At 53.4% G+C, this 116,972-nt stretch overlaps 6 protein-coding genes across 10 annotated transcripts in view; 2 read left to right on the top strand and 4 right to left on the bottom strand.

Moving 5' to 3' along the window:
• Positions 1 to 327, bottom strand: part of LOC119092268 (zinc finger protein 628) — an 18,171-nt gene extending 17,844 nt beyond the window's left edge. The window contains exon 1 of the mRNA XM_037215239.1: positions 305 to 327. Coding sequence (XP_037071134.1) covers positions 305 to 327 — 23 coding nt within the window. The remainder of the gene's footprint in view (positions 1 to 304) is intronic.
• A 12,719-nt stretch (positions 328 to 13,046) lies between these two features.
• On the bottom strand, positions 13,047 to 17,523 carry LOC119092267 (zinc finger protein 628). The gene is made up of 5 exons (XM_037215237.1): positions 17,462 to 17,523; positions 15,353 to 15,616; positions 14,401 to 15,069; positions 13,329 to 13,526; positions 13,047 to 13,127 (listed from the first exon to the last, which is right to left on the bottom strand). The coding sequence occupies exons 2-5, from the start codon at positions 15,590 to 15,592 to the stop codon at positions 13,047 to 13,049; spliced, it is 1,188 nt and encodes a 395-aa protein (XP_037071132.1). The 5' UTR covers positions 15,593 to 15,616; positions 17,462 to 17,523.
• Positions 17,524 to 26,699: 9,176 nt separating this feature from the next.
• Positions 26,700 to 43,163, bottom strand: EDTP (Egg-derived tyrosine phosphatase). The gene is made up of 12 exons (XM_037215236.1): positions 42,953 to 43,163; positions 38,576 to 38,823; positions 37,907 to 38,182; positions 37,290 to 37,509; positions 34,139 to 34,324; positions 33,470 to 33,615; positions 32,743 to 33,018; positions 32,237 to 32,249; positions 31,962 to 32,056; positions 31,307 to 31,396; positions 30,129 to 30,215; positions 26,700 to 28,857 (listed from the first exon to the last, which is right to left on the bottom strand). Exons 1-12 carry the CDS (start codon positions 43,073 to 43,075, stop codon positions 28,686 to 28,688), a joined length of 1,932 nt encoding a protein of 643 aa, XP_037071131.1. The 5' UTR covers positions 43,076 to 43,163; the 3' UTR covers positions 26,700 to 28,685.
• A 1,165-nt stretch (positions 43,164 to 44,328) lies between these two features.
• On the top strand, positions 44,329 to 62,234 carry RhoGAP71E (Rho GTPase activating protein at 71E). 4 transcript variants are annotated; one of them, XM_037214805.1, is made up of 14 exons: positions 44,329 to 44,530; positions 46,635 to 46,688; positions 46,927 to 47,042; positions 50,287 to 50,347; positions 51,827 to 51,960; positions 52,743 to 52,880; positions 54,922 to 55,123; positions 55,435 to 55,446; positions 55,991 to 56,153; positions 56,908 to 56,985; positions 58,465 to 58,637; positions 60,097 to 60,213; positions 60,528 to 60,696; positions 60,930 to 62,234. In XM_037214805.1, exons 3-14 carry the CDS (start codon positions 46,939 to 46,941, stop codon positions 61,223 to 61,225), a joined length of 1,647 nt encoding a protein of 548 aa, XP_037070700.1. In that variant the 5' UTR covers positions 44,329 to 44,530; positions 46,635 to 46,688; positions 46,927 to 46,938; the 3' UTR covers positions 61,226 to 62,234. The 4 variants fall into 4 exon arrangements, with proteins under 4 accessions (XP_037070700.1, XP_037070701.1, XP_037070702.1 ...); XM_037214806.1 differs by lacking the exon at positions 55,435 to 55,446 and having other exon boundaries at positions 44,330 to 44,530; XM_037214807.1 differs by lacking the exon at positions 56,908 to 56,985 and having other exon boundaries at positions 44,330 to 44,530.
• A 3,915-nt stretch (positions 62,235 to 66,149) lies between these two features.
• Positions 66,150 to 90,366, bottom strand: pns (DENN domain containing pinstripe). The gene is made up of 26 exons (XM_037215235.1): positions 90,315 to 90,366; positions 88,130 to 88,408; positions 86,689 to 86,799; positions 85,548 to 85,718; positions 84,969 to 85,189; positions 83,624 to 83,886; positions 83,077 to 83,252; positions 81,962 to 82,104; positions 81,437 to 81,608; positions 81,232 to 81,343; positions 80,718 to 80,884; positions 78,891 to 79,102; positions 77,834 to 77,926; positions 77,708 to 77,776; positions 77,339 to 77,501; positions 76,858 to 77,025; positions 76,216 to 76,312; positions 73,244 to 73,345; positions 72,130 to 72,298; positions 71,486 to 71,614; positions 70,877 to 70,998; positions 70,154 to 70,299; positions 68,332 to 68,644; positions 67,863 to 68,039; positions 67,224 to 67,392; positions 66,150 to 66,391 (listed from the first exon to the last, which is right to left on the bottom strand). The coding sequence occupies exons 2-26, from the start codon at positions 88,202 to 88,204 to the stop codon at positions 66,154 to 66,156; spliced, it is 3,978 nt and encodes a 1,325-aa protein (XP_037071130.1). The 5' UTR covers positions 88,205 to 88,408; positions 90,315 to 90,366; the 3' UTR covers positions 66,150 to 66,153.
• Positions 90,367 to 107,706: 17,340 nt separating this feature from the next.
• LOC119091420 (mitogen-activated protein kinase p38b) overlaps positions 107,707 to 116,972 on the top strand; it is a 17,302-nt gene continuing 8,036 nt past the window's right edge. For both annotated transcript variants that reach the window (XM_037214204.1, XM_037214203.1), the window contains exons 1-6: positions 107,707 to 107,998; positions 110,780 to 110,909; positions 112,799 to 112,857; positions 113,248 to 113,389; positions 114,352 to 114,514; positions 115,748 to 115,819. In XM_037214204.1, the coding sequence (XP_037070099.1) occupies positions 107,892 to 107,998; positions 110,780 to 110,909; positions 112,799 to 112,857; positions 113,248 to 113,389; positions 114,352 to 114,514; positions 115,748 to 115,819 (673 nt within the window). In that variant the 5' untranslated portion in view covers positions 107,707 to 107,891. The remainder of the gene's footprint in view (positions 107,999 to 110,779; positions 110,910 to 112,798; positions 112,858 to 113,247; positions 113,390 to 114,351; positions 114,515 to 115,747; positions 115,820 to 116,972) is intronic.

The raw sequence follows: 116,972 nt of genomic DNA, 5'->3' as shown, positions 1-116,972 counted from the left end.
GAGAAATCCGAGTTTACCGTCCACGTGTTATGAATTATCGTAGTACTTCCACGAACGACCAAACTGCGAAGAGTGCGCCCATGTGAATACAGATGATGACATATCTCAAACAAACAGCCCGCGTGGCACTGGCGAACCGCTCTAGATCAAACCCGCGGCGAGGCGTCGCCGGGAGACGAGCCCCCCTCCCCCCCCCCACTCCTCTCCCGCCCGGCGCCCCGCTCCATCACCCGTCACCAGGCACACCAACACCCTCCCCGCCCCCGCTGCGCCGCGCGCCCCAACACATACCGCGGCGGCGCACCTGAGCCGGCCACCTACCGTCATGCTCCCACGCTGCCGGCGGCTTTCCCACGGTGCGGCGCGCGCACACGGCCGGGCGACGGGGCAGCGCCGCTGAGTCACACGGCTGCGGGCGGCGCGTCCACCTCCGAGCGACACCGGCACCCGACTAACGAGCGGCGGAGGGCGCCGCGGCCGGCCGCCGCGCCAGCGGACGTCCGGGCTCTGCTGCTGCGGGAGCGGGGCCCCGGAGCAGGGACTGGGGTACGACAGCGGGGGGTGAGGGACCGGGGTACAGCGGCTGGGGCGGAGCCAGGGGCGGCAGAATAAGAGGGTACTGGAGCAGCGGCTTGCGGGGCCGGTGCGCGGCAGCAGGGGATGAAGCGGCAGAGGCGCGGTAGCGGAGCATGCGTGGCAGAGGGTGTCTGTTGAGGCGGGGGACGGAGTGGAGCGAAGAGAGGAGTAACAACAGCCGCGGGACAGCGCCAGGAGCAGTAACAACAGCCGCTCACGGCTTGCCGCCCGGCCACTTCACTCGTCGGGTCGAAAGATGTTGACTTTCAGTTTCAGTTCAGCTAACGGCGACTCAGCGATTGAATCGCAGCCATTCTGATCGCCATTCAGCCATGATCCAACCTATGCAGAGACTCGATGACAGCAGACATTCGTCTATATGCTTTATTTTGATTTCATGGATGACTCCTAACCTCTCAAAATTAGGCAAATGGCTCCAGCCAGCGACGTAAACAAACCTCGTAGAAGTTCCAATGCACACAGAAGGTGCCAATGCTTGCCACCTTACACTTTCGGCTGGTGCCTGGGTTTTCCGCCACAAGGCAAGCGTTTTTTCTGGTCCAATCAACCAGCTACACGACTCTACGAGAGCGTGCGAAATGTCGTGGTAAATGAGCAGCAGCCTTAACTTGCAAAGTTATCCCTTTCGTCACAAGCTTAGCCAAGTGAGGTCACATCGTTGAAACGTCACGTTTTCAGGTCATGTCGCCATAGGCCACCATCCTGAAAAGCGTCCGCTGCCGCACTACCCATGTCGTTTTCTAATTCAATTAATGATGCTAAACATGTAATCACGCTACCGCCTCGGCCAATTTGTACGATTCGGCGCACGCAAACGCGTATCATGATTCCGGGTGGAGTAGGGTCTCTGACTACGCATCAACCTCACCGCTTTTTAACGAATCAGGAAGCTGTATGCGAAAGGAAATGCATGCGTGTATGCATGCATGAGTGTATGTATGTATGAGCGTGTATGTGTTTTTGTGTACGTGTGTATGTTTGCATGTATGCAGGCAGTTTTACCAGTATGCATTACATATTGTCGAAAAAGCGGTTTAGGACAATCGTCAAGGTAAATAAGACGAACAGCAAGGTGAAATTGGAAATAATCATGCGATAAACCACACAGCTTTGCTCACAACAGGATAAATCAAGCACCGATAGCGAAAGAAAAACTAGGAGACAGCTGATCTTGACTTATCCGGCACGCGCACTCCAGAAATAGTCCTCCGTGTTGTGCTCGTGCCTTGTTCGAGACTAGGCCAGATGGCGCCGGCTCGGTACTACAGGACGCGCCCGACCAGCTCCGTTGTAACCGCCGGCGAGCTCAGCTCGACGCTCGGTTCTGGCTCGTCTCTGGCTCCTCTCACAGCCGAGACACCAGAACGTGAGCTGAGGACACTACCTGGTGCACGAGCTCGGCCTGTTTGTGCGCTGGGACGCCGCCCGCAGACCGTCGGACAAGTATTTTCAACGCGGGGCTGGTTCGATATATGAAAGGTGACTTCGTAGCCAGCCAGGTTGCCTTGTTTAACACAGTTTGTTTAAATGTCTGTCGTTGGTTTGCACACATACCGCCACAGTAAGCTGAGGTTAGCTAAATAGGGGAGACCTACGTTTGCATCAGCCAACCAGACACAGTTGGCGACACGGATCAGGACAAGGATCGACATGTTTTGAGATTGGAAACAACATTTTTGGGAGGTTTTCGGTATGATTTGTCTCAGTCAGATTCTCTCCCACCGTGGCCCCCAAATATTTCAGACAACTCGATGTCTCATTTGAGCCGCTCTGAGTCAGTCAGATGTCTGGCGATTAGCGCTGTGCCTCAGGTGTGCAAAGTAACTTAAGCCTTTTAATGTTCAGCACCTTGATCGTTTTAGGATGTCACTGAAGCCAGCCGGAAGCTTATGCGTGACGCGTTGCTTTCTCACTATGCTTTGACTTTCCCGTGGTACAGCCGTTACAGAGGCTTTCTCAGTATGTTTTGACTGTCCCGTGGGTACAACTGTTGTAGAGCCCTGGCTGACAAGCACCACCTGCACGCAGTCTAGCTTATCAACAATGTGAATGCAAATGCAAACTGGATTCTGATACGCAAAGTCACTTTTAAATTCAAATCAATCTCGAACAGTGGAGTGGCGGCCGCATTTAGATCTTATCGTCGAAGGCAATGCTGCGGTCTTCCCACAATATTCAGCACATTGTCACAATTGAAGTTGCCGCTGGCATATAATCTAAATGCCACTGGTATATATTGACGCACCACTGGTACTTTATTTATCCGGTACTGGGGTGCAGGGCCCTCGGTGAATGGCCTTCGCCGCCCACTGAGCCAATCACAAACGTTCCTTTAATTGTCGTCAGGGATGTCAGTGTTAAAAATCAGTTGGAGGAACTGAGCTTATAATGCTGATCTAACTTGCCTTCAAATCCTGATTTCTCCCCGGGCTTCGGCCACTACGATTGCGTCCCTGATGTCGACTGAGAATAAAATGCATTTAGATGGTTTCAAAATTGTTTTATGTTGGAAAATGACCTCCCACTTGAAGGCGATGTCGCAATGATAATGATGATATTGATAGGGGTGCGGTTATATAGCGCATAGCATAGCCACCAGTTCCGACACTTGCTGCATTTCATTGGACCAGTTTTTCCCTTTTTGCACATATACATTGGGTGATGAGATGAACATTGGAGCGGGTTCAGGTCAGCGTTGGGGGCTTAAGGCTCTTACCCCTCGAAAACAGGAAAGCAACAGGCCTGAATGACGTAATTAATACCAGCACATGTTCGCACTTTTATGTCCGCAGGCCCGCAATGGCGTGGGATAAAAACAGCTCAAAAGTGGCGCTTTTCTACCTCATAATAGCTGGCAACGGCCCTTAGCAGCTAATGCCGTCGTCATTGACGACGGCAGGCGCGACAACGCAGTCGTCACGAACTAGGGCTTCAGTCTGGGGCTACCAAGGGAGGAAGAAGTGTATGCTCTAACAAAACGTTGACAGCTTGATTTGGTCTGAAAATCATCAAAATTATCTCCTCACTATGTATTGACAGTGCAGCTGTGGCACCACCCAGTGCTATCATTAGACGTAACTGATCCTGAAGTTTTACCAAAGCATGCTTTTTAAATATGCTCCAAAGGTGGACACACCCTTAAACCATCGAGGAGCAGATATTTTATCGGAGACCTTTGGACGTCGCGGGACACACTGATTGCTCAGGGCACGTTGCTGTCCTGAACGCTGCTCTGTTCGAGTACCAATGGTCCTTTTTTGCTCATTGCTTGTTTCGTTATCGTGATGTTTTTTGGCGTTCTCTCGTGACAATCAGATCGCCTGCGAGGTAATTTAGACTTTATTCCTCATGACTCCTTTCCCTTCAATTGGGGGAAGGGATCCGGGATCTCTTCAATCGCTCAATATTGCTTCGTGCTCCAAGACAATTTCAAATCTATCGAATTTTTATGCCACCCAATCTCCTGCTACCTCCCGCTAAGAGCGTGCGCACACGTAAACTACCCGGGTCACATGACCTGTCCCCTCACCAAAGCCATGGCATGTATTGATATGCACGTGACCAAATGTTGGCCGTTTAATTTCCAGGCCCCCATGTGAAAATGGGAACATTGAGAGCGAGCGACATTGTTTTACGACCAGCAAGAAATTGCCCGCGTCTGCGGCGCGAGATGAACTCGGAGTTCAGCGAAAATGTTTGGATTGTGCCCATCACGAGCGTATCCAGGATTTCGTCAAGGGGACCACGCAGGATTGCGGGCCCCCAGAGTTGGGACCCATCCAAAACTACTCGTATTCCTGCCACTAAATCCTGAGATGAAAAGTACATGTAGATATACATAAGTCTATATAAGTATATATATATATATATATATATATATATATATATATGTAAGTATATATGTATATAAAAGTATATATGTACATAAGTCTATATAAGTATATATGTATAAGTATATATACATAAGTATATACAAAAGCATGTATATGCTATGGTAACACAGGAACCCATCTTACTGTGTGCAGCCCTAGAAAGCTGGGCGCGCTACGTATGCCCAAACATGGGGCTTGTTTGTTTTCTCTCCGCGTCATGGTAAATCCTGTCATTTTGAGCTACGCACTGAGGAAAACGTTGCGCGATCAAGAGCGCCTGGGCAGGTTAAAAGGAAAGAACCCCGATGGGAGTGAAGGGCCCTCTGCAAAGGAGACCAAAAGAAAGAGTCCTGGTTCAAAGAGAAGAGCCGTTGGGCATCGCAGGGCTCGGTACCTTACCTTACATGAGCCCCAGTAAAACGCAATGCCCTTCAAACAAGTTGGAAGCATCCGACACCAATGTGGAACGGTCCCTGGGTAACTGAGTATACTTGGCATATGGGGCCCCGAAAAAGTATATAAAGCATTTCGGGCGAATGGGAAGAGTCGGGGGGGGGGGGGCAAACCGGATCGATCAAGAACGTCCAGGCATGTAAAACAGATGGTGACCAAACAGCGGCGTAGGCCTACAAGAAAATGTAAAGACATCAAGGGCAGCGCGAAGGCTCCTTAACGATCCGATTGACCCGGCAACGGACATATAGGGCCCGGACAACAGCGCAAGGCCTCTGAACGTCGTAATGAGCCCCCAAAAATTCCCCCTACACCTCAGCCAGCGAGAAATGAACTTTGTCTGCTCATGGGCTCTTCACTTTTGCTTCCAACTACTTTTCGTCGTCTGTATCCAATGACGTCAATGGAGGGCTCCCCAAAGGATCGAGTGTGCCCGAGCTGGTTAACAGCTAGGGCCACGGACAAGAGCGTAGCGCCCTCCATTCAAATTATGGACTACCCAAAGCTTAATGCAAAGGGCCCTCCCCCTCTCCCGCCCCCCCCCCCCCCGACGATCGGATGTGCCCGGGCAGGTTATCAGGTGGGCCACCGACAAGAGCGTAGGGGCCCTCCGTTGCACCCAAGACCCACTTTGGAGGGCCCTCGAAAGATCGAGTGTACGCAAGCAGGTCATCAGATGGCTCCCAACAAGAGCGTTGGGCCCTAAGCAAGTGATAAAGAACTGGAAGGGTCCTAGATCACGTAGAGGGCCACAAACCTATCGCGAGTGTGTCCGTGGGTTACCCGAGACCAACGCAAAGGGCCCCTGAGCAGCGAATACCCTGGCGGATTAACATATGGACCCCCCGGCTATAGCATCCGCCTTTCGGACGAACGAGAAGGATCCGTGGAAGACCCTTGATTGACAAGAACACCCCGACACGATAGCAGTAAGGGGCTCCAGCAACAGTCCTGGACCCTCCGAGCAAATGCAAAGAAAGTAAGTGCAGCGTGGAAGGCTTTTTAACTGTCGGATTGACCCTACAAGTCGGCATATGGGTTCCCCAGAAACCGCAAAGGGCCTCTGGACAGCGTAAATGAGCCTTGTAATATTCCAATCACGATCCTCTCAATCAGTGAAGAATAATGTTAATTTACTCGCGGACCCCTCACTTTTGCTTGTGACTGTTCTTGGACGTCTGGAAGCCCAAACATGTCCAAGTTTGCTGCGTTTTGTGTTTTAAAAAATGCATCTGTTCGGCGGCTTTGGCGCCTTTGGAGCCCAGGACCATCTTCTTGGCCCAAGGGGGAGGGCAATGACCCCGTGCCCCCTTTAGATCCCCCCCCCCCCCCGGTGTCCATCTCGCTTCCACTTTGAAATCCTGCGTACGTCCCTGCCTTCCTCACACGTTACATCTATAATTGCTGCGGTCACTGTCCATCCGTCTCAGACTCTTCACTGCATAACGGAAAGCGTGTGTGATTTACAATGCTCTTAGAACCGAGGTGGTGATATTTCAGAATGAATGTAGTTTTCATAAGCGATACGGGTTCTTTTGCAACCGTTTGTGTGCGTCTTTTGTTCTCGGGGTGTTTGTTCGTGGCAGTGCATTTCCTTGACACTTCACTTCACTGAGAAGGTAAGGATATTTAATATCACATGTCTTTGAGATTGAGTGCGAGACTATGCATCGATGTGCGTTAGGCAACGATGACTAGGCAATTGCCGTGATTCTCACTGTTGGCTTGAGAACACCTTACCAAACACACTGGCTTGTGGAAGACTACATTTGATCGGCTTGTAATGCTGCGGGAAAACCTCGTTTGGTCATAAAGATTGCATGCAAGTTTCTTTGAAATGATTCCACACAACGTGCAATGAATGCGCCACGTGTTTGCTGAACACAGTACGGCGCAGCGATCAGTGGAGGTGAAGGCGTGAGGCGTAAGGTCAGAAGCGTGACTGTCCGGGTCGTGCCGGGCCACCGGAGCTGCAGAGCTTCCGGCGGCTCCTTGGACCGGATGTAAGCTCGGACAACAATCCCACTTGTGGCCAGGAGCCAGTTGTGCACCTTCGTCACCACGAAAGGCCCGCTACATGAGTACTGGCGTTAAATGTGGGTGCTTTACAGTTGGCTCGCAGGCAAAACGTCGAGTGGAAAAGTAAAAGGAAACAGAATTGAACGCAGGTAGTCGAATGTAATAAAAGTTCAGTCGGAAAAAGTCCAACAAAAGCTGACAGGATAAAAATTGACATAAAGTCGGACTGGAAAAAGTAAGAAGAAAATGTCGAAAGGGGTACGAGTCAGCAGCTTTAAATCAGAAAAGTCGAAGTGCATAAGTTATAAGGGCAAAAAGTCGACAGGGATGCAAGTCAAATTGGGAAAACGCTCTAGAAGAATATAAGGAGACAGGAAACAGTAAATCGAAAAAAATACGAAGGGTTAAGTGTCGAAGAGGATGGAAGTGGACAGGAATCAATCGAACCGGCACAAAGCTAAGATTGGAAATGGTAATTGTCAGATTGAAAACAATTCAAAGGGCAACAACTAAGCAGGAATAAAGCAGACTGAGATAAAACAAAATTAACTAGCATTAGTCCAAACTAATTTAAAACCAAGGAGTCTTCATAACTTGACACGTGACATGAAAAGGGATGTCGCCTGTTGCAATCCGGATGCCCCCTTGGATTCGATGGGTTTAACTACGTCGCATTACTTGGACCGTCTTTCCCGGCCCGCTCGCGCTCATCCGGCAAACGCTCCCAGCGGCAGCCGGCATGCACGTCTTCAAGACAAAACCATACGCAACCCGCCCTGCAGTCAGAAACATTTGAGAACTTTGTGCGATCTCGGATCGTTCAATATAGGCATTTAAAAGAGCCATAAGTTGGAACCTTTTGGTGCTCTTCTGTTTCAGCAGAATGCTTCCACACAACCTCAGAATATTGGTTGCCTTGCGAAGTGCATCAGCTCATTGCTGAAAGAAGCATGATTGTGAGAAGCAGGGATCCATCTGGTCCACCACTGTTGGTCCTTATTCCACAGTTTCTTGGCAGTATTTCCCACTTCCCCATTCACGGATGAAATAAAATGAAGTCAGCTTGAGGCACTTGCAAATGCGCATCATCTTGAAGGGGGGGGGGGGGGCAGAGGCTTAACACAGCTATTAAAAGCAGCTATTCACCACTGAAGTCCAGGTAACAGACCTGTCATCCTGACGTACAAATATGGCGGCTGTGCCTGCGCACGATGGGCGTGAGGTAGGACTCAGAGGCCCAGTGGCATTCTCAAAAATGTGTTGTTGAGAGTCCGGGACCTCGTGTTCCTGGCTCAGAGGCTGCATCATTGCTGAATGAAAGAAATCGCCCGCTCTCCGTCAAGACGCCTCCTGTATATCGTTATTGGTCAAATAGGTCTCAAAGAAATTGAACAAGTTATTTTGCCCTTCTTTAAAGTAGCCTGAGCATCATGACAATTTTCGATAGATGCCTTTTCAGAAAACGTCTCCCGGATCTTTTTAGGGGTGAAGCTAACAGGCTGCTAATCTGCTAAGAGTACCCTGTCAGCCTCTATCCATGCTCCCGGCAGTTCCCCCTTAGGTCATTTCTTGTCTGTCAGTCGCTGGTGGAAGAGACGCTCACGGCAGGAGATGACACTATTATACAAGTAAGCAAAGTAGTTCTGATGTTTTTGAAGGAACCAGTGAGAACCTGAAACCCGTATTTTGATTTACGACAGGACCAGAGAGGACCAGAAATCGAAGTGCGGCGTTTGCAAAACAACCAGTGGGATCCAGGAGCCACGGGTGGTGCAGCACGGGGAGGAGGGCAGAGCCCAGAGGGGGTAGTTATCCCCTGTCGGCAGGCAGGTGGCAAGAGAATGTTGTTGCCTCTCCCCCCCCCCCAAGCTATTTAACATGAACGATTGTTTGCATGACAATTCCGGACTTGGTACTCTTCGGAACTGCTGGATCCCTGCGCATAGTACAGGCTGAATCCTGGTCCTTTCCAAATTTCTTGACTTGCCGTCAAACTTGTCCTGATGTTCACCACTTTTTCAGCACCATTCAATGTTAAATCCTGATTATTGATGGGATCTCTGGTTTGATACCAAAAATGTTCCAAGGTTGTCTTCCGGAACCTCAAGACCAGGCGTTGCAGTCTCCATAGGCCGCGCAGCGTCGCGTCCACGAGTAACACTAGCCTGTGGCTAGCGGATTGACGATAATGATGACACATTCATAAGAAGAACATTTAACTCATAAGGACATCAGATCGTACATTTAGATGACAGTGTGGGGGCATATTTCATCTGTGCTATTTTTTAGATTGACGAGAAGCACGGAGGTAGTGCTGAAATATGGTGGTGGACTGGAACAGTAAAGATAGAATCTGTATTTTTCGTGCTGATGTAACTATCAATCTGTTCCGAGTACACACTCAAAGACGTGAAAAAGTTCACCCGGTCTTATCTGTAACGGTACGAATTAATTGAAAAGATATTCAGAACCATTTTATGGACGGTCGTCCTCGCGCACGGCGCCCGCCGCTTGGGGTGCTTGCGGCGGCCAACGCCGCTCGGTTTTACGAAAACAGCAACCCAGGCCATCGCCGTCCTTGCTCCTGGGATTGCGGGCGCACAGACTCAAGCCTTTAATGCCGTAATTTGTTTCACTTGTTGATTCTGCAAAGTAATGCAACTTCTCAAACAAACATGAGATGGCCTTGTTCATTCTTTTCATCACTTCGACCCGCTCAGTTTAACGCTAATGAGACCCCTTATTTTCCAGGTGGAGCCCCTTGAGTAGAACACTAGGAGCCTATTATTGCTCCCGGTTAAGGGCAGAAGGGTCAGTCCGTCCCAACGCGGGTTGTCTTCCGGCTGCCATTCTGGTGACAAGGGGCGGAATCCCCTGGCCGATCCGGAGACCCCTAGAGGGAACATCATAGCATGTTGGTTTCCTCCCTGACGCAGAAGGCCTTCTGACTCGCGCAGTTGACCCTGGATCAACGCAGGAACCTTCATTGACGCAACAACATTCCTGATCGCCGCAGGTGGTCCAATTAAAGACGCATAGACTCCAATTGGGCCTAACGAGCCATGCTGGAGCTGAGTTAGAGAGTCCACCGTTTGGTAATGGGGCCATGACTGACACAGGGCCCTTTTTCCATCGTCCTTAATTTGAGCACCCAACATAAGTTCTCGTTTTTCCTTCATTGTCCGAGGACCCCGTTGATACAAGGGTTCCAGCCATCGTAAATTGGGGGACCGCCCATGTCCCTGCTTGAGAATTGGGCCCCCATATCTCAGACCGACAAGGAGCCGACTGTTCGGTGTTGGTGGTCTCTAGCCGAAACAGATGACCGCTCTGTCTCAGGGATCCCAATCAGTATAAGAGGCCCTCTAACTGACGTTTGAGATCACAGCCCAGCGGCAAGGGGTCTTAATGTGACCTACAGGCAACCTTTTGTGCCCTTCAGCCCTCCAATCGAGCCCTTTATCTTTGGTCTTAAGAGACCTTTTGGCCCCCTTCCGGCCCCCCTCAATGCCTCTCCTGGCCGACACGAGGCCACTTGCCGCCATGGGACCCTTCTTAAGGCCCCTGAACGACACATGAGCCCCTCATTGTGCCAGGCACCCCGAAAATTACAAATCGCAGACCCGGCCCCGTTCCTACTTGGAAAATGGGTCTCAAGGGCTCAGATGGACTCGAGGGGGGGGGGGGGGAGGGATCCAAGTCCAATCGGGCCCTTGATCTTTGTTCCCAAGGTGCCCTTCGGCCCATCTTGGGACCTCCTCAAACAAAGCCCGTGACCGACTGGGAGCCACTAGCTGATACATGATCTCCCGTTACGCACTGTTGGCCCCTGACCCGCACAGGGTCCCCGACCACCACTTCAGTGACCCAGACTAGTGCAAGTCGTGGCCCCGGCCTTCCTTCTGCTTGGGAAAGGAGCCCAAGGGATCAGACTGACAGGGAGCCAACTGTTCGGTGTTCGTGGTCTCTGGCCGACTTAGACACCGCATTGCCTCAGGAGTCCTCGCCTTTTTGTGACCCACAGCCAGTCCTTCGGGCTGGCTGTGGGTCCTGGTTACAGGGCTTTCTATACCCTCCAACCGGGTCTTTAATAGTCGGTTCCGTTGGTCCGCCCGGACCCCTCCCCCCCCCCCCTCTTCTGGTCTCGTCGAATGCCTCCTTGGTCGGCTAGGGCCCCTTTCGAGCACAGAACCCCCCTGTTAGGCACTCTGGGCCCCGACAGATACAGAGGCCTGGCCAGTGAAAATCGCTGGCCCCGAGTTTTGTAGCTGATTGGGAAGTGAACCCTCAGGTCCATACCGTATCGGGAGCACATTTTGTGCACACTTGGAACACCCAGTTTATAAACTTTAAACAAAGTGTAGCAAAGAGAAGATATCATACCACCATTAATACCATAGTACCAGTGTAGCAAAGAGAAGATACCATAGTACTGAACGTTCAGCGTTCTCTGCGCAGCCGTCCCGCGGCCGTCTTGTGGAAAAACCGTAGCATACCCTCAGAAACGTGCTGGATAGTAGGTGGGCGAGCACTCAAGGTATCCCCTGGCGTCATTACCAATCAAAACTGCTTTCAGGTGTGCGTATCATAGCAACTTCCAAGTGCGGAATGATAGAAAAACTTCACGACATTACTAAGATCTAGAAGGGGAAACGTCGTTACAATGTACGGCTAGACCGACTTAAAGAGCATTTAAGCGTTCAAGCATTTAAGCATTTAACGGGTAAACGTGGGCAACAATGCTCCGTTCCCGCAGCCCATTCTTTGATGGATGGTGCAGTAGCAACACATTGAGCTTTTCCAGCCAAACCAGATGCTACGTAACCAGGGGAACTGCATTTTTCGTTTCCCATGCATCATACTCATCGGGTCGGTCGTACGCTTCCCAATGGCAAAAACTGACCATAACCGTCAAAACTTCCTCTCAACGATTGAAACACTCGATTACTTCTTCCCTTTCTTTAACTAATGCACCAATTGCCCGGACGAAACTCCTAACCATACGCAATTGGAGCTTCCGTGTGGCCGATTGCAGGAATCAAAATAAATAAGATGACCAATACCGCACGATCAAAAACTATGCTCTATGCGCAGAACTGCGCGAGCCGCCGCAAACCACAGTACGCCTGATGATGTTGGTTTGCGTTAAAGAGGAGTCGAATTGCTTTGTCCTAGCATCACGATCAACCTAAGGCTGACACCACAAGCATCTGCGCCACCTGACAGAGTCGCAGGATAGTCTCTTACCTCGCATCCATCCGGCGCGGGATTCTTTAACACAACCAAAACAATGCATTTGCATCAGGCACTGAAGTGAATAATTTTTTGGTTTCCTGTAGGATTAAGTTGACAAATTAACACCAGTTTTACAAGTCACCGATACAAACATCATTCGTAAAGCTCGTCCTGCCGCACACCTGTCAGAAACCGCTCCGCTGTACCTACGGACCGTGATCAAGTCTGACGTTGACGCAGCTGAAATGTTCCCGGCTCATGCGAGTACACAGCGAGATTCGCGAATTATGGGATCTGTCTTCCCGGGAGTCTCTTCTAACCTTTCGTGTCCTTGCCCACTGGCCTCTCTACCACAGATTCTTTCCGTCAAGAACTCCAAACTCAAGCAAGACGAATCCGAACTCGCATGAGCTTTTAATGTTCCCATGCCCACGTAAGGCGAGGTACGTACGGTGTATATGCATGGCTTATGTTTGTTGACCATGCTGGACATGGAAACACTGAGTATGAACATTCTCCGAGCTACACCACGCATTCACTATCACAGCGTCAGAGTGATACACAAATCAATTACCATTCCACCTTCCAGATACCTCTTGCAACAAAAAATTACCCCATCCGTATTCTGGACACGCACTTTGTCACGCCTGGCAGTCGGGGCGGCACGCTGAACACAGCGCAGCACAGCCCCCATTACGATGCCACCCTACCGCCAGCAGGCCACCAGGGTCCTGGGCTAACATCAATCCACCTGAGCGTGGCGCGCACGGGCGCGCGCCACTGCACGCAGCCACCACATCCGCAAGCGCGCCTCCTTCTGCCGCCGGCCGCGCCACACCCCACACCGCCGTCCGGCCGAGACGAGCGCGGCTACGGCACAGGGCCATCGCCGCCGGCGCTGGGCGGCGGCGCCGGCGCGCCGATGATGCCGTTCACCAGGTGGCAGTCCTCCTGGCCGGCCGGGATGCTGATGCCGCCGCGGTCCTCCGCCGGCGCATCCGGCGCGATCGTGAACACGTACTCGTGGCGCACGGGCGGCGCGGCCGCCGGCGGCGGCGCCGGTTCCGCCGGCTGGTCGCCGAAGCCGGCCAGCGCGTCCGACGAGGCACCGTCGCCGGCGGCGGCCGGGTCGTCCTCGTCGTCGTCGCTGGCGGCGATCAGGCCCTTCTGGTGGTCGCTCACGTGCAGGCCGTACGTGATCTCGTTGACGGTGCAGAAGTTGCAGAGGTGGCAGCGGAACACGCCCCTGCCGCCGTGCCGGTTGATCACGTGCGACTTGATGGCCGACGACTGGATGCACTGGTAGTCGCAGTGCGGGCACCGGTACGGCCGGACGCCGCTGTGGCGCATCTGCAGAGAAAGGCAGCTCAGCACGCGACACACCACAGCGGCGCGCTCACACACAGCCAGACCGGACAGATAGAGAATACTGCCGACTTCTTGACCGCGGTTCCGATACCTCACGTCATCGCAGGCACGTAATGGCTCATGCCGGTCGATTCAGATCAGCCTCTGGATGCATCCGCAATCAGGTATGAAGATGCGCACAGCATGTTCACGTGACTTTAGGCGTGAATGAGGTAATCCGGCTAAGCGACCGTCCATGAGCCATGTTGTGCATTTTGACAAATATTCAGCTATCTTTGACTCATCCGCCTTTTTAATGATCTTCACCCATGGTTATGCTCAGGATACCCCGGAATGAAAACCCTGTCCCTGGTTACGTTACGTGAAGCGTAACGTCACGAAAAGTAACAATCCGTTTGGTCCCTAAATGAGCTAGAGGTGTGAAACACGTAGAAGGAGTGTTGCTTGCCATGAGATGAAGCCAACGGAATACTCTTTTAAGGTTTAAAAATGTTTTCTTTTTGAATGGCATGCTTTGCAGCCACGCCTGAGATTAGTGTTACAATGTTCAATCCATCCTTGTTACGATTCGATTGCGCTCCATGGAAAAACCTCACAGTCCATGCGTAAGGTAATTTATGGGCGGCTCCATTAACCGTCACAACCATTACCAGATGTAGATTTAGATCATGAAATCATATAAGTAACCTGATAACAGATTCATTACAGTGCAATGCTTAATTCCGACAAGCACAGCTTGCTCCAAGTTCACACACCGAGCTTTCCGCACTTCTTTGCAAGCCAAGCACTGCTCTGAACGCTCATAAAACTGTCACATGAACGGAGCGCCGTCCACGAGCCCGGCGGTCGGGTTCACCTTATGCCGACGGAAGCTGCTGGGGTCTCGCGTCTTGTAGTCGCAGGTCGGCTCCGGACACACGAACGGCGTCTCGCCACTGTGCCCGCGCATGTGCAGCTGCAGCAGCGCCTTGGTGGCCGACGTGTGGCTGCAGACGCGGCAGCAGAAGCTGCGCACCTTGTCGTGCAGGATGCGCTGGTGGATCTTGAGCGTCTTCACCGAGGAAAACATCTTGGAGCAGGTGGGGCAGACGTGCGGCCTGAACCACTTGGGCACGGCTAGCCGCGAGCCGTCCGAGTGCACCACGCGGTGGTTCAGCAGCTGCGACATCTGGCGGAAGCCCTTGTTGCACTCGGTGCAGACGAAGCGGCGCTCGCTGACGTGCAGCAGCCGGTGGTTCTCCAGGTTGCTGAAGAGCGCGCTCTTGAAGTGACACTTGTCGCAGGCGTACAGGTCCAGGTCGACGCCGTGCTGCCGCCACATGTGGGTCATCACGCGCACCCAGCTGCCAGTGGCGAACTCGGCGCACTGGCAGCACTTAAACGACTTGACGTCCTCGTGGCACTTCTCGTGCACGCTGCGGTACTGCTCGCAGGTGAAGCGCAGCGAACACTTGTCGACACGGCACTGGAACCGCTTGTCGTGGCGCAGCTTCTGCGGCGGCCGGCGCTCGCGCTTCTTCTTGGGCTCGGGTGCGCCGGCCCGCCGGCGCCCGGTCGGCGGCTGCCGGCCGCTGCCGCGCCAGGTGCTGCCGTCGCATGTGCAGCTTGCACTCCCGCAGTGTCTCTGACACGTGGCCGCACTCGCTGCACAGGAAGACCTGCTTGTCGTCGCTCTGCAGCGGCCGGTCCAGCAGCGCCGGCTGCGGCGGCTGTTGTGACTGCGGCGGCGGTGGCGGCGGCGGCGGCGGCGGTGCCGGCTGCTGCTGCTGCGGCGGCGGCGTCAGCGGCGACGGCGCTGGCTCGTCCGCCTGGCAGTGGCGCAGCTCGATGTGGTCGGTGATGGCCGCGTGCGAGCTCTGCAGCGATTGGCAGATGCGGCAGCGGAACGCCGTCACTTGGTCGTACAACAGCTCCAGTGGTACAGAGAAGTCTAGCTGCAGCTGGCTGGGGTCCTGCAGCAGGGCCAGCTCGGGGTCGGCACCGCCCGCCGCCTCCAGCGTGGAGCCGGCGCCGGCGCCGTCCAGAGCCTCGGTTAGCCAGCTCTCCATGGTGGCCGTGTCAATGCTGGGTTACTGAAAGTGACAGAATGGAACACACTGTTAAGAATGGCAGTTACCTGTGCTTGATCCCCATGTAGTCATCTAAACAGGTGGCACCTATGGAGATCTTGGTGAAGAAAATGTAAGCCCACAGGACAATTTTTATGATTAACTGCTGATAACAGCATTAACTCTGCAAAAATATATTACAGACAGCCACATCGCTGAGTTCAAACCAGTTGCCAGAATTGGGATGCCTGCTAACAGTCCGAGTCAATCACCGTCACAGAGCAATGTGAGTTGATCAGAATTAATCTGCTGGAATGGAGTCAACCAGAAGTCTTCCCTCAGTCAATTATAAAAAGCAAAATGTCTGAACAGATCTAAACAGAATGGTCATAGTTGTATAACCAATTGAATCCCTTGCATACACACATTTCCCCTAGCTGCAGCACATAACTTTTCCAGCATGCATGCTATGTGCAAAAATGGGAATTGTCTGACAGCAAGGTGACAATAGTGACAGGGCAGATACGACCTCACATTTATTATGTTTGCAATCAGCTTGCGGTTGAATGTCATATAACTTTAGCACCCAAATCTATACCAAAATTTGTGTTATGCACCATAGGCACTCTGTGCAAGCCCATGATGACAGCATCTCATAAAATATAGAACAATTTTATCTTGACTTCATTCATCATCTATCAGCCCTCTGCATGCATAAGTTAGATGGCCACATAACCTATGGATGATAGGAAAGGTGACCAGACCTCAAGACCAGCCCACTGCACTGAAACTTCCCACTTATTTGTGTCTTGCACTCTGAACAGTGGGACATAACAGCCTACCCTGCATTGTATCTGGTACTCATAAGTGTAGTCTGCTCCAATAATATCACAGCATCCAATGGCAGACTCAAAAGTGTTTACAAACCTTCAAATATATTCCTCAGTCCAAGCCATAGAAATCCCCATTGATAAGGTGCAATAAACAAGTTCTGAGCCTTTCAAAGTATCAAAGTATCAATCCACGGACAGTGAAGCTAAGCATGTACATTATTTGGCTAGGCATGTACATAGTTTGGCCAGGCATGTACATACTTATGTTTGCACATGATTGGAGCTTGACAACAGCAGTACACAAAGCCCACCCTGCAAGAGGCCTATCTACTACATTGAATGCCTACACAACATGCATCAATGCACTGATCTTCAGGTAGGCCAAATCATGGCAGACATCACATGTTTTTGTGCAGAAATGCTACCAAAATATTTTTACCCAAAATTCCCTTTGATCAGAGTATCAGAATTTCTAGAAACATTTCCTCTCCATGATACCCTCTGACATAAGTGCTAACTGTGTGCCAAACTTCCAAAAGCTTCAATTTACAGCATGTTTTATGTGCTTCAACTGTTGCTAACATGCTGCTGACATGGAGGACATCATTTCAAGGGATTTGAAGGCTGAAAAGCAATGTGGGGCTGCTAGGAGCAATGCATTTTAGATGCCAGGATTCATAACAGGAACACCCACTGCATGAGAAGGGACATTGTCAAAAAAAAAAACTGTACATAGCTTATATCAGACCACACCTATAACATTGTGTATGGCTTGGTCCCCACACTTCCAAAAAGATAAGGATATGCTGGAAAGAGTACAGCGGAACACAACGATAATGATAAATGGGATTAACAATTCAAAGTGTAAGGATATCAAACACCTTGCTATAGGGTACGTCTTTACAGCTGGATCAAAGCATCTACTGTCCAGCGTAAGCCCAACTTTCCCGCTTCCATCCCTTCCAACCCCTATTGACGGGTAGCATACTATTTTATCCATTCAGCGATCTAAGGCAACAAACAAAACCAGGCTTACCCCACGTGTAAGCGACAACAAATATTACAACTTCCTTTCAATCCCAGTCAGCCCATTACCATCCCCTGCCTACGCACAGGGGCCAAAACAACCTACGCCGGCACGGGCAATTAACAAGATGAATGAATGCCACCTGCGCGTCAGTTTACCACGCACAATTTGGAGGTGGACGTCGTGATTAATATTTCTATTTGGGGGTGGGTGGAATGACCATCTGTCAGCAAACCATGCCAAAGGCACTGACTTGCTATTTGGGAGAAGCAGGAAGAACTGTGCCCATAAAAAGCCAGTAGTCTCCTGTGGAGCAAGTAATTGCTTACCTTACTTGCTTTCAATACACGATAGTTGTTGTAGCGATTTCAACCTTACCTTGCAACATTGTTAGCAACTTACCTGCGTTAACAACTGCAACAAAGTAGCAGTTGTTAACGCAGGTGCGTTAACAACTGCGCGTACACTGCCGGTGCGTCACGCTGCCTGCACCCGGTGCGCAGGCTCAAACAATTTTATGGCATTTGTTTCACTAGTCGCCTCTACCAAAATAACGAACGTTCTCAAGGAAACATGGGATGGCCTTGTGCGTTTTGAACTCATTTCGACCCACTTGACTCCAGCTAGTCTTTTATGCCCCTATACCCTCCAATTGGCCCATTGATCGTCGGACTCGGTGGGCCATATAGGCTCTTCCGGCGTCCTCGAACACTGCCTCTGGCCGACTGGGGCCCCTTGGCAACCCTGTTAGGCGCTGTCGGACCCCGAGCAATGTAAATCGCTGGCTCCGGCTTTGTCCGTACTTGGGAAATGGCCCCTTATGCGTAGGCGTAGAAACGTTTCAAAAAGAGGGGGGAAGGCTTAGGGTATGCTTCAGGAACTTTTTCTGTGAAGCAAGCCCGTTGACCGAGGGGACAGAGACGGAGACTATTGTCCGCTCTGAATTCACATAAGATTTTTAAAACATTTAAATGTCATTGCTGGCTAGATGTACACCTACAGCCGTTTCTCACTGGTGCGCAATCTTGACTATTCGACTCATCTATGCCATTTGGCAAAGAAGGCTACCCAGCTGCCCACGATTATTCGTCCATTTCAACATTATTTTCCCAGGGGACCCGAAATACCACGAGCGTGTAGGCATTTTGAGTCATTGAGGAAGCATCTACCTCCACAGGGTAGATACCAAAATACGACCTCGACATAAGTTGGTCAAAATGTTGAATGCGAATCGACGATCCACAGTGCGCCTGATTTTCATGCGCCTAGATTTCGCGAGCTACGTTACCAGAGATAGGATTTGTTGCAGCATTTTAGGCGGAAAGAAATTCGAAAGCTTGAAATGTTAACTGTCAAAAACAGAGTGACAAAAACCACAAAACTGGAGTTTTTTTCTAAAAAAGCCATAAAATGAAGGCTCTTCTGTCATAAATTCCTTGTCTAAAACCTGCTCCCGTCCGCCGTCAATAGCCAGTTCTCCAGCCCGGCAGTCCCCCCCCCCATCCCCCCAGGGCCGACCGCAAACCACCCACATGGCCGCCCTGCTGCATGTGCGAGTACCGAATACAGCGCGCGAGTAGTAGTGTCTAGTCCGAACGGTAGATGGCAGAGCGTCTCGCGGGCACAGAAATACAGTCTAGTTCCGACCGCCGGCTCGTGTGCACCTTCGCGGAGACAGACTCGAATACTGCCTATTTATGGATTAGCATTACTACTTATGAGTATGCAAAACATTTGCTAGACACCCGCAGCATTATCTTTTTCTGAACTATCTTCCCTTACACCACACCACCGCAGAAAAGCTTTCGGGAAGCTGCCTGCCTTAGGCACGAATTGTTCCAACGGACACCCAATTGCCGGCTTGATCTCCTTTTGTATGCAAGCAGAAAATTATGACGTTTCTGGAAGAAGTACCTTTGAACATTTCAATCGATTGGTGATACAACTTACGTACCGCAGTTTTGAGCATGCGCGCACGCAAATTTTAGCAACAAATAGGAATTAGGGGGATCATTGGTCCCCTACCCCCTCCATTCCTGCACCTTAGGCACTGCCGCCACGGAGCCGACCGTGCGTTACTGGTGGCATCTGACCGAAATATAGGCCCCTATCGACTCTGGGCCTGTGATCAGCGCGATGCCCGTGAAGTTAGCGATTTCGTCAGCGATTTTTTTCAGCGACGAGTTCCGATTTCTCTGAAAAAGGGTCTCAAGGTCAACTGTGGCATGATAGCACCAGAATGACCGTTGTTTTGCAATTACGTGTGTCCTTCAAGGTCAAAAGCTGGGTCAAAGGACGGGGAGTTCGATATCATGTAAAAACTATCAGTCAGTTTGAAAACTGTGAGCATCAAAATATTCAAAATATACATATAATAAAGCGCAAGAGCTAGCGTCCGTCAAAAAGTTCTGACCTCTCAAGGTCACCCTTCAAGGTCAAACGCCGGCTCCAGGGGCGGCGAACTCCATGTGGCCCAAAAATTACCGACCGATTTTAAACTAGCAAGCATCAGAATATTCATCCTGGAAAGAGCTAGCGTCCGTGAAAAATTTTTGGCCTCTCAAGGTCATTGTTCAGGGTCACACATGGGCTCAAAGAACAAGAAACTTAATATAACCCGAAAATTACCGCTCGATTTTCAACTTGCGAAGGTCAGAATTATCCCCACAACGGCAAATAGCGTCTACGCTATTTCCGTCCGCTATTTATGTAACGTCCGGAAAATGTCCTGACCTCTCAAGATCATTCTTCAAGGTCAAACGTGGGCTCAAAACACAGATAACTTAAAATCACTCAAAAACGACCGGCCGATTTGAAGCTTTCAACCGTAAGAACATGCACCACAAGAAGAAATGACGTCCGCGAAAAAGTCCTGACCTCTCAACGTCATTTTTCAAGGTCAAACGCAGGCTCAAAGGATGCGGATGCTAGTTTCTTCTGTGGTGAATATTCTGATCTTGGTAAATCGAAAATCGGTCGGTAATTTTTGTGTTATGTCAAGTTGCCCATGCTTTGAGTCCGTGTTTGACCTTGAAGGATGACCTTGAGATGTCAGAACTGTTTGACGGACGTTAGCTCCTGAGCCTGTGAATACTTTGATGCTTATAGTTTTCAAATTGGCCGGCAATTTTTGGATGATATCGAGCTCCCCGTCCTTTTAATCTGAGTTTGACCTTAGAATGGTAACCTTGAGAGGTCAGGACTTTTTGACGGACGCTACCTCTTTCTGTGTTGAATATTCTGATGTTTGTAAGTTAAAAATCGGTCAATAATTTTTGGGTGATATGGAGTTCCCCGTCCTTGGAGTCCGTGTTTACCTTGAAATGTGACATCGAGAGGTCAGTACTAATTTACGGACGCTAGTTATTTCTGCGGTGAATATTCCAATGTTTGTAAGTATGGAATCGACCGGTAATTTTTCGGTAATATGAAGCTTCCCCGTCTTTCGAGCCCTTGTTTGACCTTGAGGTGTGACCTTGAGAGGTCAGGGACTTTTCGAAGGGACGCTCGCTTTTTCGGTGGTGAATATTCTGATGTTTGAAAGTTTAAAATCAGTCGGTATTTTTGAGGTGATATAGAGCTTACCGTCCTTTGAACCGCGTTTGACCTTGAAGAGTAACCTTGAGAGACCGGGACATTTTGACGGACGGTAGTTCTTTCTGTGGGAAATATGCTGATGTGTAGAAGTTTGAAATAGGCCGGTAATTTTTGAGTGGTATGGAGTTCCCCGTTCTTTGAGCTGGCGTTTGACCTTGAAGGGTGACTTTGAGTAGCCAGAATTTCTTGATGGACGCTAGCTCTTGCGCTTGTAAATATTTTGATGCTCACAGTTTTCAACTCTACCGGTAGTTTTTGGGTGATATCGAGTTTACCGTCCTTTGAACCAGCTTTTAACCTTGAAAGTCATATGGTATTGCAAAATATGGGTCGTTTTGGTGTTCTCATGCCACAGTTGACCTTGAGACTCTTTTTCAGAGAAATTGCAACTCATCGCTAAAAAAACGGTGAATAAATCGCTAACTTTACGGGCATATCAGGCGCGCAAGGCCCTCTGGCTCGCATTTAGAAACCCGTCCCTACGGAAGGTCAACCCGTCCTTACGGGGCCCCCGAATAAGACTTCTGGCTGGCTTTTCAGGCATTCCGGGCCCTCAAATAAGTTAAAATTGTACTAGAGGGACTCGAACACCCGACGAGAGAGCTGTTTTAGCATCTTGTAATGTATGCTGTCGGGACCTTCCGTTCAGCAGCGCAGGCAGGGGTGCAGGGGCATGTGCCCTCGGTACCCCCTGCCGGCGCTGCTGAGCGGAAGGTCTCGATGACATGCGTCACGATGCGCTAAAACAACTCTCTCGTCGGGCGTTCGGGACCCTCCTGTACAGTTTTAGCTTATTATGGAAAAGGGCATAAGAACATGGAAAACGACATTTATTTTGCAATGTCATATGGCCGTCAAGGTCAAAAGCAAGTCCAGAGGAGGGAAATTCCATACCACCAAAAATGCCAGCCAATTTGAAAGTTGCAAACATCAAAATATTCACTTGCAAAAGAATTAACATCCGTCAAAAAGTCCTGACCTCTCTAGGCCACCCTCTAAGGTCAAAATTAGACTTAAAGGACGGGAAACTCTATATCACCAAAAAAATTACCAGCCAGTTTAAACTTGAAAGCACCAGACTATTCGCCACAGAAAGAAATAGCGTCCGTCAAAAGCTGACGACCTCTCACTGTCACGCTTCAAGGTCAAGGTCAAACTCAAAGGAGAGGCAGTCCCTGCCACCGAAAAGATTGCCGTCTGATTTCGACTCGAAGCGTTGGAATATTCACCAGCGCCAGAACTAATGTTCGTCGAAAGTCATGCCCTTTCATGGTCAACCTGAAGGTGAAATTCAGGCTGGTCTCTGGATGACTTCCACTTAATGTTTTGTGGTGGTGATTTAGGTTCGTCGGTTGAGTTAACCGTTTCTCGGTGTACAGTGCTTTTGAATGTTTGTCCGTGACCAGCCGTGATTTTATGAGATTTGACAAACATACCTCAACGAGAAGGGGCTGTAAATATGTTGGTGAGTGCAGGCGCGCAGCGAGAGCCTTGACAAGGGGGGGGGGGGGGCAGCGGGTTGACAAAGGCCCCCCTGATCGTGAAAAGAGCTCCCGAAAAAACGCCGGATATAGCCTATTTGTTAATGAGGCGTGCTTCCCACTTATACTCTTCATTACTTACTTCTATATCTGGGATTGAAGCCGGACGCTACCGCGAAATAAAGTTTGACTCATTTCTGTAGTCAATAAACTGAAGAAATCACGTGTTAAACGGTTGCGAATGCTGACTGAACAGCCTGGGAATGCTGATTGTAGATCGAAATGGCTCAACGACTTGTATAACTTGGCCAAACCCCGTTTGCCTGCAAATGTTCAGCATTAATTCAGAATCGACCAGTGGTACAAATCACGTCGGTAGTTTTGAACTTGCGCACTCGCAAATCTTAATAAACAAGAGCCCCGACGCCCGGCGCTGCAGTCTCCGTAGGCTGCGCATCGTCGGCCCTTTGGCTGACACTGACCCGTGGCCAACGGATGGACAAAAATGATGACGGATCTGAAAGAAGTACCTTTAAACGCTTCAGGACATCAGATCACATATTTAAAAGGTAATCCGGGCGTCTATTTCACCAGTGCTGTCTTTAGATTGATGTTATGAACGGATTGGCATTTGCAGCACGGGGGGTGGTGCTGGATGGAATCTGGTGGTGGAACTGGACGGGTAAAGGTAGAATGTCTATTTTTTATATTGCTGTAACTGTTCATCTGTGCAGAAGAAAACCTCAAAGTTATGATAATGATACGCCCGGTCCAAACTTTGAATGGTACGATTAATTTTGAAAGACTTTCAAACCATTATTTCACAACGGTCGTCCTTGCTCGCACGGCTTTTGCTCCCTGGTGTTACTTGCAGTGGCCAACGCCGTTCATTTTTACGGAAACGGCAATCTAGGCCATCTCTGTCATGGCTCCCGAGATTGCGGGCGCGCAGACTCAAATGTTTTCATGTAATTTGTTTCGCTGATCGACTCTACAAAAGAAGGAACGTCTACAGGCAAACATGGGTCGTCTTGTTCACTCCGATCCAGTCTTTTCAACACTGATAGGACCACTATTTTTTTTTGCGGGCAAGGGGGCCTTTCGAGCAGGACACTAGGGAACGCCTTACTGTTCCCGATCAGGAGCTGAAGGGCCATGCCATTCCACCGCGGTGTGTCTTGCTGCTGCCATTCTGCCGACATGGGGCGGAATTCCCTGGTCGATCCGGAGGCCCTTAGAGGGATACATCATATCACATTGGCCCCTTCCTGACGCGGAAATCCTTCTGACCCGCGCGGCTGGCCCCGGGTCGACGCAGGAACCCTCATTGGCGCAACAACATCCCTGATCGGCGCAGGTGGTACAATCATTGGCACGCAGACTCCAGTTCGGTTGAACGGGCCCACGCTGGAATTAGGCTGGATAACCCACCGTTCCGCACTCGGGGCCTTGACTGTGACAGTGCCCTTCCATTGCCTCGTTGTTTATTTCTTTAATTTTATTTTTTATGTCATTTTCTTTTTTAGTTAATTATTATATCAATCATATATTTTAATTAATTAATTTACTAGTTAATAATTGCTAATTTGATTAATCTCATAAGTTAAAATGCCTCCGTTCATTGCCAGAGGGTCCGACTAACGCAAGAGGTCCTCTGTCATTCGGGGTCCGGTCCCCATCCCTGTTGAACAAATGCTCCCCTGGCCGACTCGAGGCCCCTTGTTGACACAGAATACCCTGTCAGGCAACGGGCTCTTGACCGATACAGGAGCCGAGCGTTGTTGCAGGGGCCCCGACCGAGGCAAATCGTCGGCTCGGCCTTGTCCCTGGTTGGGAAGTGGGCCCTAAGAGATCAGAACTGGTCAGGAGCCGACTGTTCGGTATTGGTGACCTTTGGCCGAAGTAGAGCGACGCTCTGTGTCAGGGTTTCTCAGTCGGCACAAGAGGCCCCCTTGCTGAAATTTGAGATCACGATCCTGCGGGTGGGGACCTTTCGACCGTCCTTCCGTCTTTCAGGTAGCCCACAGTCAGCCCCTCGGGCCCTTCAGCCTTTCAATTGGGCCATTGATATTTGATCTTAAGACCCTTCGCTCCCCTCCGGACCTGCTCAAACAATGCCCGTAATCGACGTGGGGCCTCTAGCCAGGACATGGTTCCCTTTTAGGCACTGTGGGCCCTTGACCGACATGGGGGGCCCAACCATTGGTTCAGGGACCCACACCAATGCAAATCGCGGCCCCCGACCTCGTTCCTGCTTAGGAAATGGGGCCCCGGGAGACACCCGCGTTGTCTCAGGGGTCCTCAAATGTGCAAGAGGACCCCTGACTGATATGTCAAGTTACCACCCTACGGGCCACGATTCTTTATGTGACCTACAGCCAGTTCTCCAGGCCCTCAACCGAGTCGTTGATCGTCGTTTCAGGTGGGCCGCTCGGGCCTCTCTTCAGGCCTCATCGAACACTGCCATTGGTCGGCTCGGTCCCCTCGCGAACACAAGACCCTGTGTTAGACTCTCTGGCCCCTGATAGATACAGGGTCCCCGATCAGTGTAAATTGCTGGCCCGGCTTTGTGGCTGACTGGGAAATTGGCCCCTAGGCCCATACTGGCACGAAGCCAGCTATGCGGTACTCGTGATGCCTTGCCAATGTATAGGCCATATCGACACAGAGGGTCCTTCGATTGGGACACAAATTGTTCCGACTGTCATTGAAGGGCCCGCTCCCGCATGCCGGGATCCTTGCAAAAGACTCCGACCAGCCCTTTGCGCCCCTAAGTCCTCCAATCTGGTCCCTGATCGCCAGTCCCGGTAAGCCCTCCATGCTCTTCGGGCCTCCTCGAACGCTTCCTCTAGCCGACTTTGGGGCCTTTACCAACACAGGGCCCCTGTTAGGCGCTGCGGGGCCTTGACAGACGCTGGGGCCCTAACTAAGGTAAACCGCTGGCTCCTCCCTTGTCCCTGCTTGGAGAATAGGCCCTCAAACCCTCGCCGACATGGAGCCGACTGTGTGTTGTGGCTGGTGTCTAACCGACATATGGGCCCTGTACGACTCAGGGGACCCCTGGTCAGCGCGCATGGCCCTCTGGCTGAGATTGGAGCGCCCGGCTTTGCGGGTCAGGTCTCTGAATACGACCCCCGGTCGGCCTTCGGGCCCTTCGGGCTCTCAAATTGGGATGGGGGGCACGTGCCCTCTGTGCCCGCTGCCTTCGGTTCTGATAGTATATATATATATATATATATATATATATATATATATATATATATATATATATATATATATGTGCGTGTGCATTATGTATAGCCAGAACATAAGGCGCAAAATCCGGGAAGCTTTTGGACCTTTCTCCCTGACAACTTTCACGAATCTGGCCTCTCCCAATAATTTTAAGAAATCGACACCGATGTCGCTGGGCTTGCATCGCACAAGCCACCTCACGAGAACAAAATTAATGTGAGAAGTGCATTGATCAGCCTACGAGTCGGATGAAATCAAGTGCACAACTCGGCACGTACAAACTCCCGCAGATCCGATATCAATACACATATGTGAGCCACAGCGTTGGAATGAACCGGGTGACCGATGAATATACAGGATCGTAGGGCCGTTCAGACACCACGTACGGCTGCTTCTCCGAGCACTGTTGTGGACACTTGATCCTGATATTCCACCTTCACCGTTTCGCTGATAATAATATTCAACCAGGGCAAAAACGGAGTCAAATTAACCGTGGCTCGGCCCTCGGAGAACGACAGTATGACAGCAGCAGCGGCATGACCGCGTGAGCATTGAAGCAACTTGCGCGCGCGAGATGCAACCTTGTGCGCTTAATGTCATTGTCAGAGCATTCCCGGCTGGCAATGTGGATCTCGCGTCGGCCGAAACTTGTCTTCTTCAAATCATCCCCTGACAGTGCATCCCTTGACGGCATGACCACCGGCTGCCAGGCCACCTGGTCCGTCAGTTATGTGTGTGGACGCGTGCGTGCCGTGTTTGCGACTGGCGCGGCAGGAGTGGTCGCTCGGGGAACAGTAGTGATCGGCGCCTCACGCCGGAGCCAGTCACCGGATGGCTCCCACCCAAATTCGCGAGCCAGCGCCACCGACCGCATCGATATGGGCGAGTCCTCCGGGCTTCACGGCGAACCTCAACACTGAACAGGCACGACTGACTTCATCAGCAGTCTGCTCTTGGGCAATCTGTATTCTCTTTACATCGCGTATACGTGGCAAGGTATGTCGGTATAATGGCAACGTTACAAAGTCCCGGCAGATATGCAGGCGAGAGTAGGCGCTTGCGGCGACCACCCGCCCTCCCTCACTCGACGTTCCTCCACGCTCGGGAGAACAGCGGAGCAGGTAGGCGCGCGGCGGCGGTGATATGGACGTATATCACCAGCTGAGCGACACAGAATAGCACGCAGTGCACCGACATCACGATATTCGCTCGGGAAATAACTGGGTGTGCGGGAGCAGTGCGCTGCCGTCCTCGCAGCTGACGTCAGTCCCCATCGCACCATGTGAACGCGACAGAGGGGACGAGACAGACCGAAACAGCCGCGGCCCACATCACACGGCTCTGTCCAAAGCGACAGCACGGACCCGACCCAGCCCCAGGCGCCGACACCAGCCCAATCGCGGGCACGCTGTACAATCCATAGTGTGGCGCCCAGGAGCGCCGAACGGCGCACGGCAGCGGGCCGTTACAAACAGGCGATGTGCGCTCTTCCTAGGCAGACACCGTTCCCGATCGGTAAACGTGACCTAAAAGGTCACCACGTCAACACGGTTGGCATGGAACACTCGTCCGAGTGTGCGTGATGCGCCTGTGACGTCACATTTTGCCACCAGAAGAGGGCGTTTGGCAACGAGGAACGGCATCGACACACGTCCCGCAGCGCAGAACATCTGCTCCCGCCGCAGACCCAGCACGATACAGCAGCCGCACGTCGCGGAAACGGAACGTGTACTTCGTACCACCACCCGCGTAAAATGCACGCATACCATCTGTGCGGAAACATTGCGCAGGTCGCTATCGCGGCGGACAAGACGGACGCTCCGGCCCCGCTGGCCGGCCAGTGGAGGCTGCCGCCGGGCGACCGCGGGCCCGGCGGACCCGCGGCACCCACGCCCCTGCCGCCTGCCGAACAGCGGCGTCACTGTCACCACAGTGGAGGCGGGGTCTCGCGCCGCCCGCCGCCGATCCGGCCGACGACAACGCCTGCTGCTGCCCCTGGCCCTCACCGTTCGACCGTCGCACTGCCAGCCGACGTCTGTGACAGACCGCTGCAGAACAAACAGGCCCGTGGAAAATTCAGGAGGGTGGAGAATAAAGAAGCTAGCGCGCGGTCCGCCGCTGGAGTGTCGTTACCGGGTGAACTGAATACCTTCAACCATACCCGAGCCATATGCCGGTTTGTCTCAACAGCAACGACAGATTCCTTATTGGATATGGTCATTTATTCATTTGCGGTACTTTCATTTCCAGTACCGTCAAGGCAATCCAATTTATTTTTTGTCGGAACCTGCGAGAAAAATGATGAGCGCACATGAGCGCCGCGTTGTACTCCGGTACAACACCGAGTTTGCATGCAAGTGTTTAAGTACAGGCGAGATGGAGAGGCGAACTGTGATCAGTGGGAGATTCACGGGTAGCCGGCGGCAATGTCACAAATTCGATATCAGGCGTCTGGTCAAGTCCCCTGACACACGGGGACGCGCTGTTGATTTATACATACCCGTGGCCTGCATATTGCCGAAAACGCGTAATTCAGTACAAATAAGGATATGACAATTATGCCACGTCTGCAGTTCCGGAGGGCTACTTACAGTATCTATAACGTAGATTATGCATGCAAAGATGATAAATTGGTCTCGGGTTAGTCACGACAGCGGAAGGAAAGAAACTCAGTGCAGGGCGGGGGTGTTACAGTCCATCACAGCAGCAGCACACATGCCACCCGTCCCCCCATGACATAAGCCACAGTTGAGAATAACCGGCCGCGGCATTCCCTTCCATGCAACATGTGGTAATCGACACATAAACCAGCGGCCGCTCTCTCGGCACCAGCTGCGACCAAGGGCGGCGGCGGACGACAGAGCCACGGCGGAGACCTGGCCTCAGGTCATGACCGCGGGCCGCCGTCCGCCGTCGCGCCTTCATGTCATCAGGATGCCGACCCGGCCGGCGATGTTGGAGACGATGGAGGGCACCAGCGAGAAGCCGGCGGCGCCCGGCGTCCGCTGCGACATCGGTCCCGTCTTCAGGCCCACGGCCGCGCTGTACGACTGCAGGAACAGGGTGCGCACCGCACGCAGCCGCGCCGACCGCCTGCCGGGCACACGGCCGCGTCACAGGGGTCCGCCTCGGGAGTCATAGGGGGGGGGGGGGGGGGAGAGGAGGCGGCTCTGGGGGCCAGAGGGGTTAGCTCTGGGAGTCGGAGGGGGCCGGCTCTGGGCGTCAGAGGGGGGGGGGGGGCGGCCCTGGGAGCCAAAGGGGGTCAGCTCTGGGAGTCGGAGGGGCCGGCTCTGGGTGTCAGAGGGGGAAGGGGGCCCTGGGAGCCAGAAGGGGTCAGCTCTGGGAGTCGGAGTGGGCCGGCTCTGGAGGTCTGAGGGGACGGATATATAAATCAGATGGGTCCAGCTCTGAAAGTCAGGGGGGGGGGGCAGGCTCTGGGAATCAGACGGGGCCGGCTCTCGGAGTCAGACGGGGCCAGCTGTCGAGGTCAGAGGGAGCCGACTCTAGGAGTAAGAGAAAGTCGGCTATGGGAGTTACAGGGATTGCCTGTAGCCGTCAGGAGGGCTCAGCTGTAATGTTCGGGGGGACTCGGTTCTGTGTGTCACAGGCCACGGCTCAGGTCGTCGGATGGGCCTGGCTCCGGGCCCTCCGAGGGGTCCTGCTCCGGGGGTCAATGGACTGGGCTATAGGTGTTACCGAGCGCGAGTCGCTGTCACGTGCAACACAACCACTAGCATGGCGCTGCTCCGAAGCTCACTACACGGAGCGGACGAATCAGCTGCCACGCGTCTCAGTGCACGCACGCCACGTCTACCTAGTCCTAATCCTACCTAGTCCTAGCTGAGCTCTCTTCTGGTCTATGCACATCCGCTCGTGCTGAGCACTCGGCGGCACACTGCGGACGCACCATGCATGGGCCGCTAGGGACGAACAAACTGGCTGAATCCTGGGGTGACACACGGCGAAAACGGTAGACATGTCTGAAGCTCGACTCGGCGCCTGGCATACTGCATCTGACGGAGTCCGCCTGCACCTCCGCCGCCGTCGACATGTCTGGTGTGGTCTCCGCACACGCGCACACGCACACACATGCACATACACACACACGCACACATTATATATATATATATATATATATATATATATATATACATATACATATACAAACATACATACATACATACATACATACATACACACACATACACACACACCACACACACACACACCACACACACACACACACACACACACACATATATATATATATATATATATATATATATATATATATATATATATATATATATATATACACGTATACATGCACCGGTGCACAGCCTGGGCACGGCCGTCTCCGGTACCTGGTCTCTGGAAGCTCGGTGCTCTGTTCGCCAGACTCGTCGATCAGCGTCGTCGTCGACTCCGTAAACTCTGCCCCCAGCGAGTGACTGCGGACGGAGGGGCACCGTTACGACCGGCGCGTGCGCGGCGCCTGACGACAAAGACGAGTGAGTGACAGGGCGTGCACGAGCAGCTCCCGGGCGCCTGGCTCGCTGTACCGCCCCGGTTCGAAGTCAGTACAGCATCCATGAGAGCGTTTGCTGGCTTGAGGCGACTGTCCGCCGGGCTCGCTCGGTGCCAGTGCGACGTCCCCACTGCAGCTGGAAGCAGGCAGTGCAGCGTGCGGTGACACAGGACTACACCAGACTGTACCACTTCCTAGCTGCTCCGAGAGCGTGATGAGCAGGAACGTGCGATGACACAGGACTGCACCACGCTAGCCCACTTACTAGCTGCTGCGAGTGTGATGAGCCGGAACGTGCGATGACAGGACTGCACCACACTGCACCACCAACTAGCTGCTTCGAGTGTGATGAGCCGGAACGTGCGATGACACAGGACTGCACCACACTGCACCACTTCCTAGCTGCTGCGAGTGTGATGAGCCGGAACGTGCGATGACAGGACTGCACCACACTGCACCACTAACTAGCTGCTGCAAGTGTGATGAGCCGGAACGTGCGATGACAGGACTGCACCACACTGCACCACTTACTAGCTGCTGCGAGTGTGATGAGCCGGAACGTGCGATGACAGGACTGCACCACAGTACCCCACTTACTAGCTGCTGCGAGTGTGATGAGCCGGAACGTGCGATGACAGGACTGCACCACACTGCACCACTTACTAGCTGCTGCGAGTGTGATGAGCCGGAACGTGCGATGACAGGACTGCACCACAGTACCCCACTTACTAGCTGCTGCGAGTGTGATGAGCCGGAACGTGCGATGACACAGGACTGAACGCGAGATGAGCCGGAACGTGCGATGACACAGGACTGAACGCGAGATGAGCCGGAACGTGCGTTGACACAGGACTGCACCACACTGCATCACTTACTAGCTGCTCCGAGAGTGAGATGAGCCGGGCGTGCGGTGACACAGGACTGCACCACACTGCACCACTTACTAGCTGCTCCGAGAGTGAGATGAGCCGGGACATGCGATGACACAGGACTGCACCACGCTGCACCACTTACTAGCTGCTCCGAGAGTGAGATGAGCCGGAACGCACGGAGCCGTTCGATCCGGATCCGTTGACGCTGCCCGGACAGTTCACCATCTGCCAACTGAACACACAATAACACGCCATCAGCCGCATGGAAGATGTGCGCATCGCATTGCCACTAAGACCCGACATTTCATGTGTCGGATGCTCGTCCTGGTTCGCCATCGCACGGCACGACGCAGTGTGAGCACACAATAGTGTTGGCCACCGCAGGATGGCGTACTAAATTTCGCCGCTCGGAGCATGTCAACTGCGAGGTACTAGCCCGTTCACCCCGCGGTCTGGACACCACATGACGTCATCTGACTGATTATGAGTGTTTTATAGAGCACAGGCCACAGAGTAGGGACTGGCTAGCACAGTGGCCATTACTGACAAAAATAGAACTGAAACTACAGCATAACATAACACACAAAAACATCTTTCAAACCTCGGAAGAAAGGAGAGAAAAGGCGTTCATACTATAGTCTGGCATGACCGATGGCAAATCACGCTGCTCATATCATTATCACCGCCCCACAACGCCGCGGAGCAGCCGGCACTTGGCGCCAACTCCGAACCGCTAGGCGTTGCCCGGGGCTGCTGCGGGTGTCTGCGTACGGGTGGGGGTGTAACCTGTGACTGACCTGCCGACCGAGCCGCAGCTCTCGTGACGGGCCCGCGTGCCGCCGGGCACGCTCACCGGGCTGGTGGGCGGCTCGTGGTACGTGCCGCCGCTGAACGAGCCGGCCTCCGAGCGGCACGGCCGCAGCTCCGTCTGGCCGCCGGCCGCCGCCGCCGCCGCCACCGGCCGGCACGGCCAGCCCTGCTGCGCCGACAGCCAGCACCAGATCACGCGGGGACACGGCAGCAGCTGGAGCTCACACTCTCCGGCCACAACGGACCACACGGCGTACCCCACAGGCACGCGCCAACTATCCGCCGGCCGGGTCAGACCTTAGAGATGCCGAGATGCGGAAACAAACATCGTCACGTCGTGACCGCGCTGAACAGCAATCAATGGCCTACTCGACTTGACCCTGGCGTACATAGACCATGAGATACAACTTAAGCTCAGTCATACACGCCCCCCCCCCCCCATTAAAAAAATCAGTGTCACAAAGATGGCAGAGGCCGTCCCAGGGCGCCTCCTGCGGGTCCAGCCCTCCCCCAATCAGCAGCGTGGCACAGAGGTGCGGCCATACCTGTTCGGGGAGCGACTCGAGAGAGCCGGAGCCCTGCCGCTCGAGCAGGCGCGCCTGGCGCTCCGCGCGTCGGCCGGCCGCCGGCGAGGCGTCCGTCGGCCGCAGCTCGGCCGCCTGGTGACTACCGTCGGGGCGCGAGCTGACACAGAGCCGCGACACCGGCTCGCGCCCCGGCGCCGCCGCGTCGGCCGGCTCGCGACGCCGGCGCCGACGCCGCTCCGACCGCCGGCCGGAGCTGCACGACGATGACGAGGAGAGCTCCAGCTCGCTGAGGCTGCCCTCCAGCGACGTCAGGCTGGCGGCGCACGGCTCGACGAAGGGCCACGCCTCGGCGCTGGCCGGGCCGGCCGGCGGCAGCAGCGCCGCCGCCGCGCCGTCCGACGCCGACGAGCACGACGAGTGGATGCTGGAGGCGTCCGTCTCGAGGCCCTCCAGCAGCACGCCGTCCACCAGGTGCACCTCCGACTCGGCGCGGCGCGGCTCGGTCGGCGTCGGCCCGCTGCCGCCGCACACACGCCGTTACACCACTGGACGGCGCACGCACGCAGGCACACACGCGCGACAGCGGCCGAACAGAGCGACGTGTCATTACGGGATATCGTAATCTCCCTAGAGCCTTGTTAAATCATATATCCCAACGGTGGAGACAACTCAACGTAAGAGTTGCCCACAAAAACAGCCCATCGCAACGTACAGTATGCGAATGACAACCAGCGAATGACACAGTAGTTCGTAGCAAATTTCTAAACAACCCACATCACAGCAGTGTGCCAATAGCTTTACCACGAACTCGTCATTTCCAGCGTCGCCCATTTCAAAACTCAAGTGACAGCATCCATGCGGGCAAAACATCGCGGCACGCGACCATGTGCAGTACAAGATCGGCATCACACCACATACAATCCATGCCGGCGCCGGCGGTCCGCTGCAAACTCAGCGAACACACGCACCCGTAGTTGGAAGCACTGAACTCTTCCGTGTCTATGTGCGTGAGGAAGTTGAAGGCGAAGTGCATGATCTCCTCGTCCTTGGCTACCCGATCGGGCAGGTTGTGTCCGAACAGGAACCAGTCGTACGCCAACGTCAAATATAGGATCTGGAAGTCAAACATAAACCTCAAAAGAGGGTCTTCCAGACGCAAATCTTGCAGTTGCAACTACACGGCAGCAGATAATGCAGACACAATAATGATGGGGCCAATCTGTCTGTACAGGTGGCAGGCGCGGCCATTGAGACCCGTCAAAACACATTTCTCATCGTATCAGTCATCCAGCGATCTTCTCCTGACTCTCCTTCCTTTTCCGGATGTTTGCCAACAACACCAGCACCCAAACAGTGGACTTCCGCGTGGTGCAGTATACTGACAACCCCCATTCGACATCTGGTGCACAATGCGCGGATCAAGACCCACCAGTGAGCCATTGGTGCAGACCAGGACCCACCCAGATCGCCCAGCACTGGTGCGGACCAGGACCCAACCAGAGTGCCCATCACTGTGTGGACCACGATCCACCCAGAGCGTCCATCACTGGTGGGACCAGAACCCACCCAGAGCGCCCATCACTGTGTGGACCACGATCCACCCAGAGCGGCCATTACTGCCGCGGAGCAGGACCCACCTGCGAGGCGTCCAGCGCCGTGTGAATGAGGCCGTCGGCCCAGAGCGTCAGCCGCAGCAGCGAGACGAAGAGCGGCGTCCGGTCCCAGCCAGAGATGCAGTGGATGAGCAGGCCGTCCTGGCTGGCGTGTAGGCAGTGCAGCAGCAGGCGCAGGTAGTTCTGCGTCAGCTGCACGATGTCCCAGGTCTGCGGCGGCCACGGTAGCTCGAGTGAGAGGGAGAGCGAACGAGCGCCGCCGCAGGGCATCGTCAGCCGGCGCCCGCCTCCGGGGAAGCAGCGGCACCGCAGTCACGAGCGGCATCGTCAGCTGGCGCCCGCCTCCGGGGAAGCAGCGGCACCGCAGTCACGAGACGGCGTGCGCCCCAACTCGGGAGCCGTTGTTGGCTGAAGACGCCGTTCACTTGAGCCCAGACCATGCACGGATAGAACAGTCCCTTCGAAACCCGGTCAACAACGTTCGGGACCCCTTGAGCAAACTGGGCTTTATACTGCGTTTCTACTACTACACTGACCTCAGGGCATGACCTAAAACCTCATCCAGCACTGCACTTTTGAAATCACTTAAAAACAGAAAAAAACAAGCCTTGCTATTGTCCTCTTATTTGTTTACATCAGATGATGTATAAACCGCGAAGTTATGATATATACAACTTTTGACATTTCTGCATGCGCCACGACGTGCAGTAGCAGCCGTTGCAGAAATCACAGTCACCATAGACGGTCACCTTAACACCAAAGCAAACATCGACACAGCGACCCACAAATACACTGGAAGTGCAGACAGTGCTGCCTCACGCACCACCGGTGATCTGAACTGTGTGACTTCAACAGCAAACATTGCGCCAGCGTTGGTTTTGTCTTCAGTCAAATACTGCGGCGCGTCTATAAACGGTTCATGTAGCGACATCTGGGTGCATCGCGTGCAGAACAGTGAATTTATGTGCACGGGTGGCGACAGACAGAAGAAGAAGCGGCTGAATATCTGACACTATGCGACACCTCGCATGGCATAAAGCCAATCAGCTCATGGATTAGCAAACTATGTGAGCTGCTCAAAAGATCATTCAGACCTGGTATACTGACAGCATGTATGGCACGATTGGGCAGCGTGCAGATCGGAGACACGAGCACGCCACCAGACGTACCGAACGCCGCACCCTTCCGCAAAGCCGCACAGAAGCCGGAAGATACCGGCTAAGCCAGCTTTGCTATGCTATGTAGGCTGTTAAATAGGCTTGACGTCGAACCTCGTGCACTGACTTTACCACGGAACGTAAGGCAGGCAACAGTGTCGACTCAGCCAAAACAGACTTGGACATGTCACGCGAGCCATGCATGACCACGTGCTGTTCACGTGCGTGTGTTCCTGTGCCTGTGCCATGATCATCATTCTGTTGTGTTCCTTTTATGCTTTATTTACCATAGCGTACCTTAGTGCGGAGTCTCCATATGTTGTAGTAAATATATCGTCATCAAAGCGGCATGTCATCAGGTTTTGCTTAAAAGGAACGTTTCACATTTGAAGATATTGAAGCAAGCATGATATATGGTGAAACAAGCTCACTTTTAAGTAGAACAGACTGCTTCAGTCAACACAATTCCTCGATTTAGTAAATGTGCCCCTCGATGCATCATTGCTTCATTACGTCATTGCACCTTGCTACATATTGAGAGCAAATTGCCGGTCATTTTACATGGAAATCGTGCTCACAAACGCGAGATATGAATAACTCGACCATTGTACTTTTTTCTCAACCTTGATTGCCGCATGGCTTACGGAATGGCAGCATTTGCCATATGACGTCAATATTTTGTTAATATGACGTAAATAATTCCAGGATGACCTTTTAATACTCCCCCGGAAATACTCTCTCCATTTTCGCGAGCGTGTAGCTCAAAAACTAAAAGGGGGGTGGGCCAGGTTTCAAGAAGGGCAGGGCTGTAATCTCCACCGAAAAGTCTTCAATATGGTTATTTCAGTTCAAAATCGCATAGAAATGAGGATGACTCCCTTTAACAGGCTTTGCTACACTGTTTACTGCTACTACCGACTGCTACTACTAATCAGGGTTCAACAATGCATTCAACATCTAAGGTCATTTTGCGTCCACAGTGGCCACGCCGAATGCCGTAAAGGATGACGAAACTGTTGCTCGGGAACGGAGAAACGAACACCACGACAAGTGCAAATAAACAAGCTGCGATGAGCCGCGCTGGGGCGTTGCTTACTACATAGGCTAAACACACAGTGTCTAATAAGCGCAGTCCTGCTTCGGTCACGTTCCTTTGCCACTGTCGCTACAAGGCGTGTAAGTTCAGGTGAAACCAATAAACATTTTGCCACTGCCTTTCCTTAACCAAATGAACGCAGAGATGCTCCGTGGAACAATATCGCACATTCCCACAGCTTACGCGCCAAAACGTGTTCTACACTCTATTGAAACAAAACTGGAACACCAGATGCGTTCTTTTACGTATCATGGCGCAAATACGACCTTTTGTTGGTTAATCACTTGCTTGCACTTATGGTACAGTAACTGCAGATTACAGAATACAGTAACTGATTTTTGCTTATCGGATCATGGTGACCTCATCATGGAATATCCACTGAGCGTCTCTCCAGCTAAGGTATCGTCCTGGTTCGGGAAACACTTTACAATACACGGCAGATCTGCGCTACCGTTGCCATGGACAGCTGGCCCTTTGGACTGCCGCGTACATGACTTAGCAGCTCTGTCACAAAAAGTATGAAAACCAAAACGTCATAACCTAGATTGTTCCCAAACATTTCTAGGTTTCGGCAAATTGAACTTGCCTGGAAGGAGTTTGGAGTACTTTGCATGCCATTTTTTCAAAATGCTTAAACTGACATCGCAAGACGTATTTTTTCGAGCTGCATCAAATATCCTACGAAATCCATTCCGAAAAACGGTGCGTAGGCCTTTTCACCTCTTGCCAGCAGAGTTGGGATACAACACAGAGTGCTGCAATTGTCAATCTCCCGTAAGAACCAAAGCGCCATCACCTCCCCAGCGAGTGGCGAGTGTCCCTTACATCGACCCGTCACGCATACGCCCATGCCAGTAGCCGGCGAAGGGAGCCGGTGCCGGGCCCGGCCGGTGTCGGGTCAGCGCCGCCGCCGCTCTCTCACCCGGTACAGCTCCCACTGGACGGCCAGCCTGTCGACCAGCTGCGGCGGCAGCACGATCTCGGCGTCAATGTAGCTCTGGTTCCAGTCGAAGAGCAGACCGGCGCCCTGGTAGCCGCGCTGGCAGTACTGCTGGAAGAACTCGCAGCCCGGGTACGGCAGGCTGAGCAGGTCGAAGCCGGCGTACCGCTCCTGCTTGTCCACTTTCTCCGACGAGGACACGCTGCCGGCGGACGGTGACGTCAGGACGGCGGACAAACGCGTCGCAACCGCGGGTCAAGTCGGGGCGAGGGGACACAGCGGACAACAGATCCGTACATCGGACAGCGGACCAATATAGCGGGCAGCGGGTCCATGTAGCGGACCGCGGGTCCATACGACGGACACTGGCGTCTGGCCCGCAATGGTCATCACGACCAAAACCAATCATGTAACGTCACGAGGACATTCAAGTCGACGAGCGATCAGACCATGAAAGATCTCCATCCGCCAATGGCCAGACATCACTCTACGGTAGTGTAGCGCACTGCTATCGGGACGACAGAACTGAAACCAGCCACATCGTGGCCGTCTCCAACCGTCATGCGTTCAAAGAGAGGTGCCCAAGTGCGTGTACTTACTACACTCCGAACTTGACCTTCTTGTTCTCCACCATGAGGTCGGCAATGGTGCGTACAGAGAAGAGGCGCAGCAGTTTCATGTCCATGTTGCGGATGCGGTCAAACAGCTGGCTTGGCGACTCGTCCGGCGGACTGGGCGGATCCAGGCCGGCCTCCTCGATCGGCTGGGAGCCACCGTCGCCGCCGCCTTCGCCGCCGCCGCTCGGGGCACCGCCGAATATCGAGTAGAAGTAGTGACGCGGATACATCTCCGCACCCACCGACAGCGTCGAGGACCTGAAATGTGGGCGAATAGCGCGCGGGCATGTTTCGGTTGTAAATGACAGTGCGAGACGCCCGGCGTGTGTGAGTGTGCCATTAGGGCTTTACGACACACTCAGCTCCTGGGGCTATATGGCGCCGCCTGCGTCTCACCCTGGCGGGAAGGGCGGGTACCACGGGGAGTCGAACCCCGTACCTCTGGCTTCCCAGAAGCGCAGTAGTTAACGCAGACGCGTTAATCACTACACTATCGGCGCCACGAGAGGCGCCGGATCGCCACGATCTCACCTCCGCTCCACTCCCACACGTTGCAGGAGGCCTGTGACAACGTCACGCATCACCCAACAGCGACGAGGCTCGATGCACAACACCAGAGCGGCGGCGCGCGACCGGCCGGTCGCCACTCACCTGCAGATGTGCTGACCGCGGTACAGGATCACGCCGACGGGGAAGCGGCCCCGGCAGCGACCCATGCGAGCCACCAGCGCCAGCCGGTGCAGGCGCGTCGCGTCGACGGCGCCGGGGTCGCGGCCCGCCGACAGCAGCACGATCCGCGACGGGTAGTTGCTGCCCAGCTCGCCGGACCCGTTCGGCAGGATGTCCGTGTGGTAGTCGAGCCGGAACAGGTCCACCGTCTTCTCCATCACCGACTCGGACTGTGGAGCGCACGCACCGTCAGCGTCAGCCGAGGGGTGTCTCCGCACGGCTTCAGCCATCGCCAGCCGAGGGGTGTTGCTGTACGGCCTCAGCCACCGTCAGCCGAGGGGCGCAGCCGCACGGCTTCAGCCATCGCCAGCCGAGGGGTGTCGCCGCACGGCTTCAGCCACCATGAGCTGAGGGACGCCTCCGCACGGCTTCAGCCATCATCAGCCAAGGGCCGCCGCTGCACGACTTCGGCCACCGTCAGCCGAGGGGCGCCGCCGCACGGCTTCAGCCACCGTCAGCCGAGGGGTGTTGCCGCACGACTTCGGCCACCGTCAGCCGAGGGGCGCCGCCGCACGGCTTCAGCCACCGTCAGCCGAGGGGTGTTGCCGTACGGCTTCAGCCACCGTCAGCCGAGGGGTGTCTCCGCACGGCTTCAGCCATCGTCAGCCGAGGGGTGTTGCTGTACGGCTTCAGCCACCGTCAGCCGAGAGGCGCCGCCGCACGGCTTCAGCCATCGCCGGCCGAGGGGTGTCGCCGCACGGCTTCAGCCACCATGAGCTGAGGGACGCCTCCGCACGGCTTCAGCCATCATCAGCCAAGGGCCGCCGCTGCACGACTTCGACCAACGTCAGCCGAGGGGTGCCGCCGCACGGCTTCAACCACCGTCAACCGAGGGGCGCTACCACCGTCGACCGAAGGGCGCCGCCACCGTCAGCCGAGGGGCGCCGCCGCACGGCTCCAGCCACGGGCAGCGGCACACCAATATCCATGCAATATGATGGTTTCGATGTTATGCCGGAAAACTGACGGAGACTTCGCCACATGATTTCCCACACATGAATTGCTATGCATGACATGCCATACAATCACTGGCCACTGCCACACAACGGTTGGATGACACCGGCTCATACATTGTGGGAATAAAAAATGATAGAATTGAGGCTGATTTTGTTGGCATTTTCCCAGCGTTTTCTGTACTAGGGCGCACTTAATTCACGGAAGTTCATTCCATCCGCGGCAACGGCCCCATTCCCGATGCGCTTGTGATCACCGGGATATTCCATAATGGCGAGATCACGGTCTACAATGGCTTTAAACGAGCATGCTGAGCTTCAGATTTGATAACCGTGAACATATTTTGGGAAAAACAGTCCAAACGATATTTAGTCCGTACCTTTTGATTGGGTGGATTTCTGTGATCAGAACTCACGCCGAGCAGTGCTCGTTGTGTGGATCCTAATATTACCAATCGATTGTGAAATTCCAGGTCAACGGCAAAATTTAGTTGCGAAAGTTTAACGTGCCGCAATGCTCCGTGCGGTCCGTCCTGCCCTCTGACGTCACTTGACCTTTGGCACGGCCGCTTCCACCGGCCGCAAGCCATACCTGTCAAGCGCAAATGGCGAGCGCCTAAAGCGATTCGAACCAACCCTGCCACAGGCAGGCTGATCGGATACCAGGCGCCCCAACCAACTGACCCACTGGGCGGGCCAATCAGCGGCGTCGACGGGCAGAAAGTTCGTGCTGATCCCACAGGCCTTCAGGATTCCACCGACTTTGCCATGCTGAATTCTACAATGTTCTCTATGGCGAGAACCTTCTTTGCCGCGAGATCCACCTGTGCTTGCTGTGGTGTACTCTCCGATCCCATCATTGGAATGCCGAGATCAACCTCATATTTACCTCACACTGTGCGCCACATCGAAGAACGGCAGACAAGGCACTTCTTCAAGCATCAGAAATGATTCATACACTTCTCGGGTCACTTTCGAGATTTCTGCATTCGGTAGCTGATCAGATCAAGTTTTGTCAGACAGCCAGGTCGCGCACGTGATATTTAACTGATGGGGACCATTCATTCATGCTTTTTTCTCTGGGATGCCGCACCATTCACTGATGCAAAGCAACAATCAAAAACACGAAGTGCTCCAGCAGCTCCCCCCTTTTTCTGAGAGTCTGGGAGAGCTGATCAAAAAGCAAGATCTTGATCCCATAGGTCATGTCTTCCATCCATCCGGCATGGGGGAGAATACCTGACAGGGAAAAGGATTCCCAGTTGTGGCTCTTTGCCATGTGATATATTAATGGGCCCCAAGAACTCATGATGACCATAATGGGCCCAGACTTTGACAACTTTCTTGAGGCAGAGGACAACTACACAAACCTTGGAGAAGGCAAACATCCCAGTCACTGCCAGCTCCAGGTCTTCACACAGCATGGGTTGAAGCTTGTTCTGATCACTGTACCTCCATCTCCTCTTCAGTGCATTAACAAGACTCCTGTCTCTGGACAGAGAGTTGATCCCTTTATCATTCCACCATCACATAGCATGCTTTCTACTCCAGCTGCAGGCAGTCCATCCAGCTGGGATGATCACCACATTTACACTTGAGGATAGCTCAGTATTGTTCAAGCTTTCTGCTCTAATTTATCATGTTGTGTTTTATCTCCAACACAGTGAGAATGCAGGCCATGCTAGTTGGTGCAGACAAGGAAGGATTTATTTCCACCACAATGCCTCTTCTTTGTGATCTGCACCATCTCCAGATCTGGCTTCAAAAGATCACCAGGTGCCAGGAGCCATGACTGGGCAGTAAGGCCTATACCAGCATAAGATTGACTGCAGAGTGATCACATAGCTTAGTCCAATTGAAGGTTGCCAGATCAGGAGTGATTAAGCCCTTGGCTCTCCTGTAGCCATCACTGGAATGAGCTACCATGATGAAGTGTTGAAGGTCATCTTCATGCATTGCTTGTGCACCATAGGTAGATGAGAATCTCAACTGGGCATTGCCTTCTGCTCATCTTGATTCTCAACCTGGCAGCAGGCCCGTCTGTTGCTGGAAACCTCGCCACTTCTTTCCATAATGAAAGTCATTAACTCCAAGCACAAAACCTGGCACACCTAGCTACCATAGGTCTGAAAAAAGCTTTAGCCTTCCTGGATTCAGATGATCTTCCAAAAATATAATAAAGGCAATCTTAAATTATCTTTCCTTAACAAATGATTATCCCTTGCTAATTGAGGGGTGAACCCACCTTAGCATCCCATCTGCCTTTGAGGGTAGCTTAGTACAGGGGAAGCTCACTATCTGACATGAGCACATGCTTCAGTCCATTACAGTGGTAATACTGACTCCTTTATATCCTTTATATCCCATTCCCTGCCCATTAAACTAATATCCCCATGTAAGCTAGACAGTGGCATTTCCAGGGGTTTTTAAGCTGATGGCCAAAACACAGGGTGTGGGTTATGTGCATGTGAAAACAATGCAAAACCAAAAAATCCTTTCCACCAGATTTTGGAATTGCATCTACAATCTAAATACTGTCATGAGGTTAGGGGAAAATTAACCTCTTCTATCCTGAAAGTTGACATCAATATTACTGATAAAGCTATGCTAAGTGACATGATCCCTCTGCTTGACAGTGGGTTTTCAGTGATATCACACCTAGATAATTTGTTTAAGGTGACATGATACACTCCTGGCTAAAAATGTCACTACATCATTGAAGAGCATGAATATTTCTTGAGATTTTTTCAAGGAGGCAAAGCATTCAATCTTTCCCTGACCTTAAGTAAGCACCGCAAGACAGAATAAGAGCCTAAAAATACTAACAAATGAAATAACTGCAAACTTTTCTAAAAGTGGTTAACTCCCAACTGGCCTATCAGCTTTAAAATGAAATTTGCATATTCTGCATCAGGTGAGCACAAAACTGTTTCATAATGGGGGAATTACATACAGTAAACCTAGGACAGAAGCTTAGCCAGCTTGCAAAAAAAATACATCTGATTTGCCTGGTCCACCTTGTCACCTTCATAACCTTAAAACCTTGAACCTAGAGCATGTGTGCACTGAAGTCAAGCCAGGCAAATTGTGATGAACTTTCAAATAGTTTTTGCTGAACAAGTTGAGGGCAGGGTCATTTTGTTAAAAATTACCATAATGAATTATTCATGAAAAAAAACAGTGGCTCCCAACGCAATGAAAGTGGCAACTGTGCATCAAACTCTGGGTTCTCCAATTTAATGCGTGGATGCAATGAAGTGGCTCTAGGATGTTGCTGCTACATCGGGCATGTTTGGCATCACGTGTCTTTTTTTGCAGTCTGGTGTCTACTTCTGCGGTCACCCACCTTCTTATCGCGGTCCTGCACGCGGTATTGGTGCTTGAGCGCATGGTTCAGCAAGTCCTTTATCTCTGCTTTAGATAGGGACTGCATAGTGAGGGAAGACAGCAGGCTTGGCAACCTCTCCATTAAATAAGGGCAGCGCCACGAACCAGCGACATGGCCTGGCACCCAATGGGTGTCGGCAATGGCTCAGCAATTCAGTAACCCACCCCCTTCCCACGTCGCAACGTCGCAACCAACGACGACATTCGCTCGTGCTATTTGGCTACTAGTTTCTTATCTATCCAAAAACTTTTAAATTATACCAAAATTAGCAAAATGTTCTAAATCATGCGCTGGCATCGAATCTTCGGAAGAACAGCCACAATAGAGCTTGGAAGCCCCAACCTTGTGTCTTGTATCAAAACCTTCCACTGTTGTATAAACATAATGTGGATAAATGTACTTAACATATGGCTAAGTCTCACTACAAAGTGGGTTTTATTTATGTGAGTTGTTAAGTGCATTTTCGAGGAACTTTATTCACATAGATAAGACGGAAGTATAGCAATACACTTATTCTTTGGAGATAAGCCAGGAGAATGAAAATATAGATACGTCGATATCTCGGCAACGTGCCTTTATCGAGACTAATAGCAGAAGTTACACTTCTGCTATTACTTTTATGTACATTCCACTAATGCGCAGCTCGATATATTTCAACACATTTCTAGTTACTGCGCTGATTGAACGTGGCCAAAGCTCAGCATTCTCTGAGAAGAAAAGGTCATCGCCCATGGCGCATTGACCGATCAACTATGAAGGCGATCGGTTCGCGCATACCCTCTAAGCAAGGCCACGTATACAGTAGATTTTAATGGTCGTGGATGCTTCCTGCCCTTTTTAACCCGACGATAGGCAGGAGTGGGTTCCTTAGTGAGTTTGAGGTCCCCAGCCTTAACTCAACTTGGGCTGTAGCCGCAATTTTGAGAAAGCGGGCCAAATCTGGGAGAAGTGCATTTGTTGGTTTTGATATAGGTTAGTTTATTTTTCACTGCTCACACCCCATAATCATTTTACGAAATTATGTCCCTGACGCAATAAGGTGATGGTGCTGAGAGGATACATTGCGAAAAATGGACCAGAACACATCGAATGCAAAAGGTTTGGCAGCGGTTAGCCTCATAGTCCCCATGCAAAGAGCACTGCAGCGGGAGCGTGTTGAACGTTGATCTTGTTAGTTTTTTTCAGTCATCTATGATCCGACCCAAGTTCATCATATTAAAAAGAGAGCTTATTGCCAATCGTGCATTAAATGGAGAAGGTTTAGAGTCATTCAGCTTCTTCGGCTCGGGGCACGCGATCATCAACAAGTTTGGGCTGTCGATTAGTCCCTGCCGTGGCTGCCCTTGGAGGGTGGTATCGATTTTGTGGGACGTGGTGTTGGGAGGGGCTGGTTAGGCTCAAAATTGCGTGAAATGGGCAAAGAAAGTGTTTGTTTTCGATGTCTGCGTTGTTGGCGACCGTAAGGTGCCACAAGTTTATCACAACTGAATCCCCTACTGTCAGTACCCTTCGCGTCTCATTGGGATCACAATTCAGGTTCGTGTGTTAGGTCCCCATGTTGGCTGTTCCATTGCATCATCATTAGCATCAACATGTACCCTGTTGATTCCCCCGAAATTTGCCGGGCATAGAATATAAGCTGTGTTTGAAAACCTAATGTTCATGCTGGGGAGTAAAGACAAAAGGGTTAAGATGGCAGTCTATGGTGAACATAACATCCTGTCTGCTTGACTGATGTAGGATACAGAGCTTGTACACTTTAAAAAGAAGCCATGGGATGGCAAAAGTGGTTAGTAAACATGTGCAGGAGCTTTCATTGACTAGGACTCAAAAGTATTTGCTCATTTGCACCTGATAATGCCAAATGGGTCTGGCTTTGTGAGTGAGAAAAACATTGCTCCATCAGTTATGAGTTCAGCCAAGGTTTTACACTTACTTACAGTGTCTTCTTTCCTCAACTAGCATGCGGCGACAAGCAGTAAGATTGTCATGCTTTAAACACTGTTTAGTTGTGCATCTCAAGCTTATTTTATGAAACCATACCTCAGTCTGTCATCAACGAAAACTGTTATGGATTGGACAGATGCCAGCTACCTATCTGTTGATAATGGCAGCATTTACCTGACCCAAGGGATGAATGTTGGGGTTCATGTGATTGCATCACGGCTATCAACTGCTGTCTTAAACTGGTTTTGGCAATTAGTAGGTGACAATATGAAGTTCTGAATCACTTTTCCTGACAACAGTTGTTTCCTGACAACAGTTTCAACACTGTCAAGCTGTGGATGTGTCAATCTTGTGATTTTTGTCCTTCTAAAAGACAAGGTAGATTACTTGAAAAATACCTTTGTATATTTCTTGTGGGGTGCAGCATGACAGGAAGTGCTTACAATGTTAAGCAACTCACTACTGTGAAGAACACATGGTGTGTTACTTGTTTAGGAGCTAACTTTAACCCCTTTCCTAGGAGGGGCAATGTAATTTATGAGTATCTGGTACACACTTAGGTAGGTTATATGAAAATTAAGATCACAACTGCTACCTAATCTTTGATGGCTGTCATTGCAGCAGCAATAACTACCTGCTTTGGCAAGCTGGTTTGCATAACTGGTAACAGCAATGCTTCTTGAGGCTTATGTACACTGACATAATAATTTAGTCATGGTCTTTCAATAAAACTGCTGAAAAATGAGGTCTGAAACACTTATTTAATAGTGTTTTCTGTGCACACCATGTTCCAAGGCATAGGTATTATGTTCCATGACTGTAACTAAGTGAAATGCAAACCTTTGCCAAAATGAGGATGTGTAAGCTTTCCTTCATTTAAGACCTGCCTCAAGATCCTACGCATGGGGGAACGTTTTTGTTATGTGTTGCAAGTGACTGCCCACAGTCATGCCCTGTTAGCATTATGCCTCAAATGCAAAGTTTGGAATAAGATATGAAAGTGCTCAACTTTTACAGTTAGCTGTTAAATGAATGAATTTGAAATAATCTTGTTACATAGTAGTAGCAGTACACTCTTACTTGTCATAAATTTTTGTATATGAGGCAATTTCTCATTTATGCAATCCAAATGGGAGCATAGTTATATTGCTGCAAGCTGTGCCAAGGCCTTAAAGATACACTTGTACTGGAGCCATGCACAGGCACAAACATTTTCTGATCTCCACCCAGCTGTGTTGTGCTCATTGATGCTCTTGTTCTATATGTATAAATGCAGGTGTGGATGAAAATAAAAAAGAAGCACTGCCATTAAGATGACTTATACAGGAGAAAATTTCAATCAGCAAACTAGATGAATAAGATTGCAATATCATTTTGGTTATTTTGGTAGTGGTACCACATGGAGATAATCAAGGACCCATCTGGTTGTTCCTCCAGTCTAATTGGAGACCTTTCATATTATGCCAAATATGTCAGCTTGTTGCTGGAAAATTACAAAATATGAAGACACAATCCTCACCACCTTATCCATCCTCCTTCAGTAAGTACACATAGCCCAGAACCGCAAAGGAGTAGAGCAGGAGCCAAAGCAGTGTTGTGTTCTTTCAGCAGTGTACTAAAAGGGGGTCAGATCTGTTCTTGGGTTCCAAAAGGTCTTGACACAGCATGATGTTAAACATGACACTTGTTGCAGGTGGATGCCGTATGTCTGGACCTGTTGCTCAGTGTGGAGGGGTTCAATGGAAAGGCAAGTGCTCACCTGATTGCTAGACCAAAACTTGTTTTTTTGTGATTTGTGACCAAATTTTTTTGACTGTATGGGATAGAGCAGCCCAAAATTATTATGTCACATCCCTGTCTCACATATGTATAACAGCCCTATCAAGTGTCAATATGTATTTGCTCATTTTAGCTTAGATCATGAGGAGTCTCTGTGCTGCAGTCATGTCCTGCGTGTTTTTACACATGGCTCCCTCTGGTGGCAGGTGACATGTGGGATGACGTCCTGGACTGAGAGGATGCACAGGGGAGCAGCTACATTAGGCACAGTGGTCACGTCATGTGGCCAACAAGCTGTGCCCTACCCTCGACAACTGGAAAAGTGAGTACATGTAGCCATGGCCACAAAATATGTTGTTTTCCATGTTGTTTATCTTATTGTAATAACACCTGTGCTTGAGAGACATGAGTAAGGGGCGAAGTATGTGGCACATTCTTGTTCTTCTTGCATTGCTTTAAGACCGAACATTGCCAGCAAACGAATTTGGATTGGTCTACGATCAACAGAACAGTACATAAGGCAAAACAGGAGCCAAGCATGGTCAAAATTTCCGGGGGGCGCGATGGCCGACCGGCGGATCCGACGACTGAGCGGCCGTTGCGTTATCGCGGATACGCTCGCGGATACGCTCGCCGATCGTCGCATATGGCACTCCCGGAGTATGGTTTGCCGTTGAGCGACACGTGATGGCCCTTCCGTCGGAAGCTGGTGTCATCTTTCGCGGAAGGACACTGGGGGACCGAGACACAGCTAGCTCGGAGCATGTCATGCGGCGGCGGCGTAGTCGTGAACATGTGCAAAGCTTCACGCCTAATTGGAAAGAGTTTTGCCGCAATATCAGCATGGGTGATCCCAAATGTAGCCTGTATGCAATCTGTCATTGACTAGAGCTCATTTTGACCTCGTATGGCCCTGGTTGTCAGCAGCTTTGTGATAGGACCTTGCGATAGTGCTTGGTGAGATGTCTCGCTAATGTTTTGTCCGTATCTGCGCGCAAACATGTTGATTTTTTTGGTTTTAATAATTTCATGTTTTGAGAGTCGTGATGAAGTGATGTCGCATGTATGTAAAGACATTGAGTTTTTGCGGTAGAGGTCATAAGTGCTATAAATTGAAGTAAAATGTTTTGGTTTTTAATTTTTGTTTTTACAAAGCACATCACACAATGACAATCACCACACGAAGACGATGCGTGAAATGATCGATTGCACAAAACATCCGGCAACCATGTCCAATCGTACTTCCCACATATTGTCGCAGTATGTTATGCATACAGGCTTATCTCTTCAAACACTTGCTCGCACACAATACCTACAGCGCGGTCGACATACAACCCACAGTGTTCCGTTTTCTCGCGCTCGTTTTGGAACCAGTGCCAGTGCGACCTCCCACCGCGATCGCAAACGACACGGCATTTACCGCGATGGTGCGTGCAGGAAAAACGTGAATGTGTACATGTAGGCGTGTGTGGTGTGCGTGTTTGCGGTCTGGAAGCGCGTGTGTGTGCGAGAGAGAATACGTGCATATCTGCTTGGGTTGTGTATTGCAGGGCACATGTGCGCGCTCTGCACCACAATTTTGTGATTGAGGTCGGGCATTACTCGCAGCATCAGACCTACTCTTCCCCACTTGTCGGTAAATCTGTTCGTTTCGTTACTTAATTCGGCGAAACAGCGCTCCTTTTGTGCCTCGAGCTTCGGCAAGCTTAGGCAATGTCCGATTTGTAGTAAGCTCTCCTCAGATGCGCCACGTATGTCGTGATATGAATTGATTTTTATATTGATGTGATTATGATAAAAATTCAATGCTGCTCGTGCTTTGTAAATTGGTGAATATCCACTGCCCCTTGGCAAGATTAAGTGTTATGTTAAATTCCTCGGATGGTTTTGTGAAAACGTCTCTCAGGAAATCCTGGGTTCCTAAACAATCTCATTATAAACACATTAATGTCTCAACTGACTACGGGCAAAATGTGCAGGAATTATTTTCTTATCCACCAGTGCTGTGCAGAAAAAGACGAAGAGGCTCTTTCGGAGAAGCTCTCGTTCACAGCTTGATCATGACAGCTGCTAAGTCTTCTCCATCTCTGCGCTTCCCAATTAATTTGCTCCAAAAGAGCAAGTTTGCAGACCGACCCCGGCGTTCTAGCCCCTCCCCCCCCCCCCCCCCACTTGTTCTTCGAAGCTTTCTATTTGCTCGTGGCACGACTGCAGCATTGCCTCCAATTATCATTATCCCCATTTATTCACTGACCGTTTCGTTACCATTTCATCATTTATCACCTCATAGCATTCACCATTCCATTGTCATTTCACCCACTGACCGTTGTCGTTTTTTTCACGGTGGTGGTTAGACGCAGGGCAGGCTCTTCATCGTCATCTGCCCGAAAGCACTGCTGGCTCGCTGGCTGACGTTACGTTAGCCACAGATGCAACACTTCGGCTTGAGCCTCACTTCATGTCGCCCGCTTGGTACCACTAAGACGCTCCGGGGCCACGGGCCGTTCCCCTCACCCGGTCAAATGCATCGCATCAACAGCTGACGGGCGAGCCTGTAGGCACAACCGCACCGGCCGAGGTCAAGGCCGCCGCTGGGCAGCATGAATTGCGTCGTGTTGCACTCACGTTGTGTATAAGTCACTGCATAAGAAGTAATGCCGCGAATAACGGATGTCGTAGCACTCCTATCGGTGGGTTTTTCCCGTGGCACTTAAGTCTTGACACCATGTCACACGGCTTGGTCTCGGCCCCCCCCCCCCCCCCCGCCTAAGTGAAGCCCCTGAGCACGGAACAAATCCGGGATTTTTTTAGGAGGAATGCAAAAGGGCGGTCGTGAACTGGTAACTTAAAATCACCAACATATCACTGGACACCATGCTAGCATGATACCAAAAAAGTAGAAATTTCATTGCGGTTTCGGTACTTTTACTTTTGTGTGCACTGTGGGTCCTGTGACCCGGGCTTTTGCAGGCCCCGGTGTCTTTTTTACCTGCTCTCGCGGCGGTCTCGTGCGATTAACGTTATAAAATTACTTAGACACTGCTGAAAGTAAACAAAGACAAGTTTTCTGAATACAAATCTTCATGACGAACCGAGGCTTCTGAATGAATGCCTTTTCAGCCGAAGCGAAAAGTGAGGCACGGTTCATCATCGTGATGGCGTCGTTCGACTACAGTGCAGAGGACGACACACAGCTGGTGTTCCAATATCTGCCAATGGAGCTGGAAGTTAACGCTCTCGGTGTGTATGTGGTATGCTGATTAGCACTGTGGAAATGGCCTCGCGCGCCACGCGCGGCTCAAGCGGTTGAGCAGCGTGAGTGGTTGTGCATGAGTGCGTGCGCGCGGGCGTGCATACGTACGATCGTACGTGCGTGCGTGCGTGCGTGCGTTCGTTACCGGGCCGGTGATGTCGAGCAGCGTGAGTCCGGTTGTGAGTGTGGGTGTTATCAGGCCGGTGCTGGAGAGCGGTGCCGCTCGCTCAGCCGACCCACGCCGTTCTCACGCGGCCGTCTGTGTCCCTCTCACTTTCACTCACCCCCTCTCTCCTCTCTCCGTCTGCCGCAGGGTCAAGTTTGGCTTCCCGCTGGACCAAGTATGCAAGAAAGACATTCCTGGCCCGCTGCTGGTGAGCGGGGCGGTCAACAATGGGGGAAGGGAGGGCGAGGGCGAGGGCGAGGGCGAGGGCGAGGGCGAGGGCGAGGGCGAGGGCGAGGGCGAGGGCGAGGGCGAGGGCGAGGGCGAGGGCGGGGGCGGGGGCGGGGGCGGGGGCGGGGGCGGGGGCGGGGGCGGGGGCGGGGCGAGGGAGAAATCTCGTGGTCGGTGTTGTCTGGTTCGTTATTGCCCAGGCCCAGCCGGCCGGTGTGTACATTGCTGTATGCAGTCTGGCCTTGGAATGCCGGTGGAATGAGGAGTTTCGTCGGTGCGCCATTACATCACACATGCCAGTTAGCGTCTGTCTGGCACTATATCTACCGTTCGTCATTCCATGCAAGAAATGGTGAGACAGGTGGATGCGACTGGATGTTGAGCCAGTGGTGCGTCGAGCCAATCTTAATGCTGGGCATCGTATCGAACGCATAGGCTTTGCAGCTGGGTTACCAACCGTAGCAGCTAGTTGTTTTTGAGCCTGTCTCTCTGTTCTGGTCATCAGGCTGACTTTACCCGGCAAAATTTGAGCCGTAACATCACCTGGGGCTGGCTGTTTTGTGAGGCGTGTCAGACCGAATCGCGGGTTGTTCAAGGCGACTGTGCGGTCTACGGTTCGTCGACCGCATGTGGCCGATGCTGGACTGAAACGAGCGACTCAAGAAATGAGCATGCATATTGCACCAAAACTTGGCATACTTGGGTGGCGTGTGTCATATGTTAACTGTGGGGGGCAAATGAACGCGAGGAGTTGAGGCACTCATCTGTCTACATGAGCTTAATGATTTTAGCAAACAAGGATTACCTAGCCAGGCGATTTCGCGTACAGTGTATCTCACAAGTGGAGATTACCGAGACCTTTCGATAACGAAATGCGCGGAGGTAGCACATATATGATACGCAAATAGCAAAACTGAATTTGTGGAAGGGGCGCCACCAATTGGATGGGGCAGAACTGGAGCAGGCCCTACTTTACTTTTAGCTCGACCGTCAGGGTATGCGGTTCTGGTTGTTGCCTTTTCTGACCGCTGGCATCGTTGGCTTTTTCGAAACATGTGTGCGAAAATTAGCATTAATAAGGAGGCAGTCAGGTGTATTGCGCTGTATTGGAGCACGTTAAATGGTGTGATACTGGCAAGCGTCTTGATCTTGATAAGTTGTCGACGGCATGTCAGCTAGAATACATCACTCCCGTGTGGTGATGTCAGAGTCGTCGGCGCCTTGAGCGTGTGACTTGGTCCACCGGCTGATTGAGTTAGCCGCAGCCAGCGGCGCTCCAGTGGGGGCTGCCGGCCGCGCCAGCCGGTCGGTGCCCGTCTCGTCTGCTGCCGGGCCGGCCGTCCCGCCGGGCACGAGCCACGCCGCTGTGCGCCGCCGACACGGCCGCCTCGGCGCCGGACCACGGCGCCGCGCGCGGGTCTTCACAGGCGCCTCAGCCGCCGGCCGTCTGTTGACACAGGTGCTGATCTTGAAGCTGAACAAGGAGGCGCCGTACAAAAAGGACGTCTTTCGAGCGCCCGGCCACCAAGGGAACATGAAAAAGCTTGTGCACTTCCTGCAGAACGGCCGTCTCGTCAACCTGGACAACTTCAGGTAGGTGCCGCTGGGTCCGGGCGGCGCAATCCTCTCCACCGGCTGTTCCCGCGCCCTTCCAATGTGGGACCGAGTCACCACCGGAGGCTATTGTCGCCAACATTATCCCACGGCTTTTCCCAGGCCGGATGTGTTGGAGCATAAGTCGTGTTTGCTTGGAAAGCGTGTTATGGGCGGTTGTCTGTTAGGCCGGGCATGTGTCACGTTTCTCCTGCTGTATTCTGAATGGTTCGCATGAATGGGTTTACGTTCAGAGTACCTGTTAAGCGAGGCTCGCTGCTTGTGCCGGGAACACAGAACCCAAGCTGTGCCGCCTAGTTCAACGGATGTTTTCGCTTGCACGGTTTTGCCGCACAAAACTGCGGGGGGTTTTACGCGCTGCACAATTATACAGCGCGGATGCCCCGGGCCTGGGTAGGTCCCGCTGGTTGGCTTTGCCAGCTGACATGTCAAGGTCAGCAGTACCGAGCAATGCCCCTGCTCTGGATCTCGCGCCCAATGCCGCTGGACGGCGTCTCCAGCATCTTTCCCCAGACACAGAGTCGTCCACGCGTTCGTTGTCATAGATACATTTTCCGTTGTCTTATGGCTTGACAGCATGATCTCGGCCTTGCCTTTCTCCATTCTCACGATATTAGCAGGCCTGAAGATTGGCCTTCAATTCGTTCACGGTCGAGCCGTGGTCAGATGGGTATTATTCTCAGCCAGTTGGTGTTTGCAGCGTGTTTCGTTTCCTGGCTTTTATCGCTCTCGTTCGCACCGGGACTTCTGCTCCGTTTCAGCATATACACAATCGCCTCCGTGCTGAAGAAGTTCCTGCGTAAGATCCCTGACGGCATATTCGGCCTCGAAAACGAGCAGCGGCTGTTCCAGATCGTCGAGCTGGACGACCCCGAGAAACAGCGCGACGAAGTCCACCGGTGCGTAACCTGGCTTGGTACACAGCGTGGCGTGACCCGGGTCGGTACATACCGGTATGTGACCTGGGCCGGTACACAGCAGTGCGTGACCCGGGCCGGTACACAGTGGTGTGTGACCCGGGCCGGTACACAGCGGTGTGTGACCCGGGCCGGTACACAGCGGTGTGTGACCCGGGCCGGTACACAGCGGTGCGTGACCCGGGCCGGTACACGGCGGTGTGTGACCCGGGCTGGTACACAGCGGTGTGTGACCCGGGCTGGTACATAGCGGTGCGTGGCCCGGATCGGTACACACCGGTGCGTGACCGGGGCCGGTACATGGCGGTGTGCGTGCGTGTTCACGAGCAGGAGCCAGGGGTGGGTGTAGGCGGTGGACACCAGGCGGTCCGCGGCGGCCCGTGTCCGCGGCGCCACCTCGACTGTCGGGCCCCACGCTCGTGACGTCCGTGCGACGGGCTAACGTGGTGCGCCGCTGGCGGCGGCGCCGCACGGTGAGAGAATGGCCAGTGGGTCGATCGGCGGGCGTGGACGGCGCCTAGTCGGCGTGGCGCCTGTGACCGTATCGCCCGGCGTGCGGCTCTCTCTCTCTCTCTCTCTCTCTCTCTCTCTCTCTCTCTCTCTCTCTCTCTCTCTCTCTCTCTCTCTCTCTCTCTCTCTCTCTCTCTCTCTCTCTCTCTCTCTCTCTCTCTGTCTCTCGTCTCTGTCTCTGTCTCTGTCTCTGTCTCTGTCTCTGTCTCTGTCTCTGTCTCTGTCTCTGTCTCTGTCTCTGTATCTGTCTCTGTCTCTGTCTCTGTCTCTGTCTCTGTCTCTGTCTCTGTCTCTGTCTCTGTCTCTGTCTCTGTCTCTGTCTCTGTCTCTGTCTCTGTCTCTGTCTCTGTCTCTGTCTCTGTCTCTGTCTCTGTCTCTGTCTCTGTCTCTGTCTCTGTCTCTGTCTCTGTCTCTGTCTCTGTCTCTGTCTCTGTCTCTGTCTCTGTCTCTGTCTCTGTCTCTGTCTCTGTCTCTGTCTCTGTCTCTGTCTCTGTCTCTGTCTCTGTCTCTGTCTCTGTCTCTGTCTCTGTCTCTGTCTCTGTCTCTGTCTCTCTCTCTGTCTCTGTCTCTGTCTCGTCTCTGTCTCTGTCTCTGTCTCTGTCTCTGTCTCTGTCTCTATCTCTGTCTCTGTCTCTGTCTCTGTCTCTGTCTCTTGTCTCTGGTCTCTGTCTCTGTCTCTGTCTCTGTCTCTGTCTCTGTCTCTGTCTCTGTCTCTGTCTCTGTCTCTTTGTCTCTGTCTCTGTCTCTGTCTATGTCTCTGTCTCTGTCTTGTCTCTGTCTCTGTCTCTGTCGCTGTCTATGTCTCTGTCTCTGTCTCTGTCTCTGTCTCTGTCTCTGTCTCTGTCTCTGTCTCGGTCTCTGTCTCTGTCTCTTGTCTCTGTCCTGTCTCTGTCTCTGTCTGTCTCTGTCTCTGTCTCTGTCTCTGTCTCGTCTCTCTCTCTCTCTCTCTCTCTCTCTCTCTCTGCTCTCTCTCTCTCTTCTCCTCTCTCTCTCTCTCTCTCTCTCTCTCTCTCTCGTTCTCTATTTCGTTCTCGCTCTTGCTCTCGCGCTGTGCTGTACTGCGCTGCCGGGCTTCCGCCTCGTCTGACGTGCGGCAGCGCACCTGGCTGTGCCGCTGACGGCTGCGTGTTGGTGATTCCGCCGGACGCTCGGCACGCAGTGCGTGTGGTCGCCCCGTGGTGAGTTCTGGCCGCCTGTGACTTACGCGCGGGCCGCAACACCCCCGACCGCCGCTGATGTGTGCCAAGCGGGATAATGCTGCAGGCAGCAGCACTGTGTGGGAGTGTGCGCGCTTTGCGCCCTGCGTACGTGCAAACGCAAGTGCGTAGGGACCTCTGCCTCGGTGTGTGTCTATCGGTCCGTATCCGTGATGTGTCTCCTTATCTGTGAATATGTCTCTTCTCCTTTTTTCACTGCCCCCTAGTCTGTGTCCAGCATATTTAGCGCGAGCTGCATGGCTGCTCACCTCTCAGGCCATCACGCCGACCGTCCTGACGGCCGACGTCCGTTTCAGGCTTATCACCCTGCTGCCCGTCCACTCGCAGCGTCTGCTGGTGCTGCTGTTCGGCACGTTCCGCGTGATCGCCACCAACGCCGAGCGCGCACGCACCGGCATGACATCGGAGGCGCTGGGCGTCAGCGTGGCGCCCTCTTTCTTCCAGAGCTGCGTCAGCGACGGTCGCGAGGCGCGCCGCGAGGACGTGCAGCGCTTCAAGGTAGGCGCGCCCCGTCCCGTCGCCGCCTCGCCTCACGCTGGCATGGCCGCTGGCCCGTCGGGTCGCGCTGGCTACTCTCCGTCCCTGTAGCGTCTCGCGCGTGTCCTGCTGGCGAGCCGTAGCCCGTCGCCGAGCCCTGAGCTCGCGCCCCACGCGCCGGCGCTGGCACCCCCGGCTCTGCGCGTCTGGCAGCGGGACGGCCGGTCGAAGTGGGGACCGCCGGTTGGTGCCGCGCTGCGGGCTCTGTGCCGCCCTGTCCCGGGCGCTGGTGCCACTTACTGACCCTGTACGCTCGTTCCCGGGTTATCTAGGAGGAGGTGGACGTGAGTACGGCGACCTCAGTGTCGCATGCTGCATGGCTGACTGTGTGGCGGGGCGGCGTGTGCACGGCCCCGGCCTGCTCGAGCCGCCCTCGGCCTGCGCCCTCACGCCGCACGCTGTATGCCAGCTGTGGGCGTGCGCGATGCATGAACACCATGGAGATGTAGATCAAAGGCGCTCTCCGTCGCACAGCATGGATGATGAGGAGTAGAAGCAGTCTGTAAGTGTATATATGGATTTGAGCAGCTCAATGCGCTACGACCGCGCTCCGTGTTAATCTGTGGCGCCTGTTACGTATTCCAACTGTGCCGCAAGTGGGTGAAATCGGCTGAGAAGACTAAAAGTTCCACGACAGTAATACGCAGCAGCAAGTCCGTGATTGCTCCGAAGACGATCGTGCCGTAGCCCGTCCGGTTGGCGTGCGTCAGTCGCCGCCGCGTGTCTAGTGAGGAGAGTCCCGGGGGCGCCTCACACCGGCGGACCAGCTGAGCGGCCCACGACGTCGGCGTCTGGAGCCAGCGGCTGACCCCGTCCCCACGTCGCCAGGTGGCCATGCGGATCATGAAGTTCCTCATCGACAACTTCGGCGTGAGTAACCTGTTCGGCCGGGACAACTACGAGTACTACGCGCGCATCACGGGCCGCATACTGAAGGTCGAGGAGGACTGGATCTTCAGCTTCCGCTACCCGCCCGACAACATCATCTCTCGTGAGTGCCGGGCGGTCGGGGCGGGCGCGCCGCTCTCGGCGCCGGGCGGAGCGGCGGCGCTGGCGCCGGCGGCGCGCTGCCGGTCGGCGGACGCGCGCGGTCGCGCTCGGGGTACGTTCACGTGCCTGTGGTGTCTGGTGTGGGGCTGGATAAGACTGATGGGGCTGTTGCTGTGGCTAGAGAACTCTGGGAGCCTTAGTCAGCCGAAACACGGCGTGACGAAACACGCATGGCAGGTGCCCGTGCCCGTATGCCTGACGGGCACCTGACATTTGACGTCTCTCGTGATGAAAGCTCATGCCCCACCTGTATTGCCTGCCACCCCTTCCCAATCCTTGGCTTAGGCACTTAGATTTCCTTACTGTACGCTGCCCACCATGTTGGGTTTACGAAAAGCCATGCACTTATGCGACCACATTGTTGTCATATCGGTTGGGGTGCACATACACTAACTGGTCGCATCCGTCGCCTCGTGCTGTTCGGGGGGGGGGGGGGGTGGGTTGAAGCTGGCCGTGTCGTCGTGTAGGGAATTACTCGACAAGAGGCAAAGCCTGTGTCAAGTTTTGGATGTGTTAAGACTGTTGGGCACGCACACGCGTCTTACATGCTTGCGGCAAAGGTGGCGGAGGTACAAAGTTGACCGACTTGCACAAGACACTGTGGCGTGTGCCCGCTCCTCGTCGATTGCCGGCCCTTGCGTACACCGCACCTGTGGCCGGACCGGCGAGTGAGACGGCCCGTGCCCGCTCGGCAGGGGTGCGCACGCTAGACGCTCAAAGGCAGTGGATTGCGCAGGAGATGCAGCAGTGGGGCATCCGGCTCAACTTGGAAGGTGTGCGCCGGCTGGCGGCTGCTCAGACTACTAACCGCCCTGTGCTCGTGTCTCGTGTGGCCGCCCGACCCTGTACATTGCCTGATTGGTGCCTGTCTCTTCTGGCTCTGTGCGCGGTGGGCTGGCTGCGTCACGGGCGGAGGTGTGCGCCGGCGGCCGGCATGGGGGGCATGCTCGCCAGGGTACCGCTCAGCAATAGGCGCTCGGTTGGGGCCGCGGCGCGCCGACCGTTGCCGACTGTTGTTGGTGGCTTATGGCATGCGTGAACGACTCTTCCAGTCTCGCGAACTTCAGTGGTCAGGCAGCTAGGATGCATTTGTGGAACGAATGAGTTAACTTGTTCGTCAGCTACCTATGTTTTCAATGCGTTACGTCTCGGACACTGCATCAGGCTTTGCGTCGGTTAGTGTTGTTTTTTGGAGGGCTGGCGTCCATATCGGACTAGTCCAGACATGAGGGTCTGTTCATTTTGATCGGACATATTAAAATGGGGAAAGCGGCGACGCCCCGTATCTGATGCGCATGAGTTGATAGGCGTGGGTCCCCGTCTGAGCATACATTCGATGGTCGGCGACTACAAAAAAAACTAGCCGGCATCGTTAGTATCGTGTCCTGTCCCGTGTGGTGCCCTGAGCAGCTTTCGTCGTGCTTCTCTGTTGTGACTCACACCGGCGTCGCGCCGGCCGTCAGGTCTCGCCAGCGGCCTGCCGCGGCGCGTCGCTCGCTCGGTGTGCCTGCACGGTCGGCGTTCGGCTGGTGTCTGGTGTGCCTGCACTGTCGGCGCTCGGCTGGTGTCTGGTGTGCATGCTCCGCGCAGCCCCGTGTCGGCCGGACCGCGGCGGCGGCGGCTCCGCATCCCGCTTCCTCCGGTCCGTGCGACGGTGTTGAGTGTCGTCCCGACACGGACGGCCGCCGGGCAGACTGCGGCGGCGGCGGCGATGCGGGACAGTGGTTCAGACTGGTGCTCTGCTGACGATCTGGTGTCGTGTGGTTACATCCCCTTTGGCACTAGCCGTTGGGTGGGGGCGACAGTGTGGCTGCCAGTCCATGTCCATTGGCCGTGTTAGGCTGTGCCGCGAGCTGTACTGACTGGTCTTCCGAATTGTCACGGATTGTATGGGTGTTGGTGTGGATATGTGTGTGGGTGCATGCGTGTGTGCGTGCATGCGTGCGTGCGTGCATGCGTGCGTGCGTGCGTGCGTGCGTGCATATCGACGGTATGGAATATCGAGTGTGCCGGTGATATGGAATGCCGTGTGTGTCGGTGGTATGCAACGTGTGTGTCGGTGTTAAAGAATGTTGCGTGCGTCCGACGAAATTTTCCTGGGCTAGGTTGGTGCCAGTACGAGCAACGGGCCGCCCTATGCCAGACCAGCACCGTCGCCCCTGTCCGTGACCGCCGCCCCGTAATGGGAGCTGTTGACGGCCGCCGTACGCGGCTGCAGCGTCGCCTTGTTGACGTTGGCGCCGCTTCCGCAGCGATGTCCGTCCAGGAGGAGTGTCAGTCGACGCCGGCGCTGCTGCACATGCCGGACGACCCGGCGTCGGCGGCCGGCGACGGTGGCCCGTCCGGCGGCGCCGTGCCCGAGAACTCGCTGCGGCAGAGCTGCACCCGACTCAGCGTCAGTCTCGAGGAGAACGGCCTGTTCAAGGTGACCGGCTGCGCGGTCACGGCTGCTGACGACGGCGGACCGGCCGCGGCGCGGCTCCGTGTGGTGCCGGCCCGCGCTGTCGCTGTGCCTCTGCATGCGATATGGCTTTCTGGGCAGCTCCGCCTGGTGCCGGCCCGTGCTGTCGCTGTGCCTCTGCATGCGATATGGCTTTCTGGGCAGCTCCGCCTGGTGCCGGCCCGTGCTGTCGCTGTGTCTCTGCATGCGATGTGGCTTTCTGGGCAGCTCCGCCTGGTGTCGGCCCGTACTGTCGCTGTGTCTCTGCATGGGACATGACTTTCTCTAGTGCCGGTCCGTGCTGTCGCTGTGTCTCTGCATGCGATATGCTTTCTGGGCGGCGCCGCCTGGTGCCGGCCCGTGCTGTCGCTGTGTCTCTGCATGCGATATGGCTTTCTGGGCGGCTCCGCCTGGTGCCGACCCGTGCTGTCGCTGTGTCTCTGCATGCGACATGACTTTCTCTGGTGCCGGTCCGTGCTGTCGCTGTGCCTCTGCATGCGATATGCTTTCTGGGCGGCGCCGCCTGGTGCCGGGCCGCGCTGTCGCCGTGCCTCCGCATGCGATATGACTTCCTCGGCGTCTCCGCCTGGTGCCGGTCTGTGCTGTCGCTGTGTCTCTGCATGCGATATGACTTTCTCGGCGTCTCCACCTGGTGTCGGCCCGTGCTGTCGCTGTGTCTCTGCATGCGATATGACTTTCTGGGCAGTTCCGCCTGGTGCCAGCCTGCGCTGTCGCTGTGTCTCTGTATGCGATATGACTCGGCGGCGCCACCTGGGCGGTAGCCAGCAACAGTTGTCCTTCCGAGCTCGGCCCTTGCATCCAAACTTACACGTGCACGGTTTTCGTCCGTGCGTTGTGGTCGAATTGATCCGCAAATCCCGGTATAGGGTCTTGACTAACAATAGCGAGTAACAAGTACGTCCTGTATGCTCAGCATATCCTCTTGCGACCATTATGACTTGTCCTTTCATCTGATGTCCGTAACCGGTGACCTAATGGCCCCCCGGAGAGATGCTCCTGCCTCTCCCACTCCCCGGGGAAGTGGAGGGGTTGCGCCCTGCCGTGGGACCGCCGCGGACGCTGCGCCGTCGCCGGCGTGACGTGTGCAACGGGTCCGGGCACCGGCTGCTGCCGGCTGTTCCTGCCCTGGGCTGGCGGCTGGCGGGGGCCGTGCCTCTGGACGCGACCGCAGCGGCCCACTGGCGGGAAAGAGCTGCGCGCGGCGCGGCCCCTGTCAGGGCCGCGCACGGCCGCGCCCGAGAGCCGCACGTCGGGCCGCGGTCTGTCCTCGGCCGCGACACCGACGTCAGAGGCTGTGATCGGACCTGGCCGCGGGTGGGTAGGGGCTTGCGTTTGGCCTGCGCTGCCGGCACGTTCACTGGAGCTCAGACTGGCGGGCGGCTCGCGCGCTGTAAATGATGGCGAGGGCGTGCGCTGCCGCCAGGTGGGCTCAGCCGGCAGCTCCTCTACCTCGAGCTGCACGCTGAAAATGACGCTCGAAGAGCTAAAGGATATCAATAAGTACGCAGAAAGTACCAAAAGCCTGTCATTCCTACCACTGGTAAGAGGCAGCGCGCGTGTGCGCGTGACGTAGGGTGACTAACTCTCTACTAATACACTAACTCGCACCACCTTGGCGCATATCGTGCGGTTATGGTCGCTTGCTGTCAGGCGTCCTGCTCACAGTGCTTCTGATGATAGTCATGCGTCTTGCTGTGAACGTAAAGCCTATCTTCGATCAGCAGTGACACCGTGGGTTAGGCTGGCGGCCACCACGAACGGCTTGCGCGCCTGGGCGGCGTATTCTGGCCGCTTGTGCCGCGACGTCGTAGGTAGCAGCGTCAGCGCTGGCTGATTGACGGCCGGTACCGACAGGTGCACGAGCGGCAGACGGCGCGCATGCGCACGCGCTCCGAATGGTTCCTGACGCCTCTCAAGCTCAGCCTGCGCGCCGGCAGCGGCGGCGTCGCAGCGGCCGACAGCGGCGTGCTGCGTGGCGAGCGGCGCGCTAACCTGGCCGCCAGGGCGGCGCCACCGTCGACAGGTCAGCGGCACCGCCGGCCCTGCGTCTCCCATAGCCAGCTGGCTGGGTTAAGATGCATGCTGACATGTGCTGCGCTGCAGGCTGAGAAAGCACCGTGATCGCGACGCTCGCGCTTTTGGCTGACTATATTAGGCACTAGGTCGTGGCCGCGCCGCGTCAGGCGGCCTGTAGACTCACGGGTCGCTCGGGCCGGCTTGGGCCCTCCCGGGCGCTGACAGCCGGCTGTTCGACAGGTGGCGGCGGCAGCGCGGCGGACCGCGAGAAGCGTCTGGTTCGCCGCTCTTCCAGCAAGGACAAGGAGCGCCGACTCGTTCGCCGCTCGTCCAGCAAGGACAAGGAGTCGCGCCTGGTGCGCCGCTCGTCCAGCAAGGACAAGGAGAACGGCGCCCAGCTGCGCCAGGCGCTGGCCGGCGGCGGCGAGCCGGCCGCGGCCGAGGAGGCGGCGCGCCGCCCTCTCACCGAGCAGGAGTGCAGCGAGGCCAGCAACGTCAGCCTGCACGTGTCGCTCACATACAAACCGCGCATCTGATCTCTGACCGCCGCCGCCGATTCCACTCACCGATTCCACTGCCACAGTACAAAGTCGGACTGCCTTCCGCCCGGGCGGCGCGCGCCCGCCGACGGGGGCGAGCGGGCGCGTCCGTGCGCTGCGCGTGTACTGGGTGCGAGCTGGGCGGACGCCACTGGCGCCGCCTGGCTCCCGTTTCCGTCGCTTTGTCATTGTGTTTGACTCTTCCATTTTCTATTGCTGGTCGGGCGGGCCGCGGTCTGTGCCGCCCCGCCGGGGCGCGGCGGGCTTTTCTCCCGCTGGCGGCGCGCAGGGCGACAGTGCCGCGCCGGGCGGCGCAGACGGCCGCTTGGGGTGCGGGCGGGAGCGCGACGCGGTCCGGCTTCGGATGTTCCCCGCGACGGCAGGATTCCCGCTCTGTATCCACTGGCGGCGGGGCGTGACGCGACCACTGGGGCTCACTGCGGCGCGGCCGGCCGCTCGGGGACCGCGGGGGCGCGGCCCGACGGTTTCGGCTCACAGTGGGGTTGTCGGCCGCGCTCGCGCAGGCGGACTCAGGGCCTGCAGCCGGCCGACGGCAGCCGCGCGGCGCCGTCTGCCGGTGCGCCCATGTGACACGCTACAAGATATTCCACGGCGACCGTTTTTATACGTATCGTAGCTTTAATATGATATATCCGCACAGCTTTCTACACTGCCTCAGGGGCCAAGATGATAGCATTGTCTGTAATTCTAAACGGGGCAAGTGATTGTCCAGTTCTAGCATTAGCTGGGAATATCAGAAAATATCACCTGTATCGAAGACCCAAGACTTGCACCTACCGATATTGCGTTCTTGCCATCGTAGTTCACATGATTATGCGGAAAGTGCATGCTAGCTGTTATTATGTATGTTTGCGTATTTATATTGTTACCAAAAAGTTTCTAATTTATTAAAAGATTTTCGCTTCGTTTTGTGTGAGCCGTGCTATCTTTGGTATATTTTGTACATCGCTCGATGATGGTTTCTTAATAAATGCTGCACGTTTTCTTTGTAGCTGTTGCGTACTGTGAGAAGCGGCGGGTTCGTGGACGGCCTGACTGCCACGGAAACGGCCAGAACCTTTGACGCCTTACTGTCGCTCTCCACGTCTCATAGTTTTCATCCACTGACTCATCTGGTTTTTAAGCCCAATCTGACGCGGCGGCACAAAAAGCCTTCCCGTTGCAGTGACCATCAGAAAGCAGTGTCGGCCGCCTTTTGCCCGGTGGCACGACAGTCGTCCCAGATAAAGCAGTGTCGAGCAGTGTTCTCTGGTCTGTCGGACAGGCGCGCACGGAGACAAAGACAAACATGAAATATTTGCATTTGCTCTACACCTTACACCTGCTCACACCTTACACCTTACACCCGCCGTCAACGGGCACGGGCGGTGTATGCCAATGTTCAGAGACGAACTTTTGCACGTCTGGGTTGGATGGCTTACAGACTGCTCTGAATGAAATTGGAGACGGTTTAGCGAGCTATTGTTCAAAAGGCGGCATACACCTCATTTAAGCGGAAAAAGAATGAATAAATAACAAATAAATGAAAATGCTCGCGCGCCTTCCACGCGTCATGCTTGGTAACGGACAATGTGTTCGGCATCTGCATGACAAAGGTGATACAGTCGGCTGGGGTCGGCGATAGTTCGGTTGGGTCACATCGGTGGAGACGGCAGGTCAGTACACGACTCCGCGCTCCGTCAGATGTGTGCAGCGTCTCCCGACGGTGAGGGGCGCGTGCGCTGGGTCGGCTCCGACGAAGTTGCGTTGTTGCTAAGTACGATGACCAGCGCGAAAACGCAACCTTGGTTACCTGATTCGAGCCGATTTCATACAAACCAAGAGACGGAACACCACTTGGTGCAAACTCAGAGTGCCCACCAACCATGAGATATGCACAAATATCCATTGAACGAGCTTTTGCTCACTGGTAGAGTTGGGTTTATCATCCATACGTGCAGCTGTTAGGATGTTATGAACTAGCGGTGGGGACGTGTATGGTGCAGAGCACGATATTCTGCTTGTCGAGTCACATGTTCTGCTGGAATGGAGCCCAGCTGTTGCTAACTGCAACGCATGAGTGCGTCACGCATTTCGCAAGCGACCACATATGCATGCAGATTTTTTGGTGTACGTTGTGGCCTGTGTGGAAGGGAAGAACCTAAAACACCTTCCCTGCAGGAAACGGCGACCGAATTTGCGTGTCGCCGCTCATTTTCAAATCAAGCACGTCATCAAGTGAAAACGTGGAGCTACACGCTTCATTTCCTGCGCCAAGATATGTGCCCTTCGTGCACATATCGTGCTTTTCGTGGTTTTATGCGCACCTTCGCAGGAGTGCTGTCAAAATTACTACGAGTTTCGATAAATTTAAGGCTTGTGCCCCCTCCCCCCGGGGGGCAACTAGCTACGTACATAAACTAGTGGCACAGGGAGAATGCATATTTTGTTCTTGCTTACTCGGATCAGCCGAATATTCCACAGTAAAAACGAGGGGGCTGCGGTTAATTACAGTTTTATTCCTCGCATACACTGCGAATGAAAACACCTAACGGGTATGTCCAAATAATGAGCTCGGACATGAACTGATCACACATGACAGGTGGTTCGCATGGCTTGGAAAGCGCAGACGGACTCGTCGGAGCTCTTCCGTTGAGAGCCGATGTAAGCACATCGGAGCAGTAGCGACAGCTCAGGCCAACGGATCGCCAGCTGGGTGCGAGCGCATAACGCGGCCTTATCACGCAGTTGTGGAGAAGCGGTGGGGACAATCGTTAGGGCTAACGTCAAACTACCCGTACAGCAGCAGCTAGTCACACGGGGACGGGGTAAGCGCCTTTCCTCACCCCCCCCCCCCCCCCCCCCCCCCCCCCCCGGCAAAATCATCAGCCCAACACCTGTTGTCATGACAATCGACAACGGTGGCTCAGCTATGAAAACTAATGACTCATGGAACGTTATTGCTCTCGAGGCAAGCGACCTTGAGGGGAGAATCGGCATCGCCCACATCGTCGTCGGCAGAAGCTCGCTTCGATGCCGCCCATCTCGGGATGAAACAATACTGGATAGTCTCCATGTGTTGCCAAGACTGCGCCTCGCTCTCAGTAACTGAAAACGCAAGCGCCACGCCGAAAGAACTATATAAGCACGCATGCTACACGTAATGCACGTACACGTACAAATATACAAGTACACTTACATGCTCTCCACGGACATCTGACGAACGATATCATCGTTGGGAGCTAGCGATAACCTTGCTTCGCCGCCGAGGGGCAGGACCGCGTCACCTGCAGGCGGCATTTCTGAGGCCACAGGAAAACAACATGGGTAACGCAGTGAAATCCGGCATAGCTGGGAAAACATTCGTTGCGCATCTTTTGCACATTAATGTGGTTCCAGCACACGTCGGGTCACTGAGCCCATATTTGCCAAGGCTCGCAAAGCAAGCTTTACGACACATGCCAGTTTTTTAATGCTGTTCATTTACAGTAAACGGTATCTTTGAGCACGGCAGCGTACACAATCACAGTCTACAGATAAATATGCCCCTTTTGATAGGCCAATCACCTTTCTAAGGTCGACAAGGCCATGACCTATGATAGAGTATCTGCCTTCGATTGGCCCTAGATCTCTCTTCCGCTGATTCTGAACAGCTGATCTGAACGCTGATTCCGCTGAGCTGATTCGAGAACACGACTGTATGAAGTTTTTTGTCGGGGGGTGCTGTTCTACGTTCCGAGTCGGAATTTTTTACTTAACATTCCCAAACAATAAAGTTAACATGACCTGGAAGGTCGCTAGTTGACCCCACTCCATCACAGGACATAGCTGGATTTCTTCAAAACCAGGACATACGTTGGTTTTGTTACACAGCTCCGGCCCAGTTTGCGGCCTAACAGCGTGGAGTTGCCTAACATCCCACTTGCCAATCACGCGGATCAAGATGCCTGGAAATGAAAGCCGCTGCTTTTCGGGAAGAGGGACACACCATCCCAGTTCCACGAAAAGACCCCGCACCTTGATGCCAGACACATGTCCCGATCAGAAGCTCCTCGGTTGCGTATTGATCTTTGGATAATATCACCGGTCACCCGTCTCTACAGACAGTGCACCAACGCCAAGTACAGTCAACGAAACTGAGAGCTGTCGACGCACATGCCATTTGTGTGCTCTTCTCACCAACCACTTCCAAGATATCACCACATTCATTCGCCACTCTATGTGACTAGCCGTGTACCATCTAATCTTAGTGCGTTTTTGTACTGTAAATGTCCCCTGTTCAGATGTTACACTGGTCATCTACGGACCTATCTCCAAATGGATTATGCATTCCAACATTACCATGCTATCTCTACAATGAGACCCATATTACAAGTGGAATAGCTTCTGGGTGCTACAGCGTCAACCGCAGCCTCGCCACTGCCTGCACACGACCCCATGCGGTGCACCGCTTGAGCCGTCCTCTAGCGCACACCAGCATGAGCAACACTGGCTGTCCAGTGCCGGACGGAGCCCACGCCGAGAAGCAGACAGAAACACACACTGACTGCATCTGGCCGTCGGCTGCTGCGGCAGCGCCGGTCGGCCAGCGGCTTGCACGCCAGCATGGTGATTGGTGCACTTCCGATTGGCGGTGTACGACTTTCAGTTCGGCGCTCGCGGCTGCTGACTGGTGCGGCTCTGGTGAAGCTACGGCGAAGCAGTTGTTGATCTGCCCAGCTGCGACACGCCGGCTGCTGGCTGATCTAGCTGCGGTGCACCGGCTGCGGGCTGATCTAGCTGCGGCGCGCCGGCTGCTGGCTGACCTAGCTGCGGCGCGCCGGCTGCTGGCTGACCTAGCTGCGGCACGCCGGCTGCTGGCTGATCTAGCTGCGGCACGCCGGCTGCTGGCTGATCTAGTTGCGGCACGCCGGCCGCTGGCTGACCTAGCTGCGGCGTGCCGGCTGCTGGTTGGCGCGGCCGCCGTAGCGCCGCGTGCGGCCGACCTTGACACCGCGCGTAAGTGATCGCTCCAACACCAAGTCGTACTCGTGCAGCGAGGCCATGATTTGCGCCAGGAACGAGGACAGCTCCGGGTCGCGCAGGAACGACGCCTCGTCGTACATCTGCTGCGTCACTGAGCACGCCGCCAGCTCAACGACGAACGTCGACAGCTGCCGGTCCCTGCCGAGCGGCAGTGGCCGGCTGTCAGCCTCTGCCCACGCCCCTGGCGGCCGCACCATCCGCACACGCAAGGTGCACGCCACAACGCTGCGACGGCTCCCGTCAACCCCCTGCCAGCTCATCGAATGATGGGCTGGCATTGTGATTGCGCGCCGACTCGAATACTTATGCTCTGTGCGAGTCAGGGGCGGTGATAAAGGGGCTTGACTAGGCGGCATACCGCCTGGCCGGGCAGCAATATAGAACACGAGGGGTTAAGTGCCATTAGCATCCAGGACATTGATACATCATGAGGCAACGAAGCCCAGCCGGCTTCAAGCCGAGGCACAGGGCTTACGCTTAAGTGAGCCTATGCGACACGCTAGTACTAGTACTAGCCGCATCTGAACCAGTTTGCACTTCCTACCAACAAATCGATAAGCACCAGCCTTCATCGGAGCCCATTTCACCATATCCCAATGTCAAGTTCACCTATGGCATTGAAAATGACACCAGATTACATCACTACTGCGCGTAAAACAATCACGGCAACCGGTGCCTGCTACTGATGTGCCTGTATGTACCTGCACCGGTGTCTGCCTTGTACCTGTCGTCACTCCAGTAGCGCCGCGAGCACAGTAACAGCTCGCGGCACCGCCGTCAGCCGTCATATACATGTCGTGCCGAAAAATAAGCCCTGACATTTTCCCCCTTGACCTGTGACATTTTTCCCCTTAACTTCCTGAACTCTGCTGAGCGCTGCACCCAGCCGTCTACGCGCTCCAGATCGCGCCGCACTGTCCTCCCGCACTCCGCAACTGTCGGCCACTGCATGTCCAGAGTGGGACCTCACCTCACGGCGATCAGCAGCCAGACCTGGAACTTGTCGTCCTTGCCCATGGCTCTGCCGGCCTGGTCGATCTCGTACACCAGCCGGCAGATGGCCACCTTGGTGGCCAGCTCTGCCGGCAGCTCGCCCTCCCGGTCCAGGAACTCGGCCTCCAGCGCCAGCTGCACCCGCCCTGGCCGGTCCACAGGCTCGCGTCAGGGCACGACCCGGCCTGGCGTTGGCTCACACACCCCCGCTGCCCCGCCGACCCGGCCGACTGAGGTGAGACGGAGAGGTGCGGCCACACCGATCCGTCAGCGGCACGTCCTCCCGGCAGGAGACGCTGGCACCAGCCCGCAGGCCCGCCTCCCGCCCCACCCGCGCGGACCGCGGGCGACAGCCGTGGCGTCCTCAGGCGCTGGGGTGACAGCACATTACACGGATATCCGAAACATCAGCCCTCGTGGACAGCTAGTTGTTTCAGATTTGTCGTAACTATTATCAAGGCAGCTAAATCAAACGGTCATCGTTAAGGAAAAGCGCACATTTTCTTCATTTGTTCCAACCGCACAAACACTTTACTGGCCACGCCACCTGGCGCCAAACTCGAAACGGCGCGCTCGTGGATACGACGCGCCGGCCTGGCAGACGACACCCGCTTACCGAGGTAGTCCCAGAGGTAGAAGTTCTTGCCGAAGAGCCGACTGGACCGGTAGCCATAGCCGAAGACCTGCTCGAGGCAGGGCACGAGGCCGCTCTCGCCGCACAGCAGGAGCGTCAGCGAGCCGCGCTCCTTCTCCGGACGGTGGAAGTACTTGACGATACTGTTGACGGCGTCCCCTGGCCGAGCCAAGCGGTACCAACGTCACGCACAGCGGCGCACACACCGCCGTGCACGCACGTACACAGCGGACTGCGTTAACACATGCACACACATACACGTACACGCACACGTCCGCATATACGCACACGCACAGCACAGCTCTGTGGTCCCCGCTCACAACTGAAGCATGACATCGATAACTGCCCAGGAGCGGGCGTGGCCTCTGAGAGCCTCGCGGGGAACGGCCTTCGCCAGTGACAGCGAGCCGCCACCGGCCATCGTGCGGGCCGGCGGCGGCGGCCGGCTCACCTAGGGCGTGCTGGACGGAGCTGGCGTCGGTGTGCGGCCGACGCGGCACGCTGGGGCTGCGGCAGCGCGGCGGCGTGCTGCACACGGACGCCAGCCGCTCGGCGGGCACGTCCGCCGACACCGGCTCGCCCACCAGCACGCGCTCCGTGCTGCCGTCGTCGATGCTGCGGCCCAGCCAGCGGCCGCACGCGAACTTGTACGTCTGGCCGGTCACCTCGCTGCGCACGACCACGTGCTCCACCAGCCAGTTGGGCGACATGCCCGTGTTGTCGTGGCCCAGCTGCACGGTGGTGAGCAGGCCGAGGTTCTTGTGCTGGCGGTGGAGGCGAACGGCCGTCGGCGGGCGGGGGGCGACGCCACGGCGGACCCACCGCCGGTCCGACCAGCCGACCTCAGCAGGTCAGACCGAGCTGAGCCGGTCAGACCGGCCGATTTCAGCAGGTCAGACAGAGCTGAGCCGGTCAGACCGGCCGATCTCAGCAGGTCGGACCGAGCTGAACCGGTCAGACCGGCCGATCTCAGCAGGTCAGACCGGCCGATCTCGGCAGGCCAGACCGAGCTGAGCCGCTCAGACCGCGCCGAGCCATCTCATTAAACGGCAGTGCACATCAACCAACACCCTGAGGCGGAGCGCACTTTCTAAGCAACAGCGGCGACACTACACGACAGCAGACAGTGGGTCGCCTCGACCCCGTCTGTCTCAAAGCATACGATACCATGACCAAACCAGAGACGGAAATCCCCGTCCGTCTGGTGGTGACGCCCATTCGTTCCCAAAACCCGCGGCTCGGCAACACGCAGCCTTCTGGCGCTCTCTTTTCATCGCACGCCGACATCAGCGCTTAACACCGGCCAGCACACAGTCCGCCCCAAGCGTGGTGAGTCCCCCACTGTCGGACGCAGTGGTGCCGCTATGGTACAGCTGTACCGGATCCGGCACAAGTTCTGATCACCACGGGCAAAGCATGGTCAGCTGCGCGCCTGTCAGCGTGACAGCAGACGTCACCGACACGACCGCTCCGTACGCGTGGAATAACCCTACGACAACGTCACCAAACGTCACCGGTCACCGGCCACCGGTCACCACACATAAGTCAGCCGTGTGACGCCAGGCTGGCCGGAAGTTTCGCCTGTTTCCTGCCTTGTAACGTCACCAGACGTCACCGGTCACCGGTCACCACACATAAGTCAGCCGTGTGGCGCCTGGCTGGCCGGAAGTTTCGCTTGCTTCTTACCGTGTAACGTCAAAGACGGACATACAGAAGCCGTTCGCGTTTTCCATGAGGCATGGTGGATATTACGCGATATACCTGGGCCTCTCAGGCGATAGTCACGAAAACGTAGCTAGGATAAAAATGGTTGATAACATCATGCTCTAGCTAGACTCCTGATGAGGCCTTCTTGCAGTGCCGTCCGCACTATCCCACGTGACGGCTTGTTGCGTTCCCGATCATTCGTTGGCGATCGCTTTTCGCACCTCCGAGTGTTTACTAAATAAGTAAACGAGTGAAACACATCTCAAAAACAACGATCCACTCACAGCGGTATTCGTTAGCTCAAAACGCTAAGAAAAGAAACTGGTGCCCAATCTGGTAACTGTCATGGCTGATCTCGAACGGAACCAGGAAGATCTGGCACACTTCAGGCTGTGGTCCGCCAAGCTGTGCAGAATACCCACGGCAACGCTGGTAGGAACACGGCTGGGCCATACGTCTGTCGTGCGGCGGGTACGGCGTGGACGTGGATCAATGCGGATGTGGCGGGCCGCAGGGCCAGACACCGCGCCAGCCAGCCCGCCTCGGCCGCCAGCGTCCCGGCTCACCTTGAATGTCGTGTGCCGCGCGCCCTTGGGCAGCGGTAGCGGACCGGTCTCAGCCAACGAGCCCGACACGCGCACCCAGGCATTCGCTGTCGTCGTCGCCGCCGACGTCTTCTTGGTCGTGAAGATCACCACGCGGTACGTTATCACTGAAACGGGAGCCGGAGCAGGGTGACAACGCTATCTACCCCAGTGAGCGTCAGAGCGACACACAGGAATGGTGACTGAAGTAAGTGTCAATAAGTATAGCAAAACGGTCAGCATTCACACGAACAAACATTCGGGTTATGCATAGATAGCACAGATGGTGGGAGATACGTAATGAACGAAGCGAGGCGAGACGAGACGAGACGAGACGAGCCGAGACGAGACGAGACGAGACGAGACGAGACGAGACGAGACGAGACGAGACGAGACGAGACGAGGCGAGCCGAGGCGAGACAAGACAAGACAAAACGAGACAAGACCAGGCAATAAAGACAAGACAAGACAAGATAAAACAAGACGAGACGAGATTAGACGAGGTGAGATGAAGACACATCTGACGTGGTGAGCGTGTCAAAACTGTGATGAATGACAAAACCGAAATATATGCAGCCTACACGGCTATCAATGGCACACCATATCACAGGGATCGCGGCGCCCACATCCAAAGACAGCGAAGGCCCAGCACCCAGCACAGCAGCCGCTCCGACGGGAGGGGCAGCTGCAGCGCAGCCCACTCACCAGTATTCGGGTACGATGTGGTGAAGCAGAAGTAGTCGACGGCGTTCAGCGACAGCAGGTGGCACAGAAACTGCTCCCGCTCCTCTTCAGAGCGCAGGAAGGCGTACCGCTTGTAAAGGTTCCTGGCCATTGCCGGCAGAGGAACACATATGATAGCCTTAATGGTAGTAATATTCATGGTAGTTGTACTAAAACACACACCCTGGAACCCTGGAACTGGAGCCCTGTGATGAACACGACTAGCAGTTCAAAACCAGATGATGATCACTTCGCAACCGAGGTTCTGTTCACCTCCAAAAACTAAAAAAGGCTCGCGTTCGTACCATATTCTGCATTATGATTCACCTTTTGTGCATATGAATACTACATACATAATACAATATCACATGATATTCTACGCTAAAACACGCCGCCCATGTCAGAGCTACGCACACTGACCCACCCACTTCCACGGCTTTGGCAGTGGGCGGCCTCACTGAGACTTCCTCGCACGCGGTGTGCACAGCAGCTTTCCGTCATTCTATCGCACCGCCGGTTATTGTGTTCCGCGTACAGTTGGCCTGTCCTGGGCAGACCGGCATCACCGCCGGCCGAGGCAGCGCCGCCCACCTGAGCAGCTCGTTGTCGGAGAGCAGGGCGCGCAGGTGTTTGGAGAGCAGCTTCTTCTCCAGCGAGAGCCGTACCCACGCCCTGGCGTAGCCGATCTCTGTCTTGATCTCGCTCATTGCCAGCACGTTCCTGCCGCACGCCCACAGCCAGTCGAGGTCAGGGTCAGACGAGGTCGTGGGGACTCGCCAGTCGGCGTGAGGAGAGGGACACGAGCCGTAAATGGGACTGGACAGGGCGCCGATCGCTGGCCGCTCCCTGACGTAACGGCCGAAGGCCTGGTACCCTGCTACGGCCCTACAGCAAAGATCGGGCCACATCATGGCCACAGTAAGCTTGGCAACAGCTACGGAGAGGAGTACTCGAGACCGGCCATTGTAGCGCATGTACCGTCCAAATATGGGTACGTGCTTTGGTTTCGGCCGCTACAATCGGCGTCAAAGACCACAACACAGGCCACGCATGAAGGCTGTGACAGCTTATCTAGTCCAAATAACGCCAGACCCAGCACAGGATCGGGAGAGAGACAGCCCATCCATCACGTCAGATGTAGCACCTAGCCACAATCATTGATCGCAGATTACACACTGGCCCGATTCGTGATCCTATTACCGTCGGGCGACAGCGCCGGCGTAGCGGCCGCTGACCTCATGTCGAACGTGATGGCGACGGGCAGAGGCTTGAGGGGATCGGGCGAAGCTGGCGAGCGGGGCCCATCGCCACCGCCACCGCCACCGCCGCCGCCGCTGCCGCTGCGCGACGACCGCGACGGCGAAGGCGGCGTCGAGTCCGGCTCCAGCGACATCGAGGACAGATCTGCCGCCGACACATCACGCCGTCAGATCAGGTCACGTGGCCAGCCGCTACGCCGGCGGCGACAGGTCGGACGGGCGCGGTCCGGCCAGAGGAACAGAGCGTGTCCGCGGGACGCCGGCGTCGCCGACCTCACGCCAGGCGGGACGGCTCGGCACGCCCGTCACAGCCCGATCCCTACACGAGTACGGACCGCGCGGTCCGGACGGCACATGACTGACAGCACGAACGAAATCAGCGTTAACGCTCATTAGTAACGAAACACATAGAACAATAGCATATTCCATGATTTACAGGTTCGTTTCCATAAGCGGCGTGAACAGATTTTGTATATAAGCCAAACATGTCCATCTCGTCCGTAATTAAAAGGCATTCCAATAGCCGTTACATCACAGCTTGCGCTCATCGAAGGCTTATAAAGGACGACCTTCTCTGCAAACAGGCCGTGCAGTTCTTCTCCAACACGCGTCCAGCACAGGCGTTCATCGCCGCAACGGCAACACACCCCGAACAAGATTATGACGAAATGGAGCAAAAGTGTTCTTCAGCTTGGTTAGTTCTGAGCCGATCTTGCAGCGCATCAGCCCGGCTGAGATTGTAAGGTGTGACAGCTTCATGCAGAAAGCAGAGCCAAGGACACCATGCACGCACAACGCCCCTCCACCCAGCGTACAAACTGGCCGAACAGCGCAGGCCCCACAAACATGCAGCAGGCATGGCGCGGCGTGCAGGGTCACCAGCAGGGTCACCAGTGGGCTGGACAGGTCAGAGCGGACCTTCAGCCACCAGGGGTACAGGAGGGGACGGACGTGAGGCCAGAGTGAACCTTCAGCCGCCGGGGGTACAGGAGGGGACGGACGTGAAGCGTGCATACCATGCCGGACGCGGACGCGGGGCCGCTCCAGATCAGCGCACAAGCACACATGCACGTGCGTGCACACCACATACCTATGACATCAGCTATGTGATTCACGATGTCAGCCATGCCGCCCTTTCTGACGACCGCCAAGAGGTCAGCGATGCTCTGGCTGGCGGCCGCCGCTGGCTCGGCTGCGCGGTGCGACACAACGGCCGCAGGAACGCGCGGCGGAAATAAACAAAAATAAAAATATGCACGGACAAGGACAGCAACATCCGCCTGGGGCAGACCATCTCTGTCCGGGGGATGAGACCACAGCACAATATGCGCCGACTTGTAGTGAAAACGAACAAAGAACTACAATTATTTTTCGCTCAATTACACAAAGTTTCAGACAGAAGTACGGGAAACAAACGCGAACTACGACCAACTGGCGAAAGTTGCACCCAATGTGTTAAATGTGTTCAATGAATACCGGCAGCGTCATGATCTATACGTAGTTCAAGATGAAGAAATCACGAAAAGGAAAAGCCTGTGGCTCAGCGCAGCTTCAAGGGAAATGTATGTGCATACCAGCACTTTTACTGGACTTATTCCTCGTTGATAGGTGAAGAGTGTGAAAATGAAGACACCTTGATAAGCACCTGCATTACGGTTCCCATTTGATTTCTTAAGCTTGTTTTTAATGAAAAACTCTTTAAAAACTTTTAATGAAATACACTTCTTGCAGCTTGTTGTATTGTTTTCTTCATCAAGAAGTACACAAAGGTGGGTTTAATTCGCTGCTCGTCCATCGATTACACTGTATTGACAAAGGCTTGTGGCCCAAAAATAAACATAAATCTATTTTCACCTTTTCTCATCTATCACAGGGAATAAGGCTCAGACAAGTGTTTTTATCAACCTAATTTAGAATGAAGGAAGCTGCTTAGCGCCTATTTCAGCGACTTCTCTGACGTTAGTGCACGGCGTCTACATGAGAAGCAATGAAAACTAACGTAACTCAAATGTAACTTTACACGCCTTGCCGTTGCCGGCAACAGAGCAATGTTTCATCAATTTGTTTCACGTTGCAGTCGGAAAATCAAAATTTTGTCCCTACCACGCTAACGTTTTTCGTCATTCAATCCGATCAAAATAATATTATCAACACGTATCGAATGGTAGCAACGTGAACATACATGTATCAACCATTGTTGGTTCTGCACATGCACGTCACTGCGGATTATGACATCACAATGTCAGACCCTCCTTTTCAGCTGGCTGCGTCTGCCACTTCTGATCCCAGGTGACGTGATGACCCGAGGTACCGAGGTCAGCGATGAGAGGTGAGGCAGGTCGGTGAGTACAAATTTGGTCACGCGCCACCTGGCGTGTGCCTGGGCCCGCTCGCGGACAGCTACGACACATAATCGATAACTATCCAGGCTGGATTCCCTCTTTTTATGAAGCCACGATGTGACTTGACGGAACAGCAGATCGCTTTGGAACATTGACCGGGCACCTCCGCCGCGTGTCCGCTCTGGCCCAGTTGGAAAGTTTATTTTGCCTATGCGCTCGCAGCAACTTTGTCCTACTGCGTCAAGCTTTAGTTCAATGTTCTGTACCACGGTCCATATGCCATGCAGGACATACCCAACTCATACCAGCGCATCCGTTGATCCACATCGCAAGGCGCGTTGATCTCATTTCATCAGCGCAGCGCAGCGAAAGAACGTGACACACTGCAAGGATTCTCAGGACTCCCTAACCCGAATCGGTGTTACCAATTGATGCTTAAGGCGGCACGACTTCAATCGGCGCAAACGGCTAGCAAGCTGTGATCTAAGCCAGATCAGTTTTGTCCCAGCATCTACAGCGGAGATCTACACGCGCTGAAATGGCGTTATCGATCCTCTGAATACTGCAGCCGATTGCTAAATCATTTGCATGCAATGGGCACGTCTTCACGCCTGTTTTGGACAGGTTTCGAAAGATGCGCTTGGAACCACGGCCTATGACTGGGCGCAATGGTGGGGAACGCTGCTGTGGCTGGCGCTTTCTGGGTTTGAAGCCGCGAGAAAACAGACCCAACTTCAGCTACACCCCTGCGCATATTTGTAAACTGACCGCCATTTTCCCTGATTTCAAACATATGGCTACCGGTCTCGGAGCTGATATTAACCCGGGCATCCCGCGGCTGACAGTTCTGATTGATACATGCAGCGGTGAACGGCTAGCCAATGTGCGGGGATACAGCTGGCTGGTCGCACGTGGGTCGGATCTGGTGACCGCACGGCTCGCCGTTCTGGATGGGACCACACGCTGGACCCCTGTGTCGGAACGCCGGGCCGCGGCGGCCCGTTCTGTGAGGTGAGGAGCGCGCGATGACTCCGGCCCATGCTCAGCCCGGCCCGCCAAGGTTCCAACAGCCTCCCAGTGCTGAGGAGCTCATCGAGCGTGCGAATGGCGGCCAGGGTCAAGGTGAAAAGGCCGCCAACATGCAGCACACACCGGGCATACCAGCGACGCCCCAGCACCCCAGGGCGGGTCTTCACCCCCGGCCGCGTGCAGCCCACATGCAATCGTTAAGGACAAATAACATCACAACATGACGACAAAGACCCCGTGCACAATATTTATGACCGCAACAATATCCGCTGTTTCTGAACACTACAGCATATCTAAATTTCATACACACCATGCCTAAAAAACAAGACACACGCATGCAAATAACGAAAACATGGCCACCCTGTGCCCAAGTGCACAAAGCACGTAAACCTACAGTCGATCCGGCGCCGGAGCACACACCACGCCAAGGCTGCATGAAAAGAGACCATCATTGTTCGACGAGTGCGCCCAACATCTCCTGAGGGAGCACTCCCGCGCAGCCGTCATCAGTGCCAGAACGCCACCCGTGGCCAGCTGAGGGCCGGCCGCCCGGTCCCGCACCCTGTCGGGCGTCCCGAGCCGCGGCGCGTCCGCCCAGCGCAGCCCGCCGGCGCCGGCGGCGCTCGGTACAGACGGCAGCACGTCGGTCAGCCGGGCGCGCCGCCGGCGGTCAGCAGCGCACACCGCTCACCTGGGCTCAGGAAGTTGGAGTCGATCGGTTGCGACGCGTCCTTGCAAGTCTCCAGCTCCTGGTAGTTCAGCAGGTGCGACCACAGCGACGACTTGCCCTGCCGTACAGGCGACGTCACAGTGCGAGTGACGTAAAAGGCGGTAATGACGCCAGACTGGGTGCGACGACATTCGCTGTAGTTCATCGGACACGACGCCAAAGGTGGCGAAAAATATCCTAAACCCTTTTCCGCACCTCATTAAGTCAAGCACGACGCACCATCAGAGCGATACCCGGTGTCGTCATCCTTTCGCATGCTCGTTCCTAGCCATCGTTGCCGACCTCGAATGATGTCACGCGGACGCATCACACGGGGTTTTTCAACCACCCCGCTTGCACGGTGGCATCATATATAGGTATTAATTTCACCTGACGTTAAAATCTCATAATCGTGCTACATGATTATCCACGAATGAAACCGGAGAGCGCACAGCGTTCACGTCAATCTTGGGCCACGTGAGACCACTGGCCGCCAGCTGCTGTCCGCCGCCCTGTGCCGCGCGCTGGCACGGTCTGGCGGCTGACTGGCAGCTGCCGTCTGCCGCCCAGCGCTGCGCGGTCGCACGGTCCGGCGGCGGCCGGCGGGGCGGGCGGACGCCGCACCTGTTTACTCTGCAGGCCGTGGCTCCAGATGCGCTCCATGAGGTCGCACAGCGAAGCAATCAGCGTGTTCTCCTCGACGCCGACGATGCTGGCCTCGCCGTGACCCAGCGCCGCCGCCTCAGTGCCCATCTTCTCCACCAGCATGCGCTTGGTGCGGCTCTTGCACTCCTGGCGACCGGTCGGGGGTCAGAGACTAGTGGGCCGGGTCACGAGCGCACCAGCCGGACACACCTCAGAGTTCTAGGAACGCCGGACATCCATGTGACCGTTATCAGAGCACGGCTGGAACAGTCAGAACTGCTTCACACCGTCCCAGCGCCTCTCGGCCACCGCTCGGACACACGCCCGCACAGCATCCTGCCCAACATGCGCGTGGGGCGGGGGGGGGGGGGGGGCAAGAGGGGATTTAGTAACCACCCAGCCGATCAGGTCTATCCCACCCTCGGCGCACATCGTCAGGGACGGTGGTATTATAACCCACCTTGAGCGCCTGGTCGACAAACTTCCAGTTGTTTTCACGCATGGCGGCCAGCGATGTATTGGCGATGAGCGGCGCGGAGCTCTGCAGCTGCTGGCGGGCCTCGGAGAAGACGCGCTGGCGCTCGCGGCGACGCAGCGACACGGCCGACTCCAAGTCGCCGCCCCTGTCCGGTCCGACATCGGTCAGACGTACACACGGCGGCAAGTGCCGTCACACACGCATACACGACGGGTCGCCGCCCCGGTGCGGCCGACACTGGTGCAAAGGCCGAGTGACGCGCACGAGCACGCAGCATCTACCACCGGCAGGGCCCGGCGGACCGAGTCGGGCCACGGCCGGCCGGCTCCGCAGGGCGGCGCGCCGACTCACCGCTCGTCGCCGGCGGCGCCCGAGGCCACCAGCTCGGCGTCCAGCAGCGGGAAGCGACCGCTCAGGCAGCTGCGGCCGTCGGCGGGCGGCGCCAGCGGCGGCGGCGGCGGCGCCTGCTGCTCGGGCGCGCGCAGCCGCCGCTCCAGGATGCGCTCTGTCTCGCTGATGGTCGAGCAGCGCTCGTAGGAGGGCGTGCGCACCAGGCCCTCGCTCTCCGTCCTGCCACAGCACCGACGGCGGATGAAGAGCCGCCCAGGAGCCACCGCCACATCGGCTGTCGGGGAGCCCCCAGCACCGCCAGCAGAGCCGACGGCACTCTCCAAACACGCTCGGTTCAGCAGCGGAGAACAGACGCCTGAGATGCTCCGGGCCACAGCGACCGAGCAGAGGCCAGAGCACGCGGCCCGGTCGGCTCGGCCCTTTGCTGGCAGCGTGCATTGCGGTTGTCATTTTGCACGCTCGAACCCCTTTTAACCGCTCCTGTTGTACCCGATGAGAGCATCATTACTTCATTGGACCACAAGATTAGCTCGCATTAAGCCCATCTGAAACACCGGTGACAAAACGCTAGACCGGTTTCGCAAGAGCCGCTGGCAGCCAAACTGCGGCCTAACAGCGCAGTTTCTTATGCTATTCCTGCTGCTTACATGCAGCCAGTCTGCTTTACTGGAACGTGTATTTAGCGAGTGCCATGGCAAAGTGACTGGATAGCTGCCAGTGATTTCGATTGTCTATTTTTCAGAACGCTAGTTTACTTTCATAGTGGCACCCCATTGGTATTTTAAGTCGTGTTAATGCTTCCCTACACCCTCTAAGATCAACCAATGCTTTTAAATGTTTGAATGCATTTTGTTTCCGCTCGATTCTTGCACCTACATCACAGGACAAGTTTTCAGATCCCAAACACTTTTTGGTTGTCAAACATCGTAGCTGTAGTAGGCGGCGCCTTCAAATGGCCCAGCGCCACGAGCAGCGGGCGGTGGCCCAAACGACCGGCCCGTACTTATACTCTCCGCTGCGTGTTTCGCGTAACAAACAGCAGGACTGCTTCGAGAGCGTTTGAGCGTCGACATACTATCGCGCAACATAGAACAGACACAACTGAAAGTGCTCGGCACGTGGCGGAGACGGACGGTACGCTACAGTGCAGCAGGCGGGCGCCGGTGTCGGCCGCCTGACCGACCTGATGCGGCGAATACGGGAGTCGAAGACGCGCAGCGCCGGCTCCACCTCGCCCCAGCTGGACAGGATCTTGTTGTCGACGAACGAGGTGAACATCTGCGTCTCGATAAAGCGCGAGAGGAACGGCAGGTCCTGGTGCGGCTGGTCCGACAGGAACGTCACCTTGTCGAAGTTCTGAGTGGACTCGCGGTTGTATAGCCACGACTCCATGTCCTGAGCGAGGTCAGGTAGGGTGAGATGTCACGGAAGACATCAAACAGGTACACTGGGAGCCCGCTCAAACAGCCGCGCGCGACCCGACAGCTTTCAGCTGAGCCCACGTGTGGAGCTCCAATTGAGTGCTTCACTCAAATTAATACATATGTCGTGCAGATACGCGCAAACCTGTATGTTATGCTGCTGCTATCGGAATGACACATCAACTCCACCATTTTAATGTTTATCACAGTCACCGGTTCTTCAATTGCGACGGTGATGTGACATGTCTTTACATTTCCAAGACTTGTTGTCTATACCTTGCCCTGGCCCTCCCCCAGCTATACGTTTAGCCCCTTCGCTTCGCTCCCATCTGTTCGCAGTCGCGTATATGTCAAACTTGTGCGCTTCGTGCAGTAAGTTGCTGCCCATGCCAAGCCCTGTGACAACTCCGACCATGACCTCCCTAACACCAGCACACATATAAACGGTGAGCACTGTAGGGAATTTCATTTAGAGATGATGATCAGCGCCTTAATCATGTCACGCAAACCAGACTTCATGGAACAAGTCAATTCATCATCCGTCACGTTGGTGCGCATTGCTGGCATCACTGCAACCCTAATGTGAACAGCAACGATGCGCGGTTACGTGAAACAGCCCAAACAGCTGCCACGCTTTCGCGACATGTGAACATTGAAACATGATCCAAGTGACGACGGCGTTCGTTAAATACTTCAATCTACTGTGGCACCTAAAACGGGCGTTACTGCTGTTGATTGAGGTTTTCTGGCCCGCCGACTGCAGTGATCAATATAGCAAGACGCTCTCAGCTCTCTCGTCTCACGTTTACGCACCAGAATACGGCCCTGGTTCTTGAGTCTTCGTAGTCTGAAGATTGCGCTTTGGATGTGTCGAAACTCTATGCTCGCCGAACGTTGGCGCTAGCTTTTACTATTGCCACGCATATTTTGCTACCTCAAATTTTGCTATATTCTGTTCAGATCAAGATCAAATCGAGGTTCAGACAGCAAGTTGTCATCGGTCATATCCCCGAAAAAGAGATGAGAATACGGTTTTATGAATGCAAACGTCGACGATGTGTGCAATCACGTGTGCGACCACGAAGCACGCAGGGTACTTACGCCAGGATGTGCTTGAGAAGCACCCTGGCGATTGACTCAAAAGATAACACATTTTGCGACCCGTTCAAAAAATGCACACATTGCAAACTAGCGGTTCAATACCCTCTGCATATATATATATATATATATATATATATATATATATATATATATATACGTACATATATATTATATGCATATACATATCATATATACACATTATATGTAATATGTACATATATCATATACAAGTACACACCATATATATATATATATATATATATATATATATATATATATATATATATTATAGATACATGTGTGTATACACTCTCAAGACGTTTGCAGACTAGCATTTGCTTCGTGCATCTTTACCGGTCACAACATCATCATCATCACCATTATCATCGCGCGATCGACGGGAGAAATAGCATAGCATAGCAGACATGAAACATTCCAAGTACTGCTCCATACAAGCTAACCACTGAATCCCATCCCATTTCACTTACTTGATCCGGCTGGATGACAAAATGCTCATATGTGTGAAAGATATGAACGAAACGGTTGAGGAATATCTCTCGTATCGCGTTATTGCATTTTTGATCTTCGATGTACTGATCACCGTCAGAAAGACGACGAGATGAAGCTTTCAGTGACAGCTTTTCCGGGTCAAGACCTGTAAACACGAGCCACAGCCACATGCATTGCTTGGCTCCAACGTTTCGAAGCCAATAGCGGCATGCATCGCGATAAAAAAAAACACTCGGCTACTCACGTAATCAGCAAAATACATAATCGTGGATGGAACCAAGTGCGAGGATAGATCAGTACTCATGAAGTGTACATTACTCTCCTTTGCAAGACATGCCAACCATCCTCGTGGCCGTATGGGCATCTGCATGGCCTTGGAGCCCTCATTCATCGAGGGAGCGACCTAACGGTTCTGATCACCATGCACTGGTCTCAGCTGACAGCTGACCCCAGTGATCACAGCCGGCCGGCGGCCTCGACCTGCCCACTCACCAGCATCCTTGACGAGCTGCGCGATGCGACGCATACTCTCGCTCTGGCCGGGGTACGGCTCGGCCGGGCTGGGGTTGGAGCCAGAGCCAGAGCCAGAGCCGGGGCCGGGGCCGGGGCCGGGACCGGGCCCGGGCCCGGGGCCGGAGCCGGACCCAGAACCGGAGCCAGGGCCGGGGCCGGACCCACGACCGGAGCCGGAGCCGGCCTCGGACTTGTGCCTGAGCTCGGTGTCGGTCCCGGGCTCGGTCCGGGTCGGCTCAGCGTGGTCCGGGCCGGTGGCGGCCGCCGTCTCTGGCTCGGCCGCCGTCCAAGAGGGCTTGCGGCGGCGCGAGCGGCGCCCGGCCGTGCCCACAGAGCGCATCCGCTCGTTGCAGTTCCTGCGGGCGCCAGGCGTGGCTGGTGATGGGTCGCAAGGCGACCCCCGTTGATTTAACTGTCCGTCAAATTAAGCCTTACCACTTTTCCTCCAGAGCAAACAGAAACGCAAGTAGCTCTTAAGCACGCAACAGATGCCGAGCGATTAAGCGATTTGAAAGGATTTGAGCATCGTAGAATTCTTCCTCATTGGATGGAATGCGAATACACTTTCGTTCCGAATACACGCTCCATCATCTATAATTGCAGCAGAGGGATGCGATAGTCGCGAAACTGTCTGGGACAACCTGATTGGAGGAGGGGAGACGTGATGATCCCGACACTGTCTGGGATGATCTGATTGGCGGAGCCGCACCTGTCCAGATGGTGGGTCTGCACGTTGAACCGCGCCAGCTGCTCGGTCAGCTCCAGCACCAGCTCCTGACGGCTGGGGAACTGCGGCAGCTCCTCGGGCAGTTCCAGCTCGTCGCCCTCGAGGTCGAGCAGGCAGGCGTTGGCCTGCGGCGGCGCGGACAGCGGCCGCGTCAGGCAGGCCCGGCCCGCAGCCGACTGACACCAGTCAGCTGGGCTCACCACGTGCCACACCGCCAGCCCACCGGGGGTTAGCTGGACGTCAATGTTGCGTGAAATTCAAAATACTTGGTATCTGGTTTGAAAGGTTTGGTAAAAAAAATCGCCTGCGGTGGGTAGACAGGGCTTGGTTATCACTTGTTGCCGCAGCTATTTGACAGGCGGCGTCGGCGTTGAAACAACAAACTGCTATTGGTGCGGTCAGGGAGCCACAGTGACCGTCCGCTCTCGTGAACAGGCCATGGGGCTCTACATGACCGTCAGGCTGCTCCCTATCTTAGAGCGGGGCGTGGTGAGATCACGAGACACAAACACTTTCCCCACCACAAACTGGCGCTTGCAGCGCCCTCCTTGCTGCTCAGATCCCGGTTGTCCAGGATGTCAGCCAGATCAAAAGCACCCCGTCATCCGCGGCGAACTGGGCGTCTGTGTAATGACACGCATCAGAGATTCACGGCACACACTGCGCGAGGAGGCCGTCCTGGTGCGGCCAACTGGCTGCCGCACGGAGCTGCCGAAACACGGCCCAGCAGCGACACTCATTGGCAGTGTTCGGTCTGCGCCCGCACGGCTACAACTGAGAGTGCACTTTTTGCCCACCTGCACGAAGCGCTTCTGTTCCACCACTTTTTCAGTCCAGGCCTTTGAATGGATGCACATCCAAACGGTGTTTTATTGTTAACCATTTACGTAGCCGAGATAGACCCCAAAGCATTGCGCGAATCTCGATTCACCCGAATCCCACCGCGCCTCGGGAACAGCCGGCTCCGCACCGCCCGAAGCCCGGCCGCCGCCGCCGCTGTGGCGGCCGTGGGGCCACACACACTGGGGGGTGGGGTGGGGAGGGGAGGGGGGGGGGCGATGGGGGATGGAGGGGACGATGGGGAGGGGGGCACTGACCGCGCCGTCCTGCTGGCTGGGCCGGGTCGAGCCGTGCAGGCCCATCAGGTACGGCACCGGCGCGTCCAGAAAGTGCGCCAGTGAGGCCGGCAGCACCGGCACGTACACGTGCGGCCAGCTGAAGGGGAACAGCAGCGCCGACAGCGACTCGGCCACCAGCATCAGCTTGTAGTGGTCTGCAACGGCGCCGGCTGTCCGTGGGAGGCGCCGACTGCGCCGGCGCCAGTAGGCCAGCGGCCAGCCTGGCCCAGCGGCGCGGCGCCCGCTGGCGCGCCGCCACCGGCCGCCGCACTTCACAACGGCTGCTCTGCACAAACAGACACCGCTTCGCCTCCACCAAAGCATGCCTACCCAAACGCGTTATGGCCAACTGAATAGAGCGGCGCTGTAAGCATTACGAACAAAACGGCACGCAAACAGCACACATTAAAAGGACCACGCAACGGACGGACGCCTTCACCATTTCGGCCAGCAGAGCGGGTCGCCCTGCCCGCGCCCTGGCCGGCGGCCGGCTCAAGCTCCCGCACGCGGGATCCGGTCCTCTCACCGTGCGCGTACAACACGATCTGGTGCTCGAGCAGCATGCAGGACAGGATCTGTATCATCTTCTCGACGCCGACCATGGTGAAGAGCTCGCGGAGCGGGTACTCAAACACGGGCAGTTCTGCCACGGTGGGCCGCTGCAGCACGCACTCGGCGCCCAGCAGCGGCAGGCGCGAGCTGCGCCCCGGCGGCGGCACCGACAGCCCGAACAGCAGCTGCGCCACGTACGCCTCCAGCGGCAGCGAGCTGCTGGGCGACCGTGAGTGCCTGCCGGACATCGACAAGGTCACGGTCAGCAGGCTGCTCGGCGACCGGCAGCGTCTCATGAGCGCGACGAGGATCCATCGCGTATGACGGTACCGCGCGGCTTGGTGACCGGGGAAGTCCACATAGTGCCAGGGGTGTCAGCATCTGCCACATCTCAAGTTGTCGGCACACACGGATGCCTTTGTGATGGAAGGGTCATCGGAGGCTGCGTCACATCGCATGACTCTACCATAGCGACGCGGTGGCTTGTCAAGCCCCCGGACAGCGCCCACGCCGCCAGGAGCGTCCCGACCCGAGCGTCAGGAGCTCATTCTCGCGGCAGGACCCCTGACGACTGACGAGCGAGCGGCGGTGTCCGCCGGGTGTCAACAGTCTCACGCACGGCTGCCGGGCCAATACCGGCTAGCGAACCGGTTTGCTGACGATCGGTCCGCAAATGCAGTCACCCGGCGACAGCCCAGTGCCAGAGGCTGCTCTGAAAGCTGGACGATCCACCGAGAACCGCGGCTGTAAACAGGACGGCAGCCGGCGCGCCCCATCCTCCAATGGCAGCCCCCCGCGCGCTGAGCGCTGACCCGATGAAAAGCCAAGCCAGGTGCACAACGCTCGTTGGAGAACATTTCACCTGTCAGGACGACTGGCATTCCGGCGATGCCATGCGACGTAACGCCGCAACGCGCTCACGAGCGGACTTCTTAGGCGCGTGCACCCATGATGCTGCAGTACGCACCTATAGAGGGTGCCGGTAGCGTGGTGGTTAACACGTCTGCGTTAACCACTGCGCGTCTGGGAAACCAGGGGTACGGGGTTCGATTCCCCCGGTGCCCGCCCTTCCTGCCACGGCGAGAGGCAGGTGGCGCCATAGAGCCTCAGCAGCTGAGTTCGTCGTAAAGCCCCAATCACACACGCACGCACGCACGCACGCACGCACGCACGCACGCACGCACGCACGCACGCACGCACGCACGCACGCACGCACACACACACACACACCACACACACACACACACACACACACACACACACACACACACACACACACACACACACACACACACACACACACACACACACACACGCACCTATAGAGCCGCGTGAGGAAGACCCTGGCCACCTGCAGGTAGGGCTGCATCATCAGCAGACCGATGCACTTGCAGGCGTACAGCTGGTCCTTGGTGACGTCGTAGTAGCTCTGGGCGTGCGTGGTCAGCTTGGTGGCCAGCTTGAAGTGTCGGGGCAGGGAGCGAGACGTGCCCGACTGGCCGGACGTCTGGGCGCTCGACACCTCGGCCAGGTGCCGCGACTGAGGGCACACAGGCGCGTCACGTCCGTCACGCACTGCTCCAGCCGCACTCCACCAACACGACTTCAGGGCGCTCCGCCCATGCGATCACATCGCGCCCGCTACAGAGATCCTGATCCAAGCTGTCCAGAACGACCTCGGACGTGTTATCGCGTGGTACTAGCCGCGCGGGCCTCGGTCGGACACGTGCACCACAGCCAGTAACGGGAGCACACCGGGAGCGTAAACTACAGCCAGTCACATCACACAAAACAATCCCGAAGGTATCCGGGCGCGTCCACCGTCACAAAACCGTACCACCAAAAGTATTCGGCTCACCACAGCCTGAGGCCGACAGCGACTGGCGTGCGCCGCTCACCTGCAGTGTGTGCATGACGTCACACGTGGCGCGGTCGTCGACCCGCTCGAAGAACGTGTACGCGAAGCCGTACAGTCGACTGCCATCCTCGCGCGTGACGACGAAGCTGTGGAACGCTGGTGCCAGGCTGTGCTTCTGGGTGCGGAACTGGAGACCGCGCGGCAGCGCCAGCTGAAACACAGCGGTGTCACTCGCAGAGCAGCCGAGGGCACACGCGGAGCGGCGTCATTCACACAGCAATGGAGCGCATGCAACACAAAGCTGTAGCCAGCACACTATCGGCACATCACACCGAAACAGCGGTCAGAGACACCCGCACCGGATAAATCTGCGACCACAGCCATCTGCATTTCACCCAATATGGCAACCTGAACCACGATTCGACAGCATAAAATCGCAGCCACCACACTGCACAAAACTTCGACCATAACCGCCCTCACACCTAAAAAATGAGGCCACAGCCACGAGCAGATCTTACAAAACAGCAACATCCCCTGCCATGCTACACGAAACTGTGGTCGGAACCAAAGGCAGACCGAGCAACCATCGGTACATCACCCGTGCACCGCACAAAACTGCGACCGGGAACAGTGGCGGGCCACAAAGTTGTACAAAACGCAAACCCACAGAACTATCAGATCACATATAACAAGTCGCCGGCAGGCCGCACAAACTTGACGTCATAACCGCCAACAGACCGTCAAAAGTGCGACCAGAATCACTGGCCTTTCGTTTAGCGCTGTCCACTACGACGGTTTGTAAACATGTCGCGGTTTGAAACGGCACCACAGCCGCCTAGAGCAAATGAAGACCCAAACCGAAATACGCTATGTTCACTCTATTCTGATTGTGAGAGAACAGCAATTTTTCGATAGTTGTAACTACGACTATCTAACTCTTTTTTGTTAGTCGCAAAGTATTTACAGTACGGCAGTATTTACGGTCACGGCAGTATTTAACTTAACAGGCGCCATGTCCGTCAGCTGAATTTACCGGCCCACATGGTGCCACGTGAACGATTCGCTGTCCAGTGCCGGCACTACGACAAGGCAGTGAGGGGTTTCGAGACACACCACACCGCACAGAGCTGGTCCCTCCACACCGACGCGCAGCTCGGTGTTGGAGAGGCGTCGTCACTCACCATGCGAGTGGCATCCGGGTCAAAGGACTGCTCACTCCTGGACTCCGGGTAATGGCCCAGCACCTCCGCAGCATAGGACCGCTCCAGGGGGCTCAGAGGGTACCGATTTGTCTGCAGAATAAAACGAGGGTCAGATACAGTGAGCAGAACCCACCACGCCGGGCAAACGCTGCACCAACACTGCGTGGCTGGCAAATGCTCGCTTTTATTAGTCAAGCTCATACTAGCGGTTAGTATGGATAAAAGATGGCTGAGATCAAGTAGGTGAGATTTTAAGCTGTTATAACCAGCTTTGTCTAATGCAACCCTTTGGAATGTTTGACATGAAAAATAACAACTTCATTGCAATGTTCAGAGCCCTGTGTTGACATAAGCAAGCAAAGCCTCAAACTCCTGATTTTTCATCTTTATGAGTTCACAGTTCTTATGCTCCTTCGCTCTGATTGGGAAGGAAACAAGATTCGACCCCCTCCCCTTCCCAGGGTTTTCTGAGGGTACCTCTGCGGTATGTCGTGCAATCGCGCACGAACTTTGGTGTTCTGCAAGAAATCGATTGCGTGTGTTAATACACCAAAACGCGTCACTATCATTTCTGGTTTCGGAGCAGCGGCGGTTTTGAGGGACACTACGTGGCGATACACGGTCGGCGCGGCAGTCGATGATCCCGCGGATCACACGCGGTGGGCCGACGTTGCCACGTTAACGAAGCCAGACATCATAAAAAGATGCTCAAACACACAAAACCACACACCACTGTACCAAAAAAAATTAACAGGGAATAAGTTTACTTATGTTTTGTGTTGCTTCAAAGATTGTTCTAGCACATATGAGCATATGAAGCTGAAAAGTTCGATATTTGGGAAAACTTCGCCTGGCATAATGGGGTCAATTATTGGTCTAGCAATATAATTATTGTTACCAATCACAAGATCATGTTGAAGCTAACTCAATGGTGGTTTCCGCTAGGCTCTATCTTTCATAGTTTTGAAATGGCAGTGGGGCGGGGGGCATTGAACCTCGCATTGTGAAAAACAGGTAGTCGGAGCAAGTGTTATACAATGTTATCAAGGGTAAATTGCAAATACAAACTATGATATGAACATTGGTTTCAAACTTCTAAGCCCTTAGCAAAGGACAAGTATGGTTGTGCGTACAGGCTATATGAGTGATTTAACAGTGCTCAGAAGCCACACCTTATAGGATACTCCACCAATGCCAAAACATTTGTTCAATAAAGCTGTTGTCAATGTAGTGATACACAAATTTCCTGATGAGGATGATTCTTGGTTTTCTGTAGATTTGAAAAACTTATCAGTGCTGCAACTGATCCAATGATCCAATGAATAAATAGGATGAAAATAATCATGTACCTGTGGAGGTCATACATGCAAGCAAGCAGGCCAGGTAACAGGACAAATGTACAATAGAATGGTGATCTTACCTGCAATGTAGTCATCTCGCAGCCCATTTGAATAATTGATGCCACATATGAAGAAATATTCAACCAATCTATCATTTGGCATACTCATGTTTAGCACACTATAAGCACATATATTGCTTCAACATTCTAAGCAAAACAAAAAACAAAACTGATTAAGTGCCCTGTGTATTACTTTAGTAAATCCGCAACAGCTTCAATATTTAAAATGACACATGTCTTGCTGAAGCCGAATTAGTTTCTTCAATTATGACAGAATTATCATGCTGCTCTGGAAGGTTCCTGAAACACAAATTTCAGTTAAAGCTTTATTGCATCCAGGACTTCATGCAAAACTTGTGTGTCTGACACAAGGTGCACACTTTTGTTGCAGGTGGTGTAAATGGTAGCTTAGCATGGCTGTAACCAGCTCAGAACACTACTTAAACTATAATCACAAGGGTCTCCACATAATAGTACTTAGAAATATATATCTTTCACACTAGCATCACTGTAAACAATTGAATAGTATTGTAATATTTGTTCTTTTTCACAAGATTCACAACATACATTCACTGGGATTGTTACTGAATGTCCTGCTACAAAAAATATGCCCAAGTTGAATATATCATGTACTTGTCTAACAGTCTGGGTATGATGGACACTAGAATGGTTGATTATCATTATTCTGCCAACAAATTATGCATCTGAACTGGAATTTTATGATCAGATGGTGATGTCAGGGCTCTTGCAATAGGGCCTGCCTAGCATGGGCTTCAATCCCAAAAATCCATCCCATCAAAATGTTCAGATAAATTTAAAAAAATAAAAGCACATGAAATGCCTTGTAATCACTGGCAGGTTGTTCCAAACACAAAGGAGCAAGGGACCATGACCTCTCTACCTCCAGTACTTTTTGAGAATTCTTATATATATCATATAGCATAGGATTAGAAGTGTTGCCTTCAAAAGTAGAATTGGCCCAATGCTTGACAAATGTCAAAGGTACATATTGTACAGCATATGCCTGGTAAAGCAATGATAATTTGAGTAGTAAGTCAACATTCATTTGTCATTTGATTTGTCATAAATTATTTTTGTGTAGTAAGAAACAATGACAGTAACAAAGGAGGAACAAACTGCCAGCCAGACAGCATACTGAAATTAATTATGAAATTCCCACACTTATAATGTTCTTGTACCTGCTAATTTCTATGTGGTTATGACATCATGATAGGAACCTAAAATATTATGTATGATAGAATATTATTTTCTAAATGGCATCTCAGTTTAAACAAGTGAAACCAAAAAACCAATCAGGCAGGGGCTGCTCCAAAGATTATTTGCTAGTATCCTTAATGTGCCCAATAATCCCCTCATTGTTCAGTGTTTCTTCCATTTTCATTTAACATACAACTCTAACTATGAAAGCAGACTCAAGAAATGGTATATATCTGAGCACTCAATAGTTTGCTGCATGGTTGCCAACAATACCAAAGCATTAACAGCCAATGTTTTAAGGGATTATGGTGCTGTGAAAGTAATTTTGGGCTACTATGCTTCAAAAACAATCCTCCATGCAAAGCAAAATGCAATATTCAGTACAATTCGACCAGGTATACAAAAGCAGGAAGTTAAGCACACAGTTATCACACAGGTGTGTCAAACAGTGGATGGGTTGCAGGCAGACTGTCTTACATACCAAGTCTACAGGTATTCATTAATTATGATTGACACATTCAACATTTACATTTATTTTTACACTCTGATTTGTATTGTCTTGCAAGTCTGTTTTTGTAATTCTGTGGATTATAACTCGGCAATCATAATTGGTAGTGGTGCTCAGCCTGGATAGTGGGTATTTAACAGCAAAAAATGCCTGCAATGTTTCAATACACAGGGAAATCCTGCACCACAGCAGGGCACAACGCTCACGATCATAGCACACATTCCTTGAAATGTTACACAAAAGCGGTTTTAATCGGCGCAATTCTCTCAATTTAGAAAAAATAGCGGGCACAGTCCTGTGTGACAACAATGCTGCTAACACAGGTCTATTTGGAACGCCCAGCTTGTCCCAATGCTTTCGACACAAAACATGTCTTATTGACAACTTAGCTTAGTCAGAGACAAGCAAACAGATGTTTTGGATCACTCCGGCAAGATCCTTCCCCCTTTCACGCACCTGACCCGCCCCCTTACCACTAACCTCCAAATGTTTCGCACGTAGGCTAGGGTTTTACGGCTGTTTATAATTTTGCGTCGGTTTTGCCTGAATTCAACAACATTTTGTATAAAATAGTTTCGCAGCTTCTGCAAGCAACTGGGTTGTTTCTCATCTTTAAAGGAATTGGAACCACCAAAACCACTTCCAAATTCAACGCTATAATGACATTTGGAACTTAGGCCCCAAAAATGTATTTCAAAAAGCTTAAACTTGGGAAAAACTGCAATCATAATACTTATGTGCCTGTTCTTCACGCTAACCAACCTATTCTGAAATACTGCCACAATTGAAAGTACTCCTAGCATGTATACGGATGAAGGTTTGGCTTTTGAGGTTCTGGGGTCCCAAACGCTATCTTGTCTGCACTCCATACCAGGGATAGCTGGTGCACAAGTCTCTAGACTCTGGAGGTCAATGTTGACTGGATGTCAGCTAAGGAGAGTCTTGACAGTCTGGCACATTGGGGGAGGGAAGGGGAGGGGGAGTTGCAACGGGGGAGGGAATATGGTGACGTAGACCTGCCCTCGCGAAAAGCTTTCGTCGAAGCCAAATCTATGCTCTACCCATACTGCCACAAATTTAAAGGGTCTCGTGCAGATAATTTTCATCCGCCACGGTGCGGTGCTCGAGCAAAAAATTACCGTCTCAGAATCGTGCGGGCGAACGGGACGGTAGACGGACGCCGTCCTTCGTGTACATATAGCGCACGCCCGGCTGCGCACGGTTACACCAACAGTACCAAGCAGGGGCGGTGCCACCGGTGGGGGGGGGGGGGGGGGGAGAACAAGGGAACGCGTCTCCTTCTATGGTCCGATAGCAGGGGACTGTTCCCCTATCCCAGCAACTTTCTTGCACGGGAAATATAAAATTCGCACATATCTTCATTAATAACCTCCATGTACAGTTTTTACCACGCTAAGAATTCCCCACATCGATTGAGTTGTATTGCTGAAATTACTAGTTTGGTGCCTCTAAGGCTGCTAAAGACCACTCGGTGATATTTCGTTACACTGACTAAACGCATTCCACGTCTTCCGTGTCTGGAGTTTAAAAGCCGCATAAGTAGGTTAAAGGATCACCGAATGCCTGCAACCCATGGATACCACGCATTTCACAAAGGAAGTGTTAAAACTGATACTAAACTGCCGTATACGTACTACAATGCACTATCCTGAATTCCACAGGTGCGGCTGCTGCATTTTCGTACCTTCTCGGTCAATGACCATGTCACGTGTTATCACCACTTCCAACGCTACGTTTGCAGGTGCTTTAGAACACAGACAGATGCGGCCCTGAAATTTTGCGCACTTTTTCTGCCCATGGCCCATCTCTAAGCGTTTGGCACGTAGATGCCTTGCATGCTTGCGTCATGATATGACACTGTTTTACCACGTGGTGAACAAGAGCTTCGTGGAAGTCCAGCAGGCACCGAACGGCCGCGGCGTTACTCCGCCCGGGCGCCAGCCGACGTTCAAGGTCTCCGCCCGGTCGCCATCGAAGTTGCCGCCGGACCGGCTCGTCCCGGGGGTCGACGCTCAGGACCGACGACTGCCGGCCCGGGGATGGGAGCGCATTCCGATGCTACGCGACCCACGCTACCTGCAACTCGGCAGCCTCCGGTGCTTTGCCAGCGAGGGCGCCGGGCCATGTGCCAGGCCACCTGACAGAGAAGCTCATACCTTTCCTTTCAGTGATCTTCGTCGCATGACAACACATGTTTACCAATCGTGTGAACGTGGTTTAGTCTTCGTCATCGGTTGGATATTTTACTATCCGAACAGGACAGCCAGTAGCAGGAATAAACGAAAGACAACGGAACGGTGCATGAACAATTCCAACACTCACTTCTGTGCTCCAAGAATAGTTTGAGCAATGACAATGTGAGGAACAATTTTTTATCAATTTTGCTATTATGGCTATATTCTAACGCAACATCATTATGTCTTTGAATGATCATATTTTGAAGAGTTTTGGTGGGGTTCAGTTTTGATTTGAAATGAAGATGATCTGTTTTTGGTACAATGCATATCAAGAAGTAAACAATTGCTTTTGCAGCATCATCCTTATTGACTTAACCGATGTCAATGACCTGATCTGCAATGATGTTTAAAATTGCGGACCGCATTCATTACGTCTATTACGCTGTAACATCTCGCGCATGCGAACTGTAGAGACTCCCTGACATTTCCTTCTTTCTTCTTTTCAAGCTGCTTATGACACTGTTATTCTTGGTCACAGGGAACCTGCGTATGCCAGCCGTGCGGAAACACCTAAGAGCACCGCCACCAGAGGTGCAAAGACATCCGCCCTCTTACCTTTTTCCAATGAGGACAATGCAGCCCCTCCCCCCCCCCCCTTTCTGTTCCCCGCAATGTGAGGCAAACGGGCGGGAGCCAATCCCTGAAGTCTCCAAACCAGGGATGTATTTGCAGAGACCCGGGCGACAAGGATTTTATGCTGTCGACGTCACTGATGATGTCATACCCGATAGGTTCTGCGGCGTTTGGTGCTCGTAGCGACACGGATGACAAATATTCTATTAACGTCACGCAGCATCTTTACCGTGCGTGCAGAATATTTTCCGTGACTTGATAGGAATGAGAAATGGCACAATGCATTCAATGGTAACGAGGTTAATTTGCGTGCCCAGTACTGATCACAAATGACCAAAAGTGTTGTACACGTTTAATTGCAGTTTCCGTTTTTGGGAGCACTTTGTGCTGTGATTGTGCGGGGTGTGCGCCCTCGCTCTCGCTGTCTTCCGAGCTCTACATCTGACTGGGTGCCGGGGGCGTCACGTGATGCGGCGGGGGTTAAGGGCTGGCCGCTGAGGCGGTGGCAGGGACCCGACGCTCGCAGGCACCAGTCGATTTTTGGACGAGCCGGGATGAGTGCACGTTACGTTCTTTTACAAGCTTTTTCGGCCATCATGCCCGAAACCGCCGCGGCCAGTGGCGACGCTGTGACAACGGCTGCTGCGAGTGTTCCAGCGCCAGTGATGTCGACTACTGCGACCGGAGTGGACAGAGGGGCCGCGGTGACTGGTGGAGGCCCATTCGACGCGCGACTGATCCCCGAGTACGATGACACGGCCGACGTCGTAGAGTGGTTCTCGAGGACAGCCGTGCTCTGCCCCCATCGTGGAGCAGACTTGCCCAGCACTCTGCCGGCGCGACTCACGGGTGGCGCGTTTGCCGTCTGGCTGCAGATGCCGGAGGAGGCGCGTGCATCGAGTGACGCCTTGCGTGACGCTTTCTATCACGCCTTTGCGATGGATCGGTTTGTCGCGTACGACGCATATACCAGCCGACGGCTGCTACCTGGTGAGTCGCCTGGCGTGTTCCTGGCAGACCTGCCGCGTCTCGCAGCTCTGTGCGGTGGGGGTTCCAGAAAACGTGCTCACGTGCGCTTTTGTCGCCAGCCTGCCCGACGAGGTGCGGAGGACTGTCCGCGCTGGCTCCCGGGCGGGGGCTTTGAGTCTGACTAGCATACTGTTACGAGCCCGGGCAGTGCTGAGCGACGAACGTGCCGGTGCGGCAGCGGCAGCGGCTAAAGCGCACGAAGAACGAGGAACCCGAGAGGCACGACCGGCAAGGCGACCCGCCCGGAAGTGCTGGACGTGCGGACAGGCGGGTCACCTGGCAGCGGCGTGCCCAAAACGGGCGGGGGGCTGCGGTAGCGCCAGCACAGTCTCCCGGGCAGTAGCGCGCGCTCTACCAGTCGTGACACTGCTGGTGGACCAGCGCCCCCGGCGTGCCCTGCTCGACACGGGATGTACGGACACCCTGGTTCACGTGAGCTGCTGCCCCACATGGCGCCCGTGCGCGGTCAAGATGCGAACGGTGAACGAGGGAGTGTTGCGGTGCGTGGGCACCGCCCAGGTGACGTTCGACGACAGAGGCAAGCGAGTAATGCTCGCGGCGCTGGTGGTCCCGGATCGTCCGTTGGGGTTGGACGTGCTAATTGGCATGTCTGGCATCACCGCGTTAGGAGGCATCAGTGTTCCGTCCCCGACTGACGTGCAGCTGGGTGCGGCAACGCAGGAGGCGCCGGAGTCTGCGAGTGACGCGCCGGTAGGCGGCGCGGCGGCGCCGGGCGGAGGCACGCGAAGCTCACTGGCGTTGGAAGCGGCGGATTTCACGGCTCGGTTCGACGGCGCTCACTGGAGTGTGATGTGGAAGTGGGAGCACGGACGTGGTCCCGAACGTCTGGGGAACACCGTGAGTGAATACGCTGTGCCGGCTGAAGCACGAGAGGCCTACGAGCGCGAGTTGGCTGAGTATGTGGCGAACGGATGGCTCCTGCCCTATGATGAGCAAGTGGACGAGCCCGTGTGAGGCCTGATTCCCTTGATGGCAGTCCAACAGACGCACAAGGGGAAGGTCAGGGCGGTGTTGGACTACCGCGAACTCAACCGGCATGTGACCACGCACGCCGCGGATGTTGACGTGTGCGCCGGGCAGTTGCGCCGCTGGCGCCAACATGGTGCCCGGTTGGCTGTGGTCGACCTGCTAAAAGCGTGCTTGCAGCTGCGTCTGGAGCACCGACTGTGGCCGTATCAGACGGTGCAGGTCAAGGGCCGCACCTACAGCCTCACGCGGCTCGGGTTCGGCCTCAATGTGGCGCCGTTGATTATGAAGGCCGTTGTTCAGGCGGTACTGCGCGAGAACGAGGTGATCAGCCGGGGAGTACTCGCCTATGTGGACGACCTGCCCGTCGACGAAGACGTGGTCAGCGCCGACAAAGTGGTGGAGCACTTTGCGAGGTACGGGCTGGCCTGCAAGCCGCCGGAGCGCGTCGCGGACGGAGCGCGAATGCTCGGCATTTGAGTCGAGGCTCGGGATGATGAGCTGTGGTGGTGTCGAAACAATGAGGTGCCCTCACCGCCGACCGAGCTCACCCGGCGTGCAGTATTTGCGTGGTGCGGGCAGTTGGTAGCGCACCTCCCCGTGGCGGGATGGTTGCGGCCAGCAGCTGCCTGGCTAAAGAGGCGAGTGCACGGCCTGACGATCGGGTGGGACGACCCAGTGTCGGATGATGCGATGCGCTCGCATATCCGGGAAGTCGCAACGCAGGTGAGGGTAGCTGACCCTGCTCGTGGGCTGTGGCGAATGGTCGGCCGGGAGCTCGTGGTGTGGACTGACGCGAGCGCCATCGCAAACGGGGTAGTCCTGGAGGATGCGGAGAGCGGCGTTCTCGTGGATGCCGCGTGGCTCCGGCCAGAGTCTCAGTCGGCGGACCACATCAACATGACCGAGTTGGACGTGGCGATGAGTGGCGTGAACATGGCCCTAGCATGGGGCGTTAAGCGCTTCAGATTACGCACGGACTCGGCCACAGTGTTCAAGTGGTTGAGTGACGCCTTGAGCGGACGCTCTCGTCCCAGAACAGAGGCGCAAGGGGAGATTCTGATCAGACGCATGATTGGCCTCATGCGACAGTTGGTCGACGAGTTCCAGCTCTCGGTGACCCTCCAGCTGATGCGGTCACAAGACAATCCTGCCGACGCGCTCACCCGAGTTCCCCATACCTGGCTGCGAACAGAGCCTCGAGATGCAACTTCAGCCGCCGCAGCCGCCGCGCCAAAATGTTTCACGGCACCTCCGCGTAATGCGACTTCGGTCTCCGCGACTATCGGGCCGGAAGAAGTCGCGGCGCCCCCAGCGGACCAAGACGCCGCTCACGAGCCCACGGCAAGCGACGTTCGTGCCCGGATTAAAAGCGTACACGAACGGACGGGGCACCAGGGGATCCGCCGGTCCCTGTTGTTTCGCCAGACGGGACCTCGGCGGACGCGCCGCAAGGGCCGACGTGCGAACCGTCGTCCGCCAGTGCGATGTGTGCCGTTCGATTGACCCGGCGCCGACTCGCCGGCGGTCCGGCTCACTCGGCGTCCCGACAACATGGACCCGACTCGCGATCGACTTGACCCATTGCCAAGGCCGCCTGTACCTCACGATCGTAGACCACGGGCCGTCCCTGTACAGCATTTGGAGCGCACTGCGACGGTCTAACGCGGCAGAAGTGACGGATCATCTGCATCGAGTGTTCCTAGAATGCGGCGCGCCGGCTCAGGTTCTGCTGGACAGTGCCACTGAATTTCGGGGCCGGCGAATGCCTGTATTCGCCGCGAAGTGGAGGGCTCGGCTGCGGTTTCGCGCGGCGCACGAGGCCGGCGGCAACGGAATCGTGGAGCGCCTCCACCCAACTACAAAGGCGATGGTCGCCCGCCAACGGTGCTCCGTCAGTGAAGCGATGCATCGGCGTAATGCGATTCCGCGGGACGGTGCTAACTCGCTGAGCGCGCCAATGGCGCAGGTATTTTGCGCAGCCGGTGCCGGCCTGCCGACCGGCCATCGCGCTAGCAAACCCGCACCGCCGCTGATGCAGGAGCCAGTCTCATCGTCGTTTCGCGTCGGCGATGCAATGTGGATGCGGCGCCGGGGGCCCGCCACGCGGTGTACCGATGTGTCGCACCAGGGCGCAGTTACGCGGGTCATGTCGGACCAGGTGGTTGAGGTAGACGGCACGCCCTGGCACATGCGGTGCCTGCGGCGCCGGAACCCGCAGAAAAGCTCAGACGGGGGCGGATTGCCTGTCGCGGGTGAGGAGTTTGAGGACGACATAGGCACGCTGCCAATGACGAACATTGTGCCGAATCATGAGTCCACGGGGGGCGGTTCAGATCCGCCTACCGTGCCATCAAGCCTGTTGGTCGCAAACCCTGCTGAACGCCCGTCGCTATCGTGGAGTGATCGCGATGAAGTGTCGAGCGCCAGTACTGATTCTCAGTCATTGTGCTGTGGTGAGCATGAATTGGATGAGTGCGGTGTGCGCAAAGATGACTTGTTCGCATCCAGCAACGGTGCGGCGCTGCCACCGCCTCGGTCGGGTCCTCCACAGGGAGCGAGCGAGTCACAGGAACCGCGGACGAGCGGTCGCGCTCGCCGGCAACCAGTCAAGTTGTACGGCTTCAGTGTCCCCACCGATCTCATTGACGATTATGCGTGTTTGTAGATTGGTAGAGTGGCATGATTGCTTAGAATCAGGTGGAGGTGTGGTGTGATTGTGCGGGGTGTGCGCCCTCGCTTTCTCTGTCTTCCGAGCTCTACATCTGACTGGGTGCCGGGGGGGGGGGGGGTGTCACGTGACCGCGGGTCCCCCGATGCGCTGGGGGTCGTCGGCCGCTGAGGCGGCGGCAGGGACCCGACGCTCGCAGGCGCCAGTCGGTTTTTGGACGAGTCCAGGCGAATGCACGCTATATTCTCTTACACACTTGTACGTACCTGCAAACGAAACTACTGTCATTGCATGCACAGTTATTGTCACGACAGCTACGAAGATGGAAACAGAAAACAGCTCGCGAAGCGAACACGTCGGGTCAAAGATTCCACGTAATGTCATGTAGAAAAAAATATTCTTAGTGCGCTGCAAACAACATTGATTGTCTTTCCGGGACCCAGCCCGCCAGCTCAGCCATAGTACAATGCAGTTTTAGCTCGCGGCAAGGTCTAAAAATTTGTTCCGCTTGAAAGGGGCACCCCACCTCTTGTACTTTTCACTTGTTGCTACATCGAACATGTACGATTTGATCAGCAATACCAGTTTTCTCAAAATACTTCTAAGCAGCTCAGAATTTCGCTTCGAAGCAGCTGACCCTGCGGAAGAAAGTTCATTTGACTCGCCGCTCACCACTATGCAAGTAATGCATTTAACCTGCCTGTTTTTTTCTCAACGTATGCGTGCTGTAACATTTTCAATACACTAATGTGTCGAATTGTTCGTGTAAAATGCTACGAAAGCTTGCAATCCTATGTTTAAACGAAAATATAGGTAAACATGGAGGTATTATCCCGTGAATTCAAAGAAACGTTGCACTGTGGCTTTGATTTCTCCCCTATGGCGTTTACCGCAGTCTCTTTTCGAGGCGCACTTTTGACTTCGGGAATGGGAGCATCACATGCGCCATGTGACGCACTGGCTCAAATTTCAACTAACCGAATTCTGGGCGACAGGCCCCTCCTGCTTGGCCAATCGCAAACGTTCTTTTATTCCCACCAGAGGAGATGCGCGCGGTGATTGTCATGACGTTGACCGGGAGTGCAAGGAAGCATAATGCTGTAACAAAGCGTTGACAGCGTAATTCAGACTCGAAAACGACTAGCATTGATATCCTTCTTCTGTCTTCATGGTGCTGCAATGACACTACCCAGTGCTTTTATAACACTAAGCAGTCCTGATGTTTCGCTAGTGTGTTTTTAAGTATGCCCCAAAGGTGGCACACTCCCTTTAATGACGATACAGAGGAGGATCAACGCAGCAGGAGCGTGTCGCGTGTCGCCTTCGCCGGGATCGACTAGGTGTAGCTTATGCCGAAGTCCCGTTTCCCAGTCTAAGCGCATCACGTCAGACAGCGTTTGGCCGCCCACAAGGCCGCACCACGAAAGGTCGTGGTGCAAACCCGGGCGGAGTAAGTGAACTCGGTGATCCTCAAGCAGCGTGTAGTTGGATCGTTTTATCGCCACCGTAATAAATTACCAGATTTACTGTAATTACGTTTTGTTAGCCAACACCGCATGGGAAGCAGACATGAAGTATTACCCTGCAAATCTCTTGCCACTATGTATAGACACGTTTGTACACCGATACAATACCTAGTCAGCTGGACTAGACGATAAAATGCACTGTGCTGCCTATTGCGGATAAGTAACGAAACTGGATCTTGGATCATTTGGCCATGAATGGTAACCTTGATCAGAGACTAGAACTTTTTGAGGGACGCTAGTTCGTGCGCCGGTGATCATTCTGATGGCCAAGTCCAAATTGACCTATAGCTTTTGGGTGACGCAGAGCTCCCCGTCCATTACGACCGAATTTTACCCTGAAGCGTGACCTTGAGAGGTCAGGACTTTTTGACAGACGCTAATTCATGCACTGCTGAATATCCGATCCTCAGAAATTCGAAATTGAGTCAGTAATTTTGGGATGATAAGGAATTATTGTCTTTTCACGCTGAAGGTAATGCGATATTGCAAACAGAGACAAGCTCTGTGTTTTCGTGCCATCATTGGCAGTGTGGCGTGCTATCCGCGAGATCGGAATTCGTCAAATAATTCACTAAATGAATTGCCAATGAAGTCGCTAACTTCATGCCCTGTAACGCTTGTCACACGACTGCCGTACAACCGCAGACACGACTGCCTACGTCGGGGAAGGCTGGGCGTGCTTCCTGTCGGTCTGGTCGCAATCTGTCGTCTTCAGATTTGGAATCATTTCAGTCAGTTTTGTTCCAGGGCTCTTATCCCCAAGAGGCCTGAATCAAGTCGGCCGCTTTCCAGTCGGATTTATTCAGAGTCAGGTTCAGGGAGGCCGCGGACGGCTTGCTTCGAAACAGCGGTGCTGGACCGCATACCAAATCGGAGGAAATGATATCACCGTGCTTGGCACCCTCTCTCTCGCATAAGGGCGAAGTTTCTTACCCTAGCAGACGCAGGCAGGACTATTTTGTGGACAGTATGTCCTGTAGACATGTTGGACTGTGAATATTATGATTCATGGACCGTGGACATGGTGAACTGTGGACATTATGGACGTCCCCCACTCTATACGTTATGAACTGCGGACATTATGACCTATTAATTTCTCGTTATTTTATGTCATTATAACCTTATATGTCAGACTAGCCTGCAAATATTGGCGTGTTTTTTCACGAAATAATGCATGGCCCGGAATAAAAAAGTACTGCAACATGTGGCAGCCTTTAAAAATAATATAGCTGGAATCAGAGGGGTTTTAAATGACTGGATAATTACTTAACACGAACATCGCACTTCAAGAACGTTACACGCACGTAACGAATGCCCTATTCACTCGGGGTCTCGCCGTTCTGTCACTCAATACGCGGTAAGGTGGTACAGGCGGTTTGAAACACAGGCAGCTAAACCGAAAGGCTTTGATGACGTGTACCGAGTAAGAGCATAGAAAAAAGTTTGTCAGTGGGTATCAGTGTTGATCACGACTCGAAGGCTCTCAAAAGGTATTTGATATGCCTAAACAACGCTGCTCAAAAGGCATACCAGGCTACTAAAAAACTAGGCGTAAATGCGTGAGAGCGCCAAGGCGTTTACATAACCGGCACCGGGAGAATACCATGGCTGTGCAACAATCTTGATATCTTGAAATTTGTGTGGTCTTTCGTTACGCCTGAAAGGTTTATTTTAAGGTGACATTTGTTGCATCGTGCTCCATTGCCGCGTATCGGTGTGTCTCGTGTTCGCCTAGTGGTGGCACGCTTTCCGCAAATGTGTGTCTCGAGTGTTCATAGATCCGGTCACGAACGCTACACCTTTATAGGTGTGGATAACCTATAAGAGAGGTTATCTACCACGTTCTTTCGTGCGCATTTTCCTTTCAGCCAATTGACACAGTTGAAGTGAGCCCCAATCCCAGCTGGACACGCTGTATCCTACAGCGTTGATCGAACTGGCATGGACTTAAGCCCATCACCACCAGGTCATGAGTCAAGGTCATCATACCGCGGCCCGGCAAAGTATTTGTAACAAAACTGGAAAATGATCACTAGGTGCATTCTATAGGACTGTTACGGACTATCAGCTACCAGTACCATACCATCATCAGATTTCGGTTTCGGTTTTGCAGTCGATCCGCGGATGGCGTATCATCCATTGCTGGCTGACCACCTGAAGCGTATCATTTAATGCTGGCATTCGATTCAATGAATTTTACGGTTGATCCGCGGACGGCGTATCATTCAATGCTGGCTGGCCACCTGAAGAGGTCATCTACCAAGATACGGCCTCCAATTTGACATTTTTTACTTATGTGCAGTAAGTGCAACCTTCTCATAATGACTGAATTGTGGAAACACTGTTGACCGGCGAAGTAAATCTCGCGTCAGCAGACATGATCTTTTCTCAGATCACCCCTTGACAGCGCAGAGCTAACGACGGTCTACCTACGCGTAGGGTTACTGTCACATTACGGTGGTAAGCCTGATCGATCAACAGTGGTCAGGCATGGAGGCAGACAGCGTCCCAACAGTACATTGAGCCCTACGAGAAAATGCAGAGACCAAGGGCAACGTAAAAAGCTCCTTAGCCATCAGATTCACCCGGCAAGTGAGCACATAAGGTCAGAAAACCCACAGCGTAATGAGCTTCAAAATTTTCCCCCGAAGCAACACTTTCTCAATTAGCAAAAAATGAACTTGGTCTGCTTATGAACTCTTTACTTTTGCTAACAATTATTCTCGGTCGTCTGTAGGCGTAAAGGCTTCCAATTGTGTTGTGTTTTTGTTGTAAGAAAACTGCGTCCGTTAGGCTGGTTGTGGGCCCCTGCGGAGCCTTTAGGTCCACTCGGCATGGTCCATGGGGCAGGGTCCCATGCCTCGCGCCCCCCCCCCCCCCCCCTCTGCATCTACGCCACCGGCCCGAACAACTTGATAGATGGGGCCCACCAAGAACATAGGGCCATCTATTTAAAAAGAAATACTCACAACTCAACGTGTAGGGTTCCGAACGATCGAGCGCGCCTGAGTAGGTTAACATATAAAGGTCCCCATCAAGATCGTAGAGCCCTCCATTCAAATAGGAAGTACCCAAGACCCAATGTAGAGGGGCCCCGAATGATCGAGCGTGCACGAACAGATTAACAATTAGGGCCCCCAACAAGAGCGTAGGGCTCTCCATTCGAATGGGAAGCACCGAAGAACTTATGTGAATGGCCCCAGAACGATAGAATGTGCCCAAGCAGGTAATCAGAGGGGCCCAAGAAGAACATAGGGCCATTCATTCAAATAAAAATACCCCAAACCCAGTGGGGATGGCCCCCAAAAGATGGAGTTTACCCGAGGAGATTATCAGGTGGCCCAGACAGGATTGTAGGGCCCTAAATTCAAACACCAAGTCCCAATTTGCAGGGCCCGGACAATTCAGTGTGGCGGAAGCGGAGAACAGATGGGGTCCCCAACAAGTACGTAGGCCCTCCATTCAGATAGGAAGTGCCCAAGACATTATGTGGAGGGCCCCCGGATATTCGAGTGTGCCCGAGCAGGTTATCGGATGGGGCCCCGGCAAGAGCGTACGGCCTTCCGTTCAAATATGAAATACCCACGATTCGATGTAGAGGACCCCGAGTAATCAAGTGCGCCAGAGCAAGTTAAGAGATAGGGTCCCTAAAAAGCGCGAAGGGCCCTCCATTCAAAAAAGATGTAATCAAAGCCACATGTAGAGGTCTCCCACAAGCAAATGAGCCCGAGCATCTTATCAGAAGGGGCCCCGACAGGAGCGTAAGGACCTCCATTAAAATAAGATGTACCCAAAACCCGGCGCGGAGGGTCCCCGAAAGATGGAGTGTGCCCGAACAGGTTATCAGATGACCCCGATAGGAGCAGAGGGCCCTAAATTCAAACACCAAAAACCAATGTGCAGGGCCCCTCGAGCAGTCCAGTGTGGTTGAAAAGGCACACAGAGGGGCCCCGGACAAGTGCGTAGGGCCCCACTGAAATAGCACGTGCCCAAGACCCAATGTAGAGGCCCCCCAACGATTGAATGTGCCCGAGCAGGTTGTCAGATAGCCCCCATTAAGAAAAGAAGTACCCAAAACCCAGTGTGAAGGGTCCCCGAACGACTGGCGTGCCCAGGCAGGCCATCAGATGGGCCCCCGACAAGAGCGCAGAGCCCTAAGCAAGTGACAGAGAATTAGAAGCGCCCTGGACCAATGAAGAGGGCCCATGAGCATATCGCAAGTGCGTCGTTAGGTTAATTGAAACCCACGTAAAGGGCCCCTGAGTGACCGATAATACTCCGGCAAGTTAAGATATAGGACCCCGGCTTTAGCCTACAGAGCTTTTCTGGCGAGTGGAAAGAACACGTGGAAGGGCCCGTGATTGACAAGAGTGCCCTGGCATGCCAGCAGGAAGGGCCCTAACAACAGCGCAGGTTCCCCGAGCAAATTAAAGAAATCAAAGGCGATGTGGAATGCTCTTTAACTATCGAAATGATCCTACAAGCGATCCTTTCAGGGTGGGGATAGCAATAGTGTTAGCTGTTCCCTCCCCACTTTCCGAATAAAAATTGTGTTTAGCTCACGTTTGCAAAACATACTTCACACGTGCCGATTTACCTGGTTCACCAGCCATCTTCCTACAGGTGGGTCATCTTTTTTGTTTGCTTATTGGCCATCGCTTAGTGTCACAACCGCACGCCGAAGCCGCGAGGCCTATGGAGACTGCAAGCCGGGCGTCGAGGCTGTTGCTATGGCTTGCGAGCGCGCATGTTCAAAACCATATTACATAGTTTTTATCAGTAATCAATTCTGACTGGATCTGGAATCTTTTAAGACGAACATGGGTAGACCATGTTAATACAAATTCGGGACCCCATTTTACCTAGGATCTACGTTCAGGGAGTCCTCAATATCTCTGAAGAACACAGACAAACAAGGGACTGAAGTAAATGTGACAATTATTGGACCAACTGCGGCAATCAGGAATTTATTGCGTCGGTGAGGATTACTGCGCTGATCCGGGGCCAACTGCGCGGGTCGGCAGACCTCCCGTGTCAGGGAGGGAAACAATGGGATATGATATATCCTTCTAATGGCCTCCGGATCGACCAGGAGATCCCGCCCCGTGTCGCCAGAATGACAGCCGAAATACACTTCGCGATGGGACGGAGTGGCTCTTCAGCCCTTGACCGGAACCGGTAATGTGCCCCTGGTGTTCTACTCAAGGGGCCCCTTGCCCGGAAGGAAATAGGGGGTCTCATTATTGTTGAGTAAGGTGTAGTCCAATTATTGTTGAATAGAGTGAATCGAAATGAACTGAAAAACTACAAGGCCAGTCCACGTTTGCCTGACGAATTTCGTCTTTTCAGAATGGATTAGTGAAATAAATACATCAAAAGGTCTGAACATGCCCGCCCGCGACCTCGAAAACAAGAACAGCGATGACTTCGATTGCAGCTTCCGTAAAACCAAACGGCGTCGGCCACTGCAAATACTACCAGGCGGCGCGCGCCGTGTTCATTTGTTGTCTGGACAGATTAAGAGTTACAGAAAGACGAAAAATAGAGATTTTACCTTTGCTCTGCCAGTTCTACCACCAGATTTCAGAACCACTTCGCGGTACTTTAACGGCCAATCCGTTCTTATCATCGTCTAAAAATCGCACACCTGAAATATGCGCCCATACTGCCTTCTAAATATGAAATAATTTGATGTCCTAAAGCGTTCAAAAATAATGTTTTCAGAAATATCATTATTTTCGTCCACTCGTTGGCCACGCCTCAGTTTAAGTTGCTGGGCCAACGCTGCGCTGCCTACCGAGACTTCAGCGTCTGGTGTCTAGGTTTTGCTACCAAGATTTGCGAGTGTGCATGCTCAAATTACGTCACATATAGTTGTATCACTAATCGTCTGAGAACTGTCATCGTTTTTGTCCACCGGCGAAACACGACGAAAAGTTAGCCACCGGACTAACGCTCCGCGGACTGTGGAGACTACAACGCCTGGTGTCGAGGTTTTTGTTACTTAGATTTGCGAGTTCATCCTAGAAACCACATTACGTGAACTGTATCACTAATCGATTCTAACCAAATGTTAAAATTCTCAGACAAACATCGCTTGGCTATATTGATGCACGTAGCTGACCACTCGATCTGCGACCAAATTTTCATCTTCAAATTTCGATCAAACATATCGATCCACAATCTACCTTCGCAATGCCCTTCATGTCTATAAAACCCAGTTAAAGCATTCTGACAAAGCTTCTGAATTGCATCTGTTAAGAAAGAGTCCACTAAACCACTACAGGCTATGAGCACCGTCGATTTATTCCATGCGGTCGTTCAGCGCCCGATTTCTGCAGTTTTTTTTTTACTTCGAAATGCAGACGGAATTGATCTCACGGTAGTTTCTGGTTTCTTTTCTAGTTCCAAGGCGAAAATAACAATGAAATGAAGAAAGCTGTATCCCTTGTTAACAAGTGAGCTATGGCAGCCTTGGCTATAGCCGGGGATTTTGGGGGAGTGCTCACCATAGAAGGGGCTTTTGTCAACCCTGCGTCCCCGCTTAGCAAGACATTGGTTATGGCCCTGACTACGCACAAAAGCAGATAGTCTTCTACGTTGAATGATGGGCAATTAAATGTCCGTTGGGTCAATTCACACTCATACAGGCAGGCAGCTTCCCAGAGTCTTTTTTCTGGGGTGGTGTGCTGTAAGGAAAGATAATCGGAACAAAGATACTAGTGCGGATGTCCAACACATGTTTTACACACCAATTAGTAGTAACACTGATCCAGAAATACGCAACAAAGCGGCCATATGATCAGTTCACAGTCAGTCCTGACGGGAAACAACCGGGCCAGGGCAGTGACTGCCGACAGCGGGCAGGAGCAGTGCCCAGATAAGGAATATGTAGCAGAAGGGCCTTCATTCCATTGCTTAGTTTTTAGAGGAGAATCTCCAGTTTTACGGCCTTTGTCACATCGTTTTTAGCAGTTTCAAGCCTCCGAATGTTTCCGTCTGAAATGGTGCGACAACCTCTATTTCTTGAAAAGCAGCCAGAAAAATGAAGGCGCATGAAAAATCTGCAGCGCTGTGAACCATCAATTCGCTTTTAAAATTCTCACCAGCCTTTATCCAAGCCTTATTTTGGCCTCTACCCTGTGGATGTAGATACCTCCTTAGTGGCCCAAAACGCCTACCCGCTCGTGGAATTTTACATCCCAATGAAAGCCAATGTTGAAATGGACGAATAATTTCGGGAAGCTGGATAGACTTATTTGCCGAATGGCATCCATATATGTGTCGAATAGGCAAGATTGTGCACTGGTCAGAAGCGGTTCAAGATGCAACATATCTAGCATAGTACTTATGACATTTGAATAAAGAGCAACGGTAGCCTCCATCTCTACCCCCCTCCCTCCCCCGGTCATCGGGCTTGCTTCTAGAAACAGTCCCTGAAGTACGCCCTGAGCTCGGCTTCTCCCACTTCTTGAAACGTTTCTACGCTTATGCGTGGTCATGTAGTTCGTATTTTGCTCTCAACCGTGAATCCATGCAGCGTGCAAACAACGTGATAATTTATACCTCATTCGCAGAGGCATTTCGCAAAATATCTCGACTTTTCATCTACCGCTGGATTTTTTATTTCCCCATGCGTGGTTCCCTAGGAGTTACTTAACATGCGCTCGGGCGGGGAAGGCCAAACTGACCCCCCCCCGAAGGTTTTTCCAGAATGGTTTCCAAACAACGGGGCGCAGCCGCGCCAAATTTTGCATAGTTGTAGACAATGGAATATTGGATTGTGTGGCATACAAAATTGGGATATACCTCGTAAGGTCGCTGACCTATGGCAGGTCAAACTCAGGCCATGGTTTCAGCAAAGTCAATTTCGAGGGAATCGTTTAATCTGATGCATTAACGGAGTGTTAGGCACAGTCATACATCTCTGAGATGCTTGCTTAGGCAACATAAATATTGAATGCGCAAATTGTGTTGCCCTAAGGTCAGTTATAAAGGTCACACCAAGGTCAAAACCAGCCTGTTTTTATAACTCTGTGGCTTGCTGTATGGAATAGCTTTTGGTGCTTATTTTGAATTTATCGAGCAGGAGCCGCATCATGTGTCTTCCATGGACTTCTGAGAGGTCAGTATAGGCCATTGACCTAAAATGACCAGGTCAACATTTTGTTTTTAGAAACATGCTGCCTAGCGTAATCTTTGTCGCTTATTCAAATGCAAAATTCAGAGCAGTCTTTATGGTTTTGGTAGCCATGGCCTTCGATATGTCAAACAAGGTCACTGACCTTAACTGAGCATGTGATCTGTTGCTTAGAAACGGTTATCTAGGCTCTGGGGACACTTTGGAGACCAACCTGGAATTTGACCTTGTTTGACCTTATTTGACCCAAAGGACCCATGACCTTTGCAGCTCAAACTTTGAATGAAGTAAGTTCACGTACAGCTCAGCACACCCTGAAAATTTGGTGTCTCTAGCTTTGTAAGTTCCCGAGTCTTAGGTAAAATTGACCCCCCCCCCCTCACCCGAGCGTAGAATGTCTAGCCCGCCACCCAGCTAGATATGCCTTAGACGCCCCCCCCCCCCCCCACCCGAGCATAGGATATCTAGCCGACCTTGCGTGTTAAGATGATTTTCAGTACTGTTTTCATATTTTTCCGACGAATGCGTCTCGTATGCCGTCTTGTTTGGCATGCTTGCAACTTCAATAATCAAACGGGTAGATATAAGTGCAGGTGTGCTGTCTTTTACCGATCAAGGAACGGTCATTTATCAGCTGAATAATATTACGCAGCTTCGTTTCTTACATTCACGGCGCAGATGACGTTAAGCGACGCTTGCGGAACACAGCGGTGTGCCAGGGGTTGGGCTGTTTGGGCGTCTGGAACTTTGGGTATAGGCTTAGGGAGGCTGGGGTTTACCCTATTCGTTAGCATCATCAAGGACCTGCAACTGTGAAATTTTTCTATTGTTTCTCCCTTCATCTCCTAGAATCCTAGGCCTTTGAGCTGAGTCATGAAACCTGGATTTTATACCGTAGAGTTAAACAAAACCAAATGGGAAATTCCTTTGCGCTACAAGGATCTTAGTCCGGTTGGAACTGGTGCCTATGGACAAGTATGGTATGTATTTTTGTGACGTATTTTGCCCCTTTTGACAAACTTCATATATCCAATCCTCCATTCTCAGTTTGTTCCACACAGGCTTGGTTTTGAAGTGTGCAACATTAAGGCATTTTGTTTCTCTGCCCATATTAAGGGTCTGTGGAGACTGGGGAGGATAATACTAGTTGTCTAAAGTGGCTTTGTTAGAGTTGAATGATAAGTCATTTCAGTCTTGGAGAATAGACTGCATATAGAATTAGGGCTCTTCCTGCCTGCTCCAAGTTTCTTTCTTAAAACTGCCAAACCTTCAGCTGAAGTGATTTATGATGCATTGCGTCCTTTTGATGGTGTGCATGCTAAGTTTTCAGCAATGGCATTGTATTATGTGGATGTAAAGCCTTCATGTGACCTTGAATGACATGGAATCTCAAGTGCAATGTTGTAATGTCTGCTACCTTGCATCTCAGTATAAATGCATAAAACTACCTGAATCAATTAGATGAGGATTGCTCTATAGGTCATTTGATAGTCTTTTTCATGTGTCCAATCAGCCTGTCATTCTTTATTGCTGATTCTATTCACACTTTGTCCCTCCCTGGCTGCGAAGCCAGGGTGTAAAATATGGTGTAATTATGGTATTATGTAATTACGGTTATGAGTTTGGCAGATGGTAATCACTAATTTAACCCATAGGTAACCAATATTTCACAAGTTATGATCTTGCAAAAGTAACCTCACTCTCCCAAAATATTCCCAAATCTTATTTCAAGCAAATATTTTAACACTAAGCTGAATTTGGCCTGGCCAGCTCCATAGGAGTTTGTAACAGATGCTGGTATTACCAGGCGTGCAAGTCAAAGCAGATTTGAATAAGATGTCACTGGAGAAAAGGTGGGGCACAAGTTTCTGTTTGGTACAGCCTATCAGAATGTTGCAGAGAAATCATGGACTTTTAAAAACATCATAAGGTGTTCCATGATATACAAAATTGGCTAGATCACAGAAACTGACAATCTGGTAGCAAGTCATGTTTTCAGGGACAAGTAAAGCTCACAAAGTATGCTCAAAATGGTGCAGTTAACTTTCCTATTTGGAACAGGATTCTGTCTGCCCCAAAAATATTGCTGGCATATTTGCCAAGGACTGCACACTGGCCTAGTACTATGCCTGCTATTCTGACTTCACCCACCCCACTAACTAGCTTTGTATAGAATAAAGGGTGGTGTCCTGCAAAGTATGAAACTTAGATAAAGCATGAACCTAACAGAAATAGCAGTGTTCAACCTAAACATGTTTGCATTAGACAGCATTCTATGTAACCCTGTTGCCCTCTCCAGCCCCTCAAGTAGACAGCAGAGCATCAATCAATGCTCTATCACCATAACAAGTAAAAGTAATGAATTTCCATGCCTGTAGGCTAAAGGTACAATATAAATTTACCTACACAATGTCATTAATATGCATATTAATGTGGTATCGTGATCTTCACCACAAGTAGCCCAGGAAACAAGCCTTGTGAAGTGCCCGTCTAGACCCATCTTGTGACATTATGTCACATAAATTTTCTGTGGTGCTGTGACCCACAGAAGTGGTCCTGCATGGTTCCTTCTGGTCATTTCCACAGGAACCCATTTTGTCCAATCAAGATTTAACCCTAACCTTTTCAGATGGATCATCTTTTAGCTGAGCATCTACATTAAGTGGTGCCTGTTGTTGAGCCCTGCCCCCATCACCCTATCAAAAAATTATGGGTCAACAGCAGAACTTTGCAGCAAAACCTTAACATTCCTCTATGCTTGGCATGGTCCGATTTACCCTTTGACATCAACTGGACTTAAGCGCTGCCGCCGCCGCCAGCTCCAGACTGTTGCAATCAGGTGCAATTAGTGAGCACCAAAAGCAACTGGAACTGGGCCAATCATGTGTGGTTGAGTCAGAAAGCAGCAGAGGCATCAGCACTCAGACCAACTTAGCTATCAGACAGACCTGTGGGTCAAACAGTGCTGATATCATTAAATGATATGTGGAAGGTGCCATCACCTTCACTGTGCAACTCATTCTATAGCAGTCCCTGTAAATGTCTCAAAACCAGTGGGTCCATGTTTTGCATGTGGCGGGGCCTCAGGTTTATAGCGCGTCGACCCATGCATGCGCCAGTGCGAGTGTCCATTTCCTTCCCTGTCAGAATGTGTTGGTCTCATATCTCTGTGATCAAGAAATCTGTGTGACCTCTGTAATCACATATTTATGGAGTATATCATGTTGTTGAGGTCTAGACCTGGTTTCCATATGTGTCGTTCACTGTTTCCCTGTTATGAAAATTAAATCTGTTCATGTTTATGGAATGGGAAGGTTGAATTTGGCAACTGCAACTTTGTGGGAATATGCCCCTTAATCAAACACTGTGCATGTGAATGCTTTGAGACTTGAAAGCATGCTTTGAAGGATGTGTGGCTGTGGCCGAAAACTTTCGCATTGGTGCGATCAGTCATTCTAAAAATGGGGGCCCGTCAGAAGCGTACTGTCAAGCGGGGTCGAGTCGGGCCACGGAAACCACACAGTTTCCAGTTAGCTGACGTCAGGGCTCGCGTAGCCCGGAGTTTCGCTCGTAGTTACGGGACGGAGGATTATATGTACGTCTTGTCTGGTAGTCCGACCGCATTTGATTGGTTTGTCGTGTGTTTTCGTATGCATTGTTTGTATGTTTTTTTCCCAGGGCTTCAGCCCCATCGAGCATGTCTGTGGCTCGGGCTCCACTGAGGCGAGACATTCGCTGTGAGGACGTTTTGCTTGTTTCAGTGCCGCGTTGGACACCCTGACCAATACAAAAGTGGCCATCAAGAAGCTCGCTCGGCCGTTTGACTCCGTCGTACACGGCAAGAGGACGTACCGGGAGCTGCGCCTGCTCAGACACATGAAGCATGACAATGTGAGCATGTACAGATCAGACCTGGTGCTGGCCTGGATTTAGAGCTCGCTGAGAGATGTTCAGCAAACCAAACGCTCAAAACCATGGTGTTTTCTGCGTGCCGTGTCACGCATTGAAGAAGGCGATGACGATTCGTCAGCTCGCGCCGGGAATGCGCGGTTTCAGGGTGTGTGACACACAGCGAACACATTACCCTCTATGGCCAAAGCAAAACAGTATGCAACTTGAAATATTCTTCAAGTTGTTTGTGAGATAATGCTTTGAGTGACTTCACCCCATCGTTGTGCAGTCTGACTCTGCATGACGTCATTCCTGAATTCCGCCCCTAACGAAATAAACAAAGCGAAATGTTTGCCGGGAAGCTCAGGAAAGGAGAGCGTTTTGGGGCGCACAGCCTGTCGTCATGCAACTCTGCTGCTCGGTTGTGCTCAGCAGTGGATGTATATGTTAACAACATTATTCATAAGACAGTTTTTAGTCAGAGCCTCTCGACCTGGATGGATTTCTCCCTTCAGAGCTCACACCATGTATTCCTTGTGTCGCAAGCTGTGGCTCCACCATCCGACCGTCTAACTCTGGCTCAACGGCGTAATTCTGCGGCGAAAGCTTGACGTGCAGTGCTCGGCACGGCCCGCCCCGTCCCGCCCCGCCCCACCCCGCCCCACCCCGCCCCACCCGTACACTGACGTCATCTGACCTTTAACATGGCTGCTGCCGCTAGCTATAGACCATATCAATCATTGCAGAAAGCGGGGCCTGAAGCGACTCGAACCCACCCCGGCATTTGTTCGAGCGTCTGCTTTCTGATGAAGGCAGGCGCGCGACCCAACTAAGCTACTGGGACAGCCGATTACTGTATACTGAACATCGGATGTGTGTCCAGCATCATATACTGTAGTGCGATCTCGCGACGCGCGAAACAGAAAATGCATCATCCTGTAGTAAAAAGATAAGATTTATTTAAAATAATGAAATGAAAATATAATGTTAGAATAAGATGGTAAAATGAGATCGAGTGGTTGTTATCCCGTGGACTAAAATGTTTGGCTTATGCCCTTGGTGGCTTAAATGTCATTATTCGTTATGACGGACATTGAGGCTTCAGAACTGAATATCAAATTAAGGCATGAAAATGAGACCAAGGCTAGTAATAGAAGATTGTTGCATAGCACCAATATCTTGACGTTTGCAAGTACCGGGTATCGGAGGTTGAGATCATGCAATATCATGTAAGATCATGCCATGAAATCACCTCATTGCATAAAATCACATCATTTATGTAAATATCAATTTTGATTTGCTTTTCTTCGCTGGCTTTACTCTGCGAACTTTGGAGAGCTTCATAGGGACATAAAACAAAACGGCCTGCTAAACTGCAGACTGCAAAACAGCTACTAAAAGCACGACGGCCTGTTTAACCGGACCTGATCACGATTGCTTAAATGGCGTGACTAGACTGGATCATGCACAGGACTACCGCTCCGTTTGGTAAATTTGTGATGAGGCGTATCGGTCACGCATTGTTTTGCCTGAAGAGCGCTGCCCCTCCACCGCGGCGCGGAAGGTGACCAACCTGCCAAAGGTCGGCGGATTTGATGGAATGTCCTGTTGTGACGATCTCGCATTTCACTGCAATCTGGCTGTCTCGGTCATGTATATGCAGATTAAGTGACCCGTTTATGATTGGTGGGCAAGAGTTGTTGGATGGATAATTGTGCGATCATATTCTGTTTTATCAGGGATAAATCTGTCTCCTGATAAATGTTATATATATATATATATATATATATATATATATATATATATATATATATCAGACCACTGCAGATGTGAACTGATTTGCTTACGTTGTCGACTTATTAACTTAAGTGCATTTTTTGTCTTCTTAGGTCATTGGGCTCTTGGACTGCTTCCATCCAAATACCTCATATGATGACTTCAAGGATGTGTGAGTACCTGAGGTTATGCGAGCTACATCATATATCACAGGCCACATCGTATCCACAATGGATTGGTTTGCCGCCGAGGCTTTGGAGAAGAACATTTCATGTGTTTGCATGAGTTGATAACTCATCACAGGAACCCTTAACTTATGGTGCCAAAAAATCTGGCAGGTCTCTCTTGGCTACGTCCAAGACGCCTTATCTATTCACATGTCATGCATATAGCTCATTCTGGAATACTCCACTTGAGATTGGTGAGTCATTTCCGTGTGTAATTCTTGCACGTGGCAGGCATTGCCGCTGGCCGCCACAGCCCGAGAGGAGCCCGCCTCCGTAACCGGTCCCTCCCACGTGCCATGTGTCGCCGGCCGCGGTCTGAAGCTCGCCTTCCGCAGCTACTTTGTCACGGACCTGATGGGTGCCGACCTGAACAACATTCTGAAGACGCAGTCGCTGACGGACGAGCACGTCCAGTTCCTGGTGTACCAGATCCTGCGCGGTCTCAAGTACATCCACTCGGCCGGCATCATCCACAGGGTGAGTGGTGCGCGGGCGGCGCCGGGTGGCGCGGACGGTGCGCCGCTGGCGGCTGGCGCGCGACCGCCGTCCGGGTCGGAGCCACGTGCCACCAGTAAGCGGGCTATTCATGGCATTTTGGTGAACGGCGCGTGCTGGTCAGCAGCAAGCGCCGGCATTCTACCTGGGGCTCCAAGGCAGGAGACAGTTGCTTGCGGGGGCACAGTTCTTCTTCGCGTTAATTGAACAAATACAAATGTTCTTGTGTCTCTAGCGTGATTGCACTTCTGTTTAGAGGTACCGACGAAATGAGTTTCGAAGTATCAGTCGACTTCGGTCATAGGCAGGGTTTTGGATGTGGAACGATGTGGAGATGGCTCCACCACATGTGGATTCTGTTTGGAGCGCTCGATTTAGTAGCGCGTGCCAGCGTTCACTGTCGCTGTGATCCTCTACGCTGTCGTCACACGGGAGTGTAGCTGAGGCTGAGCTCCTCTCCACGCCGTCGCTGGCGGACCAACGCGCACAAAAGGCGCTCAAACCGACAGATTGAATTAACACTTTTGACAAAGAGGTTTGGTAGCTGATGCAAAATGGTGGCCTCTGTCTTACCTGGCGTTCGGGCTTTTGCGATATTACTGTGGCCCCCTCTTACGGTGCCTTTGACCTGCCATCCTCCGCTAGCTTCCCCGGAAATGCCACATCTCGGTTACAACTGGATCACTTCTCATTTGACCCGGCGGCGAACATATTGTCTACAAACCCAAGTAATATTTGTGACGAGTGCTCGAAATGAGTTCTTGTCCGTGTCGTGTATCCAAATGCTTCGGCTTATGCGCGCGTTTTTTGCATCGCCGCGTGAGCTGCAATACCGAGTTTCCCCAGTAGCCAGGGAGCTTTCATTTCCGAGCACGCGACTCCTGCGGAGCGGGATGGGTCCGGCTCCCCGTCCAGCTCACCTGAAGGGCACATGTGACCGGCAGGACCTGAAACCCAGCAACCTGGCGGTCAACGAGGACTGCGAGCTGAAGATCCTCGACTTCGGCCTGGCGCGGCCCACCGAGCATGAGATGACCGGCTACGTGGCCACGCGCTGGTACCGGGCGCCCGAGATCATGCTCAACTGGATGCACTACACCCAGACGGGTCAGTGGCCAGGCTCGGGTTGCATGACGACTTGTGCTAAAGCACGTGTTCGATTGGGTGTGTGGCGTCACAGCTGTACAGCTGTACAGTGGGTTCGGATATCAGGATGCTATGCAGAAGTATCTGTGGCGTATCGGAGGAAGGAGGGTATTAAATTGCCTCCGGTGTTTATCTTTGTGGTAGAAAGTCTTCGGCTAAATGCAGAAAGTCATCGGCTAAAATAAAAAGCAGTAGGCATAAATGGCACCGTTAGGTATTGCGATCGACTTCTTTTCAGGAAAACCTCCCCTTTTCTTGTAGTGAAAGTTCAACCATTGGAAGTCAGTTCCGAGTTCTGAGCAGCATGACATGCGAATCAATTTTCATGTTGCAACTCGACCGTCATTGCTGATTTAGCTACAATCTGTACATCTCCACTTAGAATAGCAGATAATCCACATAACAGTTTTATATAAATCTGTAAGATAGGTTTGCTAGTTTTTCATTGGACCGGTCCATTTGTGTTGGGACGCCCCGCGTAGTCCATGAGGGCGCACTTTTTGGAGTAATTCGGCCTTGCTCACAAGCTTGAGTGTGGGCTTATTGTTTGTTGCTTGACATATCTGCATGGCGTCTGGACGTGGCTCACCGTCGAGCCCTCCGACGCGTCCGTCTACGTGTCACCTCGCGTCCGCGACCTTGCTGCCCTGTGCCCCCCCCCCCCCCCCCCCCCGCCCGGCTTTCGTCGGGACATTGGCACCGGCGCTGCAGGACATGCGGCTGCCTGCGGGCGCTCTGTGTAATGTGGATAATTGCCCACGTCGGGCGGACATCTGATCAACGCGGTCGGCTAGATTTTACCCTGATATAGGGATATCTCGCTCTGGCACTGCAGGGCGGTGCGCTGTATTATACTGCGGTACGTGCCGTGCCCCGCCATTCTCTTCAAAGACACATATTGCTGTCCTACTTGGGGCTGTGTCATGCCCTGCCAGCCAGACAGCTGTGTGAGCGAGCTGCTGTGCTGCACGTAACCGTGTACGTAACCGTGCGGCTCGTACTGGGTGCACTGTATTGCTTCCTGGGCACTAAACACTTCCGATGTGATGCGAAGTAGTGTACCGTGCCGTGACAGCTTGCAGCAGACATCAGATTGATGTGCGGAAGCGTAATGTAGCATCTCCGGTCCTGGTTGCAGTCGTCATCCGGTCGGTATGCTGCCGGATGCTGTACTGAGTCCTGGTCTGTTTGCAGTGGATATCTGGTCGGTGGGCTGCATCATGGCCGAGCTGCTCACCAGGAAGACGCTGTTCCCGGGCACCGATCGTATCCTTTAATAGTACAACCGGGGCGCCGCTGGCCGCCGGCGCCGCGCGGCGTCTGCCAGCCTGGCCGCCCGACGCGGCCAGTCCCTCTCTCTGTCTCTGTCTCTCTGTCTCTGTCTCTCTGTCTCTGTCTCTCTGTCTCTGTCTCTCTGTCTCTGTCTCTCTGTCTCTGTCTCTCTGTCTCTGTCTCTCTGTCTCTGTCTCTCTGTCTCTGTCTCTCTGTCTCTGTCTCTCTGTCTCTGTCTCTCTGTCCTGTCCTCTCTGTCTCTGTCTCTCTGTCTCTGTCTCTCTGTCTCTTCTCTGCTCTCTGTCTCTGTCTCTTCTGTCTCTTGTCTCTCTGTCTCTGCTCTGTCTCTGTCTCTCGTCTGTCTCCTTCTCTGTCTCTCTGTCTCTGTCTCTCTGTCTCTGTCTCTCTGTCTCTGTCTCTCTGTCCGTCTCTCTGTCTCTGTCTCTCTGTCTCTCTGTCTCTTGTCTTCTGTCTCTGTCTCTCTCTCTGTCTCTCTGTCTCGTCTCTCTGTCTCTCTCTGTCTCTCTGTCTCTGTCTCTGTCTCTCTCTGTCTCTCTGTCTCTGTCTCTCTGTCTCTGTCTCTCTGTCTCTGTCTCTCTGTCTGTCCTCTGTCTCTGCTCTCTGTCTCTGTCTTCTGTCTCGTCTCTCTGTCTCTGTCCTCTCTCTGTCTCTGTCTCTGTCTCTCTGTCTCTTATCTCTGTTCTCGTCTCTGTCTCTGTCTCTCTGTCTCTGTCTCTCTGTCTCTGTCTCTCTGTCTCTGTCTCTCTGTCTTGTCTCTCTGTCTCTGTCTTCTGTCTTGTCTCTCTGTCTCTGTCTCTTTCTCTGTCTCTCTGTCTCTGGTCTCTCGCTCGTCTCTCTGTCTCTCTCTTGTCTCGTCTCTCTGTCTCTCGTCTCTCTGTCTCTGTCTCTGTCTCTGTCTCTCTGTCTGTCTCTCTGTCTCTGTCTCTGTCTCTCTGTCTCTTGTCTCTCGTCTCTGTCTCTCTGTCTCTGTCTCTGTCTCTCTTGTCTCTTCTCTGTCTCTGTCTCTCGTTCTCTGTCCTCTGTCTCTGTCTCTCTGTCTCTGTCTCTCTGTCTGTCTCTGTCTCTCTGTCTCTGTCTCTGTCTCGTGGCTCTGTCTCTGTCTTCCTCTCTTCTCTGGTCTCTGCTT

Source organism: Pollicipes pollicipes, unplaced genomic scaffold (assembly GCF_011947565.3).
Source record: "Pollicipes pollicipes isolate AB1234 unplaced genomic scaffold, Ppol_2.1 Scaffold_3447;HRSCAF=4054_pilon_pilon_pilon, whole genome shotgun sequence".
Classification (NCBI taxonomy): Eukaryota; Metazoa; Arthropoda; class Thecostraca; order Pollicipedomorpha; family Pollicipedidae; genus Pollicipes; species Pollicipes pollicipes.
Note: the sequence above shows the minus strand (reverse complement) of the source record. Positions and strands in the feature narration are given on the sequence as shown.

Excerpts from the sequence above, each read along its gene's own strand:
- RhoGAP71E (XM_037214805.1), top strand. The coding sequence starts at position 46,939 with ATGACGTCCTGGACTGAGAGGATGCACAGGGGAGCAGCTACATTAGGC. Across the intron at positions 58,638-60,096 it reads AGGAGAACGGCCTGTTCAAG|GTGGGCTCAGCCGGCAGCTC; the intron begins GTGACCGGCTGC and ends CGCTGCCGCCAG. Across the intron at positions 60,697-60,929 it reads GGCGGCGCCACCGTCGACAG|GTGGCGGCGGCAGCGCGGCG; the intron begins GTCAGCGGCACC and ends GCTGTTCGACAG.
- pns (XM_037215235.1), bottom strand. The coding sequence starts at position 88,204 with ATGATAGATTGGTTGAATATTTCTTCATATGTGGCATCAATTATTCAA. Across the intron at positions 83,253-83,623 it reads GATCGTGTTGTACGCGCACG|ACCACTACAAGCTGATGCTG; the intron begins GTGAGAGGACCG and ends GCGCCGTTGCAG. Across the intron at positions 79,103-80,717 it reads TTGTCATCCAGCCGGATCAA|GACATGGAGTCGTGGCTATA; the intron begins GTAAGTGAAATG and ends GACCTCGCTCAG.
- EDTP (XM_037215236.1), bottom strand. The coding sequence starts at position 43,075 with ATGGAGAGGTTGCCAAGCCTGCTGTCTTCCCTCACTATGCAGTCCCTA. Across the intron at positions 37,510-37,906 it reads AAGGTCAAGTTCGGAGTGTA|CGTGTCCTCGTCGGAGAAAG; the intron begins GTAAGTACACGC and ends GTCCGCCGGCAG. Across the intron at positions 30,216-31,306 it reads TCTCACTCTCGGAGCAGCTA|TCACTCGCTGGGGGCAGAGT; the intron begins GTAAGTGGTGCA and ends CTCCGTCCGCAG.
- LOC119092267 (XM_037215237.1), bottom strand. The coding sequence starts at position 15,592 with ATGGAGAGCTGGCTAACCGAGGCTCTGGACGGCGCCGGCGCCGGCTCC. Across the intron at positions 15,070-15,352 it reads TCGAGCTGCGCCACTGCCAG|CCCAAGAAGAAGCGCGAGCG; the intron begins GCGGACGAGCCA and ends GGCGCACCCGAG. Across the intron at positions 13,527-14,400 it reads GCAGCTTCCGTCGGCATAAG|ATGCGCCACAGCGGCGTCCG; the intron begins GTGAACCCGACC and ends CTTTCTCTGCAG.